This window comes from Aedes albopictus, chromosome 3 (assembly GCF_035046485.1).
Source record: "Aedes albopictus strain Foshan chromosome 3, AalbF5, whole genome shotgun sequence".
NCBI lineage: Eukaryota > Metazoa > Arthropoda > Insecta > Diptera > Culicidae > Aedes > Aedes albopictus.
In genome coordinates, this window is record NC_085138.1 from 140,204,694 (window position 1) to 140,348,872 (window position 144,179).

A 144,179-nucleotide genomic window follows, 5' to 3' on the forward strand; every position below is an offset into this window, starting at 1 on the left:
CGGTCGACAACGGGCCAGATCTTCACCGTACGGCAAATTTTACAGAAATGCCGTGAATACCAGGTTCCAAGTTCACAAAATCCGGTCAATTTGCGTACTTTGCAGGCGACATGGACATTATCTAAAAGTCAGAACATTTGGAACGGTGGCAGAGCTGTACACCCGCCTGAAACGCGAAGCAGCAAAAGTCGCACTGGTAGTGAATGCCTCAAAAACAAAGTACATGCTGGTAGGCGGAACCGAACACGACCGGGTCCGTCTGGGTAGTAATGTTACGATAGACGGGAATACCTTCGAGGTGGTGGAGGAATTCGTCTACCTCGGAGCCTTACTGACGGCTGGCAACAATGTGAGTCGTGAAATTCGAAGGCGCATCATCAGCGGAAGTCGGGCCTACTACGGGCCCCATAAGAAACTGCGGTCGAAAAAGGTTCACCCACGCACCAAATCTACCATGTACAAAACGCTAATAAGACCGGTGGTTCTCTACGGACACGAGACATGGACCATACTCTAGGAGGACCTGCAAGCACTTGGAGTTTTCGAGCGACGCGTACTAAGGACGATCTTTGGCGGTGTGCAGGGGAACGGTGTGTGACGGAGAAGGATGAACCACGAGCTCGCTGCATTTAACGGCGAACCCAGCATCCAGAAGGTGGCCAAAGCCGGAAGGATACGGTGGGCAGGGCATATTGCAAGAACAAATAAATGTATGTATGAACATCGCTCTCAAGAACAAATTATTTGAAATTAAAATTAACTTACCTTTTTAAACAACTTTATGGACTTTCTCAAAAAAATAACTAACTGATATATTTTCTGCGGTTGCCTCTATTGTATTCGTTTTTACACTCGCCCACAAAATGAACACTGCAGCAATATCTTCGAGTACAACCAAATTATCGAATAATCAGAACCTTTAGCGTTTCTTCTTTCTTCGGCACTTGCTCGATCAATTAATTAGTTCCAACACTCACCTTATCGTCTTATCGAATGCTTCTGTAGTAACATATACGATTCTCCACTAATTCTTCAATTGATGAACGACGTCAAACTGGTCAATTTCTCATTCAATTGCAATTGCGTCTTAATCAGCTGCGAAAGGGTTACAACCATCAACAAGTCCTTCACGTTCGAGTTGAACATCTGGGCGAACTGGTCCGAGGTCATGTTCGGCACCGAATGGATTAGATCCAACAAGGCCCGTCCAACGGAATTGTCCGGCTGCTGCTTCTCCGCTAGAACATCTTCAACGTAGTTCAGCACCTCTCCCAACAAGTTCTGCAACTTTCCGGAAGCCTCAGTGATTTGGGCCAGGTCCAACATCGGCGACACGGTCCGTGGCCGCGAGGGATTCTGCTGGACACCGATGGTTTTCGAGCACAGCTGCAATCCGACCACCTCCGGCTCGTAGCTGGAAATCTCCACATTGATCGGCGTAAACATGCAGCCCGTCTTGCCACCGGGAACGCCCAACGAAACGCAAACGTAAGCCTTGATACCCATACGAGCCGCCGTCAGCGAAGTATCCAAAGTCAAGTGGATCGGATTGTTGCACTCGCGGGCGTAGTACTCGTGAATAACCGAGCTGTGATTAGTAACCTCCTGACCGGTGGCCCACCAACCTGCAAAAATAAAATACTGTTAAATCTGTTCTGGTTAGTCCATTTCACCCCTCATTCCCTCCTCTCTACATCAACACATTACTCACCGACGATGTTCTCCGAAGGATTGACGCGCCGGTTCAAATCGTACAAATCAGATGCATATCCGAGTTCGGCTTCGACCTGATCGGCATGTTCCTTATGGGGAACGCAGAAACAGTTGGTCACTTCAACCACTCCCTTGTCCACAGAACCTGTTTACATGAAATCGAGGAATCAATCAAAAATCAGCGTCGCTTACTTGGGGGGTTATGTATGCGATCGCCACGAAGCAGAGTGCCATTCGCGTCGCTCGTATACTTACCCAGGAGGGTTCCGATAACCCGCTCCGAATCGGCATTACGGCGTTCGTAGGCGTCCACAATCTGGAACAGAACGACCGGATGGACGCGCACGGTCAAATTCAGAGGCAAATTTATCGTGGACATGATGGCGAGATGCACACACGATTTTCAACTCGCGAGAGAAAAAGAATGAAACCGAACTTGACAGCCGTTTGACGTTTCGTTAGTAGCCAGGGCCGGCCTTTCCAGGGCGTAATTGTTTTGAAAAATTTTCGAAGATGTGGAATGTGGAGCAGAATACATCTCCACTTAAGGCGATACGGGATATTTGCCAATAAATCCTCACTGAGCCCCCGCCATAAATTGGCTTCTTTAGTGGTGTTGAGATAATTCCATATTCTGAATCTGCATGCCAAACTTAGCCAAAATCCAAATTTTCATCAATTTTGGTGCCCGGAAACCTATTTAAAAATCAAATTGAAATTTGTATGGGAGCGATTTGTCGAATCACCCCTCGTCGCATTTTGTACTGAGCGGAGCTGTCAAGCAGTTGCCCAGCTGTCAAAAGGTGATTTCAAAAAATCTCTTTGAAATTGATTTTAGATACCACAATAAAGTTCTAAAAATCTGAAAAAAATCATAGCGGCTCAGAAAAAGGTGCTCTTTCGTTTAAAAATAGAAAATCATTGAATTTTTCTTAATTTAAAAACCCAATTATTGAATGATTTTTGCCCAGGGGGATGACCTCGGGGATGACGAAGAGCCAGAATCATCAACCCAGCATTCGATTCAACATGGCGTCCAATGTTTTTGTTTTGATGTTTAATTCATGGAAAAAATGCGCTGGAAACATCGACACTGCTTCGCTGCTACATATAACCTCGCATAGAACATCGTGCAAAGTGATAAAGAAAGAGAAACAATCATCAAAAATAACGATTTTGTTTGAAATGTGTAATTTCCGAAATAAGCACAAGCAACACACGAGCCACACACCCGAAAATCAGCAGCAAGTTAGGGTGAACCAACCAGAAAGTGGGTACCAAAACGCGCCGTACCAAAAACGATGATGGGTAAAGCGACGATGTACCGAGTTTGACAGCTGTGTCACCCCACTGTTTTTGACCCATGCCATACAAATTTTACCTATTCTAATTTAATAACAGGATGATTTTCGTTCATTCGGACGAAAGAAAATCACTTGGAAAATCATTCTGCTCTGTTATTTATCATTAGCCTCGTCATTAGCATTCCGATTCTGCGGATTTGTGTTGAATGAAGAATCAAATGAAGAATCATTCTCCGCACGGCGGGGGTTTTCGTTCAGTGATGTCCCGCGTTACATTTGAAAAGGGCCTATCCTTAAAATGTAAACAAATCGATTTTGATACCATTCCATATAGCATCCCCCAACAGTAACTTACTGTGCAAACATCACCCGCATAATCGTAAACCTTAGCAGAATGAACCCCAACTGCAAAACGGCCAATCACTACTTTTTTCCCAATCATTCATAAGCTCGTGCCTTCTCGTTTAAATGGCCGACAACCGAAAATTTTCCGAACGGCTCCGGGCCCGAGCGCAGAGAGAGAGAATTCTCTCTCTCAAAATGGGCCGAGCCCTGATTCGATGTCAACAACAGACTCATTCGGGTGGCCAACCCACGCTAAGAAATTTTTAGAAAGACTCACAATAAGGCGTACACCGGGTGAAACTTTCCAAATTAGCTTAACATGTTTATCTATAATTTTTCGTACTTGTTTGATAATTTTTAATGCAATCTTGATTATTGATGCACAGATACATTCAATCTTGTGTCATTAGAACGGAAAACATGTTGAAAAATTCTCAAACTGTGAAATTCGAATAAGAAATGTGATGGAAAATCCCGCATAAATCAAAACCACACTAAAACAACATCAGTTATGGTTTATGGTCCATCCTCAACCATAATCAAAATGGTACACTCGACCGTAAGCCGACCATTGCTGAATAATGTTCTGACAGTAATGAGTGATGTTTTTGGAGATCCGACCATACGAACAACGGGTCGTTAAGAATGTTTACCGTTTCAAAATGAGATTTTTTCCATAAAAATTTGATTTGTTAACCGTAGTGAAAGCATATCCGATATCTCGCGTTACATTTGAAAAGGGCCTATCCCTAAAATGTAAACAAATCGATTTTGATACCTTTCCATAGCATCCCCCAACAGTAACATACTGTGCAAACATCACCCGCCTAACCGTTAATCTTATCAGAACAAACCCCACCTTCAAAACGGCCGATCATTGTTTTTTTTTCCATCATTCATAAGCCCGTGCTTCAAATGGACCAGTAACGGTAAAATTTTGTTTTCATTTGTTGGTCCTCTCGTTTAAAGGGCCGACAACCGAAAATTTTCGGAGCGGCTCTCGGCCCAAGCGCCGAGAGCGAGAATTCTCTCTCTCAAAAACGGCCAAGCCTTGATACGATGTCAACAACGGACTCACTCGGGGGACCAACCCACGCTAAGAAAATTTTAGAAAGACTCACAATAAGGCGTACACCGGGTGAAAATTTTCAAATTAGCTTAACATGTTTATCTATAATTTTTCATACTTTTTTGATAACTTTTAATGCAAAATTGATTATTGAAGCATAGATACATCTATTCTTGTGTCATTAAAACAAAAAGCATGTTGAAAAATCCGAAAACTGTGAAATACGAATAGGAAATGTGATGGAAAATGTTTGCATCGATTTTTCTCAATGTTTACGTTCTGGGGATAGGCCCTTTTCAAATGTAACGCGAGATATGGTTGAAAATTTACTACTGGAAAGTTGGAACTATGGTAAGATAACAATATTACAATAACAAACAACAGTACGTGGTGTGGTTTGGAACTGATTTTGTTTTTTCTTCATTTTGTAAAAAATATATAGTAAAACACCCTTTTTTCGAATCACTTTATACATTTATTGAAGATCAATCACACACAATAAATAAAATAAATAATGGCACAACTTATTTTCTGGCAACTGATAACACTCTACACAATATTCTTCACTGGAATAAAATCCGAGATGCATGGAATCGACGGCCCAACAGAAGATGAAGAAAGGTTGGAATATGTCGGCGAAAGCACTGCCGGATACTTATTTTATCGGCGCTAATGCAGTTGCTTGCATGCGAACTCGTCGGGAAGGAACATCCAAGGATTTCTGCCGATCCGGTACTGGCGTGCACGATGCTCTTGCTGCTGCAAATTATTCAACATTTGTACATTTATGACTATCACTAACATTTTAAAACACTTACCTCCATCTAGTTCATCATCACTGCTTGTGCCAAAATTATTCTTTAAACATATTATCAACTAATAACGCGGAGCGAATTTCTGCAGGAAATAATTTTTGTAAACAAAACATGGCTGCCATTTTTTCTGTGTGTGATGGGTTGGCAGACCGATGTCGGGAGCGAACATCAAAAGTTATGGTTAAATCAGGGGTTAAATTGATGTTCGGTACAGTCTTCGAACAGTGGGATTATTTCAAACAATAAATGGACATCATTGCCTAATGTTACAATAGTACTAACTGTCGCATTGTCCTTGTACTGTAATAAATAGAGCATACGTGGAATATATAACAAATAGGTGACAATAAAATGATTGGTTGCAAAATGGTTCAAACAGTATTGGATACTGTAAATTTCTATGCGGGATGTTTGCATCGATTTTTCTCAATGTTTACGTTCTAGGGATAGGCCCTTTTCAAATGTAACGCGAGATTTGTGTGAATAGGGTCCTAAAATGAAAAATATTTCCCCGGTTTTGCTGCATAACACGAAAGAGCATGCTTTTCTGATCTCAATGGTAATTTTTCCGAACTTAAACAATAACAGAATAGTTAATAAACTTGAAAATAAAATAATGATGAGCAGGTCTTGTTTGACATTCGAGGTCAACCTTGACGTAACGAAAGTGAAACGGCGGGTTGCAAAAGACACCACATTGGCTCACTTTTGACAATAAATTGAGTTCTCCAAATTTTATCTCACGAAACCTAATGCAAGCCTATCCATATACGTGAGAACAAAAGATGTTTACAAAGTTCTTACAGATAGATTAACACGGGAAATCTGAACACAAACCACTACCACACAGGAATTTGGATTGGTCAATGTTCCTGTTTGACATACACGGTAAACAAAATTTACCCAAAATTTAGTGCTAAACAAGGAGTGTTGCAAAAATTATTAAAATTTTTGAAAATATATTTTATGGGCTTTACCTAATAGGAATACTTAAAAAATGAGTAAACATGTCGTTTTAATCAATGCTTGATCTAATTATGCAGAAATTGAGATAGGCCTTTAGGAGCCTATTAAAGTGTCTCGAGTATACCAAAGTTTAATCCAGGCTCGTTAGTGTGAATATTATAGACACTATAGATTCCATAGACTCGCGAAGGCGAAGACAACTGTAGCCAAACGAACTGTCAGTTCGTGTAGCCAAACGAGCATGACGTCACGATTTTAATAGCGACAATGGATTGCGTGACGTCATATTCGCTCGGTACACTCTAAATTCACGGAAAAACACACTAAAATCGTATTACTCAACCATGTCTTCGCGAGTCTATGGAATCTATAGTGTCTATAGTGAATATGTGCTTTAGAGAATCCATCTACCAGATGTTTTCGCGAGCTTTTCGAACATGCTGCCAAAACAAATACACACACATCCAAGCACAGCTGTCACTGCTACCCTCAGGTAAGAAGCGGAAGAAGACAGCCCCTCGCACAGAAAAGCAAAAGCAACAAGAACGGGTGGCAGCAGCAGGAGCAGCAGCAGAGTGGTGAAGCACACGCAGCAGGAAGATCGCATAGAAAATTTTCGCCAGTCACAATCTCACTAGTTGGTTGGTGTTGTTTAGAGAGGAAGAAAAACTGCAGCTTTTCGCATCCTTTGGTGGCCAGGAAACCCGAATAGCCAGGTAGGTGGTGAAAATTCGACTTCGTTGGAAGTCCTTCCGTGTATTTACCGTGGTTGATTACGCACGTGCCATAGCCAGTTCCAAGCGCAGTGATCGCGGATTGCGTCGCGTGAAATAAATTATTGCGTTTAAAATTATTTAGCTTTCTTTGTTTCTTGGCCCCTTCGCAAGGCTCTGTCTGGTTCGTGCGGTAGCTTGTCGGGTCAAGCTACGTCGGACGGGGACGGGGGAAGTGGCCGTTTGCGGGTGGTAGTAGTAGGATACGAGACAGGTAGAAGTTACTCATTTTTTGTGGCCCATTAAAATTGTTTTGGTAGGCATTTATTTTGCGTCTGATTAATCCTACGGCGACAGTAGAGTAGTAGTGAGCCGAATGGACATCAGGGTAGTAGGACTTTTACGAGTGTGGTAAAAAGCTTAGCCTTTATTTGCAAACAAAATTGAGTTGGCTCAGTGTTTACATTATTCCGTCTAGTATAATCGCTAAACAGTGCAAGGTAGCCTGGTTCGATTTCGCTTGCCCATCGTGATGAAATTGTCAGACCTTTTTCCGTCATATTATTTTGCGATCGCTTGCGTTGGCTTCAGGTTTGCTTTCGTTTGTATTTGAAGGAATAAAAATCAGCTGGCACGGTAGTATACAGGTTTCCTGATCGTGTATGTGTGCTGGGATAGAACAGAGGTTTTCAAATCGTTGGTAAGATAGGAGATCGTTTTGGTAGTCAATAGGTACTTGGCGTTAATGCAGAGAGAAAATTTGGGTATGTAATTTCTATTATTTATATGTCCCCACTCCTCATCCTTTTTTAAAAATTGATCTCAATTGATTTATGATGAAGAAAAGAAAACACCCCGGTTAATCGAATTGCTCGACTAATCGAGCCATGTGTTTTTCATTTCTTTTAAGCTTTTATTGTGTTGACGGGCTTGGAAGTCTAGTTAGTAGCTACCACTTCTGATTCGTATGCAGAAGGCTCTGGGTTCAATCCTTGACCCGTCCCTTTCCTCCTGCTTCGTATCTTTCTATCTGTACAACTCGTCATTTATTGAACAGGACTATTCATAAATTCAAAGCCATCAGACAAAAACGGATTGAAAAAGCCGTTTCTCTTCCAATTTTCACAGCACAGCACAGAATCCTTGACCTCATGTAAAGTAGCAACTAAAAGGTTATCGTTTACAATAAAACAACAAATTACAAATTACAGTGTCATTCTATATCATATAACGCCTACAAGTTATGCAACCAAGCGAACTGTGCCGCTTCTCCTTCCGAGTAATCCAGACCATAGTTTCCCAAACTGTGGGTCGCGATCCCCCAGAGGGGCACCCGCCTACATCCAGGGGGTCGCGAAAGACAGTCGAATATTTTACTGTAACAGACAATGAGGGAATTTCTATGGTGGGTCGCGAAATGTACGTCTGCTGGCCAAAGGGGGTCGCGGACCTGAAAGTTTGGGAACCTATGATCTAGACACAATCTATCATTTAAATATATCCCCTATCCATGGTCCTATGCTGCTTAAATTGCACTTCTAGAATAAGTGGAGTGAGTGTCCCAGTCCCTTATTCAGTTGGATCTCAGTGCAATTCATACCAGTTCAGATCAATCACGAAAAAGCAACTATTGATATGTTTAAGTCAGATATGATCGTTTTGATCGATCTTTTAAGCTTTTATTGTGTTGGGGCAATAATAAGGAACTCCTGGAAGATTTTCAAGGAAGGAAATAACTTCTCAGAAGGAGCTTCAAGAGATGTGCCAAAATAAATCTTTGTAGAAATTCCAAATACAATTCTTGAGAGAATACAGAGAAGTTTTTGGAAGAATCCAAAGATGACGACTTCGAGAAAGAATGTCTGCTGAAATCCTAAAAGAAACTGCTGGAGGAATCCCATCAAAAACTCCTAAAGATTTACAGAAGGATTCCAATTCTTAGTAGATTCTTATAAGCAACTACTGGATTCCTAGAAAGAATTCTTGGAGGGTTCCAAAATGGAACTCCCGAAAGATTCCTAAAAAAATACTAAGGATTTCCAGAATGAACTGCTATGGCTTTAAAGAAAGGCAGTCCTGAAAAAAAAAATCCAAACACGATTTTGCCGGAAATCCTGCCGAAGCTCTTGCGGGAATCCTAGAATGAAGTCATGGATGAGTTTTAGAAGAAACTCCTTGTTGGAATCCTAAAAGCAACTCCTGCAGAGCCGGATTTACAAATATGGGGGCCCTTCATATAGAGGATATATTTTTGCTCATATAACATGGAAAAAATCAATGCCAAAAATCTTGAAAAAATTAATCATTTTTACAAATAGGGTGGGGCGGGGCAAGATGGGTCAGGGCCATTTTCGGGCGCATTACTCATGTTTTGATTATGTTAATAATTTTGTTAGATGACCAGCATGAATATACAAAAGTTTGGGGCATTGATTGAAAAATTATACACTCTCATTGGAAATAAAAAATAAAATGGTTTTTTGCCATTTTTCTTATGCGATACATTCCATATATTATCCATATAAACGGCCGCGGGGCAAGATGGGTCACCTTCAATTTTGAACGTATTTTTGGAGCATTCAAAAGTTATTTATTTTTTATTACAAGACTATCTCATAAATGACTTCAATCAAGCGGAATGAACGCTCAAAATTATAACATAAAATTATGATAATTTTTTAGTAAAAACATCGATTTTCAAGTCGCCTCAGGACCACTCAAATCGTAAAGTTTTTTATATTCCAAATAAATTTATAAAATGTTTACTTGTAGCTCTTGTTTACTCAGTATGGATATGGAGCATATTTTAATGCGGAACAAATCTTATATTTTGACGTTTTTCGTTGAGAAAATGTTAATTACTTAAAAGGTGACCCATCTTGCCCCGCACTTTTTTCACGGCACAAAATCGATCACTTTTTAAAACTGCTTGTTTAACATCATGTTTTGTATTTAATGAACTTTTTATCGACTTTTAGCATAGCTAACTAGTGTATTAAAGAGTAGCGGACGAATACAAACCAATACGATTTGTATTTACAAAGTTATGGTGATCCATCCTCATGCGACCCATCTTGCCCCGCCCCACCCTATGTATGTACAATAGCGTGGGACACAAAAAGACATTTTACTCCTGTACACTTTTTGAGTTCCATTTTGGTCCCATATCAACTGTGCAAAATTTCAGATCGATCGGAGAAACTATATTTTAGCGCCAGCTATTTTAAGTTTTCATACGATTTAGTATGGGGAAAATCACTTTTTCAAAGAAAAATCGCCACAGGTTGCCCCTTAACCCCTAAAAATAAATCGATGAATGATTTCTGTTGGAAATTTTACGAAGAACCAACCCTCCGAAGACCGCAAAGGGATCTGAGGCATGTGAAAAAAGTTATTGCAGGAGTAATATTTCCCCATAGTAAATCGTATGAAAAACTAAGAATGGCGGGTGCTAAAATATAGTTTTTCCGATCGATCTGAAATTTTGCACAGTTGATATGGGACCAAAGTGGAACTCAAAAAGTATACAGGAACTTGAGTTTTTCCATTTTTTGTATTTTCCCATATAAACCGTGTACCAGGCTAATGTACAATATGTGTATTAATGTCGTTGTGGAAGAATTTGAATCTAGAGCAATAAATGAGCGGAGCTAGGAAAAATCTTGATATTCACTAAATTTATTCATACCAGATTTTAAATTCTAGCGTGAAAACAATGTTAAAATAAAATAAAAGAAATTTAAAAAAATGCTGTTTCTGAGGGTGCTTGCAGCATTGGACCCCTGATTTAGTTGAAATTCATGCCAAAGTTCATAGAGAAATGTCAAGAAGAGTGTTGTGGTGACTTTACTACTGCTTGGTGAAACTGGCAGCACTGGATAATAATTGGCATAATGTCGGGTATAGAAAGCCGATAAAAGTTTATGAGGTAGTTGTTAAGTTATGGTGTTGGGGAATCGAATCATCGTGGATGTAAATACTAAAATGTAAGTTTTATATTATATTATAATCAAATGTATTAATTGAAATTATAATAAAATTGCAGCTTTGAAGCTGATTGCAATGTAATCTGTTGTCGAGAGGTATTCAATCATTCCGGTTAAGATTGCCCCAACAAAGAGTTTTAGCTGAGTTTTTCTAGAACTGCTTAGTGAAATTTGTAGTGAAATTTGTGATACAGTTTTTGCGAAATCCAAAGAGGGAATCCTAGGGTACCCCTTCTGCAATCTGTGGAGCAGTTGCTGGTCGATCACCATAAAGAATGACCACTTAACAAAAACTTATTCTAACGTGATTGCTATAGGGGAGGTTCTTGTGACCTCCAACAATAATTTTTCACATAACTCCTAAATCAAAGAGGAAATTCTCATAGACAATGTTGTAGATACCTATTTTAGTGGAAATCCATTATATGTTCCTGATGGAGTTTCTGATTAAATTTCCAAGAGAATTTCCGATTATTTTTTTAAATCCTTATCGGGAAACCCGGACAAAATTTTAGCCAATTTCTCCACTTCTTCTGTAATTCTGTAATTGATAACAGCTTACTTTAGTAAACCAATGTCTGACCAGAACGTTAGAAGCAACTACGCCAGAAGAGACGTGTACCCAAAAGAAGCCGAATCTTCAGCATCTAAAAGTTTTCTGTTCAAGAGCAATGTATCACATTGCAAAACCAAATCGAAGGAAGTTCGATTCGAAGTCTGTGGAAGGAATCTATCAGATATGCCGAGAACTCTAAGGGAGCTGAAGGATGTCATCATAAGTCGAGATAGAAAGCGAGATTGGATCGTTTTCCTCATTGGCGTGCGTCAGTTGATTTCATGATATTCTATGCTTTGATTGAGTCAGAGAGAGCTGATTGAAGTTGACGCGAATGGAACTACAACCACCTACAACAGTAGTTCAACACGAAGATCAGGCGAACTGTAGTGACCCCGTTGGTTCCCAAGATGCCATGCCTGATCGTGCGATCCCACCACAATTTACTTGACCAACTGAACAGGAGATACACACCAAAAAATCGTTATTAAGATTTTTTAATCACAATTTTAAATAATATTTCATCCATTTCGCTTAAACTATCCAGTAAATTGCTGCCAAAACCAACAGCGGTCGAGTGTACTGAAAACTCAGCAAAAAATGCTGATCATCCATAGTAATCCGTTGACAATCACGATGACAGTTGAAATTGCTGAAAATTCCAGTATTTTTTACTGAATCGTTTGCTGAAATTTCAGCTCGGCAAAATTCAGCAAAACTTTGCTGATTTCCAGCGAAAAAAAGTTGGTGTGAGGGTTGAGGCGCAGCGGTCGGGAGCGCTTAGGTCCAGGCAAATGTAAAGATTTTAGTCCTGTTCAACGACGTAGGTTGAACTTGCTCGAACTTCCTCCATCCCGCTCTCTCCCGTTTGTTGACAAATGGGTAAGAGTAGGGTGCAGTAACTTCGAGCAAGTTCAACCTACGTCGTTGAACAGGACTTTTGTTTGTTAAGTGCTCCACACAATGCATACGTTTGCGTGTGCGTGACAGTAGTTTGACACATTTCCCATGGGAAAACTGTCAAAAAAACGCTAACCTCGACGAAACGGACGCTATGTGGTCCAGACTTTATAGCCAAAATGCTGTCCCAGCTGGATGTGACAATGGTCGACCATGATGACCCGAAAGCAGTTACTGAGGCGTTACAGCGAGATGACCACAAGCTGTGGGAGGAAGCAATGGGGGATGAAATCAGAGCTCTGGAGGAGAATGAAATTTTGGAGTTGACCGAACTTCACCCAGGCAGAAAGACGATTCGATCGTTCGCAGCGACCCGTAATTGATCATACCGAAGTCTATTATCCAGTTTTTCGGTATTCAACGATTCGTTACCTGTTGTTTTTTTTTGGCATGGAGCAAATTCTCGCTGTAACAGTGTTTTGCCAGGCAAACTGAAGGGTGAGGATATTTACATGAACAACCTGAAGGCTTTACTGGCGACCCAATGAAGGCGTGGGAAGGCGTCTCAAACAATCAAGCCGGGTTTGGATTAACCAGCTAGACGAAGCACTACAAGAATTCGGTTCTAATCAAGATTCGTGTCTGTATTTCATCATTAAAGGAGGACGAATCACGTTTGTTACCGTATGTGTAGACGATTGTTTGATTATTGATGAAATGAAATGATGAAATGATTAAATGAAGCTAAGCTGAAACGTTCCCAGAATAGTAGATTTAAAATAATGGATTTAGACGAAGAAAAGTTTTGTCTGGGATTCCGAATAACGAAAAATCGCGAGAAAGGCAAGACTTGTATCGATCTGTAGAACTACATTGAAGAAATTTGAAGCCATTTAATATGGCAAATAGTAATCCTGTGTCAACTCCTGCGGATGCAAGTTTTAAGCTAGACAAAACAATGAGCCCCAGTGCTCCTGAAGAAGTAAAAGTGGTGAAAGCTGTTCCGTTCAAGGAAGCAGTTGGTTCCCTTTTATAATACCCGACCGGATATGCCACTTAATAGCTGAAATTTGGGTTTATTTCACGTTCAAGCCCATCTTCTTATCAGTTGATGATTATTGCACCAGCCTTTGAGAAAATACATATGCAAAAAGAGCAAAAAAAAAAATAAACTTTCATTTATGTGTGCACCTAGTCACATTTGTAATGGTATCTAACTTAAGGGCTGTATCAAAGAATAAAAATAGAAAGAATGCCCTCTCTTGCCTTTTCTATGTAATAGGACAGATCGGTGAAGTACTAGATTTGTAGTAATGAGCTGAATTTTAGTATGGTGAGAAGGTCAATTCTCCGTTTCTGCAATGAAATGGTGCAAAAAGCGTGGGTATTATAATTCCTTGCCTAATTTGATGCTGTTTGAGCAAAACCTTGGGCAACGTTGTTGCTATTTTCTCCATTTCTTGCAACATAAACAACATAGTTATCCAAAGTTTTGCTCAAATAGCATCTAATTAGGCAAGGAATCATAATACCCACGCTTTTTGCCCCATTTTATTTCAGAAACGGAGAACTGACCTTCTCACCATACAAAAATTCAGCTCATTACTACAAATCTAGTACTACACCGAACGTGCCCCATTGTCAAGCGACAAGACAAGTGGCGCTCTCCAAGCATTTCAAGGTGGAAGCTCTATATAACAGTGTTCGTGATTTGTCATAAGAGAAGGTGGTGTGCGTATGTTTAGGTATCCGCATACAATCAGTAACGCACACTGCCGCATGAAGGTTGAACTTTCATCCGCAAATAGCGCTGCGGTAGTGTCCCCCCGAGCATCCGTGGAGTGGGCATTCTTGATATTCTTATTCTTTGGCTGTATACAGTATAGTAAATAAGTTTTTTAAGCAATAAAATGCTTATAATTCAAACTAGCTGTGATGAAAGTTCTACAGTAAGCGAACGTGGGTCGTCGCGCCAACCAAGTTGGACACCCCTGACCTGCAAGTAGTGATATCACTTTTTTGCATTATTTCTAATCACACACCTCTTTCTCACCTTGAACTTTGCAGACCGAAACGATACAACTCTGCGCGACAGAAACCCAAAGCATAAACAACACTGCTGGCGGCAGGATGCTTATCTAGCTGGATGATGCTAGACATGCTCTAACACAAAGGATAACCGGGGCGAAAAATGTGACGCCGACTTCCGCGTAAGGCAGATTCCATATTTCCACCGTAGAAGGTAAACTTGCTGTTGTTGTGTGTTTGCGACTGGAAGTGGAGCAACAAAAAAAGAATTCAAGCATAAAACGGTCTTCTGTTTGTGTTGGTGATTCATATATCATGAAGCAAGCAGATGTTACTCGTTTCCAATTGAGACTTATTATGGACATTATGTTAATCTTCTATTACTCGTTTACCTGTTCTGTAGTTGTTACAGATCTCTTAGCGGAGTCTGTTCCATACCCCACACTGATAAGGAGGCTTTCGAGGCGACATGGCTAAGGCCGATACGAGAACTTACGACACCCTAACGAACCAAGATACGAATCCATTCAACAACGATGCAAACAAACTGTCGCCCACCATCGATGAGGAGGAGACGCCCCAAAGTAGTGGATTGGTCATTCATGTCGTGCCGGAGACGAGTAAAGGTGAGTTATTGTAACAGTGGTTTTCAAACTTTATGTGCCTTACCTAACAGAGATTGTCTGTTTCTCTTCTAAAAATGAAATGTTTTCATTTTCGATTTGTTCATTTTATTTCCGCCCTCTTATTCGTTCATTGATTCAATAATTCCAGCACGATGGAACCACATCGAGGATCTGGATTCGTTCTTCAACCGGCTTTACTGCTACCATCAGAAGCACGGATTTTACGTGATGATGCTGCAGAAGGTGTTCGAACTGTTCCAGTTCATGTTTGTCGTTGTGTTGATCACATATATGATCAACTGCATAGACTATAGCGTACTTTTCAAGTAAGTTATTGAGGAAGGTTGGACAAAACTCGAAACCTCATCATTACTTCTATTTCCAGCGAAAAGGATGATCCCCACAAAGTGAAGCTATCCGATGCGATGTTAGCACCGGCGGAGTGCGCTGCCGCGCTGGGAGGCCTCGACTGGCTGGTTTTGGTACTGGCCGGTCTGTTTTGGATTTTCCGATTGTTCAAATTTTTGTGCCATCTGGTACAATTTTGGGACATTAAGCTATTCTTCAACACGGCGTTGAAGATTGAGGATGTGAGTATAAAATAGATGATTCCTGTTTTGTTTCTAATTACTAAAGTTTGCAACTTTTTGTAGTCCGACCTGGATAACCTCACCTGGCACGAGGTTCAGAAAAAGATCCGGGAGGTACAATCGGAAATTCAAATGAGTATCAACAAAGAGCAATTGACTGAGTTAGATATCTATCATAGGATATTAAGGTATGTTTCGGTTGATGCATCTAGATTAACACGAGATCGTAACTCGATTTCTAACAACTTCTAATGTTTTTTTTCAGATTCAAAAACTACATGGTAGCAATGATGAACAAATCACTTCTTCCATCTACCATTCAACTGCCATTCTTGGGAACTGTGGTTTGCCTGAGCCAAGCATTGCGCTACAACATAGGATTAATTCTTTTCTGTAAGATCACCTATTCTGTTCGGCACACTATTTCAGAGAAATGACAAAACTTCCATCTTCTTGCAGGGGGACCATGGTCTCCGTTCGAAAACAACTGGCACCTACGGGAGGAATTCAAGCGTTCGAGCAACCGGATAGAACTGGCCAACAAATTGGCCAATCAAATATTCTGGGTGGCGGTGGCCAACCTTATTCTCTCGCCATTCATCTTCCTTTGCCAGTTGATGTATTTTTTCTTCAATTACGTCGATGTGAGTCCACGAAGATACATACCAGCTAGCCAGACCAAAGATCACTAATGATGTCGGTATTTTTGTTGCAGCTGATTAAAAAAGAACCAGGGACACTGGGTATGCGGTGCTGGTCACAGTACGGGAAACTTCATTTGCGTCACTTTAACGAGCTGGACCATGAGCTGGATGCGCGGTTGACTCGCGCCTACCGGCCAGCAGTGAAATACATGAACTCGTTCTCCTCGCCGCTGGTGATTGTGATTGCAAGGTGAGTATTCTTCTTTCCTTTTTATCATTTACTTATTTATGTGGATGTCTTGTGTTGCAGTGTTTGAATACATTTCAATACTAGAATCTCTATTATGAGCCTCTTGTGTGTGAGCAAACACGCGCACCTAGATGGTTCCTGTCGTGTTCCATTCCTTACCTTACCGTTACAGGTCAGACTAAGGCCTCAGTGGTCTCTGCTGTACCTACATAGTAGCCGTCTCCATTTTACTCGGTCCATGGCTGTGTGTCTGCACTTCCGCACTAAGAAGGGTCCACAGATCGTCCTCCACTTGATCGACCCACCTAATTCGCTGCGCACAACCCAACTAACATTTATTGTGAATGTAAACGTCAACAAAGCGTCCTCAATACGGCTTGATGCTGAGTTACTGTGTTGTACATATAGATGGAAGCTTCTATGCAAGCCCTATACCAATGAATCTGGCGAACTTAATCAGCATGTTTATGCTGTGCGAGAAGCTTCTATGCCACCAAGTCATAGCTCTTTTCTCGGCTCCTATGTAACCACTAACTGAATAACATCTTGAGAAGGCGCTTTTTCAGCCTTTTCGCAGTTGTTAAATAATAGTTATACGGCATCCCCAAATTAAACGATTAAATATAATTAGGTTACGGATACCGTGACGCAATACATGTGGAACTGGAATTATCACTTTTAAAATTGAATAATTAAAGTACTTGCCGCTCTTTGGAATCGAACTCCCGATTTCCGTATCCACTGGTCCCGATGACGTCCTCGCTGCCACACTGCTATATATAAAAAACATAGAAAATAGTCCGTTTTGTTTTACTCCAGACAAGGCTTCATAATTGTGTCACAAGAAACCTTACCCAACTTCATCTTGTTGCAAAAGCTTGTGAAACGTCAAACGCAATAATGTTTACATTGAACAAGCTGTGTGATTGCGCCAACAGATTCTTCTTCACAGCTTCTAGCTGAAAGAGTGTTCTTTAAACGGCTACGAAGCGCTGCTGTTTTGTGTTTTGGCAACATTACACAACGTACTGTATAAAAGCAGCTATTGTAGTGACTGGGACTCTTACTCGATTTGCACATCTCCCGGAGTTGGAATAGAGTGGAGTAAAGGCAGCCCCAGTGACAAGCAATGGATTTCTGAAAACCAAGTTTGGTAGCTGGATTGTGCTTGTTTTGCAGTCGTGTATTAGCTTATGCTTTATATTTGACTAGCTTTCCTTTTATTCAGCGTTGACTGCTTTTACTCGATGGTTACACAACAGAAAGCAAATGACTGAAGCTTATAGCGCTGAAAATGTTAGTTGGGAATGTCTTCTTGTACCGGTCGGATGACTCTCGAGAACCATTTTAGTCGGGTTGCTATCCGACATCCTGATGACGTGATCCGCCCACCGTAGCCTCCCGATTTTCGCGGTATGGACGATGGTTGGTTCTCTCAGCAGCTGATGCAGCTCGTGGTTCATTCGCCTTCTCCAAGTCTCGTCTTCCATCTGCACTCCACCGTAGATGATACGCAGCTCCTTCTGTTCGAAAACTCCAAGAGCGCGTTGGTCGCGTTGTACGTAGAGTTCATGCTTCGTGCCCATAGAGGCCTATCGGTGTAATCAGCGTTTTGTAGATAGTTTACTTCGTGTGACGCGGTGAACTCTGTTCGATCGTAGAGTCTGCTATGCGGAGTCCAGAGTAAGCACTATTTCCTGCCACAATACGCATCTGAATTTCTCTGCTGGTGGCGGGCGCAGTAATTCTTCCCTAGACCCCTTGGCCATCATGTACTTTGTCCTCGACACACATCAATGACTAATCCGATTCGCCTAGCTTCATTATTTAGTCGGATGTACGTTTCCGCCATCGTCTCAAATTTACGAGCTAATAACAATAGCATCAACGAAACTGAAACAACTGAACGGACTTCGTGAAAATCGTTCTACTCGTGCTTATCCCCGCTCTCTTTCTTACACCCTTTAAAGCAATGTCAAAAAGCAAGCATGAAAGACCATCCTTGCCGTAATCCTCTGCGAGAATCAAAGGGACTCGAGAATGTTCCTGATACTCAAACTACGCACTTCACTCGATCCATTGTCGCCTTGATCAATCGTATCAGTTTATCCGGGAATCCATATTCGTGCAGCTGTTCTCGATCGTTTGTATCATATGCCGATTTGAACTCGATGAAAAAGTGATTTGTGGGCACGTTGTATTCGCGGCATTTCTGCAACACCTGGCGGATGGCGAACATCTGGTCCGTTGTAGCGCGTTGAATCCAGCCTGATATTGCCCCACGAACTCTCTTGCAATCAGTGATAGACGGCGACATAAAATTTGAGAGAGTACCTTGTAGGCAGCACTCAGTATTGTGATCGCGCGATAGTTCCTGCAATCCATCTTGTCGCCCTTTTTGTAGATGGAACACACGATACCTTCCATCCACTCCTTCGGTAATACTTCCTCCTCCTAAATCTTGGTAATGACCCAGTGTAGCTCTCACCAGTGCTTCTCCACCGTATTTCAGAAGCTCGCTTGGTAGTTGATCTGCTCCAGCGGCTTTGTTGTTTTTAAACTGGCCAACCTCCTCCTCAATCTCTTGGAGGTCAGGAGATTCGTCCTGTGCACACTCCTAGATCTTCGGTACTTGCAACGTCGCCATTGAGGTGCTCATCGTAATGCTGCCGCCACCTCTCTACCACCTCACGCTCGCTCGTGAGAATATTCCCGTGATTATCTCGGCACTATAAATCCTGGTTCCAGATCATTGGTAGTGCCACAGTTTTGACAGAAGGTAGCCGCTCGATGCCCGCTTTTCCACACTTTCTGTCCAGTCCATCAAAGTTCCTGCAACGCCACGATGTCGAAGTTGCGGGGATGTAATTCGTCGTAGATTATCCTGTCACATCCTTGTTGGGAGTGCGACATCTGTCTCCCTATCTATGGGCGGCAATGTAAAGAGACACTTGACAATAGATTTGCATTATACAGTTCACTGTAGAAGTCCGTGCAATAAACATCGCTGTATCGTACTTCGTCGTTTCCCACTGTATACGCGAATACCGAAAGTCCCCCGGATCGATTCCCTGGTTCCGCCTTCGGTAGTGATTCCACTGCAGTGTGATTAGTGCAGCGAAACCGAATCCAGTGACTGATGCATGAACGAGAGCTGATGAGAAGTGTCATGCGACGATTGTATTGTACATTGACGATAATCAGCTGAACATAGTGAAAGATGCTGGTAGTGCTAAAGCTGTTTGGGACCAATTGAAACAGTATCACGAGAAGATGTCCATGACTTCGCGCGTGTCATTACTGAAGAAATTGTGCAGTTTGAATATAACCGACGGTGTGGATGTCGAGAAGCATCTATTCGAGTTGGAAGAACTGTACGAGAGGCTTGCGTGCGCCGGCCAGCCATTAGAAGATCCACTGAAGATTGCCATGTTGTTGAGGAGTTTGCCGGACTCGTATGGTGGCCTCGTTACGGCCCTAGAGAGTCGCCCGGAGGCGGATTTGACCACTGGCACTTGCAGAAGCTGTTGGATGAATACCAGCGGCGAGCGGATCGCAGTGCGAAATCTGGTAAAACGGCCATGAAGCTGGAACGGAAGATTGCCCAGAAGCAGAAAGTGTGTTTTTATTGCGGAAAACCAGGGCATTTCCGAAGAAGTTCTGCTGAACTTCAACAGAAGAGAAGTGAAGAAGATTCGAAGAAAAGAAAAGCGGATAAAGTGAAAGTGAAGGATTCTTCAAGGGACAATCCGATTTGCTTTTCGGTTGCCGGGGTTCGGCAAAGGAGCCTGTGGTACATTGACAGTGGTTGCTCATATCATATGACCAACGACCGCTCATTCTTCACGAAGTTGGATAGCAGCAAGTGCGTCGAAGTGGCGTTGGCAGATGGCTCTGCCACGAAGTCCCACGGAATGGGTGAAGGTCTAGTGAAGTGCGTGAACGCGGCAGGAAAGATCGTCAATGTACGGCTGACAGAAGTGCTGTACATACCGACTTTGGACAGTGGACTGATTTCTGTACAGAAGCTGACGCAGAAAGGCTTCGGAGTGGACTTTGTTGAACCGTGCTGTGTGATTAAGAGTGACAAGGCAGAGACTGTTTCAGTGGGCGAAGTGTACGGGAGTTTGTTCGTGCTGAAGACCGTCGAGTTTTCGAAGCTGAGCAAGGAGGTTCGTCATCCGAAGAACTGCTAACATATTTGGCACAGACGTTTCGGACACCGAGATCCTGCCGTGCTTGATCGTCTGAGAACCGGTGGCTTGGCAGAGGGATTCCGGATCCAGGATTGCGGACTGAGGCAGATTTGCGAAACCTGTCTGGAAGGTAAGCTTCCCCGTTGTCCTTTTCCAAAAGTTTCCCAGAACAGATCCGGCCGTGTACTGGACCTAGTGCACACTGATGTCTGTGGTCCCATGTCGAACGTCACTCCTGGAGGAAACAGATACCTGATGACGCTCATCGATGACTTCAGCCGATACACCGTAGTTTGCTTGCTGAAGAAGAAATCGGAAGTCGTCGGGTGCATCAAGCAGTACGTCGCTCACGTCAAAGCGTTGTTTGGGAGAGCTCCTTGCGTCATCAGATCGGATGGTGGCGGCGAGTATGTTAACAACGAGTTGCGGAACTTGTACTTGGACGAAGGCATACAGGCACAGTATACCGCGGCCTATTCGCCGCAGCAGAACTGCGTCGCGGAGCGCAAGAACCGCACGCTGCAAGAGATGGCTACCTGGATGCTGATCGGTGCGAAACTTCCGAAGCGGTACTGGGGGGAGGCGGTAGTGACTGCTGCCTATACGCAGAACCGGTTACCCTCCCGTGCGATAGACAGAACCCCGTACGAGAAATGGTTCGGAAAGGTGCCTACCGTGGAACATTTTCGCACATTTGGAAGCCCGGTGAATGTTCGCATCCCGAACGCGAGACACCAGAAGCTTGTTTTGGTCGGATACAACGAAGAAAAGAAGGCCTACCGTTTGTTGGACATGAAGGCGAACAGGATAACGTTCAGCCGAGATGTTGAGTTCTTCGAACAGAAAGTTGGACAGGAAGCGGCCTTGGAGGAATCGGATAACGTTGGTGACGCTGGTTGGATGCCAATCGCGATTCAGGAGGAGCCAATCCAAGAGCAGGAAGTCGTTCAGGAGGAGCTACTAGAACGTGAAGGCATGGTTCGAGGAAGCCCCTTGCAGGAGGAGCAGGTGAATCCAAGAGATGATGCAGAATCCGAAGATGAATTCTACGGATGCGAAGATAAACCGGCAGTAGAACAGCGAGTGAAGAAGCGATCCACTAGAGGCGTTGGTCCGCGGAGATTGGACGATTACGTCGTTGGTGTAGTCGTTAATGAAAGTCCGATGTTCTAAGTGTAAGATGTTTGTCTCAATGTTTGTGTTATATGTGAGTAAACTTGTAAATTATACGATAGCTGTAAAAGATTGTCGCAGAAGATGTCGAGGAGGAGTGTTGGGAGTGCGACATCTGTCTCCCCATCTATGGGCGGCAATGTAAAGAGACACTTGACAATAGATTTGCATTATACAGTTCACTGTAGAAGTCCGTGCAATAAACATCGCTGTATCATACTTCGTCGTTTCCCACTGTATACGCGAATACCGAAAGTTCCCCGGATCGATTCCCTGGTTCCGCCGTCGGTAGTGATTCCACTGCACGGCCAGTCCGCCGTGGTCCACCTCGCTCTACAATCCTGCGAAACCAAGTGACTTGAAATTCAATGTTCCAAGTTTTCAATCGTAGTCCTCTTTTCGTCGCGTGGGTTTTGGCCGATTGTATCGAGTCGTATTTTCTCCTATGTTATTCGCAATGGGGATGTTTAAGGGTGGCTTATTGGACCTACGTCAACGATCCTGTCTCGCCGGAGGGCCATCGTGCCAGTTCTGTTTAGCGTCCCAACCAACATGCCTCACATCGTATATCATCGAAAGTATGAATGAACACGTGCAGACCGATGTCATCTACACAGACCTATCTGCTGCTTTCGACAAGCTGGACCACGACATTGCTATCGCTAAACTCGACAGATTCGGCCTCAGTGGTAATATCTTGCGCTGGTTCCGGTCGTATCTCTCCAATCGTCAACTGATGGTATCCATAGGAGATTTCAGATCAGAACGTTTTCACGCTTCTTCCGGTGTTCCTCAAGGAAGCCACCTGGGACCGGTGATCTTCCTACTGTATTTCAACGATGTCCATCTTATCATTGAAGGACCCCGATTATCGTATGCCGACGACCTCAAAATGTTCCTCAAGATTCGCACCCTTGCCGACTGTCAATTTCTTCAGCAGCAGATTGAACTTTTCACTAACTGGTGCTTGTTGAACCGAATGACTGTCAATCCTACGAAATGCTCCGTCACTTGCTCCGTCATCACGTTTTCTCGACGAAAGAAGCCGGTTCTCTTCGACTACAGCATGCTTGGCGTCACTATCGAGCGAGTAAACCATATCAAAGATCTAGGCGTTATACTAGACTCCCAGCTGACATACCACCAGCATGTATCGTATACGGTCAACAAAGCTTCCAGAGCTCTGGGATTTATCTTCAGAGTAGCGAAGAATTTTTCCGACATCCATTGCCTGAAGTCTCTTTACTGCTCCCTAGTGCGCTCCATTCTTGAATACTGTTCTGCAGTCTGGAGCCCGGCTTACTGCAACGGTTCCGAAAGAATTGAATCTGTCCAACGTCGCTTTCTCCGTTTCGCGCTTCGAAAATTGCCTTGGAGGGATCTGACTCGTTTACCGAGCTACGAAAACCGCTGTCGTTTAATCGATCTCGAGTTACTCCGTAACCGTAGAGAAACGACCAGAGCACTGATGATTGCAGACACGCTACAAGGACGTATAGACTGTGGGACAATCCTGGAACAAATAAATTTGAACGTTCAGCCACGTGCACTTCGCAATAGCATTCCACTAAGATTGCTTCTACGAAGATCTAATTATGCGATGCACGACGCTATCCACGGGTTGCAACGGATTTTCAACAGAGTCGCATCAATCTTCGATTTTCATCTGGCTCGGGAAACTCTTCGCCGGAGATTCTCTTCGTTTTTTAACAGTAGAAACAATTGACTACGTCTGTGTTAGAATTTAAGCTTGTATTTTACCTTTTGACATGTCTTTTGTTTCGTTTGCTAGCATATTTCTCTTTGTATTATGTATATAATTTTAACACCAAACATCATTGGGGCAGGTTGCTGCCTGTTGATGCACACACAACAAATAAACAAATAAACACTGGGACGACCTCGCTGATGGGGTTAACACCTTGGATCTAGCTGAACGTGATGCAGCATTTCTTACTCAACCGCTGGATGCCAGAACAGACGCTGTTTGAGCCGCACCTCCTTGGTGAACAGACGCTCGGGTCGTACCTCCTCAATCTAGCTGAAGTCAGAAGGACAACAGTGCCCAGCCTGCACTACCAGCTAAGCATACAACTCTGGCGGTCTTTGTCATCGCTTGACCCGTGGAAGCCCGAGGTAGGAACTTGTGAGGACCAGAGCAATGTTGGACGCTTCTTTATCGACTCATCGTTTTACAGGCAACATAAGGGTTAAGGGGAATTTCGTTTAAGTCGCTGGTATGCCGAGACCGAGATAGCCTTTATGGCGCTTTTAGAGTGGGATTGACTGACTTCGTCCGAAACGGATACTTCCTCAGATTACTCTAAGGTCGGCCGTCCAGTCTTCTACTAGGCGCTAGCAGCAGCCAAAGTTTTAAGTATTTAGCCTTTTGGCACTAATTTTCAGGCTTTCTGTGATAAATTCTTACCACTAGCTAAATATAACCCGGCTATCGTAGCGTAATCAAATCGTCTCTTATTCCAAACAATATTTTTTTTGTTTTGTTTCCAGAAATGTGGCGTTCGTTTGCGGTGGTGTGGCATCGTTGATATTCCTTCTAGCAGTGTACGACGAAGACGTATTTCAGGTGCAGCATGTTTTCACGATTTTCACCGTTTTGGGCGCTGCGAGTGTTATTTCAAGGTATGTTTACGAACTCATCGGGTAGGTAGTTGATAAGAAAAATATCAATCAGATTTTATGTCCTTACAGGTCTATGATTCCTGACGAGAACATGATATGGTGTCCGGAGCAGCTATTACGAAATGTCCTTGCGCATGTACACTATCTTCCAGCTTCATGGCGGGGTTACGCCCACACTTCCACAGTTCGAGATCAGTTCGAGCAATTTTTCCAGCTGAAAGCAGTAAGTTCAAGTTCAATAACTCTTTTGTTTTATCGACCAAGGAAAAGGTGTAAACACAACACTAACTAATGCTTTCATGTTTTTTAGATGTACATCATGAACGAGTTGTTCAGTCCCTTCGTTGCGCCGTTCGTATTGCTGTTTGTACTAAAGCCCAAAGCCCTGGACTTGGTGGACTTTTTCCGCCACTTCACGATCGACGTCGTCGGCGTAGGCGATGTGTGCTCGTTCGCCCAGTTGGATGTCCGTAAGCACGGCAATCCGGATTGGCAAGTCACCAACAGTGCCATCGAGAAGGACTCCAACGAAGCCATCAACACTCCGGTGATAGAAAACAATCAGTACACGCAAGGCGAGCACGGAAAGACGGAGCTTTCCTTAGTTCACTTCACGCTCACCAATCCCACATGGCAGATGCCACCGGAAGCCAGACACTTTGTGCAGGGAATTAAACGGCACGCCCTACAGGATCTCAACCGGCAGCGAGGTATCCTGTACGGAGGCGTTCCTCCAACCATGACCAATCCCATGACACAGAGTCTCCTGTCGATGGAGAGCCTCGGAGATCAGTATCAATCGATAATTCATCCGATTCTGCAAACTCATCACCTATCAAACTCGCAACAGTTAGGTCTATCGTTGAACCTGGGTGGATTCGGTACACCACCGCCAATTTCACTTCCTGCTGGGGTGGCACCTCATCTTCAGCAATCCAATGTGCAATCACACTATCAGTACAACTCCCCTCCCTCGTTCGACTTCGAGCGGATGCTGCAGCAAAATCTCACCGATGGCAGTACGGTGGCACCTCTCCGGAGCACGTTCCTGCATGACATCAACGAAAACGACGGCGATGAGAATGGTGGAGGCGGCATGGAGGGAGCTGCTGGAGTGGCTGGAGGAAGTCAACTTTATTCATCTAGTCAAGCTGCTGGTCAAGGCCTTGGTGATCCAAGGACGACCATGAGTTTTAGCACCCGAGGCGGTATGAGTAGACGGGAGGGACCTGCCGAAGGTTCCCGCAATGGGCTGCTGTCGAGGTATGTGCAAGGCTATGAGAGAATGTAATGGGAATAATTTGAATCTGCCCGAGGTTACAGCTCTCCTAGAATTTGATGTAGGACAAAACAACATCGAAAGTAGCGTGCCTTCTAGACACTGTTTGCTAATCAGTGTGGAATTGGGGTTTTAAGCACACCGGGGCAAGTTGAAACGGGTGGGGCAAGATGAAACACGAAGTTTTGAAATAGATTTCAAAACAATTTGGATTTTTTTCTTTCGCCAAAAGATTACTTGAATCAAAAACTATGTGTTATGACATTCAAGTTATTCACCATCATTGGATAACATCATGTTAACCCACTGTTTCAACTTGCCCCGGTGTACCTCAATACGCAAAAATTTACGAATGTTTGCAAAGGCCTGAAACGAGACTGGTCGTATGAGTAAAAAGTCACCGTAAAGTTGGTGACTTGTAGTGTCTACTCAAAAGTAAAGTTCAGAGTTTACTACCTACAATGTTTGCACTAAAAAGCTGGAAAAAAAATTGATTTTCTCTTATGTTCATTCCACTTTAAAAGTTTGTCGAAATGTAGTAATCAATGTGAACCTTTTTTTACAGTCTTTACGGGGAAAACGTAGGATCTCAGGCACCGTCGCACGAGGTAACGCAAGCGGATATGTGTCTTAGTACTTTGTACCTGCACGAGTTGCATCACAATCACGTGAGTAGACTGTTACCCAGAATAGTTCTTTAGGTAAAGTAAAACTCCCGCCTTTCCCAAAATCCATCAGATGCGACGTCGCGGTGGCAGCCTTCGGACCGAGGCAGCCCAACGGCAGCAGTGGCAACGGCCACACCAACAGCAATCACCATCGGTCGTGTTTTCCGGCTCCGGTCACGTGTCCGGTTCTGGAGCCGCAGCCACCACATCCAGTTCGACCTCGGCTGCGGAACGAACGCCGCTCCTCGGGGGCAAAAAGTCCTAGCAAAACGCCGAGTGGGTCTAACGATAGGATATAACGTTATAGTTCCACACAAGGATTTAGGCGAAGTGATATTTTTTTAAGTTACAATGAGGCAAGATCGATAGGGTTGTACCAGCCCCGTGTGTGTTGCCCTAGGTCGTAAGCGTGAATGTTAGTATGTGTTTATTCGGTAGCTCTTGTCCTCCCGACACTCAGTGTTTTCGTGAAAGCAAAGAACTCACACACACAAACTCACGTTCGATTCACTCTAATTTTAAGTAGGAAATCATTTTTTTAATTATATTTTGGACGAAACTACTTATCCGCACAGATCCGTTGATGATGCGATCGTCCTCTATTTTAGTCGAATGGGCAGAAACATCGTGATGAAACCAGTTGGACAAAGTTTTATTGGTCTTTACCTATCTCTGTAAATAGCCATTAAAGAATTTCGAAAATCGATAAATTTCTTACACTGAACAGATGTATTTATAGTATGAATCGATTTGTAACCTCTTGAAAGATTACTAACTCAAGGCTGGATTCAAGTGATTCAACACATTAGAAAACTTTTCTGTACATATTTTCGGCAACAGAATTTGAAGGAGAATAACATATTTTCAAGTTGAACGCTATGTTGTATTTTTTCGACCATCGATGACATCATTCCATAGAGATATAGAGGCAGAACTCAAAATGTGGCTATTATTAATAACTGAACATCTGGTATAATTTATATTTACCTTCAACGATTTCTATTGGCATCTCCATTTTAGTTCCAGATTTCTTGAGTCTATCGGTATTTAGTAAAACAGTAATGGCTCGAGTTTATCACCCCATCACATTTATAGCCTTTTCATTACATAATTTCAAGCAGGTTTGAGTTCAATAATCGAAGTCGTATGCGTAACGGACGATGCTCATCACGATCATTGTTATTCGGCAGTGTTTTTCCCAGCGATTTCATGTCCGGATTTTATTTTATAGATTCGTTCCTATTTTTTCCGACATTCTTTCAGATGTTATTTTGCTTCTTCTTGGCGTAACGTCCCCACTGGTACGAGGCGTGCCTCAGAGCCTTTGACCTCTGAGCTTCTCTTACTTATACCAACAGGCTAGAACAAATTTCATTCAGAAAGTTATGTAAGGATTTGAATCCTTATTTCAGCAAGGATTCAAACCAATACACATTAGAACTGTTGTTTTCAATGTGAATAAAACCAATTGTTGACTTGCATCCTTCTTTGCCACCAAACATCATATTGCTACAGTCAATGGTAAAATGGAACATTTTTAGTGGTGGATTACATCAGTATGAGGCTCTATTTAATATGAGCAACTTACCGATTGCTGCACTACGAAGTTGCCATTTGTGTTGCGGCGGAAATTTTCTTTACACACAATTCAGATTGCACTTGGGTTTATTTACTATGCTATACCCTATTCTATGCCTAAGAAGGTCCAGAAAATTTTCATCACGAAATCGGTTTCAAACTAACTTCTCTCTGCATGGTTTTGCTTAATACCTGCGCGTTTGCCGCTTTGACTTTATGTGACTGTATTCCAGTTGTAACGGGATATTTTCTGATTTTTTTCAAAATTTCGAGAGATTCCTTCCGTGATTCATTCTTTCCAGACTTCCCTGAGATTCATCTTTGGGATTTTTACCGAAACACCTACATGATTTCTTCCAGCATTATTCACAAATTCCTTCAAGAATTTCACCAGGGATTTTTTGCGGGAACTTTAGAAGATAAGAGTAACGTGACGTGAAAATCGTTATCGATGACATGAACGCGCAGGTAGGAAGGGAGGAAATGTACAGATCGGCTATCAGGCGAAACAGCCTGCACGCCGTATCGAATGATAACGGCCAACGCAGTATGGTAGTCCAAAGCACTTTCTTCCCCCGCAGAAACATCCATAAAGCCTGACTTTGATGGTAAGCAAACCAAATCGACCACGTTCTAATCGACGGTCAATTTTTCTCGGATATAACCAATGTCTGCACATGCCGCAGTGCGAATATTGATTCCTATCTAGCTGCAGTATGTATGCGTTCAAAATTTTCGACCGTTATTACCACGCGTCGAAGTCGAACGCCGCGGCTGCGTGACGTAGACGTGGCTCAAGACTACGCGCAGCAGTTTGCAGTGGCCCTACCAACGGAAGAGCAGCTTGGCGCAGCTACACTTGAAGATGGCTGGAGGGACATCCGATCCGCCATAAATACGTAGTACCTCCGTACCTCGACCGCAGCACTAGGCTTCGCGACTCCGAATCACAGAAACGACTGGTACGATGGCGAACGTAAACAGTTGAAAAACGAGAAGAATGCAACCAACGTGGGCGAGAATGTTGCAACACCGTACGAGGACGAATGAGGTACGTTATAAACAGGCGTGGAACAGGCAGAACTCAGTCTTCCGGAGGAAGAAGCGGCAGCAAGACGAACGAGATCGCAAAGCGATGGAAAGGGCTGTACCGCGCTAAGGACACACGGAAGTTCAACGAGAAGCTGAATAGCTCGCGCAAAGGCTTTGTGCCACAAGCCGACATGTGCCGAGACAATCACGGGAATCTTCTTACGAGCGAGATGTGGCGGCACCATTACGATGAGCACCTTAGTGGCGACGTTGCAAGCACCGAAGGTGGCGTGGTAACAGATCTAGGACTAGGAGTACGCTCGCAGGACGAAACATTTCCAGCCCCTAACCTCCAAGAGATTGAGAAGGAGGTTGGCTGGTTGAAAAACAACAAATCCGCTGGAGCAGATCAACTACCAAGCGAGCTTCTAAAATACGGTGGAAAAGCACTGGTGAGAGCACTACATTGGGTCATTACCAAGATTCGCGAGGAGGAAGCATTACCGGAGGAATGAATGGAAGGTATTGTGTGTCCCATCCACAAAAAACGGCGACAAGTTGGATTGCGGGAACTACTTATCGCGCGATCACACTACTGAGCGCTGCCTAGAAGATACTCTCTCAAATTCTGTGCCGTCCATCACCGATTGCAAGAGAGTTCGTGCGGTAATATTAGGCTGGATTCATGGGTGAACGCGCTACAACGGACCAGATGGTCGCCATCCGCCAAGTATTGTACAAATGCCGTGAATATAACGTGCCCACACATCACTTGGTCATCGATTTTAAATCGGCGTATGATACAATCGATCGAGAACAGCTATGGCAGATTATGCACGAATACGGATTCCCGGATTAACTAATACGATTGATCAAGACGACGATGGATCGAGTGATGTGCGTAGTTCGAGTATCAGGGACACTCTCGAGTCCCTTTGAATCTCGCAGAGGATTACGGCAAGGTGATGGTCTTTCGTGCTTGCTGTTCAACATTGCTTAAGACTTTAGAGGGTGTAATTAGAAGAGCGGGGATAAACACGAGTGGAACGATTTTTACGAATTCCGTTCAGCTGCTTGGTTTCGCTGATGCTATAGATATTATAGCTCGTAAATTTGAGACGATAGCGGAAACGTACATCCTACTCAAGACTGGCTTCACAGGCGAATCGGATTAGTCGAAGCCAAAGTACATTATGGCAAAGGGCTCAGCGCGCCAGCCACCCCGAATTTATATCGACGGTGATAAAATCGAGGCAGTTGAAGAATTCGTGTACTTGGGCTCACTGGTGACCGCCGACAACGACACCAGCAGAGAAATTCAGAGGCGCATTGTGGCAGGATATCGTGCTTACTTTGGACTCCACAAAACTCTACGATCGAATAAAGTTCGCCGTAACACGAAGTTAACTATCTACAAAACGCTGATTAGACCGGTCGTCCTCTATGGGCACGAAACATGGGCCCTACCTGCAGAGGACTAACGCGCCCTTGGAGTTTTCGAACGGAAGGTGTTGCGTACGATCTACGGTGGAGTGCAGATGGACGATGGGACTTGGAGAAGGCGAATGAACCACGAGCTGCATCAGCTGCTAAGAGAACCAACCACCGTCCACACCGCGAAAATCGGGAGGCTGGACGGGTCACGTCATCAGGATGTCGGACAGCAACCCGGCTAAAATGGTTCTCGTGAGTCATCCGACCGGTACAAGAAGACGTGGTGCTCAGCGAGCTAGGTGGGTCGACGAAGTGGAGGACATTCTACATACCCTACGCAGAGTGCGGAACTGGAGACAAACAGCCATGGACCGAGTGAAATGGAGACGGCTACTATGTACAGCAGAGGCCACCTCGGCCTTAGCCTGATCGGTAAAGGTAAGTTATTTAGGATTAATCTTGCATTTTTTTTTTTTCAAAGATTACCCCCGGGAAATCTCCAGGGAGTCTTCCATTAATTCTTCCAGGTTTTATTTCAGTATTTCTGCAGGAATTTATTCATAGATTCATACCGAGATTTGCGCAAAGATTCTGCCCGGGAATCCTTCATTGATATTTTTTCTCTTCAAAGATTTCTGTTCAGAATCCTCCAGGCATTCTGACAAGGATTCCTTTATGGAAATTACTTACTTTCAGTCCTAAGCACCCACGGTGGTGCAGAGGGCCGAATTGAAAGATGTCCATCCTGGGCGATTGCCAGCCTTCGCCTTGACCTGTGACCAGGTCAAATATCTGTCGACTTCTTTTAAGTATTTCATCGTTGAGGCTGCGCCGCCATGAGCTTCTGGGTCTGCCTCTGTTGCGATGTCCGACTGGGTTTCAACCTAACGCTTGTTTGCAGATTTCGTTCACACCACTGCGTAGACTGTGGCCAACCCACCTCCATTTTCGCTCCCGAATTTCTGTCGCTATCGGCTTTTGATGACATCGACAATGGAGCTCCACGTTGGTGATCCAATTGTGAGGCCACCATGCACGAATTATATACCGCAGGCATCTATTGATGAAGACCTGTACTGCTCATGATCGCATATCAGTCCCATCTTTGCTGGGTTTCCTATTCATATGGGACAATTATGCGATCATAGGCAGTGTAGCCATTGAGTGTTTTCCGCTGATACACACCAAGTTTCACTGGCGTACAGCAGCACAGATTTCACGTTCGAGTTAAAAATTCGGATTTTAGTTCGTCGACAATCTGGTTGTTTTCCATACATTTCTTAAACTCGCAAAGGCAGTCCTCGCCTTCTTGATCCGAGCACCTATGTTGATCTTGATGCCACCATCGGCCGCCATTTTGCTACCAAGATTTCATTTATTTAGTTAACCCTTATGTGGCCGGCAGGGTACCCGGGTACCCAGCACCCATTTAAAATACACGGTGTAGAAAAAAGCAAAAAGTTTGCCGGCCACATAACAATTTGCCGCCATAATTCTCGATTTGCAGCTGCAGCTCTCCAACGTCGGTCACGCCCAACACTCGCCAGATCACGCTCCACCTGGTCCGCCCATCGTGCTCTCTGCGCTCCACGCCTTCTTGTACCAACCGAATGGTTAGCAAACACCAGCTTTGCAGGGTTGTTGTACGGCATTCTTGCAACATGCCCTGCCCATCGTATTCTTCCGGCTTTGGCCACTTTCTGGATGTTGGGTTCGCCGTAAAGGGCAGTGAGCTCGTGGTTCATCCTTCTCCGCCACACACCGTTCTCCTGTACGCCGCCGAAGATCGTCCTTAGCACCCGTCGCTCGAAAACTCCGAGTGCTTGCAGGTCCTCCTCGAGCATCGTCCATGTCTCGTGTCCGTAGAGAACCACCGGTCTTATTAACGTCTTGTACATGGTACATTTGGTGCGGGGGTGAATCTTTTTTTACCGCAGTTTCTTCTGGAGCCCATAGTAGGCACGACTTCCACTGATGATGCGCTTTCGTATTTCACGGCTCACGTTATTGTCAGCCGTTAGCAAGGAACCGAGGTAAACGAATTCTTCTACCACCTCGAAAGTATCCCCGTCTATCGTAACATTGCTGCCAAGGCTTGTCCTGTCTCGCTCAGTCCCACCTACAAGGCATGTACTTTGTCTTAGCCGCATTCATCACCAGTCCGACCTTTGCTGCTTCGCGTTTCAGGCGGGTGTACCGTTCTGCCACCGTTCCAAATGTTCTAGCAATAATATCCATGTCATCCGCAAAACAGACAAATTGGCCGGATATCGTGAAGAACGTACCCCGGCTGTTGAGCCCGGCTCGTCGCATAACACCTTCCAGGACGATGTTGAATAATAGGCAGGAAAGTCCATCACCTTGTCGTAGTCCCCGTCGAGATTCGAATGAACTGGATAGTTCACCCGAAATCCTTACGCTGTTCTGCACACCGTCCATCGTTGCTCTTATCAGTCTGGTAAGCTTCCCGGGAAAGCTGTTCTCGTCCATGATTTTCCATGGCTCTGTGCGGTCGATACTGTCGTATGCCGCTTTGAAGTCGATGAACAGGTGGTGCGTTGGGACCTGGTATTCACGGCATTTCTGGAGGATTTGCCGTACGGTGAAGATCTTATCCGTTGTCGACCGGCCGTCGATGAAACCGGCTTGGTAACTTCCCACGAACTCATTTACTTTAGGTGAAAGACGACGGAAGATGATCTGGGATAGCACTTTGTAGGCGGCATTTAAAATGGTGATCGCTCGAAAGTTCTCACACATTAACTTGTCGCCTTTCTTGTGGATGGGCAGATTATCCCTTCCTTCCACTCCTCCGGTAACTGTTCGGTTTCCCAGATCTTGACTACTAACTGGTGCAGACAGGTGGCCAACTTTTCCGGGCCCATCTTGATGATTTCTGCTGCGATACCGTCCTTACCAGCCGCTTTGTTGTTTTTGAGCTGGTGGAAGGCATCCTTAACTTCCCTCAGCGTGGGAGTTGGTTCGTTCCCGTCCTCTGCTGCACCAACATAGTCATTTCCTCCGCTGCCTTGGTCCTCCGTGCCTACATTCTCTTCGCCATTCAGGTGCTCGTCGAAGTGCTGCTTCCACCTTTCGATCACCTCACGTTTGTCCGTCAGGAGGCTCCCGTCCTTATCCCTGCAGATTTCGGCTTGCGGCATGTAGCCTTTGCGGGATGCGTTGAGCTTTTGGTAGAACTTACGTGTTTCTTGTGAACGGCACAGCAGTTCCATTTCCTCGCACTCCGCTTCCAAGATATTGGAAGCTTTCAACATTCTCCACTGATTGCCCATCTACGGTAAAGCTGGAAGGGTTGACCGTGTTTACATCCAACGATTTGGCCTTGTTGACGCTGATGGTGAGAACTGCCGCCGAGGAGCGATCGGCAAGATCATCGAGCAGTAAGCTACATATCAGAATGCCGTTAAGCTAAGAGATCAACGTCATCAGCCAGTTCGAAGTCAGCTAGGTGCTCCATGCTAATGGGCTGCCACAGCAACCCACGATTTGGTTCAAGATCAATCGCACCTACCAGGATCTCGTCGATTACGATGAGGAACAGTAGTGATGATAGGATACATCCTTGCCTCACTCCAGCAACGACCCGGATAGGATCGGACAAGACACCGTTGTGCAGTATTCTGCACGAAAATACCCTGTACTGTGCTTCGATGAGGCTGATGATTTTATCAGGGATACCCTTGCGCCTGAGGGCTTCTCACATGTTTTCATAATTGAGACGGTCGAAAACTTTTTCGTAATCAATGAACACCAGATAGACTGATAGAGAGACAGATATAATGCTGTAATACGGCTGGTTAGAATGCTTATTGGTTAACAGGGTGTTTACATATAAGGGAAACAGTACATTAGGATGTCATCATTTCAGAACCAACAGAAACAAAAGTTTAGCATTTTGTGAATGATTTTATAAGGTTAATCACTTTTGAAATCTTTCGCAAACAACATTTTGCTTTCTGAAAACGTTACCTAAATTTGTGATAGTTTTTTTTTCATCAACCAATGTACAAAATGTGTCTAATGATTATGCGTCAAACGACAAACAAAAGCAAAAACGATCCTTTTAGCAGACAGTCTAGTCACAATGTATGCAGCGATAATGAGCCCTAACAAAAAAAAACGGTATTATAAAGCATGGTAAACGGCAAAACTGCGATTGGAGAAGGATATCCAATCTAGCTTTTCTGACGAATCTAAATGCAGAAACAATAAAGAGCTGCGCGCACCTTGCCGAAGGATGCTCCCGCATCCGAAAAGCCACCGACTTGTATTTGTCTACATTTCATTGTTTTACCTAACACTTACGATTAAATACAAAGTCCTAACCATTACTCACTAGGCTGGTACTTTGAAAAACAATCTTTTTTTTCAATGACTTACTAAAACTACACCTTTCAGTTGTTGATTACAACGGCTGACACGCGCCAAAGGTTTCACGTATATTTCTCTTCAATCTTAGCATCTAAACGATTTCTTATCTTTTTTTTTTCTTTGGAAGGTAAAAATATGTGACGTAGCTCTTTGATTAGCGCCGAGGCAAAAGTAACAATATTTCGTTGAAAAAAATAATAACTAAATTGGAAAACACAACATATTTGTTCGAAGGATAATCAGTTGAAAAGGCATCCTTTGTATGTGTATTAGGGGTAACTCATGGTTTTGTGTGTCATTTATTGTGTCTATTCTCGTCATGGATTGATTGAAAGCGTTTTATGTCTTCCTCGTATACCAAAGTGTAGAGAAAGGCTTTAAAACTAATTTTTGAAGGAAGGCTCGGAGGGTCGACCCACATATACCAATCAACTCAGTATGACGAATTAAGTGAATGTCTGTGTACAAAAAAGGTAACTTACTTTTGAAGAATCTATGACAGAAGTTCAATGGACAGAAAGTTGAAGATATAGTAAAATTAGAAAGCCAAACGAAAGAATCGTCAGTTTGATAGAAAAGTAAAATTGCGGAATTATGAATATGAAACTGAACAAAACCCTACTTTGTTCGTGGTTAACGATCTTTGTTCGCAGTTCAAAAATGATGACTTGGAGGTCCAAAATGGCGGATCAAATTTTTACATAGCGACTGATTTACTGAGTTCTTGGCTCTAAAAGCATGCAAAATTGGTATCACCCCTCATCATCTTATGATGAGAATAGAAACACTAAGGCAGATCTCTTTTCCATTCCTGAGGCTTGAACTTGATTTGCCTATACAAATAAAATAGTTCGAAGCAGAAATAAAAGAAAATCGGCCATAAATGACGCAGTTTCCCTAAGTCGTAGATGGTAATAATGTGTTACTTGATTCTGTTACTACATTGTTCATCTGAACATAAATATCTTGACATTTACCTTGGATGGTAAATCGGTTACACTATATCTTATTAAAAGGAAGGACGATGAAATATGGAGTGTTTTTAAAGTTGTCGTTCAACGTTAAACTGTCTTCTATTGTTTCTAAACCGCAAGCAAAATGCTGATTGTTTGATTACTTATCATAATGGGGATCGATTTTGTTTTTGAATATGATATCTATTTATGAGTTAAAATTGCGAATGAAGTTTGTGATGGTGATTACTTTTGATTGATTGGGTTCAGAAGAGTATTTCGAGTGGAAAAGTGCGTACCTTTCTCACAGATCCAAGACAATGCTCCAAAATTGAAATAAACTTATCCTTGTGTAGTTAACGAAAACTAACATCCGAGACCGGGAATGTTGTTGTCCTTGTTGCTGTGTAATAAAAGCGAAAATTCATAACGTGGTAGTTTGGTTTGAACGGTCTAGGACACTTTTATCAAGTCTTTGCCTCGATATTCGACGTTACTTCCGCTTTCCGACTTTTTAGTCCACCTTTAGTTTTGTTTTTCGTTTTCTCTATCTAAAGAGATTACCTCGCCTAAGCTTTAGCCGTGAACTATGCCCACGGAGATAATACCGAATAAAATAGTTCCCATTTTCGGTTCCATTGCTGCCCCCTCTCTCTCTCTCTAGTTAGCTCTGCCTCTTCCACTAAATTAATAAATATATATCCATAGCAAAAGACGGTTCTAAAATATTTCTTCAGTGATTTATTCTAGACATTTGCAGTAGCAGTTTAAATTCTCGCTTCACACTTCCTCCACAAACTCACATCAATTTTGATCATCAACAGATTGTATTTTCACCTCTTTAAATAAATTGGATACACTTTCACATCAACCAGAGATCCGCACCACTTATTGAACAGCAAATACTCGTCCCTTCTTCTTGTACCTATTTAGCTTAATCCAGTTCTAGAGTTATACGGTATTTGCCAGTGTAAAAACGTAAATAGATGCAGTTTTGGTAGCTGCAGTGTCCGTTAGCAGTTGCTGGTACATACATTTATGGGGGGACGTGTGCTTACTTTTTCGGTGACGACGGGTTCGATGCGGGTTTCTTACTCGGCGATGGTCGCGGTTGCTTCTTGGGCGTACCGTTGGCCACAATGGGGCGGGCATTCTCTGAACTGTCGGAAAGCTCGTCACTGGAACTCGAGCGGACATCACCTTCCATCTGGAAGAAAAAGAGTTCAAACGTGGCATTAGTAGGGAGGTAAGATTGTGTAGGAATTCTCAACTTTTGAAATTACTATATCCCTCGCTACATCAAGTAGACGTGTCCGTTTACCTGTGATCTTCTCATATACACCGACGGATCAGTTAAGGACGACGAAGTCGGATGCGGCATCTATAGCCTAGACAAAGAAATACCAATCAAACTCAACAAGATGTGCACAATATTCTCTGTCGAGCACTACTCTCTCAGAGCACTACTGATAGCATCGGAAAAGGTGGCTAACACCGACCAACCAAGCATAATATTCACAGACTCAGCCGGATGCCTCGAAGCCCTGAACAAGGGCGAGACACAACACCCATGGCTGGAGAAAGTACTAAAACAAACACTAAACAAAGACAAAACCTTCTGCTGGGTGCCTAGCCATGTCGGCATAACGGGTAAAGAAAAGGCCGACAAGCTAGCAGAGTTGGGCAGACAGGATGGAACTGCACAAATGGAAACACCAGCCAACGATGCAATCAAATGGTACAAAACTAGAACAATATGGGCCAATGAAGCACAATGGAGAAGACAAGACGACTCCTTCCTAAGAAGGAGCAAACCAACAACCCTACCCTGGAAAGACAGGAAAAAGGTCAAAGAGCAAAGAATACTAACCAGAATCAGAATAGGTCACACATGGCTATCACACGGGTACATCCTACACAAGGAACCACCCCCAAAGTGCAAGCACTGCAACGACCCATTAACAATAGACCATATCATAAGAATATGCCCTGAATTCGAAGAAAGCAGGAAAAAATACAACATCACTGGACTAAGCATATACAACAACATGAAATGCAATGAGAACAACCTCATAAACTTCCTAACAGAACACAAACTACTAGAACAACTCTAACTACCCAACAAGAATCCCCTGTAAACCCAACCCAAGAACTAAATAAAGGAAACACAGCTATGTCATCCTAAACACGGAGGTTTACTCCGTAGCCAACCAACCATAACACAACGAAACGAACAAGAAAGAAGGTACCAGCCCAGGAATACTACGATCCTCCGAACGGGGTCTCACTCTGCATGTGCCTTGTAAGGGTAGTTTGGACCACGTGAGCCAAGGGTGTTAAGTGGCAGGAGGTATCAATTGCCTGACAATGACCGGGGATCTCAACCTACCCCGATGAACGTGAGCATTATAAGGTAAAGAACATCCCCCCCCCCAAAACCCGACCTCCTTCCCACGCCCACCATGAATACCAGGGATCACAAGACTCCCGGCGGCTGAAAAGTCGGAGCAACTGTAGGGTACCCCACAGTTGATCATTGTACCTCGCGCCTAGACCAAAAAAATCCTGGGCACCATAGACCAAGAAGAGCATGAGCATGAGCATGAGCATGAGCATGAGCATAGATGACCGCACAATTCGTAGTTGCTACTCCGTGATTGACCAGAGCAATCGAAATTGCAAAAGGAACCAATGAATAGGGCTTGGGATTAGCTTACTATTCTCAATGTACACAGTTCGAGAGCTCTCAACTTTATTAAGGTCAATAACGGCGCCGGCCACGTCCTTACGGTCATCGAGGAAGGGAAGGAATGTTAGTAAGACAAACGTTGTTAAAAAGACCGCGAATCGCTGCATCTCCACGTTTGTCCCAGGAAGGATCTTTTTGTTAGTAGGGTAAGGTACATTGTCAGTCCGGGAGTCACCTATGGTTGGTGATATGATTTGACAATGGATCAATATACACAAACCGCCGTTAACAACCGACCACTTTTCGACGCAAAAACTAGCCAAAAAGAAAATTCTATCGCGCGTCTCCACTCCACTAGGGAGCAGAAACCTTTAGTCTATTCCACACAGAAATACACTGAACGCGACTCAATTGTCGGCGCCCGGATTTTTCTCGACCGGCGAGCCCGAACTCACACTTTTCACCCTTTTGTGTGAATGCAAAAAATGAAAGAAAATATTTATTATCAACTTAAAGTGTATTGGGAACTAGCGCTGACGGGAAGCGATGGGAAGCAAAAAATCGGAACCGACTCAAACCGCGACGCATCCACCGCACACTGAATACGACCGCATCAATTTTATTCTTTCTCGTTCTCGTTCACACAGTAGCGCGATGGGAAGCAAAAATTCGGAACCGACTCAACCCGCGACGCATCCACCGCACACTGAATACGACCGCATCAATTTTATTCTTTCTCGTTCTCGTTCACACAGTAGCGCGATGGGAAGCAAAAATTCGGAAACGACTCAATCCGCGACGCTTCCACCGCACACTGAATACGACCGCATCGATTTTATTCTTTCTCGTTCTCGTTCACACTGCAGCGCGATGGGAAGCAAACAATCGGAACCGACTCAAACCGCGACGCATCCACCACACACTGAATACGACCGCATCAATTTTATTCTTTCTTGTTCTCGTTCACACAGTAGCGCGATGGGAAGCAAAAATTCGGAACCGACTCAACCCGCGACGCATCCACCGCACACTGAATACGACCGCATCGATTTTATTCTTTCTCGTTCACACTGCAGCGCGATGAGAAGCGAAAATTCGGAACCGACTCAACCCGCGACGCATCCACCGCACAACGACCGCATCGATTTTATTCTTTCTCGTTCTCGTTCACACTGCAGCGCGATGGGAAGCAAAAAATCGGAACCGACTCAAACCGCGACGCATCCACCACACACTGAATACGACCGCATCAATTTTATTCTTTCTCGTTCTCGTTCACACAGTAGCGCGATGGGAAGCAAAAATTCGGAACCGACTCAACCCGTGACGCATCCACCGCACACTGAATTCGACGACATCGATTTTATTCTTTCTCGTTCTCGTTCACACTGCAGCGCGATGGGAAGCAAAAATTCGGAAACGACTCAACCCGCGACGCATCCACCGCACACTGAATACGACCGCATCGATTTTATTCTTTCTCGTTCACACTGCAGCGCGATGAGAAGCGAAAATTCGGAACCGACTCAACCCGCGACGCATCCACCGCACAACGACCGCATCGATTTTATTCTTTCTCGTTCTCGTTCACACTGCAGCGCGATGGGAAGCAAAAAATCGGAACCGACTCAAACCGCGACGCATCCACCACACACTGAATACGACCGCATCAATTTTATTCTTTCTCGTTCTCGTTCACACAGTAGCGCGATGGGAAGCAAAAATTCGGAACCGACTCAACCCGTGACGCATCCACCGCACACTGAATTCGACGACATCGATTTTATTCTTTCTCGTTCTCGTTCACACTGCAGCGTGATGGGAAGCAAAAATTCGGAACCGACTCAACCCGCGACGCATCCACCGCACACTGAATACGACCGCATCGATTTTATTCTTTCTCGTTCTCGTTCACACTGCAGCGCGATGGGAAGCAAAAAATCGGAACCGACTCAAACCGCGACGCATCCACCACACACTGAATACGACCGCATCAATTTTATTCTTTCTCGTTCTCGTTCACACAGTAGCGCGATGGGAAGCAAAAATTCGGAACCGACTCAACCCGTGACGCATCCACCGCACACTGAATTCGACGACATCGATTTTATTCTTTCTCGTTCTCGTTCACACTGCAGCGTGATGGGAAGCAAAAATTCGGAACCGACTCAACCCGCGACGCATCCACCGCACACTGAATTCGACGACATCGATTTTATTTTTGCCTTTCTCGTACACCAAGGTGTACCGAAAGGCTATATGTTCACTCCAAAAATAAAATTTCGATAGAGCCCCCAGAGGGGCAAGTTTCATATACCAATCGACTCAGCTCGACGAGTTGAGATGATGTCTGTGTGTGTGTATGTGTGTGTGTGTGTATGTATGTGTGTGTGTATGTGTACAAAAAAAGGTCACCTCACTTTTAGATAGTAAATATCAACCGATTTTAACGATTGATGGCTCATTCGACGCGGCATCTGGTCCCATTGTTTCCTATTGAAAATGGTTCGGATCGGTCCAGCCGTTCCGGAGTTATGGCCATTTAGGTGCTCCGGAACCGGTACCCCTGGAAGGGGCCAGACATGAAAATGCACCAAACCCATGCATGCGACCCATCAAACCACGGCATCTACGATTATCTGATGAACGGTAAGCAGGAAAATAGTCTCAGACCATATATGAACCGGTAGTGTTCCGGAACCGGTTCTGGGTGTCCCGCCGGAAGTGGCCAAATATCAAATTGAACATAACTCATGCATGCGACACATCAATCAGCGGCTTTTTCGATAATCCGATGAACGGTTAGCAGGAAAACAGTATCAGGCTACATCTGAACCGGTAGTGTTCCGGAACCGGTTCCGGATGTCCCACCGGAAGTGGCCAAATATAAAAGAGTACCAAACCCATGCATGCGACACATCAAACAACGGCATTTCCGATAACCTGATGAACGGTAAGCAGGAAAACAGTATCAGACCATATCTGAACCGGTAGTGTTCCGGAACCGGTTCTGGATGTTCCGCCGGATGTAACCAAATATAAACGAGTACCAAACCGATGCGTGCGACACATCAAACAGAGGCATTTTCGACAATCTTACGAACGGTAAGCAGGAAAACAGAATCAGACCATATCTGAACCGGTAGTGTTCCGGAACCGGTTCCGGATGTCCCGCCGGAAGTGGCCAAATATAAAAGAGTACCAAACCCATGCATGCGACACATCAAACAGCGGCATTTTTTGATAACCTGATAAACGGTCAGCAGGAAAGCAGTATCAGACCATATCTGAACCGGTAGTTGTCCGGAACCGGTTCCAGGGGTCTCGACGGGTGTGGCCAAATATAAAAGAGTACCAAACTCATGCATGCGATACAACAAATAATGGCTTTCCTGATAACCTGATGACTGGATATTATATTATATTTGGTATGGGGAAGACTTCCAGAGTCCAAAATGGCGATCAGGATATCCAAAATGCCGATCTAAAATTTAAGATGGCGGTTCCGAATTCAATAGCGCGGCTGTTTAATTGAGTTTTAGGGCCTGAAACAATGCATTATTGGTATATTTGGTATGGGGATGATGTCTGGATTCCAAAAATGACGACCAGAACATCCAAGATGACAATCTTTAATCTTAAATGGCGGCTTCAAATTCAAGATAGCGTCTTTTTCTTAAGAGTTTGAGGCTCAAACATCGAAAGCCATATAAACGATATGATTTCTGGTATGATGAAATGGATTTCTGTTAATTGTATGAAAGTGCGATATACATAAACTAGAGTGCCTTTAACTTAGAGTGGCGTCAATGTCAAAATTGGAACAAAGATCATGTGTCAAATTGCTGTCAAATCCATACAAACGCGCGTTCCAAACGAGCAGGAGACCTGTCAAAATCGGAACATGACACCACTCTCCCTTCCAGTCACTCTAACATAAACATTTCGCTTGAGCTTTATTGAAATGGGGTTTCGAAGGCACGAGAAAGGCGCCACCACCGCTAGGTGGATTAATTAGGATTTTTTAGTAATTTCTTGGATGGCTGGATTGTTAATTATACACAACTTCCTCGAGAATTTCTCCGGAAAATTTTAATTGGAAATTTCTCTGATAATTTTCGGGGAAGTCTTTCAAAAAAAAAATAATTAAAAGGGTTCTTTCCGCATATTCAATTCCTTGTGAAACTAAATCGGCATTTTTTTTTTCGAAATTCTTTCGGCATCGGATATTTGGCAAATCCTTTATCAATTCATCTGACAATGCTTGCATTTTTTTTTATTTTGGACATTTTCTTAATAATTCCTTTGGCTATTACTTAGGGAATTATTTTGGCATTTTCTTCAAGAACTTTTATTACATTCCTTTTGATCATTCATAATACAATTCTCTCAGCAATTCATTCGGTAATTCTAGGGCCATGTAGCTGAAGAATGAAATATGCAGATATTCATAAAGATCATATCGACAGTGACAGGTTCGATTCCAGATATTTTTTGTTATGTTCCTCAACTTCCTTGAGCATAGTTCCTGCTGCACGACACCTGCAAAAGGGTTATCGAGCTTTCTGTTACATACTGTACTGTACTGTAAACAATTTTGTCAATTTCATTGAACATTTTTCTGGATGTTTCATTGGGGATTTCTTTGGCAATAGTTTTGAAAACTCCATCGGCTTTTTGCCTTTCTCGAACACTAAGTGTACTGAAAAGGCTATATGTTCACTCCAAAAATGACTTTTTGATAGAAAGCTCGGAGGGTCGAGTCACATATACCAATCGACTCAGCTCGACGAATTGAGGTGATGTCTGTGTGTATGTATGTGTGTGTGTATGTATGTGTGTATGTGTGTATGTGTGTGGACAAAAAACTCACATCACTTTTTGGCAGTAAACCTCAACCGATTTTAATGACCGACGGTTCATTCGACGCGGAATCTGGTCCCACGATCAATCTTTGTAGACTTATGCAAAATGGTACAGCCCAAGTGGCGTTAGTCCAAGAACCTTACTTTCGTAAGGGGAATTTCTATTTAGGAAACCTTGTGAATCCGGTGTTTGCTACTTTCAGTAAAAATGAAATGGCAAACTCACGTGTCATGCCTCGAGCATGTGTGTTTGTCAACAACGCAATCGTTGCTACACTCATTTCTGAACTAACTACAAGAGATGTATGTGCTATCATAATAGATGTATCTGTTGGAAACCTCAACAGGAAATACGTTTATTGTTCGGTTTATTTACCGCATGATGAACCATCCCCTACGGATGCTTTCAAGCAAGTCATTGCATACTGCACTTCAAAAGGCCTTCCGCTAATTGTTGGTAGTGATGCTAATGCTCACCATATAATCTGGGGCAGCTCAGACATCAATTTGAGAGGCTCCAGTTTGATGGAATACTTGAGTAGTACAGATCTTGGATTACTTAACATAGGCAACCGCCCAACCTTCATGGTATCTGGTAGAGAGGAAGTGTTAGACATAACGCTTTGCTCTAGCAGAATTAGTCATGAGCTGACCAATTGGCATGTGTCAGATGAAGAATCTTTATCTGACCATCGTTACATCTTGTTTGAACATGTGAATTTTACTTCGCAAACTTTGCGTTTCAGGAATCCCCGGTCAACCAACTGGGATCTCTTTACCGATTTGGTTGCAGCCAAATTTCATGGATACTCACCATCAATTGACTCTCCAAGTGATTTAGATGATGCCGTTGATACTACAACGGCCTTCATCATGGAAGCTTTTGAAGAAGCCTGCCCTCTGCGGTCTGTGAAGACCACAAGAGGAACCCCTTGGTGGAACTCCGATCTGGCGAAGCTCAGGAAACAATGTAGAAAGAGTTGGAACAGACGACGTTCGGCTGGATCGGAGGCTTTCAGGTCGGCTCGCAAGGCCTACCAGAAAGCTCTTCGGTTTGCTGAACGATCCGGCTGGAAAAACCTTTGTACAAATGTTTCCAGTCTGAGTGAAGCCAGTCGATTGAACAAAATCCTTGCAAAATCTAAGGATTTTCAAGTGAACGAACTTCGTTTGCCAAATGGTGATTTCACTTCCTCTGATGAGGAAGTTTTAGAATGTTTATTCAGTACACACTTCCCCGGATGTGTGGATATTACATCTTCGGATGAACCTGATGTCTTTTCTTGTAGTTATGATTCTTTAGCTTCGGCTCGGAGTATCATAACTTTAGAATCGATTGAATGGGCACTTAATAGCTTTGCTCCTTTCAAATCTCCTGGGGCAGATGGGATTTATCCTATTTTGCTTCAGAAGGGATTTGATCATTTCAAACATGTTTTGAAACAACTACTTGTTTGCAGTTTTGCTACAGGGTATATTCCCAAATCCTGGCGGGATATTACTGTGAAGTTTATTCCGAAAGTGGGTCGCGCGTCGTATGAAGAAGCAAAGAGCTTCAGACCTATCAGTTTGACCTCTTTTCTTCTGAAATGCTTAGAACGCATTGTGGATCATCACATCCGTGATGTTTATCTGGCCAATGTGCCTCTTCATGTGAACCAACATGCTTACCAATCTGGAAAGTCCACTGTGACTCTTTTACACAAAGTTGTTTACGATATCGAGAAGGCATTCGCTCAAAAGCAATCCTGCTTGGGTGTTTTCTTAGATATCGAGGGTGCCTTTGACAACGTGCCTTTCGATGCCATATTGGAAGCCGCACGGGGTCATGGTATATCTCCAATGATTTCCAATTGGATTCACCAAATGCTCAAAAACCGACATCTCTACTCGACATTGCGTCAAGCGGCGATTAGGAAATTGAGTGTTTGTGGATGCCCCCAAGGGGGAGTCTTATCACCACTTTTATGGAATCTCGTAGCAGATACGCTATTGAGGCAACTCAATAATAGCGGTTTTCCTACTTATGGTTTTGCCGACGACTACCTAACATTGTTAGTCGGTATGTGCATCAGCTCCCTTTTCGACCTGATGCAAAACGCTCTTCAGGTAGTTGAGGGTTGGTGTCGCCAATATGGCCTTTCGGTAAATCCGAGTAAAACATCTATTGTTCTTTTCACGGAAAAGCGAAACCGTAATGGTGTTCGAACTTTACGTCTCTTTGATTCTGAAATCAATGTGACTGAACAGGTAAAGTACGTTGGAGTCATTCTTGATTCCAAGCTTTCCTGGACACCTCATGTTGAGTTCAGAATCAAGAAAGCTTGTATGGCCTTCGGGCAATGCCGGCGAACCTTTGGTACAACTTGGGGTCTAAAACCCAAGTATATCAAATGGATCTACACAACTGTTGTTCGGCCAATATTGGCCTATGGATGTCTTGTGTGGTGGCAAAAGGGCGAAGTGAGAACGGTCCAATCAAAGTTAGGCCATCTCCAAAGGATGTGCTTAATGGCGATGTCTGGAGCGTTCTCTTCAACTCCCACGGCAGCGCTCGAAGTTCTCTTTGACGTTGTCCCACTACACATTCATCTCAAACAAGAAGCACTTTCTTGCACTTACCGTCTATGGGTACTCGGTTTACTAGAGGAAACTCCTGTGAACCGCAGTTCAACACACACCTCGTTGTTTCCACTTTTGGTGAATTGGGACACAGTTGTCCTTGCTCCAAGTGATCTTACAATTGCTTGTAATTTTCCATATAGGACATTTTCCACGAAATTCCCTTCCCGGGAAGAGTGGACATCTGGTTATCTGGAGAGAAGTATTTCAGACGGCATCGTATGTTACACTGATGGCTCCCTTCTAGAAGGTCGAGCAGGTGCTGGTGTTTATTCTCGTGAGCTAAGGCTGTATCAGTCTTATTCACTTGGCAGACACTGCACCGTTTTTCAGGCCGAAATCTTTGCTCTTATGTGCGGAGTGCAATCAGCACTTCAGCAGCACGTAATGGGCAAAGTAATATACTTCTGTTCAGATAGCCAGGCTGCTATTAAAGCACTTGCTTCGGCCAACTCCAGGTCGAAGATAGTTATCGCTTGTCGAACTCAAATTGAGGAGCTGAATTCAGCAAACGCTGTTCACCTTGTATGGGTACCTGGCCATTCTTCCATCGCTGGAAATGAATTGGCTGATGAGTTAGCTCGCACTGGAGCATCACATGACTTCATTGGCCCTGAGCCAGCTATTCCGGTATCCAAGTGTTGGGTGAAGCTTCAGATTGACACCTGGGCTGCCACTCAGCACAAACAATACTGGAATAGTTTGAAGTCATGTCGTCAAACAAAATTGTATTGTACTGAGCCATCTCTAGGGGTGGCAAAGTATCTAACAAATCTGTCAAAGCAGAATTGCAGCATGCTGGTCAAAGCATTGACTGGCCACTGCCGACTCAGTTATCACATGGCGAATATTCAGCAAGCTGATTCATTTGCATGTGATAGCTGTGAATCCGATTATGGAACTTCGTATCATTTAATATGTAACTGTCCAGCTTTTGCGCAATTGCGTTTCCGAGTACTCGGGAAACACTTATTAAGTGAAACTGACTTCAGAAACCTGAATCTTCAGGACGTTCTGTTGTTCTTGACCCGCTGTGGTAAAGAGCTATAGGCTCTCTTTACGCTTTATGCATTATCACAGTGCCCTTCTCAGGGCGCTGTTCGAACCCATTGTGGCACGCTTATGCGTTATTACAGTGTCCTTTTCAGGACGCTATGTGAACCCATTGTGGTACGCTTTTGCGAGTATGACGTTCCTATTCCCTTACCTGTCCTTTCCCATCTCCTATCCTTTTTCCTTCCCTTCTCCGTCAGGTAAATGATGAATAGGCTCGTGTTCATGGCGATGGCACAAATTTCCCAAATGGAGGAGAACGTGCCTCTAGAGCCGACCTACTGATACCTGATACCTGATGTATGTGTGTATGTGTGTATGTGTGTGGACAAAAAACTCACATCACTTTTTGGCAGTAAACCTCAACCGATTTTAATGACCGACGGTTCATTCGACGCGGAATCTGGTCCCATTGTTTCCTATTGAAAATGGTTCGGATCGGTCCAGCCGTTCCGGAGTTATGGCCATTTAGGTGTTCCGGACTGGTACCCCTGGAAGGGGCCCGACATGAAAATGCACCAAACCCTTACATACGACACATCAAACTGCGGCATTTTCGATAACTTGATGAACGGTTTCCAAGAAAATAGTCTTAGACCATATCTGAACTGGTAGTGTTCCGGAACCTGTTCCGGATGTCCCGCCGGAAGTGGTCAAAATATAATAGTAAACCAAATCCATGCATGCGACACATCGAAATGCAAATTTTTTGATAACCTAATTAACGGTTGGTAAGAAAATAGTCTAGGACCATATCTGAACCGGTAGTGTTCCGGAACCGGTTCCGGGTGTTTCGCCGGAAGTTATCAAATATAATAGTGACCCAAACCCAAGCATGCGACACATCAAATCACAGCTTTTCCAATAACCTGATGACCAGTTATTAAGTAAATTGGATTAGACCACATTGGGGTCTGTCGGTAGTATTCCGGAATTAATTCCGGGTAGCCCGCCGGAAGTGGCCAAATATAAAAGTGAACCAAAGCCATGCATGCGACACATCAAAGCGCGACTTTTTTGATAACCTGATGAACGGTTAGCAAGAAAACAGTTTCAGACTATATCTGAACCGGTAGTGTTCCGGGACCGGTTCCTTGTTTCCCTCCGGAAGTGGCCACATGTAGAAGTGTACTAAACTCATGAATGCGACACATCAAATCACGGGTTTTCATTAACCTTATGATCAGTAATCAAGGAAGTAGGCTAATACTACATTAGGGAACTAATTTAAGATGATTAACAGTTAGCCAGAAATCAGTCACAGACCATATCAATGTGTTACGGAACCGATTCCGGGTGTTCCGCCAGAAATGGTCAAATGTAGGGTAAGTGTACCAATTATGGCTATAGTACCAATTATTCGCCATAGTTGATTTTCACGCTTTAACGATGTAAATCAACAAGAAAAATTTTGTGAACAACAGCTAACGTTCACAAAAGATGGTTGCACTCAATAAAATTCCACATTTTGCTCAAATTATGGTTGAAATAAATCATTTTCCTTAAAATTTCGGCTTCCTTGCACCCTTTATCGCCATAGTGTACCAGTTATGGCTAATCCCATAAGGAATGCATGCGAATAGTGCGAAAAGGAACCGAAGTTAAAAAATGTATCCATAATTGGAACAGGGTTCCTATCATTGGCACACGCAGTAATAAATACTAAACGTAGTTTTGGGTCCGTTTGTATATTTTTCCTGTAAAGTATGGAAACTTATCTATCTTTTAACATATTGATGACATTCGTTGGTCTTCTCGTCATTTTTGTACGAATAGTTTTCCTTAGGTAGTGCCATAATTGGTACAGTCACCCTACAAGAAAACCAAAAACATGCGATACATCAAATGGTTTATTAGATTACCCGATGAACGGTTAGGAAGAAAATAGTCTCAGACCATATTTGGGATAATAGATCGATTCCGGGAACCGATTTTGAGTGTTCCGTCGTAAGTGGTCAAATATAAAAAATCCGAACCTATGCATGTGACACATCAAATGAAGGCTTTTTCAATAGCCCACTGAACAGCTGGCCAGAAAAAAAATCTTCCAGAACTGGTAACGAGTGTCCCGCCAGAAGTGGTAAAATATAGAAGGGAACCTAACCATAGCGGCTTTTTGATAATCTGATGAACGGTCAGCAAGAAAATAGTCGCACGCCACATCTAAGGCTAGTATAATAGTGTTCCGGAATCAGTTGCGAGTGTTCCACCAGAAGTAATTAAATAGAGAAGTGAAGCAAAATCATGCATGCGATACATAAAATCACGACTTTTCCAAAAACTTAGCAAAGGATTAGCAAAAAATAAGCTCAGATCACATTAGAAACCCACCGGTAGTGATCCGAAACGGGTTCCGAAACGGTACTGCTCACAATTTGGGTGCGGCTGCTTGAGTCCTCGCTCTTTTCATTGCGATTGAAATTTGAAAGGAATATTTACCTTTTCTGCATTTTTCTCATAATCGTGTAACCAAGAATAATAAAAATATAGCCTACAGTATGCTGAAAAAAACTTAGTCGAAAATCGTAAATGATCTGCGATTTTGAATAAAGTTAAGGTAGTCAAGTAGTCAACTAAGAGGTCTGATATTTGTCAGCTCTGTTTTGTCGTTGAACGTAACATCGAAATGTGTGTCATCAATAAGTTTCCCAAGTCTGTTAAAAATGTTGCATTTCTATATAACGTGTTCTCAGGATTCAGGATAATTTCGGCTAACGTCGACGAAAAGATCATGAGTACATATTCAACGAGAAAGGCGCTATCACCATTAGGTGGATTAATCTGGTTTTTCTCGTTCACACTGCAGCGCGATGGGAAGCAAAAATTCGGAAACGACTCAACCCGCGACGCATCCACCGCACACTGAATACGACCGCATCGATTTTATTCTTTCTCGTTCTCGTTCACACAGTAGCGCGATGGGAAGCAAAAATTCGGAACCGACTCAACCCGCGACGCATCCACCGCACACTGAATTCGACGACATCGATTTTATTCTTTCTCGTTCACACTGCAGCGCGATGGGAAGCAAAAATTCGGAAACGACTCAACCCGCGACGCATCCACCGCAAACTGAATTCGACGACATCGATTTTATTCTTTCTCGTTCACACTGCAGCGCGATGGGAAGCAAAAATTCGGAACCGACTCAACCCGCGACGCATCCACCGCACACTGAATACGACCGCATCGATTTTATTCTTTCTCGTTCTCGTTCACACAGTAGCGCGATGGGAAGCAAAAATTCGGAACCGACTCAACCCGTGACGCATCCACCGCACACTGAATTCGACGACATCGATTTTATTTTTTCTCGTTCACACTGCAGCGCGATGGGAAGCAAAAATTCGGAAACGACTCAACCCGCGACGCATCCACCGCACACTGAATACGACCGCATCGATTTTATTCTTTCTCGTTCTCGTTCACACAGTAGCGCGATGGGAAGCAAAAATTCGGAACCGACTCAACCCGCGACGCATCCACCGCACACTGAATTCGACGACATCGATTTTATTCTTTCTCGTTCACACTGCAGCGCGATGGGAAGCAAAAATTCGGAAACGACTCAACCCGCGACGCATCCACCGCAAACTGAATTCGACGACATCGATTTTATTCTTTCTCGTTCACACTGCAGCGCGATAAGATGCAAAAATTCGGAAATGACTCAACCCGCGACGCACCCACCGCACACTGAATACGACCGCATCGATTTTATTCTTTCTCGTTCACACTGCAGCGCGATGGGAAGCAAAAAATTCGGAAACGACTCAACCCGCGACGCATCCACCGCACACTGAATACGACCGCATCGATTTTATTCTTTCTCGTTCACACTGCAGCGCGATGGGAAGCAAAAATTCGGAAACGACTCAACCCGCGACGCACCCACCGCACACTGAATACGACCGCATCGATTTTATTCTTTCTCGTTCTCGTTCACACAGTAGCGCGATGGGAAGCAAAAATTCGGAACCGACTCAACCCGCGACGCATCCACCGCACACTGAATTCGACGACATCGATTTTATTCTTTCTCGTTCACACTGCAGCGCGATGGGAAGCAAAAAATTCGGAAACGACTCAACCCGCGACGCACCCACCGCACACTGAATACGACCGCATCGATTTTATTCTTTCTCGTTCACACTGCAGCGCGATGAGAAGCGAAAATTCGGAACCGACTCAACCCGCGACGCATCCACCGCAAACTGAATTCGACGACATCGATTTTATTCTTTCTCGTTCACACTGCAGCGCGATGGGAAGCAAAAAATTCGGAAACGACTCAACCCGCGACGCATCCACCGCACACTGAATACGACCGCATCGATTTTATTCTTTCTCGTTCACACTGCAGCGCGATGGGAAGCAAAAATTCGGAACCGACTCAACCCGTGACGCATCCACCGCACACTGAATTCGACGACATCGATTTTATTCTTTCTCGTTCACACTGCAGCGCGATGGGAAGCAAAAAATTCGGAAACGACTCAACCCGCGACGCACCCACCGCACACTGAATACGACCGCATCGATTTTATTCTTTCTCGTTCACACTGCAGCGCGATGAGAAGCGAAAATTCGGAACCGACTCAACCCGCGACGCATCCACCGCAAACTGAATTCGACGACATCGATTTTATTCTTTCTCGTTCACACTGCAGCGCGATGGGAAGCAAAAAATTCGGAAACGACTCAACCCGCGACGCATCCACCGCACACTGAATACGACCGCATCGATTTTATTCTTTCTCGTTCACACTGCAGCGCGATGGGAAGCAAAAATTCGGAAACGACTCAACCCGCGACGCACCCACCGCACACTGAATACGACCGCATCGATTTTATTCTTTCTCGTTCACACTGCAGCGCGATGGGAAGCAAAAAATTCGGAAACGACTCAACCCGCGACGCATCCACCGCACACTGAATACGACCGCATCGATTTTATTCTTTCTCGTTCACACTGCAGCGCGATGGGAAGCAAAAATTCGGAAACGACTCAACCCGCGACGCATCCACCGCACACTGAATACGACGACATCGATTTTATTCTTTCTCGTTCACACTGCAGCGCGATGGGAAGCAAAAAATTCGGAAACGACTCAACCCGCGACGCATCCACCGCACACTGAATACGACCGCATCGATTTTATTCTTTCTCGTTCTCGTTCACACTGCAGCGCGATGGGAAGCAAAAATTCGGAACCGACTCAACCCGCGACGCATCTAATCTAATCTAATCTAATCTAATCTAACACAAACGCAGCCAGTACGAGAAAGCATCCTGGAAAATATTTGGGTTAGATTACGCCCAAATATTTTTCTTGTCAGTATTGATGCTTGCAGCATATCAAAAATATGATACAAGTATCAAAGCGGCCAGGCCTACTACGTTGTGTTTACCGCAAAGATGATGCTAGAACTGTCTAGATTTTAGTAAAAAGCTTTGAAATCGAAACAATTCTAGTATCTACAGGGATGGAAGGATGCGTGGACATACCGTACCAAACGCTCCGATTTGTTTAGTTTTATATATAGTTGAGAAATATTTGCATAATATAGGTGTTTATATATTTGTATGAATACGTCAATATTAATAATGAAATAAATTACCTGAATTAATCCTGTAAAGCAAAATGGTTATTATTAATTGATCAATACGACAAATCTGATGTCGCATGGATGTATAGGAATTTATCATACTAATGGAATCTTTTTATCAATTGACGACGCGTTTCACATTGATAGGGTTCAAACGTTCAATAATGTGTGTACCTAATCGGATCAAACTCACCAATTTCTTTTCTTATTCTGCTTATTTTCTGCTATCCAATAAAGGTGAAGAAAGTCCTTTTTATTGCTTGAAACTGCATTCCTAGTGATCCTATTCGGCCTCAGCAAGTATTATTGGAACGTTCCGGAAGATACGGTTCCTACCTTGATGCGAGCCTTGCAAATCTCATGATTGGCTTTCATGCGTTGCGGTATAAAAAAAAGTTTTATTATGCTGCAACCTCCGCTATTACATCATCTATTCGAAGTGTCTTGTGAACGAGACTTCCGTAACAGAAAATTCCAGGATCTTTCTTCCCACCCACAAGCACTAAAAAAGACGACTCCACCCGGTGAAAAGGAGACCCGAACTTGTTGGAACCAACCTTCGACTTCGTCATTTCGACTTTGAATCACACACAAACGGATCCGAATCCACACGCGGAACGACGACGCACACGCAAACCGATCGGTAAAAATAAAACACTTTTTCGTTTCAAATACAATTTGCAAATTTTTCCGACTCAACCCGCGACGCATCCACCGCAAACTGAATTCGACGACATCGATTTTATTCTTTCTCGTTCACACTGCAGCGCGATGGGAAGCAAAAAATTCGGAAACGACTCAACCCGCGACGCATCCACCGCACACTGAATACGACCGCATCGATTTTATTCTTTCTCGTTCACACTGCAGCGCGATGGGAAGCAAAAAATTCGGAAACGACTCAACCCGCGACGCATCCACCGCACACTGAATACGACCGCATCGATTTTATTCTTTCTCGTTCTCGTTCACACAGTAGCGCGATGGGAAGCAAAAATTCGGAACCGACTCAACCCGTGACGCATCCACCGCACACTGAATTCGACGACATCGATTTTATTCTTTCTCGTTCACACTGCAGCGCGATGGGAAGCAAAAATTCGGAAACGACTCAACCCGCGACGCATCCACCGCACACTGAATACGACCGCATCGATTTTATTCTTTCTCGTTCTCGTTCACACAGTAGCGCGATGGGAAGCAAAAATTCGGAACCGACTCAACCCGCGACGCATCCACCGCACACTGAATTCGACGACATCGATTTTATTCTTTCTCGTTCACACTGCAGCGCGATGGGAAGCAAAAATTCGGAAACGACTCAACCCGCGACGCATCCACCGCAAACTCCCTGGGCACCATAGACCAAGAAGACACGACAAAACATAAATGTCGAATTCCGGATAAACAAAGCACAAGCCATATAAACAAGATACGACCCCAGGGGGTCTAGATGATCAACCGGGGCCTTAAAAATCCTCCCCCCCAGGGGCCCCGTGGCTAATCGAGTTTAAGGCAACTTGCAGACCACGTTAATTCAAACTCCTGTCCCCCTTAAGGTAGATAAAAATGTAAGACTTGAAACACGCAAGTGGGAACCCTAAATCATATCCGTGAGCGTAAGGATTGTGCTACTTTTCCCAAATGTCCGTCCTACTAACGCCATTTCTTCAAATGACCTGTTGCCCCAAAAACAGGTCCTTCGAACATTACTTCCTTCTTCAAAGTCATCCCCTACCAGACAATATTGGGAATCCGATCTCCGATGTTTTTAAACTTGACCTATCTCACTTTAACTTAGTGTTCTTTGAGCATTTCTACAGTTTTTAAGTAAGGGGCTTCCTCTGCCTACCACTACATGAGCTTTTCGCTAAAATGATGCACTAAGCCTAAGAAGTCGGGAAAAGTTCCCTATCGGAACGGGAATCGAGAGCCATATTCACTAGACTACTTGGCAGTGTTGAAAAATTCATTTCGTCATATCTAAATTCAATCACCTACAGCTCATTTTAGAAGCTGAACCTGAGAATATGGTATATGGAAAACTTGTGCGGCCAAACCAGTTCTGCAAGAAAGTCACGGAAAAACCGCTATTTTTCGAATATTTAAAATTCAAAAAAATGCGAATGATATTCACGGTGAATATCATTTGGCATTTTTCAAAGGTAGTCCGTGACATTTACCTTAAATATTCGAAAAATAGTGGTTTTTCCGTGACTTTCTTGCATAACTGGTCTAGCCGCACAAGTTTTCCATATACCATGTTCTCAGGTTCAGCTTCTAAAATGAGCTGTAGGTGATTGAATTTAGATATGACGAATGAATTTTTCAGCACTGCTACTTGGAGACGCGCTTATAAAAGTTTCAATAACGACGCTAGCCACGTCCTTACAGTCAGTTGGGAATAGAGAACGAAGATTAGAAGGAAGCATTTTCTGTTTTAAGACCGTGTTTATTTCTGTGTCTTCACAAAGGTCGCAGGATAAAGTTTTTGTAAGAAGAAAGAGTTCATTTAGCTACAGAATTAACTTTGAAAAATGATGATGATGAACCTGGGCTTGTTAGGGGAATACTGCCCCCACTCGCATAACATTCCCATATGAATGGGAAACCCAGCAAAGATGGGACTGTTATGGGAGTGGGGCAGAATATCTGTAAGTAAAAAGTAAATCGTGTTAAGTACTGTTCCTTTGAATTCCACTAAGAATTTGCATCCTTTGACAGATACGTATTTAGACCTCAACTGTAAGGCCGTCTTCAGTGTCTTGTACTTGACGGCCAGCTTTGTAGTAGAGTTCTGCGGTGTCCAAAGTAAGCTCGATTTCCTGCCACAATCCATCTCTGTATTTCTCTGCTGGTATCGTTGTCGGCGGCCACCAGTGACCCAAGTATACGAATTCTTCAACTGCCTCCATTTCATTATCGTCGATAGAAATCCGATGTTACCAGTTTTATTTTTCTGTTACATGTTCGATTTTAGCTTGTAAATACTCTCACAATTTAAATGTACATCCACACTAACATTTTCAGCGCTATAAGCTTCAGTCATTTACTTTCTTTTGTGTAACCATCGAGTAAAAGCAGTCAACGCTGAATAAAAGGAAAGCTAGTCAAATATAAATCATAAGCTAATACACGACTGCAAAACAAGCACAATACAGCTACCAAACTCGGTTTTCAGAAATCCATTGCTTGTCACTGGGGCTGCCTTTACTCCACTCTATTCCGACCCCGGGAGAATTCCCGGAAGATGTGAAAACTTGAACACATCGAATTCGCCTTGACGGAGGCTCTCTGAGAGAATTGCGCTGTGCGTGAAATCAATTTTTTTTAACATGGGAAAGGATAGAAGCTGCATTTTCAAATGCTTCTAAAATATTTTAGGGACTTCAGATTGAAAAAAGTGTTAATATTTTGCAATAGACTTTCAATTAGCTACATTATAACTGGTTTTAGATAAAAGTTTTTAAATCACAATGTTATGTCTATAATATAGCGTATCAAAATCTCATTCGATAACATTAAGAACGTTTTGCTTGAAAAAAATTCTATAAAGAATTAGAAGCATTCGAAAATGCAGCTCCTATCCTTTCCCATGTTAAAACAAATTGTTTTCACGCAAGCGCAATTCTCTCAGAGAGCCTCCGTCAAGGCGAATAGGAGTCCCCACTAACAAACTTACCCTATTTTGTTCAATAACTCAAAAACGAGTAGAGATATCGCAAATCTAAGCACATTTTTGGCCCTTTAGGGTCCAAAAATCACAGGTTTTAGTAGAATAGCGTATTTTTTGTCGAAAAAAATTTCATGTTTTTTGGTCCCATGCAATTTTTGACAACTTTAGGCCCCTTGAGGGACCACTTGGTCGGCGTTAAGTCATACCGGACCATCTGTTTTTCAATGATTTTGGGGAAATGTCCTGCAAGCACTTAAGATATCAAATCAAGCGCATTATTTTCTGAAAAACTGTAGTTCTTTTATGTAATGACCCATCAACATCCAAGAAACATCAAAAAATTCAGAAATATCGAATTCCTTCGCTTATCTTTACCTGATCAAAAAATTGCGTAGTCCATTCTGACTTAACGCCGACCACTTAGCCTTGAGATACGGACTTCAAATTTTGACACGATCATTTCTTAGCTAAAACGGTCATTTTCCACTAACGAACTTATAACATTTCCAATTTTTGCAAAATAAGGGACGGCCTACTATACAGTCCAATTCGTTATACTGACAAATCCCCAAACCAGCAGCGCTTTAAAGGCCGTCATGCGATTTCATTACGGCTAGAAGCTGTAATAAAGAAACTGTTGGTTTACCAACACGGCTTGTCGGATATAAACATTATTGTCAAAACAAACATTAAGCGGGATATATAGCTACTACACAAATTCTTTACAGCTATCCATGTCTGTGCTGTGAAATTATTATGCTTCTCGAGAAAAATCAGAATATGGCGATTATCTGCCACTAGCTTCTGATATAAGCGCGACAGTCACTAATCGTAACAGTGTCACCAGATTTAAAAGTATTTTAATGCCATTATATGGGGTTTGACAGCAAGAACACTCATTCCACTGAGCCACTCTTGCCGTTCGTCACAAATACATTCAAAAACATCTGTCACTGCGAAACCCACGTGCTTTTGTTTTTGGCGGGAACACTTTTTCTTTTGTTAAGCCTTGCGACTGTCATGCGGCGGTATGCCTTGCGAGCGTACGACCGCCGCAGGACTCTAATAAAAGATAAGCGCGACAATATTTGGCTTGCTTTTATTGCACTTTAATTCAATGCACTATGGGCCAGAAATCGAAATTTCGCGACAAAAATCAAAATTGTTGTTTTTCTAAGATCAATAAATTTTTATATATGTATGATTGTTTGGGCTATGTTTGATTGTATACCGACTGATTTTTTCGATTTGTAACAAAATTGTATGATTTTTTGTATGGGTAAACTTCTTATAAGCGAAAATTCTTGAGTTTAATCATTATTCAGAAAAATGTGATTTGTGGTGAAAAATGTGGCCAACAAGTACAACGCATACATTTCCTAAAAGTAAATTGAGTACATTTTGCATATTTGATGCACAAATTGCGATGATTTTAAGTTTAAATTGAAATTTCACAATATTTACTTAAATTTTACATTTTAATTGCCAATTTGTTCAAAAAGTAGGAGTATTCGACCGTATTCGACATGCAACTGGTCTAGGATGCTAGTTCAGACTCTTCTTTTTCGAATGCTACCGAACTTTTTTGCGGGAATTTGCGGGAGACCAAGTTAGAGTTATTTTAGTGCATTTTTTTTAGTAATTTTCAACATGCTTTACACTGTGCTTCAATAATCATCCAATCTTGCCATTACGACGCAACTACTTTATGGCTTGCGAAACAATACACATAGCAACAAACAACTATTATTCTTGAAGGTTTTCTTCCAGATATGACTGTGATTGTAGGCTTTTAAATCAATACCACACACTTACTCAAAGTGCAAAGTTTCGGTACATCAATTTGCGTGGTCAATTATGGTTTTCAATTAACTCAACTGTATGTATGTATGGATAAGTTTTTGGTAAAAAATCCGCTACTCAGGTGCTTCAGATGTCCTGCCATTTGGGGGATTAGTTGGCGTTGAAACTTCAATATTTTACCAGAGATTTTTCCTCCTTTAAATCATAGGCCATTCTTTTCCACTGTCGTGGAAAACAGTGACACCATTGTTTAAGTTCAACATTTCTCCTTCAGCCAAACGGCGTCCGGCCAAACGACCCTTTCGGCCAAATGACTCAGAGCCGGTAATTGAACAATAAATAAATTGCGCTCGCTCTTCGTGCATACAAGTGGGATGGACATATTTACGATTAGGGGAATGACTTGAGAAAAGGATAGATTTTCCTTATTACAAATAAAATGCCGTGTCATTAATTGGATCGGTAGCTTAGTCGGTAAAACACTTGTGTAGTATATAAGGATCGTGAGAAAACATCTCACCTGAGCTGTGGTTTTATTCCTAATTTCACTAATAAAAGCCTACAATCACAGTCATATCCGAAACAAAACCTTCTAGAATAAAAGTTGTTTGGTGCTATGTACTCCTACTTCTTGAAAAAAATGGCAAGTAAAACGTAAAATTCAAGTAAATATTGTGAAATTTAAATTTAAACTTAAAATCATCGCAATTTGTGCATCAAATATGCAAAATGTACTCAAATTACTTTTAGGAAATGTATGCGTTATACTTGTTGGTCACATTTTTCAGTACATTTCCCTTAATATTGATTAAAATCAAGAATTTTCGCTTATAAGAAGTTTCTCCATACAAAAAACCATACAATTTTGTTACAAATCGAAAAAATCAGTCGGAATACAATCAAACATAGCCCAAACAATCATACATTATATAAAAATTAATTGATCTTAGAAAAACAACTTTTTTGACTTTTGTCGCGAAATTTCGATTTCTGGCCCATAGTGCAATGCCGGAAGATGTGCAAATCGAGTAAGAGTCCCAGCCACTACAACAGCTGCTTTTATACAGTACGTTTTGTAATGTTGCCAAAACACAAAACAGCAGCACTTCGTAGCCGTTTAAAGAACACTCTTTCAGCTAGAAGCTGTGAAGAAGAATCTGTTGGCGCAACCACACAGCTTGTTCAATGTAAACATTATTGCGTTTGACGTTTCACAAGCTTTTGCAGCAAGATGTAGTTGGGTTAGGTTTCTTGTGACACAATTAATATGAATCCTTGTCTGGAGTAAAACAAAACGGGCTATTTTCTATGTTATTTTTATATAGCAGTGTGGCAGCGAGGACATTATCGGGACCAGTGGATACGGAGATCGGGAGTTCGATTCTAAGTAGCGGCAAGTACTTTAATTATTCAATTATAAAAGTGATAATTCCAGTTCCACATGTATTGCGTCATAACCTAATTATATTTAATCGTTTAATTTGGGGATGCCGAAAAACTATTATTTAACAACTGCGAAAAGGCTGAAAAAGCGCCTTCTCAAGATGTTATTCAGTTAGTGGTTACATAGGAGCCGAGAAAAGAGCTATGGCTAGGTGGCATAGAAGCTGATCGCACAGCATGTACAAGTGGATTAAGTTCGCCAGATTCATTGGTATAGGGCTTGCATAGAAGCTTCCGTCCATATGTACAACACAGTAACTCAGCATCAAGCCGTATTGAGGACGCTTTGTTGACGTTTACATTCACAATAAATGTTAGTTGGGATGTGTAGGGTTCTTCTATCACTCAGGAGGAATATAGCCCTAGCAACCGGAGTTATTGCATACTTTCAGATCATTTCTGGCGATAAATACTGCAAGACAAGCAAACAGATCCCTAGCACGGACATCAAAATGCAGCCGTCTTGCATTACAACCCGATTCCGGGTTGGCCCATTAGGATTAGTTTTCCTAGACAAAATTAAGCTATGAAAACAGAATAAATACTGTTACCAAAAATGCAATCAGCCAAGCAAAACACTGTTCCAGGACTGACTTAACCCTCTACTTCCCATGGTTGCTCTAGAGAACACCATCGATTTTCGACGAACTCGAGACAAACGGAATTAGATGAATATGATGCAATAGATTTTAGAATATGATTGTAATCACATTAGGTAAACCCAACTGCTAACCACTTGTTTCAATAGTGGAACTATTGATAAACAATCAAAAAACTATTGATTCACAACTTTTTGCCTTTCTCGTACACCAAGGTGTACCGAAAGGCTATATGTTCACTCCAAAAATAAAATTTCGATAGAGCCCCCAGAGGGGCAAGTTTCATATACCAATCGACTCAGCTCGACGAGTTGAGATGATGTCTGTGTGTGTGTATGTGTGTGTGTGTGTATGTATGTGTGTGTGTATGTGTACAAAAAAAGGTCACCTCACTTTTAGATAGTAAATATCAACCGATTTTAACGATTGATGGCTCATTCGACGCGGCATCTGGTCCCATTGTTTCCTATTGAAAATGGTTCGGATCGGTCCAGCCGTTCCGGAGTTATGGCCATTTAGGTGCTCCGGAACCGGTACCCCTGGAAGGGGCCAGACATGAAAATGCACCAAACCCATGCATGCGACCCATCAAACCACGGCATCTACGATTATCTGATGAACGGTAAGCAGGAAAATAGTCTCAGACCATATATGAACCGGTAGTGTTCCGGAACCGGTTCTGGGTGTCCCGCCGGAAGTGGCCAAATATCAAATTGAACATAACTCATGCATGCGACACATCAATCAGCGGCTTTTTCGATAATCCGATGAACGGTTAGCAGGAAAACAGTATCAGGCTACATCTGAACCGGTAGTGTTCCGGAACCGGTTCCGGATGTCCCACCGGAAGTGGCCAAATATAAAAGAGTACCAAACCCATGCATGCGACACATCAAACAACGGCATTTCCGATAACCTGATGAACGGTAAGCAGGAAAACAGTATCAGACCATATCTGAACCGGTAGTGTTCCGGAACCGGTTCTGGATGTTCCGCCGGATGTAACCAAATATAAACGAGTACCAAACCGATGCGTGCGACACATCAAACAGAGGCATTTTCGACAATCTTACGAACGGTAAGCAGGAAAACAGAATCAGACCATATCTGAACCGGTAGTGTTCCGGAACCGGTTCCGGATGTCCCGCCGGAAGTGGCCAAATATAAAAGAGTACCAAACCCATGCATGCGACACATCAAACAGCGGCATTTTTTGATAACCTGATAAACGGTCAGCAGGAAAGCAGTATCAGACCATATCTGAACCGGTAGTTGTCCGGAACCGGTTCCAGGGGTCTCGACGGGTGTGGCCAAATATAAAAGAGTACCAAACTCATGCATGCGATACAACAAATAATGGCTTTCCTGATAACCTGATGACTGGATATTATATTATATTTGGTATGGGGAAGACTTCCAGAGTCCAAAATGGCGATCAGGATATCCAAAATGCCGATCTAAAATTTAAGATGGCGGTTCCGAATTCAATAGCGCGGCTGTTTAATTGAGTTTTAGGGCCTGAAACAATGCATTATTGGTATATTTGGTATGGGGATGATGTCTGGATTCCAAAAATGACGACCAGAACATCCAAGATGACAATCTTTAATCTTAAATGGCGGCTTCAAATTCAAGATAGCGTCTTTTTCTTAAGAGTTTGAGGCTCAAACATCGAAAGCCATATAAACGATATGATTTCTGGTATGATGAAATGGATTTCTGTTAATTGTATGAAAGTGCGATATACATAAACTAGAGTGCCTTTAACTTAGAGTGGCGTCAATGTCAAAATTGGAACAAAGATCATGTGTCAAATTGCTGTCAAATCCATACAAACGCGCGTTCCAAACGAGCAGGAGACCTGTCAAAATCGGAACATGACACCACTCTCCCTTCCAGTCACTCTAACATAAACATTTCGCTTGAGCTTTATTGAAATGGGGTTTCGAAGGCACGAGAAAGGCGCCACCACCGCTAGGTGGATTAATTAGGATTTTTTAGTAATTTCTTGGATGGCTGGATTGTTAATTATACACAACTTCCTCGAGAATTTCTCCGGAAAATTTTAATTGGAAATTTCTCTGATAATTTTCGGGGAAGTCTTTCAAAAAAAAAATAATTAAAAGGGTTCTTTCCGCATATTCAATTCCTTGTGAAACTAAATCGGCATTTTTTTTTTCGAAATTCTTTCGGCATCGGATATTTGGCAAATCCTTTATCAATTCATCTGACAATGCTTGCATTTTTTTTTATTTTGGACATTTTCTTAATAATTCCTTTGGCTATTACTTAGGGAATTATTTTGGCATTTTCTTCAAGAACTTTTATTACATTCCTTTTGATCATTCATAATACAATTCTCTCAGCAATTCATTCGGTAATTCTAGGGCCATGTAGCTGAAGAATGAAATATGCAGATATTCATAAAGATCATATCGACAGTGACAGGTTCGATTCCAGATATTTTTTGTTATGTTCCTCAACTTCCTTGAGCATAGTTCCTGCTGCACGACACCTGCAAAAGGGTTATCGAGCTTTCTGTTACATACTGTACTGTACTGTAAACAATTTTGTCAATTTCATTGAACATTTTTCTGGATGTTTCATTGGGGATTTCTTTGGCAATAGTTTTGAAAACTCCATCGGCTTTTTGCCTTTCTCGAACACTAAGTGTACTGAAAAGGCTATATGTTCACTCCAAAAATGACTTTTTGATAGAAAGCTCGGAGGGTCGAGTCACATATACCAATCGACTCAGCTCGACGAATTGAGGTGATGTCTGTGTGTATGTATGTGTGTGTGTATGTATGTGTGTATGTGTGTATGTGTGTGGACAAAAAACTCACATCACTTTTTGGCAGTAAACCTCAACCGATTTTAATGACCGACGGTTCATTCGACGCGGAATCTGGTCCCACGATCAATCTTTGTAGACTTATGCAAAATGGTACAGCCCAAGTGGCGTTAGTCCAAGAACCTTACTTTCGTAAGGGGAATTTCTATTTAGGAAACCTTGTGAATCCGGTGTTTGCTACTTTCAGTAAAAATGAAATGGCAAACTCACGTGTCATGCCTCGAGCATGTGTGTTTGTCAACAACGCAATCGTTGCTACACTCATTTCTGAACTAACTACAAGAGATGTATGTGCTATCATAATAGATGTATCTGTTGGAAACCTCAACAGGAAATACGTTTATTGTTCGGTTTATTTACCGCATGATGAACCATCCCCTACGGATGCTTTCAAGCAAGTCATTGCATACTGCACTTCAAAAGGCCTTCCGCTAATTGTTGGTAGTGATGCTAATGCTCACCATATAATCTGGGGCAGCTCAGACATCAATTTGAGAGGCTCCAGTTTGATGGAATACTTGAGTAGTACAGATCTTGGATTACTTAACATAGGCAACCGCCCAACCTTCATGGTATCTGGTAGAGAGGAAGTGTTAGACATAACGCTTTGCTCTAGCAGAATTAGTCATGAGCTGACCAATTGGCATGTGTCAGATGAAGAATCTTTATCTGACCATCGTTACATCTTGTTTGAACATGTGAATTTTACTTCGCAAACTTTGCGTTTCAGGAATCCCCGGTCAACCAACTGGGATCTCTTTACCGATTTGGTTGCAGCCAAATTTCATGGATACTCACCATCAATTGACTCTCCAAGTGATTTAGATGATGCCGTTGATACTACAACGGCCTTCATCATGGAAGCTTTTGAAGAAGCCTGCCCTCTGCGGTCTGTGAAGACCACAAGAGGAACCCCTTGGTGGAACTCCGATCTGGCGAAGCTCAGGAAACAATGTAGAAAGAGTTGGAACAGACGACGTTCGGCTGGATCGGAGGCTTTCAGGTCGGCTCGCAAGGCCTACCAGAAAGCTCTTCGGTTTGCTGAACGATCCGGCTGGAAAAACCTTTGTACAAATGTTTCCAGTCTGAGTGAAGCCAGTCGATTGAACAAAATCCTTGCAAAATCTAAGGATTTTCAAGTGAACGAACTTCGTTTGCCAAATGGTGATTTCACTTCCTCTGATGAGGAAGTTTTAGAATGTTTATTCAGTACACACTTCCCCGGATGTGTGGATATTACATCTTCGGATGAACCTGATGTCTTTTCTTGTAGTTATGATTCTTTAGCTTCGGCTCGGAGTATCATAACTTTAGAATCGATTGAATGGGCACTTAATAGCTTTGCTCCTTTCAAATCTCCTGGGGCAGATGGGATTTATCCTATTTTGCTTCAGAAGGGATTTGATCATTTCAAACATGTTTTGAAACAACTACTTGTTTGCAGTTTTGCTACAGGGTATATTCCCAAATCCTGGCGGGATATTACTGTGAAGTTTATTCCGAAAGTGGGTCGCGCGTCGTATGAAGAAGCAAAGAGCTTCAGACCTATCAGTTTGACCTCTTTTCTTCTGAAATGCTTAGAACGCATTGTGGATCATCACATCCGTGATGTTTATCTGGCCAATGTGCCTCTTCATGTGAACCAACATGCTTACCAATCTGGAAAGTCCACTGTGACTCTTTTACACAAAGTTGTTTACGATATCGAGAAGGCATTCGCTCAAAAGCAATCCTGCTTGGGTGTTTTCTTAGATATCGAGGGTGCCTTTGACAACGTGCCTTTCGATGCCATATTGGAAGCCGCACGGGGTCATGGTATATCTCCAATGATTTCCAATTGGATTCACCAAATGCTCAAAAACCGACATCTCTACTCGACATTGCGTCAAGCGGCGATTAGGAAATTGAGTGTTTGTGGATGCCCCCAAGGGGGAGTCTTATCACCACTTTTATGGAATCTCGTAGCAGATACGCTATTGAGGCAACTCAATAATAGCGGTTTTCCTACTTATGGTTTTGCCGACGACTACCTAACATTGTTAGTCGGTATGTGCATCAGCTCCCTTTTCGACCTGATGCAAAACGCTCTTCAGGTAGTTGAGGGTTGGTGTCGCCAATATGGCCTTTCGGTAAATCCGAGTAAAACATCTATTGTTCTTTTCACGGAAAAGCGAAACCGTAATGGTGTTCGAACTTTACGTCTCTTTGATTCTGAAATCAATGTGACTGAACAGGTAAAGTACGTTGGAGTCATTCTTGATTCCAAGCTTTCCTGGACACCTCATGTTGAGTTCAGAATCAAGAAAGCTTGTATGGCCTTCGGGCAATGCCGGCGAACCTTTGGTACAACTTGGGGTCTAAAACCCAAGTATATCAAATGGATCTACACAACTGTTGTTCGGCCAATATTGGCCTATGGATGTCTTGTGTGGTGGCAAAAGGGCGAAGTGAGAACGGTCCAATCAAAGTTAGGCCATCTCCAAAGGATGTGCTTAATGGCGATGTCTGGAGCGTTCTCTTCAACTCCCACGGCAGCGCTCGAAGTTCTCTTTGACGTTGTCCCACTACACATTCATCTCAAACAAGAAGCACTTTCTTGCACTTACCGTCTATGGGTACTCGGTTTACTAGAGGAAACTCCTGTGAACCGCAGTTCAACACACACCTCGTTGTTTCCACTTTTGGTGAATTGGGACACAGTTGTCCTTGCTCCAAGTGATCTTACAATTGCTTGTAATTTTCCATATAGGACATTTTCCACGAAATTCCCTTCCCGGGAAGAGTGGACATCTGGTTATCTGGAGAGAAGTATTTCAGACGGCATCGTATGTTACACTGATGGCTCCCTTCTAGAAGGTCGAGCAGGTGCTGGTGTTTATTCTCGTGAGCTAAGGCTGTATCAGTCTTATTCACTTGGCAGACACTGCACCGTTTTTCAGGCCGAAATCTTTGCTCTTATGTGCGGAGTGCAATCAGCACTTCAGCAGCACGTAATGGGCAAAGTAATATACTTCTGTTCAGATAGCCAGGCTGCTATTAAAGCACTTGCTTCGGCCAACTCCAGGTCGAAGATAGTTATCGCTTGTCGAACTCAAATTGAGGAGCTGAATTCAGCAAACGCTGTTCACCTTGTATGGGTACCTGGCCATTCTTCCATCGCTGGAAATGAATTGGCTGATGAGTTAGCTCGCACTGGAGCATCACATGACTTCATTGGCCCTGAGCCAGCTATTCCGGTATCCAAGTGTTGGGTGAAGCTTCAGATTGACACCTGGGCTGCCACTCAGCACAAACAATACTGGAATAGTTTGAAGTCATGTCGTCAAACAAAATTGTATTGTACTGAGCCATCTCTAGGGGTGGCAAAGTATCTAACAAATCTGTCAAAGCAGAATTGCAGCATGCTGGTCAAAGCATTGACTGGCCACTGCCGACTCAGTTATCACATGGCGAATATTCAGCAAGCTGATTCATTTGCATGTGATAGCTGTGAATCCGATTATGGAACTTCGTATCATTTAATATGTAACTGTCCAGCTTTTGCGCAATTGCGTTTCCGAGTACTCGGGAAACACTTATTAAGTGAAACTGACTTCAGAAACCTGAATCTTCAGGACGTTCTGTTGTTCTTGACCCGCTGTGGTAAAGAGCTATAGGCTCTCTTTACGCTTTATGCATTATCACAGTGCCCTTCTCAGGGCGCTGTTCGAACCCATTGTGGCACGCTTATGCGTTATTACAGTGTCCTTTTCAGGACGCTATGTGAACCCATTGTGGTACGCTTTTGCGAGTATGACGTTCCTATTCCCTTACCTGTCCTTTCCCATCTCCTATCCTTTTTCCTTCCCTTCTCCGTCAGGTAAATGATGAATAGGCTCGTGTTCATGGCGATGGCACAAATTTCCCAAATGGAGGAGAACGTGCCTCTAGAGCCGACCTACTGATACCTGATACCTGATGTATGTGTGTATGTGTGTATGTGTGTGGACAAAAAACTCACATCACTTTTTGGCAGTAAACCTCAACCGATTTTAATGACCGACGGTTCATTCGACGCGGAATCTGGTCCCATTGTTTCCTATTGAAAATGGTTCGGATCGGTCCAGCCGTTCCGGAGTTATGGCCATTTAGGTGTTCCGGACTGGTACCCCTGGAAGGGGCCCGACATGAAAATGCACCAAACCCTTACATACGACACATCAAACTGCGGCATTTTCGATAACTTGATGAACGGTTTCCAAGAAAATAGTCTTAGACCATATCTGAACTGGTAGTGTTCCGGAACCTGTTCCGGATGTCCCGCCGGAAGTGGTCAAAATATAATAGTAAACCAAATCCATGCATGCGACACATCGAAATGCAAATTTTTTGATAACCTAATTAACGGTTGGTAAGAAAATAGTCTAGGACCATATCTGAACCGGTAGTGTTCCGGAACCGGTTCCGGGTGTTTCGCCGGAAGTTATCAAATATAATAGTGACCCAAACCCAAGCATGCGACACATCAAATCACAGCTTTTCCAATAACCTGATGACCAGTTATTAAGTAAATTGGATTAGACCACATTGGGGTCTGTCGGTAGTATTCCGGAATTAATTCCGGGTAGCCCGCCGGAAGTGGCCAAATATAAAAGTGAACCAAAGCCATGCATGCGACACATCAAAGCGCGACTTTTTTGATAACCTGATGAACGGTTAGCAAGAAAACAGTTTCAGACTATATCTGAACCGGTAGTGTTCCGGGACCGGTTCCTTGTTTCCCTCCGGAAGTGGCCACATGTAGAAGTGTACTAAACTCATGAATGCGACACATCAAATCACGGGTTTTCATTAACCTTATGATCAGTAATCAAGGAAGTAGGCTAATACTACATTAGGGAACTAATTTAAGATGATTAACAGTTAGCCAGAAATCAGTCACAGACCATATCAATGTGTTACGGAACCGATTCCGGGTGTTCCGCCAGAAATGGTCAAATGTAGGGTAAGTGTACCAATTATGGCTATAGTACCAATTATTCGCCATAGTTGATTTTCACGCTTTAACGATGTAAATCAACAAGAAAAATTTTGTGAACAACAGCTAACGTTCACAAAAGATGGTTGCACTCAATAAAATTCCACATTTTGCTCAAATTATGGTTGAAATAAATCATTTTCCTTAAAATTTCGGCTTCCTTGCACCCTTTATCGCCATAGTGTACCAGTTATGGCTAATCCCATAAGGAATGCATGCGAATAGTGCGAAAAGGAACCGAAGTTAAAAAATGTATCCATAATTGGAACAGGGTTCCTATCATTGGCACACGCAGTAATAAATACTAAACGTAGTTTTGGGTCCGTTTGTATATTTTTCCTGTAAAGTATGGAAACTTATCTATCTTTTAACATATTGATGACATTCGTTGGTCTTCTCGTCATTTTTGTACGAATAGTTTTCCTTAGGTAGTGCCATAATTGGTACAGTCACCCTACAAGAAAACCAAAAACATGCGATACATCAAATGGTTTATTAGATTACCCGATGAACGGTTAGGAAGAAAATAGTCTCAGACCATATTTGGGATAATAGATCGATTCCGGGAACCGATTTTGAGTGTTCCGTCGTAAGTGGTCAAATATAAAAAATCCGAACCTATGCATGTGACACATCAAATGAAGGCTTTTTCAATAGCCCACTGAACAGCTGGCCAGAAAAAAAATCTTCCAGAACTGGTAACGAGTGTCCCGCCAGAAGTGGTAAAATATAGAAGGGAACCTAACCATAGCGGCTTTTTGATAATCTGATGAACGGTCAGCAAGAAAATAGTCGCACGCCACATCTAAGGCTAGTATAATAGTGTTCCGGAATCAGTTGCGAGTGTTCCACCAGAAGTAATTAAATAGAGAAGTGAAGCAAAATCATGCATGCGATACATAAAATCACGACTTTTCCAAAAACTTAGCAAAGGATTAGCAAAAAATAAGCTCAGATCACATTAGAAACCCACCGGTAGTGATCCGAAACGGGTTCCGAAACGGTACTGCTCACAATTTGGGTGCGGCTGCTTGAGTCCTCGCTCTTTTCATTGCGATTGAAATTTGAAAGGAATATTTACCTTTTCTGCATTTTTCTCATAATCGTGTAACCAAGAATAATAAAAATATAGCCTACAGTATGCTGAAAAAAACTTAGTCGAAAATCGTAAATGATCTGCGATTTTGAATAAAGTTAAGGTAGTCAAGTAGTCAACTAAGAGGTCTGATATTTGTCAGCTCTGTTTTGTCGTTGAACGTAACATCGAAATGTGTGTCATCAATAAGTTTCCCAAGTCTGTTAAAAATGTTGCATTTCTATATAACGTGTTCTCAGGATTCAGGATAATTTCGGCTAACGTCGACGAAAAGATCATGAGTACATATTCAACGAGAAAGGCGCTATCACCATTAGGTGGATTAATCTGGTTTTTTTTTGTTGATTTCGTAAAATTTGGCCAATTTACAATAACTTTTGTTCAAGCACTTTTTTCGGAAACGCTTTCTTGGCATAGAAATAGTCGTTCAAAGTCGTGGGAAGTAAAGGGTTAAAATCGATGAACAAGGGCACGTTGTATTCGCGGCATTTCTGTAACACCTGGCGGGTGGTGAACATCTGGTCCGTTGTAGCGCGTTCATCCATGAATCCAGCCTGATATTGCCCCACGAATCATTGATAGACGGCGGCATAAAATTTGGGAGAGTATCTTGTAGGTAGCGCTCAGTATAGGACACACGATACCTTCCATCCATTACTCCTCCCAAATCTTGCTAATGATCCAGTGCAGTGCTCTCACCAGTGCTTCTCCACCGTATTTTAGAAGCTCGCTTGGTAAATTGATCTGCTCAGCCGGCTTTGTTGTTTTTCAACCGTCCAACCTCCTCCTCAATCTCTTGGAGGTTAGGGGCTGGAAACCTTTCGTCTTGCGCACGTTCTGCTAGATCTGTTATCACGCCATATTCTGTGCTTACAACGTCGCTATTAAGGTGCTCATCGTAATGCTGTCGCCATCTCTCGACCATCTCACGTTCGCTCGTGAGAAGATTCTGTGATTGTCTCGGCACATGTCAGCTTGTGGCAAAAAGCCTCTGCGCGAGCGGTTCAGCTTCTCGTAGAACTTCCGTGTGTTCTTAGCGCGGTATATCTCTTCCACCGCTTCGCGATCTCATTCTTCCTGATGGCACTTCTTCCTCCGGAAAACTGAGTTCTGCCTGTTCCGCGCCTGTCTATAACGTGCCTCATTCGCCCTCGTACGGCATTGCAACATTCTTGCCCAACTTCTCGTTTATCAACTGTTCACATTCGCCGTCATAATAGTCGTTTCTGTGATTTGGAGGCGCGAAGCTTAGCGCTGAAGCCGAGGTTCTACCTATGGCAGATCTGATGTCCCTAAACCATCTTTAAGTGTAGCTGCGCAAAGCTGCTCTTCTGTTGGTAGGGCCACTACTAGCTGCTGCGCGCAGTCTTGAGCAATTTCTACTTTACGCAGCTTCTCGATGTTGAGCCGCGGCGTTCGATTTCGACGGGTGGTAATAACTGTAGAAAGTATTGAGCGCATGCATCGCGCTCATCGTCTTCAAGAGCTCTGATTTCTTAGACTCGTACGCCTTGCTGACAAGGGCGTTGTTCTTTCTTTTCACGCTTGGCACTTATCCTCCTATATTTCCTTGGCTTAACGTCCCTACCCTCATGATCACCTTTCTATTTGTCTATCCACTGGGATCCATGGGGCGTCCTCAGCCCTCACATGTAATGGTTGTGGACCTACGCCTAAGTTGCAACCCCCTGCTCCCTTCAACCCAGGGCGCCTGGCAGGGGTCCGAAATACTGGTTTTATTGCCCTTCATCCCAGAGTTTATCACCAGGAGGTTTCACTAATCAAAATTCAAATAAATAGTTGCCCAATCAGAAGTAGGATCAACGAATACGTTAACTACATATTAGACTGGGTCAACAGGTGTATTTCTGCAACTAAGTTTTTTTTTCGAAGCCTGTTAGTGATCAAAATAACTGTGCAAAGTTAGGACGCGGTTTGCTACGTCTCCGTATTCCGCATTGCGATTGGTATTTGTGTGAACTTTTAGTAAGGGAAAACATGTTTTTTTTGCCTTCTTCTCATAAGTTGATAACATTTGTCAACATAAAATACAGCCTCGAAAGAGTGGTAGCAGCTCTACGACTAACACGTCCATGGACCTACTAGACGTAGGACCTTTAATTATTGTGGATTTACCGGCTGCTTGTATTCTACCGGTCGCTTCAGTATGGCCTCCAAAGTGGCCGTTTTATAAAAAGAGTAACTTAAAAATGTTTTTAAACATTTTTATTGTTTGCGCTATTCCTCGTTGCCACTAACTACTCAGCGACATTCATTTTTTGACAATTAAGTTGATTTTTATATGAAAACGGCTACTTTGTAACGGCTACTTAAGTAACCGGTAGAATACAAGTAGCCGGTAAATCCACAATACCTTAATTATAAAGTATTAAAAGTCTATCGATATTGCTTTTTCAGTGGGTATTCAGATTTTGAAATGGGTGTCAAAGATTTATGACATTGAAATCAACAATGTTTGAACAATATATATATTTAAACTAGATACTTTTGTACTAATATAATGCATTACGAATATTACTTCCTGACAACTAATGAAGCTGAGCTTATAAAATTTCAAGAAAAATATTGCAGAATAAGTAGAAATAAAGTTTGCTGAACCAAATTCGTAATTTTATCATAACAACAATGCCTGAGACACAACAAGAGCAGAACCACAGAGTTCAACACCTAACGAATTACGCCTGTACTAGTATCTTCACAGCTCGACTTGGTATGACCCGAACATTTAACATGTACCCCTTTTCGGAGACTAAGCAGCAGGTTGCCGCCTATATTTACTTGACAGCGATAATAACTCACCTGTCCCGATCTGATTGCCTTCACGGCGATCTGAATGATTAGATAGGTCCAACCGATGTGCAACACCAGCAGCAGAATCAGCAACGTGTTGAAGATGTAGTAAGCGGGAAACATGGGCAATATGCTAGGCGCCTCCACCGATGAACTGTAGATAATTCGCGGGTAGAGCACCAGCCGGGTGATGATCCACACCACCGTGAAGACGGCAAAGATGGTATCGCACACCTTCTGGTACTGCGCGTATTTCGTAATCTTGGCGGCCTGCAATAAAACATAGCGATTAATTGTTCAGGTATTTATAACCGGCTTTAAATTTTACTCTTTTCGATTGTTGATGATTCAGCAATAAAAAAAGGACTGCGAGGAACCGAAAAGGTCGTAATACTCACCTCCAAGAAAATATCAGCGCAGTCGTGCACCAGAAGCACCAGCGAACCCACCCGATGCAGGTTGCACACCCAGCTGAGCGCTATCAGCACGATGGTGATCATGTGGTGGACGAACATCTGCCAGAAGTCCTTTCGCTTGACGTCGACGAACTGCGAAGCGGTCAGCGACCAGTAGAAGGCCATCGAGATCATGTAGTACCACCAGATGTCGTTGGTGACCGATTGGTGCGGGTAACCGTACCAGCAGTTCTTGATGTCCCACAGCCACGGTTTGTCCCACATGACGATACATCCGAAGATGAAGCTGTACGTGTAGTAGATGCATCGCCACGAGTTTTCGCAGAACTTCACCAGCGTGGTTGGCTTGTCCTGGGCTCTCCGCCGGCGCCACCACCGTTCGATCTGCCGTTCGCTCAAGTCGGTTTGCTTGGTGAGCTTAACGATCTGCAAATAGATAGGGAGGAAATGAGAATCGGTTAGCATTCGTTTATGTCAGACGTATTCAAGCTTAGTGTTTAGTGATATAGGGCCCATATAGCCGAGGCGGTAAACGCACGGGTATTCAGCATGACCATGCTGAGGGTGACGGGTTCGATTCCCGGTCGGTCCAGGATCTTTTCGTAAAGGAAATTTCCTTGACTTCCTTGGGCATAGAGTATCTTCGTGCCTGCCACACGATATACGCTTGCAAAATGGTCATTGGCAGAGGAAGCTCTCAGTTAATAACTGTGGAAGTGCTCATAGAACACTAAGCTGAGAAGCAGGCTTTGTCCTAATGAGGACGTTACGCCAAGAAGAGAGAGAGAGAGAGTTTAGTGATATGTATCCGGAAGCGTAGAAGATCAATGGAGCGTCAACAAGAACGCCTTCATTGCCACCGGCGAGAATAATTTGGATGAGCTAAGCACTCAGGTAAAGCATTAGATCACACCTGGAGCAAGATAGAGGAGAGAAGAAACGCCTAAGCCGCCATAGAGTGAGCGAAAACACGAGGAGCCAAAACCGTAGCTCATCAACGCTTTTCTCCTCTACAATGTGTCACGTCCCCTTAGTGTGACTAAGACGAATGGTACGACGCCTGTGAAAGAAACGTCCTTTCTTCCTTCCGGTCAGGCTAAGGCCGAGGTGGCCTCTGCTGTACATAGTAGCCGCCTCCATTCCACTCGGTCCATGGCTGTTTGTCTCCAGTTCCGCACTCTGCGTAGGGTCCGCAGATCGTCCTCCACTTGGTCGACCCACCTAGCTCGCTGCGCTCCACGTCTTCTTGTACCGGTCGGATGACTCTCGAGAACCATTTTAGTCGGGTAGCTATCCGACATCCTGATGACGTGACCCGCCCACCATAGCCTCCCGATTTTCGCGGTATGCACACTTAAATTAAATCGCCGACCTCAGCAAACGGATTGCCGAGAATCCAACAGCCGAGAATCCGGTAATAATTTTCACTGAATCTCGGTAAAAGTTTTACCGAGATGTCGTTAAAACTTTGCCGAGATCTCGGTAATCCGACTTTTTACCGAGATCTCGGCAAAGTTCACCGAGACTCGGTAATGGTTTACCGAAATCTCGGTAAAAATTTTACCGAGAATCAGTAAATATTTTACCGAGATATCAGCTGTTTGATTCTCGGTAAACCGTTTACCGAGATCAATTTCTGAATTTAAGTGTGTGGACGATGGTTGGTTCTCCCAGCAGCTGATGCAGCTCGTGGTTCATCCGCCTTCTCCAAGTCCCGTCTTCCATCTGCACTCCGCCGTAGATGGTACGCAACACCTTCCGTTCGAAAACTCCAAGGGCGCGTTGGTCCTCTGCACGTAGGGTCCATGTTTCGTGCCCATAGAGGACGACCGGTCTAATCAACGTGAAAGAAACGTCTGAACAGCTATTGACCGTCTCGGCTGACTAGCCGAAACGCTGACTAGTGCACTTTGGAAACCTTTTTCAAGTGTCAGGTATCAGAAGGCCTGCTCCAGAGGCACGTTATCCTCCATTTGGGACATTTGTGCCATCGCCAAAATAACAGCCTATTTCATCATCTACCTGAGGGAAAAGGAAGGAAAAAGGATTTGGATGGGGATAGGGACAGGTAGGGAAATAGGAAAAATACCCTGGAATAGGGTACTAACGCACAAGCGTACCACAATGGGTTCAAACAGCGCCCTGAAAAGGGCACTGTAATAACCAGGGCCCTACATTTTCAATTTCAATTGAAATTTTCAGGCGAAGTTTGTAAACAAAGGTTTCAATCGTCAATGGAAACAAGGCGCCGTCGTCGTCGCTCAGCCCGACTGTCATCGTCACCGATGAACCGACGGCGCTGCGTCGTCGCAGACGCCACTTTGTTTCGCACTCACAAGCTCACGTACGCTCGTTCGACATCGAATGAATTTCTCTGTTATAACTCAATTAATGAGTGTAACAACCGGCAAATCTGTGTAATGTTAATGTATTCTATGCACATTTTACTGAAATAGGTCATTACCCATAAAAATATTAAGCAAACATACATTTTAGACAATTTGAAAGTTTCAACTGAATCCCAGTCGGTGTGAAAATGAGCCGCCACCCGTCGTTGCGTCGAAGAAAGTGACAAGAAGGGCGGCTGAAGCGAAGCGCATGCATGTTGTTTTGAATGTTCCCGTCGTCGGCGTCCGTACGATGCTGATGGGCGCTCGCTTTCAGCGTCATGTTTTGGTTTCGACGATGTAGGCCCCTGGTAATAACGCATAAAGCGGAAGAGAGCCTATAGCTCTTTACCACAGCGGGTTAAGAACAACAAAATATCCTGAAGATTCAGGTTTCTGAAGTCAGTTTCACTTAATAAGTGTTTACCGAATACTCGGAAACGCAGTTGCGCAAAAACTGGACAGTTACATATCAAATGATACGATGTTCCATAATCGGATTCACAGCTATCACATGCAAATGAATCAGCTTGCTGAATATTCGCCATGTGATAGCTGAGTCGGCAGTGGCCAGTCAATGCTTTGACCAGAATGCTGCAATTCTGCTTTAACAGATTTGTAAGATACTTCGCCATTCTTTGAGATGGCGCAGTACAATACAATTTGGTTTGACGACATGACTCCAAACTATTCCAGTATTGTCTGTGTTGAATGGCAGCCCAGGTATGAATCTGAAGCTTTACCCCACACTTCGATATCGGAATAGCTGGCTCAGGGCCAATGAAGTCATGTGATGCTCCAGTGCGAGCTAACTCATCAGCCAATTCATTTCCAGCGATGGAAGAATGACCAGGTACCCATACAAGGTGAACAGCGTTTGTTGAATTCAGCTCTACGATTTGAGTTCGACAAGCGATAACTACCTTCGACCTAGAGTTGGCCGAAGCAAGTGCTTTAATAGCAGCCTGGCTATCTGAACAGAAGTATAATACTTTGCCCATTACGTGCTGCTGAAGTGCTGATTGCACTCCGCACATAAGAGCAAAGATTTCGGCTTGAAAAACGGTGTAGTGTCTACCAAGTGAGTAAGACTGATACAGCCTTAGCTCACGAGAATAAACACCAGCACCTGCTCGACCTTCGAGAAGGGAGCCATCAGTGTAACATACGATACTGTCTGAAATACTTCTTTCCAGATAACCAGATGTCCACTCTTCCCGGGAAGGGAATTTCGTGGAAAATGTCCTATACGGAAAATTACAAGCAATTGTAAGATCACTTGGAGCAAGAACAATTTTGTCCCAATTCACCAAAAGTGGAAACAACGAGGTGTGTGTTGATGTGCGGTTCACAGGAGTTTCCTCTAGTAGACCGAGTACCCGTAACCGGTAAGTGCAAGAAAGTGCTTCTTGTTTGAGATGAATGTGTAGTGGGGCAACGCCAAAGAGAACTTCGAGCGATGCCGTGGGAGTTGAAGAGAACGCTCCAGACATCGCCATTAAGCACATCCTTTGGAGATGGCCTAATTTTAATTCGCCCTTTTGCCACCACACAAGACATCCATAAGCCAATATTGGCCGAACCACAGTTGTGTAAATCCATTTGATATACTTGGGTTTTAGACCCCAAGTTGTACCAAAGGTTCGCCGGCATTGCCCGAAGGCCATACAAGCTTTCTTGATTCTGAACTCAATGTGAGGTGTCCAGGAAAGTTTGGAATCAAGAATGGCTCCAACGTACTTCACCTGTTCAGTCACATCAATTTCAAAATCAGAGAGACGCAAAGGTCGAACGCCATTACGGTTTCGCCTTTCCGTAAAAAGAACAATAGATGTTTTACTCGGATTAACCGAAAGGCCATATTGGCGACACCAACCCTCAACTACCTGAAGGGCGCTTTGCATCAGGTCGAAAAAGGTGGTTATACACATACCAACTAACAATGCTAGGTAGTCGTCGGCAAAACCATAAGTAGGAAATACGCTATTATTGAGTTGCCTCAATAGCGTATCTGCTACGAGATTCCACAAAAGCGGTGATAAGACTCCCCCTTGGGGTCATCCACAAACACTCAATTTCCTAACCCCTGCTAGACGCAATGTCGAGAAGAGATATCGGTTTTTGAGCATTTGGTGAATCCAATTGGAAATCATTGGAGATATACCATGACTCCGTGTGGCTTCCAATATGGCATCGAAAGGCACGTTGTCAAAGGCACCCTCGATATCTAAGAAAACACCCAGATAAGACAGCTTTTGAGCGAATGCTTTCTCGATATCGTAAACAACCTTGTGTAAAAGAGTCACAGTGGACTTTCCAGATTGGTAAGCATGTTGGTTCACATGAAGAGGCACATTGGCCAGATGAACATCACGGATGTGATGGTCGACAATGCGTTCTAAGCAAACTGATAGGTCTGAAACTCTTTGCTTCTTCATACGACGCACGACCCACTTTTGGAATAAACTTTACAATAATGTCCTGCCAGGATTTGGGAATATACCCTGTAGCAAAACTGCAAACAAGTAGTTTTTCCAAAACATGTTTGAAATAATCAAATCCCTTCTGAAGCAAAATAGGATGAATCCCATCTGCCCCAGGAGATTTGAAAGGAGCAAAGCTATTAAGAGCCTACTCAATCGATTCTATAGTTACAATGCTCCGAGCCAAAGCTAAAGAATCATAACTACAAGAAAAGACATCAGGTTTATCCGAAGATGTAATATCCACACATCCAGGGAAGACATTTGGCAAACAAAGTTCGTTCACCCGGAAATCCTTAGATTTCGCAAGGATTCTGTTTAACCGACTGACTTCACACAAGCTGGAAACATTTGCACAAAGGTTTTTCCAGCCGGATCGTTCAGCAGACCGGAGAACTTTCCTGTAGGCCTTGCGAGCCGACCTGAAAGCCTCCGAACCAGCCGAACGTCGTCTGTTCCAACTCTTTCTACATTGTTTCCTGAGTTTCGCCAGATCAGAGTTCCACCAAGGGGTTCCTCTTGTGATCTTCACAGACCGTAGAGGGCATGCTTCTTCAAAAGCTTCCATGATGAAGGTCGTTGTAGTATCAACGGCATCATCTAAATCACTTGGAGTGTCAATGGATGGTTAGTATCCATGAAATTTGGTCGCAACCAAATCAGTAAAAAGATCCCAGTTTGTTGACCGAGGATTCCTGAAACGCAATGTTTGCGAAGAAACATTTAAATGTTCAAAAAAAAAAAATAGCGATGGTCAGATAAAGATTCTTCATCTGACACATGCCAATTGGTCAGCTCGTGACTAGTTCTGCTAGAGCAAAGCGTCATATCTAACACTTCCTCTCTAGCAGATACCATGAAGGTTGGGCGGTTGCCTATGTTAAGTAATGCAAGATCTGTACTATTTAAGTACTCCATCAAACTGGAGCTTCTCAAGTTAATGTCTGAGCTGCCCCAGATGATATGGTGAGCATTAGCATCACTGCCAACAATAAGCGGAAGGCCTTTTGAAGTACAGTATGCGATGACTTGTTTGAAAGCATCCGTAGGGGATGGTTCATCATGCGGTAAATAAACCGAACAAAAGACGTATTTCCTGTTGAGATTTCCAATAGATACATCAATTGTGATAGCACATACATCTCTGGTGGTTAGTTCAGAGATGAGTGTAGCAACTATTGCGTTGTTGACAAGCACACAGGCTCGAGGCATGACACGCGAGTTTGCCATTTCATGTTTACTGAAAGTGGCAAACACCGGGTTCACAAGGTTTCCTAGATAGAAATTTCCCTTACGAAAGTAAGGTTCTTGTACCAAGGCCACTTGGGTTGTACCATTTTGCATAAGTCTGCAAAGATTGATCGTTGCTGTTCTTTTATGCTGAAGATTGATCTGAGCTATCCTAACCGTAGCCACTATCCAAACTAGGTAAGATTAAACTGTTTGCAATAACAGCACAACAAAGAACAACAGCAATAAAACCAGATCGGTATCGATTGGAAAACGCCAAAGGCGAGGATACACAGAATACACTGTGTAAATCGCATAATGCGAAACCATATAGGTGAAAATTTAAACTAATTAACAACATCTTCATAATCCCGCCGTTATTTAGCCTCAAGTGAGACTAAAGAAGGGCAGCTGATTGTCTCGGAGAAACACAAGGTCCACTGCACCATTGCTCCGGTTAGCACAGTAAGGGCTACATACTGTGAAGGGCGCCCTGGTACTCCACAGGCTCCGTTAGCGGTTAGGTTTTTATTAGACCCCCCTAGTCATTCATTCCTAGGCACGGTAAGCATGAAGCCGCATCACACCATGAATTAGGGGTCACCTGTTGGTGGATTCTTACCATCGGAACAGGCGGTCCGTAGTGTTATTCTTAGCCAATTGAGACAATCGCTACCGACACTACACAGCTATCTAGGCTGACCGAGAAAAGAAGTTAATATTGATGATCAACTTCATACGAACTCGAACAGCCGATTAATCTGAACAGCTATTGACCGTCTCGGCTGACTAGCCGAAACGCTGGCTAGTGCACTTTGGAAACCTTTTTCAAGTGTCAACCACGTCAGCAATATCTCAGCATGATCTGCCAAGAGTTCGACGCTTTTCCCGTGTCAACAGCGAAGCTACACCATTTCAGAAGATAGAGACAGCCATCCGTAGCGTGGAATCGAACAGTGCCTCGGAGGTCGATTACCTATCAACCGAGATGCTTAAGGACAGACTTGTTAGGATCCCAAAATGGCCGTCAGAATGGCCGACTGTGGCACCTACTCACGATTTCGAGTGCACAAAATCTCTTCATAAACAAAATCAGCGCACTTGATCTTCTTATTTTAAGCTAATTACAAGTGAGCAAAAACAGAATAATAAAATGCAATGCTGTTTGAAGCTTGCTTCTTGAGATTTGTGCCTCTGAAGTTCTGATGGACTGTTGAAGCGGGATTTCAAGACGTTTGTCCTTAAAGCTGACCAAAGACAACCAAGACGATGTACATAATTGCGGGTAGGGACAGGGACAGGCCTAAATCCTGCTGGGGTAGTGATTGATGGGAACGTTTAAACACAGAAGTAAACATAGATGGTTAGAACAGTGTTCAACTGTCATTGGAACATTTATTTGATTGCTTTCAGGCCCTGATCTGCTATTTAGGGTCTGTTCCAATTGGCGAATCAAAATGAACTTTTAATTAAATTTGACAGTTCGACACTTAAACTTGACAGTTTTCCTAAGGAAATAAGTATTGAACTGTCAAGTTTAAGTGAATATTTTTTTTAATTCTCCAATTGGAACAGACCCTTATGCCGTTTTTCTTTTTGAACCTGGGTTGGAACTGGATTGGCGGAAAATGTGTAAACAAACAACGTCAAACAAACTTTAGTACAAGCGAAACCGAAATCGGGTTGGGGTTGAAACTGTGATCTGATCCAGTTCCAACCCAGGTTGGAACTGAATAATAAAGAAAAACGGCATTAGTGTGAACTCATTTTTGGTCATTACAAACTCTAATAAAAATAGAACAAATTACGACACTTATGTATGAGATTATGAAAAACATGCTTTATTTCTATTTTACCCGTTAACAAATCTCCCCTAGCGTTGACAACCCTCGTTCAGTGCCTTGCGAGACAGCGATAAGCCGAAGGTGTAAATATTTGATTTCCTTTTTTTTACGTAAAGAGTGAGTGTCTGAGTTTCGGAACGGGACAGTGCTCGATTGGAATTTGGTTCATCGGCATTTACTGCATTTGTAGCTCCCGTGCGAAGAATACCAATGATTGTCTCGACAATTCCGACAAAAGTGCTTAAAAAAAGTTATTGCGCTAAATTGGAAATCGATAATTTTGAAAACGCAGTTACATCACATTCACACCACGCGTCCCACAAACGGTAGAATAACTTGGTTGATTTTGAATTCTCGACAGCAAATGGCGAGGAAATCACCGATAGCCTTGTTTGGATCTTGGTCGTCCATCCCAGCCCAGCCAGCAGCGTACCGTGTGCTGTTGTGTACCTACGAACTACGTACACTTGGGTAATTGTGTAGGCTCGCCGCAAATTAAGCGAAAGGAAGAAGCTAGTCAAGCTTGGAATATCAAATACAGTGTGCACTCGGTTGCTAGCTAGTCGACCGGCAGCGGCGGTGCGACGACGGCATGAGCTGTACCAGTGCACGTTCCTGAATGGAAATGACTGAACTGGTTGACACTCCGCCCGGGTGAATTGATGAAGAATGCGCACCCGGTGTAGTGTGTAAATCGATTGAATATTGGGGATGCCACCACCATGGATGAGTTGGACTTATGAACTGAGATATATCTACTACAGTTTGCTGTGAGAAAAAAATGCTCAATCAATTAACATTAATTCAATAAATTATCTGCGGTATTGTATGCTAAGCGAAAGTATGAACATCTCTATAGGGGTCTTTCGAATGAGTACACCCGCATAAACCACGTCTAGGTCAGGTACTAGAACGGTATGTGCAGTGCTGGTTCAGAATACTGATTCTCAGCGAAAGATTTTTTTCTTCACTGCCTATTGCTGTGTTTAGTGCAATAACAACGTCAAGTGGGGACCAGCACTATAGAGAGAGAGGTCGTAGTGGAATAATGTGGATGCAAATTACGACATATTTTCTATCGTCAAAGACAAGGAGTTAAATGAGATTTGTAATGAAAATCTAGAAAATCTGGATTAGTTATGGGATCCAGATACGTCAATGAAAAACCTTTTCCAGCTTCGAAGATATTGAGTAGGTATGTCAATGACAATCAGAAAATTCGGGATACACACTCACTTCGGAAATGCCTGTTCGGTACTCAATTAAAGAAATGATAGAACTACAAACTTATTTTGGTGATCTAGGTTCAGCTAATTTACAACATTTAGTCTTATAGATATATTTATAATTGTTCGACATTTAGATCTAACTGCTTTGGCCTACTGCTTTATGGCAAGGTTTTGTAATCCGTTACTGATCATATCCAAACAGGCTAGGCAATAGACCTCAGTTGTCCTAGTGCGTGAAGGAAGTTTGAAGATCATCTTTAAGAATTTGTTTTGGATCACCTGCAAAACTTCGTAATGTGGGTCCTGTTGCAGCCCATCCACATAGGGGAACCGTACACCAACATCGGGAGCACCACCTGTTTGTAGACTGCAAGTTTTTTTTTTAAGACACTACACCGTCTTCAACCAGAGACAGACTGAACAAGCACTAACATATGACAACAGACAACACACATAACACCCAGTGGCTCAGTGGAGAATTTTCCGTTTGACGAAAAGTTTTCCCCGACTGGAGCGGGAATCGAACCCACACTCCTAGGCTTACGAAACGTCTAGATGACTGACGCCTCTAGCCGAACGGCCACGAAGCCCACAAAGTTTTGTTGATAGTATAAACCTTTGATCGCCGATTGATGATAAGATACAATCGTTTCAGCATGATAGTACTTTTCCTAACTCTGTCGTCCACGTGCGGTCTCAACAGAAGTTTTTTGTCCATTAACAGGCCTAGATAACGCACGAAGTCGACTCCGGCGACTTGATTGTTCAGAACACCTTTACTTTTGTGGTTGGATCGAGGCGATCTGTATTCCTATACGGAAACACGATGACCTGTGTCTTGGCAGAATTCACCCGGATCTTCCAGTTTCTGAGGTAGCCCACATAGGCTTCTTCTTCTTCTTTATGGCTCTACGTCCTCACTGGGACTTGACCTGCCTCGCTTCAACTTAGTGTTCTTTGAGCACTTCCACAGTTATTAATTGAAGGGCTTTCTTTGCCTGCCATTGCATGAATTAGTATATTGTGAGGCAAGTACAATGATACTCTATGCCCAGGGAGTCGAGAAAATTTCCCCGACCGGAACGGGAATCGAACCCGCCGTCTCCGGATTGGCGATCCATAGCCTTAACCACTAAGCTAACTGGAGACCCATAGGCGTCAAGGCCAGATTGCAGCAGCAAGTGCTCGAATTACTCTTCCGGAGTAGCATATTGCTGAGTCATCAGCAAATAGCGAAAGAGTACCCCAAACGGAAGCGGCGGTATGTCTGAAGTACACGACTTGTATAGAATACTGCACTGCGGTACTCAAGCAAGGATAGGGTAGGGCTCTGAAAGCACCCCGGACACGCTTACATGGAGATAGTTGGAGATCTTCTTCACTATGACAATTCTGCTGCACCAGCTTATGTGTCAGGCCGTGATGCCAGACATTATCAATCAAAGGCCTTTTCAATGTTCAGCAAGGTCATCACTGTTGTTTTAGACAACTCCTTTGATTGCCTGATCCGGTTCGTCACCCGTTGGAGTTGTTGGACGGTCGAGTGATCGCTCCTGAATCCGAACTGCTCGTCCAGTAGAATGTAGTTGTCCTCCGTATGAACCAGTAGATTACTCTCTCAAACAATTTACTTATTGACGGGAGCAAACTGATTGGTCGATAACTGGCCGACCTGGTGGGATACTTCCCCGGTTTAAGGATGGGAACCGCCTTAGAAAGCTTCCATCCGGATGGGAAGTATCCTATCTCCAGACAGCGATTGAAGACGTTGGCCAGAGTGGTTATCGCTTTGGGTCCAAGGTTCTTGAGAACAAGTGTTAAAGTCTCCATCGAATCCTGGAGTTTTCATGTTCCGCATGCACTTGATGTAGCTTTTGAGTTCGTTTGCTGTTACTCTGTGATCATCAGGGAAATGATTTGGTAGGCTGGTCATTGATGTCATTGTTGAACTGCCTATTTTCAAGTTTTTCGACTTTAGAGGCTATGATTTTGTTGAGTTTTTTTATACAGAACTTTACGGGGTGTTTTTTTGTTCTTTGAAATTGCCTTCTTATACAGCTACGTAGAGAGATAATTCATTTTGTCATGGGATCAATGTTTGCGAACTCACTTACTTATTGGAGTTGTAGGGATGAACCAGGCTTCCGCTTCACCAATGCCATTGGTGAGTTCTTAGAGAACTCGTCTGTGGTTACGAGAGCTGGGTTCTCGGCGATCTGATCCTCAACGAATTGTTGCAGTTGGGACTACTTCGCACGGTGATAAATCCTCCTCCGATGCAGCTGCCTACGGTTGATTTCACGTTCCATCTCGAAAATCACCGGTAGGTGGTCTGAAGATAGTTCGGTGATGGCTTGTAGATTGATACAGTTGTCAGCAATGTTAGTAACAACAATGCCCAGAGTGGAACCGATTCCGGCTGATGAGAAGTATGTCGGACATTGTCGGTGAATCCGGGTGTAGAAGGATATAATGCCCTGCCTGTAGGTCCTCCACACCATTCCTGTTGTGCCTCGCATTACCTCACATCGAGTGACGGGTATTCAGATCACTAGCAAGAATAAACCTACCTTGCCGACAAGTCAGCTTCTAGATTTCGTTCTTCAGTCGCTTGGCACAACCATCCGAGGGTTTGGACTGACTGTATCGCACAGTAGAGAGCGATTACTTCGATGGGTCCATCAGGTGTTGGCAACTCGATGCCGACAACTTCGATGACATTCAGGTTGTAATCCGGCAGGGCATGGAATTCAAGTCCCTTACAAATGGCGATAGGTACTCCTCCACCCTTTTGTTCACCACAACGATCCATTCTGTGGAGGGAGTGCTCCGGAAGATGAAGATTTACGGATGGCTTCAGGGGGGGTTTCCGCGACAAATGTGGTGCATATTTTAGGCACCTCATGCACTGCGTGACATTACGATTTTTTTTTCAAATTCTTAATTTTGTAGGCCCATACGCCCAAAAACTTAACGGGGCCGAATCAACTATTAACATTTTTCGTTAGACAATTTGGTATCACCGCCCTGTGATTCCTGAATAGCACACTACTTTTTTTTTCTCCTTCCTGCGCTTGGCTGACAGCCGTCACTTGTTGGTCCCATCGGGAGGCTCGTATGGTGAAGTTGGACTGCTCCCGTCATCAGCGTCATCGTCGTCTCTCGTGCTCTGTTGTTCTGTTTGGTACGGTGTTCGGCTTCGACAATAGCACACTACTTTTTTTTTCTCCTTCCTGCGCTTGGCTGACAGCCGTCACTTGTTGGTCCCATCGGGAGGCTCGTATGGTGAAGTTGGACTGCTCCCGTCATCAGCGTCATCGTCGTCTCTCGTGCTCTGTTGTTCTGTTTGGTACGGTGTTCGGCTTCGACAAGCGCGCGTCTGTTTCTTGCCACTATTTCGATGAATGCATCAGTCTAATGAGGGGTAGACTGAGTCGACTGGCTACTGTTCATCGGTGGAAAATCAGCTTCAGTGAAGATCGGTTCGTTGGAAGAAGTGATCGCTGTTGCGATCGCAACTGTTTTGTTCGTGGGTTCGAGTACGATAGTTTCGACGCATCTCTGCTTTGGATGTGCTGGTTTTGTGCATCGCCTACAGGTTTTGATCTGGTTCGAGCGCTCTACATAGCAAATTTCGTTTGCTATTGTAACATAGAACTCTGTTCGGTATGCCGGCAAAGTAATGTTTCCAGCGTACGGTTTGTATAGAATATACGTCCCCGTACTTCATCATGAAGTTCGCTACCGTGGTGTGGGGAACGGTAGGTGGCAGATCATGCACTCGGACAGCTACTGCTTCGCTGTCCACATATACCGGGATTTTAAAATGTTTCTCTCTCTCCACACAAAAACTCGCTTTAAGCGGTCTTCTCACTTTACCGGGCCGGGACCGTGCCGGTCATCGGTTTCTTTCTAACGATATTTATGGCGTGCTTCTCACTAGCCCGGCCACGGTCCCGGCCCGGTGTAATGGGAATAGCCCTTTATGTTGTGCGTTTTTTCATAGCGCCCCGCAACATCTTTGTTCGCCATCTCAATGTAAACGCAGTTACGTGTATTATGCAACTGCGGACTTTTTACATCTGAGAGATTTAGCAGTATTTCCTTCTCCAGAAACTGTTCCACTTTTCGGACATCGGGACACCCAGGAATAACACTGGAATCGAATATTAACGTATTCTCTCGAACACTATTCATTTCAACAGTATGAAGCGCGCGAGTACTGATAAAAGCGTCTGAATGCTATGAGAGCAGGCTGTCAACTGAGACACTACGGTTGGGCCCTTTGTAGAGCTCGATGCAGAACAATTTTCCGATGTTACATCGTAGGTATAGAACTCAGCACCGGATTTGGAGAGATACGTTTTCGCCTTGCCGTATTTTTGTTCCGTTTTAACGATGAGTTTGATGCCCATCCAGTGAGCTGAAACTCGGTACGAATGTTGATAATTTGCATCGTTTTCTTCACCTTCTCCAGCGGGAACAGCCGCACCACCTGAGGAAGAAGCTTCTTCTTCGTCGGGAGGGTGTTTCCCGATGCACCGTTGTTGTTGTTGTTGTCATTCAATCCAAGCTGGGAGCGAGGATCGCGCCCGATTGGTGTGGAGAGGACTGATCATCGTTGTGATCCATGATTCCGTGCAGCAGAGCGTATCTGTAGGCTGGTTTCCATCCAGGTTGCTACCAGCATCAACGCTAGAGGTGTTTGAGCGTTTGTTCTTCTTCGTCAGCGGGCTGATATGGTTATTTTGGGAGAGACTCTTCTTTTTTCTCTTGCCTCTGATTGCACACGTGGTTACTTTTTCGCATTCTTAACTTTTCTGTATGTGTCCACTTCAAAGGATTACACTGGATTTCTTTGGATAAATTCCGAAACTGTTGTAGGGATTCTTCTGGAAACTCTAACGGATATTCCTGCAGGACTTTACCAGGAATTTCTACAGGAACACCTGTATCCTACCAAGAAATCATTCTGGAATTTCTCCGGGGATACCTCTAGAGAGTTTTTAAAATAGACTCCTCTATAGATTACCATATAGGGCTTGTTCTATGAGGGGTTCCTTTAAGGACTCCTCCAGGATTTTTTGGTGGTATTCCTTTAGATATATGTATTGGTACCGATTAAGGAATTTCTCTTTGTGCAGGGGTTCCCAACCTTTTTGAGGTGGCGATCCCCTTGAAGAATTGCCGAAACATCTGGGGCCCAATGATTTTTTTTTAGAAAAAAATATGAATTAAATGAACGAATTATTGGGGTACAGTACGGTATACCGTACTCTGGCTACAGCCAGAAATTTACTATAGGAGGAATTTTGAACGATCAATGATACTTTTGTTTTATTTGTATATTCAATTTGAGTGGTAGCTTAAAAATAGCGGCGCAGCCGAAAATTTGTTTCTTCTGAAATCGTTTTAGACTGAAAATTTGTTCCTACAAATTGTGGCTCTTGGTGGTTTGGTAGTGATTAACCATAAAAAACTTCTAAATAGATATTTAGTTTTGCGAGTTCCAAAATGTTTTAGTCTCCAGAAACACTTATAAGAAAAGTTTCCATACTTGTACCAACTTTAAAATTCTGTATAATTTTGTAGATCTCTGAGAATTTTAATTTCGTTTTGGTAACACTGCGGCCCCCCTGGACCGGCTTCACGGCCCCCTAGGGGGCCGCGGACCACCGGTTGGGAACCCGTGTCTTTGTGATTTCCGGATTTTTTGCAGAAATTCTTCTAGAATTTTGGAGGGAATTCTTGGGGAATTCATGCCAATGGAATTTCTCAAGCCATTTTAATTGGATTTCTTCGGGGAATCTGGAGTAAGTACATATTGAATACAATATTGAGTTTTCCAAAGATTTTTTGGTTGAAATGCGAAGACGATGACTACATCTTGCTCTAGAAACAAAAAGAAAAATAATTTTGTTTGTTTTGATCAAGTTATTAGCGAAAGAGAGAGTCGACGAAGAGAAATCGATCAAGTCAGTTAGGCCCGTAAGAAAAATCATTGTCGCATTGATTGTGAGGCACACTCCTTACCTCTCGGCTACTTCACCGAGTTAGACGATAGAAGATAAATACTGCTTAAGGAAATTTCCTTTACAAAAAGTACCTGGGGCCTGGGCCGACCGGGAATCAAACCCGTCACCATCAGCATGGTCATGCCTTCACAGCTGTGGCTATATGGGCCCTAGTATAAGAATGTGCATATCTTGAAATTTGTTTCACTTTCCAGAACAAATGATTCATTGTTCACATCCAAAAGTTATTTCCCTCTTGTACGGGTGAAAGCATCCAATATCAACACTTGCAATGCAATCTCTTTCTATTGCATAAGCAAAGCAACGGTTTCGAGGGAAAAACCAGATGCACTTTTACTTTCATCACAGCAGTGATTCTTCAAGCGCACCCAATCGACATTGAATGGATGCCACCCGGTCACTGAAAACTCACTGAACCGGGCCAGCAGAAACTGAATCGAAAAAAATACAACACACTTTCGTTGATCATTTGGGCACTGTCGATTGTGGTGGCGCTTACCTACTACCAACTATTTCGATTACTCATCATAAGTGTGCGCGGTGCGGTCGCACTTGGACCGAAATATTAGGACGGAATGGTGGCGGGACCGGAGCATAGCATACGCATGGTTGCGCGTGCGGGTGCGATAAAATTTTCGACATCAAGAGGTCAGATTCAATTGACGGGTATTTATGTCTAGAAATATATATATTTTCTTTTACTACTGTTGCTGATGATATAGGCTACGGATAGTGAAGATCAGTTGTAATCGTTCAGAAGAATGATTGAGCTATATTTAGAAATACCACAGGAAACCTCTTGGAATGCTGAAAGAGCTGTGTACTCCACTTGTAGTAAATAAAACAATACATTGAATCGTAATATGGATTTAAAATATTCAAATATTTCACGAATATCTCGAAATTACTGATGATTAGCTCGAGTAGAGTGAATTTCACAATTGATCCAGGATTTTTTCTTAGTGGAAAATTCCTTAACATCGTTGGGCATAAAGTATCTTCGTGCTAACTACACGATATACGGATGCGAAATGGAAATTGGCACAAAAAGCTCTCCTCAGGTAATAAGTGTGGAAGTGCTCATAGGATACTAAGTTGAGATGTAGGTTTTGACACAGTTGGAACGTTACGCAAAGAAGTAGAAATGTATGTATGTCTTGTAGCGTCGATAAATGGTGAAGTTAGTTAGGCCATCTTCTTATCCCTTCAATAGATCCATATCATCTTCAAAATCAAGGTAGGTATCAACTTTGAATTTATAGTGCTTAATCTTTACGTAACTTGAGAAAAACTCGATAAGCTTGAATCACTATACTGACTAGTACTGGCACTATCGACTGATCGATGACGCAAGCAGAATGGCACCGGTATTAATTGAATGCATTTCATTTACGATTCTCAAAGCCCCTTCGACTAGTAAATCCTCGTCCTTGGTACTAAGCACCGCCGAAGCACGTTTCAGACACAAAGTCTAGCGAGCGGTTCTATCGCGGCTGCTAAGTGCAACCCTCCTCGCCGGCGATTCGATGCCAGGTCATTACCTACAGTACATTTTGGCCAAGTTCCAAAGCAAACTTTGCGAGAGTGCGTCATACCCGGGGCCGCCGGGAGGCCGTGTAGCGGTGACAATAAATCATTATCAGCAGCACCAGCAGCAGCAGTGACGAAGCTGAGGGTGCATTGCAAAAACAAGGTATGAATATGACTACATGCGTGGAATCACCACAACGCGGCCTATCAGTTTTTGTTCATCGCCGCGCGGTAGAGACAGTTTAATTAGAGCATTTCGTGCCTGAATGGCATAAACACACGGGGTTGTAGTGGGGAGTCCCAGATAACGGGCTGCTGGATTTGGCATTGGCTGACCTTCGTGTAAGCTATCTGGGCATTGTAAGATCACAGTCGCGTGTGGTGACTCATTTCGTGACGAGTTGTCAGTAATGTACTCGATTCTAATGGATTTTGGAAAATATCTCATGCTATCGCTTCCGGTTCTATGGCAGGATGTAGTGCAGGTATCTAACTGTTACGCTGGGCCGGATCTACAAAGGGGGGAGGGGGGCGTAGTCACAATGGTTCGGGGGCCTTAATTCTGAGCGATCTCAAGCTCCAGGTCTCTTGAGAAACCTCCAGGAATTTCTGCTGGTTTGCCTCCAATATTCCCTCCTTAGATTTCTAAATAAATTTCACCAGGGGTTTATCCTGAGATTCCTCCTGGAGTTCCTCTAAGAATTCCTACAGATGTGTATCTAGCCTGTCAGCGCTCCGACTTCAACAAACAGGAGTCCGTGCCGGACGATCCTGGGTGGACCATATTGTCACGCTCCGTATCGTTCTGAAGCAAATCAATGAATTCCAAGAGTCTCTCTACCTGGTGTTCATTGATTACGAAAAAGCTTCCGACCGTATCAATCACGGAAACATGTGGGAAGCCCTCAGGCGCAAGGGTCTCCCTGAGAAAATCATCGGCCTCATTGAAGCACAGTACAGGGCATTTTCGTGCAGAGTACTGCACAACGGTGTTCTGTCCGATCCCATCGGGGTTGTTGCTGGAGTGAGGCAAGGATGTCTACAATCACCGCTAATGTTCCTCATCGTAATCGACAAGATCCTGGTTGGTGCGATTGACCGTAAACCAAATCGTGGATTACTGTGGCAACCCATTACCATGGAGCACCTAAATGACTTCGAACTGGCTGATGACGTTGCTCTCTTAGCTCAACGGCGCTCTGATATGCAGAGCAAGCTCGATGATCTTGCCAATCGCTCCCCAGCGGCAGGTCTTACCATCAACGTCAACAAGACCAAATCGTTGGATGTAAATACGGTCAACCCTTCCAGCTTTACGGTAGCTGGGCAATCAGTGGAGAATGTCTAAAGCTTCCAATATCTTGGTAGCCAAATGGCGGCCAATGGTGGCACCAAGATCGACATAGGTGCACGAATCAAGAAGGCGAGCAGGCGAGGGCTGCTTTTGCAAGTTTATCAGTTGAGAACACTCTACGACTGAAGATCTTCATCAATAGATACCTGCGGTATATAATTCGTGCATGGTGGCCTCACAATTGGATTTCCAACGTGGAGCTCCATCGTCGATGTCATCAAAAGCCGACAGCGACAGGAATTCGGGAGCGAAAGTGGAGGTGGGTCGGCCACACTCTACGCAGGGGCGGAAACGAAATCTGCAAGCAAGCGTTAGATTGGAACCTAGCAGGACATCGCAGCAGAGGCAGACCCAAAGGCTGATGGCGGCGCAGCCTTAACAACGAAATCAGAAATTTGACCTGGCCACAGGTCAAGGCGATGACTGGCAATCTCCCAGGATGGATATCTTTCAATTTGGCCCTCTGCACCACCGTAGTTTCGTAGCCTTAAAGAGATTTCCCAGAGGAATTTCTTTAGTGGATATCCAGGAACTGCTGCAGTGTTTTTTTCCCTATAGGAATTTCTTTAGGGATTTCTCGACGGATTTTTCTAACGTTTCTTCTACGATTCTTTCAACTATTTTATCCAGAAATTCTTTTAGGAGTTTCTTCAGGAACCATTTGGCATTAATTTTCCAAATGGAGGAGAACGTACCTCTGGAGCCGACCAACTGAAGCGGATTTCCTTAAAGAATTTCTTCAAGAGTACTTCTAATTCTTTGGATTTTACCTTTATTAATTTTTCATGGGATTTTACCAGATTTCAGGAGAGATTTACTCACGTATCTCTTTTTCAAGGGATGTGTTCAGGGATTTCTTTAAGAAATCTCTCCGAATTCAGGAATTTCTTCAAGAAACTTTTCTAGGAGTTTATCAAGGTTTTTTTTTCTTTTAAGGATTCTTCCAGAGATTTCTAGAGGAATTTCTCTGAGCTTTTTTCACGTGTGACCTTCGGCCAAATGGTCTGACACCGTTTAGGATCCTATCTTTGTTGGGGAAATCTTTTAGTAATCAAACGTGTGGGGATGTTCAAAAACAAAAATTAGAAAAATCAATCACGAAATCGAGAATTAAAAAGAATCACCTTCCAAAACATGTTTAAATCGATTTTAGATGACGAAAAATGATATTTAGATCAAAATCAAAAGTTTGGGTATTAGAGGGTTAAGTTGAATACCACGAAACCTTAAACTTTCTAACTTGCACATGAATAACATGCACTGAACAAACGACCATATCAAAATTTTTTTTTTTTTATAAAGTTGAAATTCACTTAACCTAATTTACAGCTCTTCTGTCCACTAGGGCACTACGTGAGCGATTCCAATTTGACGCTGCACTTTGTACAGCGCCTACATGTATTATATTATAATTCAACTATATCGAACTGGTGCCTTGTGCTGCTTCAACTTTTCTACCCTGTCCACGGTAGAATGATGAGCACGATTATGCTGATGTGTGGCTGCTGTTCCTTTTCCAGTCCGATTGGGGGTCGTCCATTATGAGTTGCGGTTCGCCGATATCCAAATTCCGGGTCCGTTAGAGCTATATGCTCCGAAGAGGGGGAAAGAGTAACTGACGAAAAATTGCAAGTGCCGGGGCTGGGATCGAACCCATGACCATCCGCTTGTGAAGCGAACGTGTGGACCACTGCGCCACGGGCCCCGACATATCAAATATTGATCACTTGATTTAAATCCCGAACAGAGAAAATAAAATGTTTTCTTTTACACATATAATAACAAAATTATGCTTTAACCCTCTAATACCCAAATTTTTGATTTTGATCTAAACATCATTTTTCGTCATCTAAAATCGATTTAAGCATGTTTTGGAAGATGATTCTTTTCAATTCTCGATTTTGTAAATTTCGGTTTTTGATTTTTCTAATTTTTATTTTTGAACATCCCCCCACTTTTATATTTTTTCTGGAAGTCTTTTCGGGGTACGGATTTTTTGAGACGAAAACATTTTGAGATTTTATGACTATTGTTGAAATATTAATATTTTAAATTTTTTTCATGGAAAATTTTATTTTCCATGTAATTTTAGGGAAAATAATTTTAGAGTGTATTCGACTCCCTTAAACTATTCTACTATGATAGAATGATTTGGGAAAAATTAAAAATATGTTAAATTTAGCGATTCAATACAAAATAAACAATGACTTCTGAAAGGTGACTAAAACATCTATTTTTCAATGATTTTTAAAAAATGTAAATACGCTCTAAAAGACACCAAAAACCATTTTGAGATATACAGAACAGTCCTCAATATCAGCCAAAAATATAAAAATTTTGATTATCCACGAAACAAAAATTACGAAAATGCTCAAACTATACCCCGTCTAAAGGCGGGGTTGGGTATTAGAGGGTTAAAAAAACTTAAACGATTTGATGGAATACTATTTTATATACAATGAAATATGTTATTTTACATGGCGATCGATAGACAGTATGATGAGTTTTTATTACGTCTGGTCCATCAAAATTCAAGTCATGTGAAAAAGCATTTAGTTATGTTTAAAACAACAACATATTAACGCATATTACATTACCTACTAGCATTCCCAACACATTAAATCCGCATTGCTTTACATACACAACGAGCGCAATCATAAAATCCTTACCCGACAAGCGTTCTCTTGTGTCGAAGCAGCTCCATCGCATCTCCGCACTCATCGCAACTCATCTATGTACGGTTCATGCGTTCTGCATATAGTTTCCACAGAGTGTGCTTCGACGCTTATCCGATCTCTTATCTCTTTGCATCGCACCTCACCCACTATGTGCTCAACGTTACTCACGAAGCAGGCGAGTGTGAATAAATTCACACACTGTTTACTCTAGAAATCCTCTACATAGAGATGAGCGGAAGTTACATACGTCGATTCGGCAACGCTGTTTGTTTTGTTTACAACAGCAGCCAACACTTGCTACAAAGCTAGATGTTCAAACTTTGTGCGTGACTTCGTTGTGGTTCAAGTTGTTTTGTTTACATTTTCTAATTATGGTAGAACTTTTTTTTTTCAAAATTTTCTTGAAATAGCGGAGCAATCGAAGAAATCTGAAATTCATTGCAAAAGTGTTACGCTACGCTAATCAAATCGGCAGAAGTGAAGCAAGAAGCAGCAATGGAAGTTTTTTCGACAAGTGCAGCAACAAAAGTGTCGTCATAAGCATGAGCTTTTGAAAGCAGAATTAATAATTTTTCTATCGTTTTACTAAACATACATATGCCGCCAATATCTCGATATTAAAAATAAATAATTTCAATTTATTTAGTTCCGATTGCAATACCGCTCAAACGATGCCTTCCTACGAACGATAAGCATGTTCATTTGGCTCACACTTTGACAGTTCTCTCTGCACGATTGGCTCACAATGGCCGCATCCGCAGATCTCTATAATGTAGGATTACTAGTTTACTCTCGGAAGCGTGAGTAAGCGTTGTGTTGACTCGCGAATTGCTTCATGATGAGAGTAATTCCATCACTGGTTGGAATAATATGCATGATATTGTTCGATGGCTGCACGATGTTCTCGATTCAAGTGTACACAAATGGGATCAGAAATGGTGCAAGAAATTTCATTCAAGTATTTGGCCAAAGCTCACCTTTTATATCGATTTAGGCGTTTTACAAAAAAAAGTTGCGGTTGCTCTAGAAATATTTCCCAACAATACTTTTAAGAAGTCCTGCATAAATATGTTTGTCCAAACATCCGAAAACATTCTTCAAGGACAATTATACTACAAATTTTACCAAAAATATACTCAGGAATTGTTTAAAGTGATTTTCCCAGAAGCTCTTCCAGAAGTTTAGTTTCAACTTCTACCTAAAGTTTCTATTAAATTTCACTTGAAATGTTAAGCATTTTGCCAGACATTCTCCTGGACATCTACCTTTTTGGAAAAAGATAAAAAGAGTGATTAGTTTAGCTAGAAATTCTTTAAGGATAACTAGTTTTCCTAAAAAAAATCTGTTGTCGTCAAATGCCTCTTTTTAAGTCGACTGCACAGAAATTAATAGCAATTTTCTATTCCACGAGACGTCTCGTGAAGAAATTCTACAAAAAGGAATTCTAATGTTTTCGGCTTGCAGTAACAGAAATAAGCGTTGATTCTTTTATTTTACCTCCGACGTTTCGGTCCTGGGGTCTGGTTCTTATTCAGGGCTCGAAGTAGATCAATTTGTAAAGTGCCGTATTTACACGGGGGTAAATCGGGAATTTGGTGAAATGGTTTAATTAACAATTTTATACCCAGGACCGGATCTAAGAGAGGGGGCGGAAGGCCAGGGCCTTCACATTTTAGACCCCCCCCCCACACAAAAACCATTTTTGCTTGCAATACGTGAACTTTGTTTTTCGTATAGCTTAAGTACTGTTCGAAAACAAAAAAAAGTTTTTTGCTCATCGCATTTGTACCTCCGAGGGACCTCCACATTTGCTCCGGCCCCGGGCCCCCGCAATCCTTAACACGGGCCTTTTGGTACCCTTGCTAAGTTAATATAAAAAATAAATTAGTAGGGTTAGTACACACTGCTCAACGACAGGAATGGTTGTACTTTGTACCTTTTCGGATGTTTCCAACGAAGTGCGAATAACGTACCAACGCTTATTTCTGTAACTGCAAGCCGAAGCCATTACATCCCACCAAAAAGCAATCAATCTAGCAACAAATTATTCAGAAACTATGCTCAAAATGCAGTCAGAAATTCATTCTACAACTTTCCATTCGGTTCGCCTACAATTTACATACCACCAAAGAATCAGGAAACTGAATTCCAAAATTCACCAGAAATTCGACATCTTTTTAAAATAAGGCAGAAAATCATTGAGTAACTATGCCAGATATTTCTCCAACCAAAACTTCGGTCGGAAATTGCTTTTGTGATGTTTAGAAAAATTAAATGAAATGCAAGCAACGTCACGATTCATTTTTTTTATTGTAAATTCTAAAAAATTGTCTATAAAGCCAAATATGCTAATAAATCAATTATCCAAAGATATGAGAAAAATCCAGATAATCGAGCATTTTTCGATCCCTTTTAGGTTTCTCTGAGTCAAGGTAAAAAGAAAATCCTGCAGGAACTCCGAAAAGAACCCCTGTGAGAGTCTTACAAAGGAGTCCTAAAGGAATTTCAAAAAAACGACTGGAGGATTCCCAGAAAAAATCTTCTGGATGATTGCCTTCTGGGCTCCCAGAAGAAACTCATGTAGGATTCCCAGTAAGAAACTCCTGTAAATTTTAAGAAAGAACATTTGGAAGATTCCCCCGGCAGCTCCTGGAGTTTTCAAGGAACTCGTGGGAGATATCCAGAAGGAACTCTTGGAGGAATCCTTTTAGGAAATCATGTAGAAATTTAGAAGACCATTCTAGAGGAAAACAAGCAGAAGCTCTTGGAGGAATCCAATAATGGAACGATGGATGACTTTCAGAAGGTACTTTTACAGGAATCCCGAGAAGAACTCCTGCTGGAATCGTAAAAAAAAACTTCTGCAGATATCCTAGAAGGAACTCCGGGATGAATCGCAGCAGGGCTTCTGAACAAATTCCAGGGCGAATCTCTGAAGACTTCCTAGAAGACTGGCAGAATAAACTCTTCGAAGAATTCTAAGGGAACTTCTGGTGGAATATCACAAAGAATTTTCTGAGGGGATTTGAGAAATTTTGGAAATAATCAGTAATGATGTAGAAGAGTGGCGTCTCGTAACCTCACGTTGTACCAGTTCAACGAACCTAAAACATATATTTGTAGAAAAGGTAGGATTCACAGCAAGTTGAAAATGGTGTTAGCAGCCAATCTCAACATTTTCTACTTATTACACGCTAGTTAAGAAATTACATTTGTTGAATGGGTAGTTTGGAGGTTGGGGTATCGCAACTACCGTACATACTTCTGAAGAAAACATTAGAGAAACTCCTGGATGAATTTAAGTAGAGACACCTGGTTTAACCCTTTGGAGACGCATGGGTAGCCCAGCCGAGAAAACTGGCTTTTATAAACGTGTTCTAGACTAACGAGACTGCGCCCAGAAAGGCTAAAATACCGTCTCCAAAGGGTTGAATCCAGAACGAACACATGAAGAAATTCCAAGAGGAACTTTTGGACACATCCCAAGGGTCAGGAAATCTTGTGATTAAATACATAAACTCATCATCGAAACCCAAGTGACAACCAAGCGGAATTGTATGAGATTACCTAGAGGAATCTAAAAAAACATTCTAGAAGGTATCTCAGAAAGAAACCGATTCTGTCACATTCGCCCGAAAACCATTCGCCCGAATCATAAACGCCCGAATGACAAACGCCCGAATTCCAATCGCCCGAATAGACCATTCGCCTGAAAAGACCATTCGCCCAAAAGACCATTCGCCCGAAAGTCATCCGCCGATTCCATGCAATTTCTTTGAACAAGTTTTTTTCCTAGTTTGCCATGATAAAAGTTTAAGGACAGACGCACGGTATACTTAAGGACAAACGTCTTGAAATCCCGCTTCAACAGTGCATCAAAACTTCAAACGCACAAATCTCAAGAAGCAAGCTTTTAACAGCAATCTATTTTATTATTCTGTTCTTGCTCACTTGTGATAAGCTTAAAATAAGAAGCTCAGGTGCGCTGGTTTTGTTTACGAAGAGATTTGTGCCCTCAAAATCGTGAGTAGGTACTAAAGTCGGCCATTGTGGCGGCCATTTTGGGATTTTTACAAGTCTGTCCTTAATATCCGACCAATCGCAAGAACAGCTGGACTAGCGCCAATAAAAAGACACGGACAACGTCTTCAGCTTTCGGCTGTACAGACTGTTTTCAACTTAACATTAGACAACGGACAACGGAGCATGCACCAGTGGAAACGGGGAAGAAACTATTCTCACGAAAAGTTTCAACGCCCGAAGCGGGAATCGAACCCTCACCCCATAGCATGGTGCGATTATAAGCTTGGTGATCCTAACCGCACAGCTACGAGGCTCCACAATAATAATCATATAAGCTTAGTTTGGAAGAACAGCCTATGTTTTGAAGAAGGCCTAATTTCTTGTGAAAATATTACATAATTGGTAATTAATTGTTATAGCATTGTTGATCGAGAGGATAGCGCCAAAACTTCAGCACAGAGTAGTCAATACTTTTAAATTAATAGTATTCACGATTGATCTACTCGGAATAACTACGTATCGTTAAAATGAACAATAGTTCATATAAATTAAAACGTGTGAGCTAACGGATACAGAAAAAACACCAAAATCGCGAGAATGCAGCATTCTTATTTGAATAAGCTGTTCTTTTGAATCCATGTTTTGAATCCAGAAATTGTTTTAACGTCAAGGTTCCCCATAAAATAACAAATTAAAAGAACAGCCCATGATTGAAAGAAGGGCAAATTTATAGTAAAAAATGACATCAAAATGTATTTAATTTCCTTGAAGGTAGAACTAGAAAGAAAAGCCTATTAACAAAAGAAGGGACAATTCCAATGAATGTTTTCACAGCAATATTGCTGAAAATGTTTTTAACAATATAAGTCTTATATCAGACTGTGCTCAAAGAAAGCAATATGCGTGTACGGCGCCTAAATTGATTTCAGAAAAGTATTTCCAAGATTATTATGGTTTTCGGGCGAATGGTCTTTCGGGTGAATAGTCTTTTCGGGTGAATGGTATTTCGGGCGAATGGTCTTTTCGGGCGAATGGTCTATTCGGGCGAATGACTTTCGGGCGTTTGTTACATTCGGGCGTTTGTCATTCGGGCATTTGGGATTCGGGCGAATGTGACAGAACCAAAGAAACCTATTGTGGAAACCCAAAAGTAGTTCAGCAATGAATTAAAATAGACTTAAAGACGAACCAGCCAAGGGCTGAAAATCTCTTTAATAAAGACAAATCAATCAATCAATTAAAATAGATTGCATAGAAACATCTCGTTCGATTTCCTGAACGTATCCTAGAAGGAATTGCTAAAGAAACCCGTTAAGGCATCAGGAACTCATGGAGTAATTTCTAGTGTATTTTAAAATAAAATTCCTGGAGAGAGCCTCAACAGAAATTTCTTTAGAAATGTCAAAAGATTCCAAATAATACCCTAAACGAATTCCAGAAGAAAATCTTTCGAAGAAAGCGAAGAACTGTGATCTCAAATATCAAACTAGAACTGTTTTCTTTTCCAGTTGAAAATAATTGAATTCGTTTTACAACTACGGGAATTTGTGAAGAGAACATGACGTTTGATCGTTTGATGTAATGAAAACGGAGTGTTTTCGTTTATTGTAGGACCAGATTCCAGGTAGACATATTTTTATTGGTAAATAATAGATATCCTGCTAATATATGAAACACACAATTTGCGCAAACCAAAATAGCCCTGCAAGGTCGACCGATTTCTTTATCTTGTGCATTCCAAAGTTTGACAAACCCATATTTAACTTTCAACCATCTCATTTCGACTTTCGTTCCTTTCGTTCAACGTTTCCTGTTTTTGATAAACTTCCGAATTCCGTAGGTACATTCCTGTTTTCGTTTTTGATACTCACATTTTTGTGATTCAGACGGCTGCTGACACTGTACGCCGCTTCCAGGTCTTTATTTGGTATGGGAGGTTTGGGCCCTGTGCTTTTGATGCCAATGGCTTTGCCGATTGGTGCGATCCAGTATCTGTTGGGGTCGAAAGGAAAACACAAACGAAAGAAAGTGATTATTAATGTGATTTTGGTTGGACGGACAGGTTTTGCGGGGCAACTGAGCCGGTTTTTTTCGGGGGAGATGCGTAGTAAATTCTGAATTCCCATTGACTAGCATAATCTGGTTTGGTGGGGACATCGCATCGGGTTCCTCCCTCGTGCGTCACTCGCTCTGCTAGAACGACGATAAATGTCTATCAAGGCAACCGGTAGCACTTAGTGTCGTCACGATCGAAGGTGCGATAAGCAAATACCCTTAATATTTGGAGAAACACGAATCACATCCCGCGGATAAGCGGAGCAGAACTGTACATAACATGTAACGCGACGTGCAAGAAGAAGAAGAAGAGAGGCGGTTACCCTGAAAATTATCAAAATCACTGTCGGACGGTCTGGTGGGCGCTCGGTCAGCAACCAGTTCAACGAATTTTGGCCGTTGTTTTGAGTTGTGATTAGTAATAAGCTGACGCGAAAATGCGTTGGACTTGGAGCTTGTGATCAACCAACCAACCAACCTACAAGTTGTTGAAGATAAGCGATTTAATGTTATCGGACAGCGTGGTGTGTGGTGAGTCAGTTTACGATACGGATTGGAAATGTTGGATCATCATAAAAGGGCATTCGGAGATTTCTTATCGTTCAAGATTGATATCTTGATTGATGTACGCAGAGAGATTTCTAAGCATTTTACCAAAACGTACATAGGTATATTCCACGAAACAATTTGAAAATATTAACAATAGGTAATATGACATAAACTACAGGCTAAATTTTGGTAATCTTAGACCCCCCTTCCATAAACAATTTAAAAGTTTATATGGACTGTGGGCTTTTCCCAGAACCCATCTCTCCTCCTAATAGTCTACATTGTTTTTGGTTTATTGTTTCGTAGTTCGAGATTTCTTGCACTGGTTGGCGTGGCCACTTACTTTCTGCGCGATACAAGAATTCTGGTCTCGTGAACCAAGGACTGACTGGATCAGAGCATAGGCCACTTCACCACCCTTGTTCAGACAACGTTCAGATTCGATATGTCTCTGTCTCAATTTCGGTGACTCGAAAAGATACAATTTGCCGATACTTTCTTGGATCTACTCTCAACCAAGCCAGAACGGTTGTTACATCCGTCCCCATGTATCGTTAATTGACTGAAATTGAGTGATTCTCCTTAACACTTTTAAGCAGTCGCACTCCGAATACTCCGGTTTTTTGCTGCTACTACTAGGGCACAGCGTGGCGAGCCCTTGTCGATGATCCTGAAGTACGCTGCAGCGCAGTACACTTTCAGTGGACGAAAACATGGATCGTAACTCAACTGGCCGGGTCATAGTACGGAATTTGAACGTCCGTCAGGAATCTGAACTCACCAACCGCCTCTCGAAGTCCTCCGTCGTTATTGGATCATCGCACACTATGCGAGATCTCCACACGTCCTGAATAAGGGTTTTTCCGTGCACAGTAGAAGTAGCTACGATGTCCGGTGGGTCAAAGTGACTCATAACCACGTGCAGAACATGTCGTTCAGTAGGAACGATGACTACTATCAGCAACGGTAGAAGATCTACACAAAATTGTGTATCAAACACGAATAAATCGTCCTTGGGACCCACCTCATTCGACAATGGTACTTTTTCTACTAAGAAGGACTTCGCAACTTTGTTGACGTCGGCCCCGTTCCGTCGAAGAACGTCCTCGGAATTGGACTGCCGGTTTCAAATCTCGAGTCCAGCCTGATTGAAAATCCAGCACACCTCATTGACTATACCTACCATCTCTTTGATACTGTCTCAGCTATCAGGAAAATCGTCTACGTAGGTTTTCTTGATGATTGCCGAGGCCGCTTCTAGGTACAGGTTCCTACATGTGTTGAGCGAGACATGGATAACATGATGTTCCGAAAGCTATGACATCCATTACGTAGATTGTTGTGCTTGTTTCTGGAATAGAAAGCGTTGAGCGTGTCGGCCTTCCTGCCTAACCAACAACAGGTGAAACATATATCGTCTGCGCCAACTGCTACATATTGACGTTGCCGTAATCCTTACATGACCTTCAGAAGTGGAGTCAAGAGATCTTGTTCAGTAAGCAGCATACGCGCCAACTTGTGACGTAGTTGGGGGGGCAAGGCCTCTCAAAATCAATGAAATACTGTCAAAATCGATGCAGTTTATCCAAATTACGCATATTTAAGTGGAAACTAGCGCATTTAGTCGAAAAAAGTTGCATTTTGATCAATTTTGAAGAGCTTTGCCCCCCCCCCCAACTACGTCACAAGTTGGCGCGTATGGTAAGCAGCATTCCAGCATTGTATTGAGAGACGTCCTTCCCGCACGTGCTGCCGCGTCCCACACAATTCATACTTTCCCGGGAAGGTATTTGGGATGGGACGATGGGAAGTCTTCAGTAGTTTTGTGAGCATATCCACGCTCCGCATACTCGTCCATCTGCTCTAACACCTTCATTTTTTTTTGGGTAGTTTGGGCCAAGATCTACCTAGCTCGCCGGTCTTTAAGTGACTCCAAAGGCGTTGTAGGGTTTACTTGCTTACTTGGTGGACTACAACTCATAGCGGTGAGTCTACGCCGAATGAAGCATTCGTCTCCACTGGTCTCGGTCCTGGGCCAATTGCTTCCAGTTACCCTGAACGTTTAGAACCCTTAGGTCCTCCTCAAGTGCAAAAAGCCACCGTGTGCGCGACCTACCACGAAGCCGACGACCCCTTCCTGGTTCTCTGCAGAATATGATTTTAGCTTGTCGTTTCTCCGGCATACGAGCTACGTGCCCAGGCTACCGCAGCCTGCCGTGTTTTATTCGCTTCACTATATCCATCTCTTTATATTTGGTACAATTCGTGGTTCATGCGACGCCGCCAGATGCCATCTTCCAGTTTACCGCCGAGTATTGTTCGCAGCACTTTACGTTCGAATAATCCAAAGGCTCTCCTATCAGCTTCTCTCAACGTCCACGATTCATGGCTGTATAAAGAAACCGGAAGAATCAGAGTCTTGTACAACGCGAGTTTTGTCTTCGTTTGCAGCCTACGGGACTTCAGCTGGTTTCGCAGATCGAAAAAGGCCCGATTCGCAACTGTAATCCGTCTTTTCACCTCGCGGGTAACATCATTATCGCACATTATTAGAGTACCAAGATAAACAAATTCGTCCACAACATCAAACTTTCCACCACCTACAGGGTGGCCAGTGAATTTCAGATTTTGATTTCCCGGTTTTCTCCCGGTTTTTTCCCGAAATTTTCATTTTTTTCCCGGTTTTACTTGTTTGTTTACTTGTGTTGAATAAAATAATCCCTATCGGTTCAGGAGCTGTTCCAGGATAAATTTCAGAACTAACATATGTTTGAATTTTCAATTTAACTCCTGGGTGAACTTCAAGAGATTCTTTTGGGTAAAATTCAGAAATAATCTCTTAAGAATTTTAATTCCTGATGACATTTTTTGCAATGCCAATGAAACATAGGTTTCTGTAAAAACTGTACATGTACATTTTTGCAACTGTAAAGTACTTTCACATTTCTTCTCATTTTTAGTTTGAACGTCAAAACATCATTTCCACTAGAATTGATACAGTATGCCTGATACTTGTGTTAAAACTTTGAAGATGTTTCATATCAACTTAATTTAAACAACATGTTCAGATTCAGCCATTTTTGGCACACAGGCTTCTTTGAAAAATATTTAAACTTTTGATGGAAAGCAATTATATTACAGAAATTCTTGCATGAATCGCCCAAGAAACCGTTTGTCTTCGCAGTACGCAGTTGCGAAGGAATGACAAATCAAATGGCTGTCACTGTGGAATTTTTATTCCAGGAATTGGTCTAAAACTTTCTTGAGCGATTCCTTTTGAACACGAAACTGGCCTTATTGCTGAATTCCTTTGAGCAATCGTTAATTCCTTTTAACAATTTTACATTTTTTTCAGAAAGCCTATAGGCTTTATTGTTTTGTGTTCGTCTCTCATGTTCCATATAATACCATTATTTGTTTTAGTAACACTTGCCAAAAAACTGCTTAGAATTACGGTGATTCTAGGTTTCAGTTTAGTTGTACATAACTGTTGTTAAAATTTAGCCAACGACAACGTCCTATTTGCTCCATTTAGTCTGTCGTTTATCAATTCCTTGTTGCTGTTGTTAAAATACATTTCCCACGATTTCAATTTGATGTAGACAAGTGAAAAGAAACATGTGAGTGCCCTTGTTAGTTTTTGTAGCATTATTGTATTTTGGTGACATCGATACAAGACTAATTCAGAGGAAGATTGCCCTTTATTAAAGTTTACTGAAACTCTTTACATTATTACGCAGGAATTATAAATTATTGTTTCTTCTTGATTTGCAGAAAACTAAGAATAAAAGCAGTTATAACTTTTAAAATGACTTAACAGATCGACTTCAGCAACCGATATTATGATTTTAAAATTCTCAACATCTAAATATAACGCAAGTCGTATTTTCAATAAAATATATCGAAATATTGCAACTTCTTTTAAACCAGCAACAAGCTTGGCATTACAGATTATTTTCATGGATGATAAAAAAGTGATTAATAATTAGAAATAATAGAGCAGTATGGAATTATTCCTGGAAATGCAAAATTTTCCCGGTGGTAATCTGAATTCCCGAATATTTCCCGGTTTTTTCCCGATGATTCCGAATTCCCGACTTTTTCCCGGTTCTCCCGGTTTTCCCGGTTCGCTGGCCACCCTGCACCTAGCACCACTTCGTCACCACTACCACGGCCGGACCGACGTTGACCACCAGCAACCATGTACTTGGAGTTAATCGTTAGTCCAATCCTCGCAGTCTCCCTTTTAAAAGGTATGAACGCTTCTTCTACGGCCCCACGGTCGATCCCGATGATGTCGATATCATCCGCGAAGCCCAGGAGCATATGCGACCTCGTGACAATCGTTCCGCTCCTTTGCACACCAGCTCTCCTTATCGCTCTTTCCAGCTCTATGTTGAACAGTAAGTGCGAAAGGGCATCGCCCTGCTTCAGCCCGTCTAAGGTTACGAACGATGACGAAATTTCATCCGCAAGGCATCGTACACAAGTTACGTAACGCTATAGGGAATGGGAAGGGGGGGGGGGGGTGTTCAAGCGTAGCGTTACGATCCATACAATTATTTTTGAGTGTCCATACAAAAAGCGTTACATGGGGAGAGGGAGGGGGTCTGAAAAGGCTGATTTTAGCGTTACGTAATTTGTGTATCATGCCCAACCCGTACACTTGGCTTCGAACCGTCAAGCGTCTCACGAATCAGTCTAATCAGCTTCGCTGGAAAACCATGTTCGATCATAATCTGCCATAATTCATTTCTCTTCACTGAATCGTACGCCGCCTTGAAATCAATAAACAGATGATGGGTCTGCAAGTTGTACTCCCGAAATTTATCGAGAATCTGCTGCAGGGTGAACATTCGATCCGTCGTTGATCGGCCCTCACGAAAGCCCACTTGGTATTCGCCGAAGAAGGACTCCTCAATCGGCCTCAGCCTGTTAAACAGAATTCCGGACGCAATTTTGTACGCTGAATTGAGATGTGTTATTCCTCTGTAATTCGCGTGCTCCAGTCGATGCCCTTTTTTGTATAGAGGGCAAATGAGACCATTCAACCAACAGGCAGTTCTTCCTCTTCCCATATATCCAATATAATACGGCTCAACCGGGAGTTCGTCCTTCCCAGCAGCCTTATTGATCTTCAGCCCTCTAATGGCTGTCTTGACCTCGTCTAGCGTTGGAGGTTCCACAGCTTGTCCGTCGTCGTCGATTCGAATTCTGTCTGTCGCTCTTGCATTCCCACCGTTCAACAACTCCTCGAAGTGCTCTCTCCACCTGGCAGCCACCATTGTTTTGTCTGTCAGCAAGTTTCTTTCACGGTCGTTGCACATGACGGGAGAAGGCGCTATTTTTCTCCGCACGCCATTGACAGTTTTGTAAAACCTCCGCATATCATTCTGCTCCATACTTTCTTGCGCCTGAGCAATCACATTGGGTTTTCACCAATGGTCTTTACCGCAAAGTAGTCGTTGCTAAAATTGTCTTCCGAAAATCGTCTACCATCGTCGGTTTGGAATGTCTGCTTCGTCTCTCAAGCTTGTCCAGTGTCAGCTTTAACGCAGCATGATTGAGTCCAATAAGAATTGTTGGCACCGCATTGGAAAAGCTTCGTACTGGAAGCCCCCTCGAGTGTGGGAATTCCTTGGAGAGATCCTCATAGCCCACGCTTTGTTGAGGCAGGCACTGTTTGGACTTCCGACATGGTATACTCCGGTCGATCATGGACGCTCGAAATGCGCAGCTCAACTTCACGACCAGCTCCTTCCTAGTAACGCTTTCGATTCGTTGGATGCATTGTGAACTTACGTTACCCTGCAATCTAAGCTCTTCGGCAATTTCTTCTTTCATCAGCGTGATCTTGGAGCAGAAATTCGCACTCGGTTCTACACAACCGTCGATTTCACATGGTTACGTTATTCTGTGTATGGCATTCCCAATCATACGGAGACTCAGTGGCGTCTTATAACCTCACTTTTTACCTGTTCAACGACACTAAAACTTGCAATTTTGAAGAATTCGCGATCGAAATCAAAATGTAAATGAGTGAAAACAACTGTTCTTGTCATTCTACTAATTTCAAGTTAATTTGTTCATAAAATTTAAAAAAATGTACTTGTTGAACAGGTAGATTTCAGGTTAGAGAATCGCCACTGTGGACAGCTTTCCTAAATACAAGCTCTGACAATAGCATTGGACTCTACAGATGATCCTGCAAATTTGCAGCTTTGATGTAGTTAACCATGTTTCTGATCTCCCTGATAAAGTGAATAACCGTGTTGAATTGTTCACGTTCGGAGGCGAAGCGTACCGAATCTTTACTAGAAGATAAGAATGAACTGTTCCGGTCGTCCCGCAGTGTTTCAATAATCTTAGAAAGTGCAGATGGCAGAATTAGAATGCTGAGAACTTTCTCCATGGCGCGTCCTATCAAGCATTTCTGAAGCCTGGCGAGGTACTAAAATATTCCTTGATATTCTTTCGGGACTTGCTTTTGAGATTCTCCCATAGGTTCCTTTTGAAATTCTTCAGGAGTTCCTCCGACATTTTCGTCAGAAATTCGAATGGGAATTCTTCCAAGATTATATTCTGAAACTTCCTCAGAAATACCTTCTGATATTCCTTCATAAAATTTCTGGGATTCCTCCAGAAGTTTTCTGGCAATTTATCCGGAGTTCTTCTGGGATTTTTCAAAGAGGTTCATACTGCCAGAAAAAACTTTCTGGGACTCGTCCAAGAATTTCTGTAGGTTTTTTTTGGTATTCTTGTCAAGATTCGTTCAGGTGTTTCTTCTGGGAGAACAGTAATGGATTCCTCCAAGAGCTCTTGATGGATTCTGTCTAGAATCGTTTTTGGCATTTTTCCATGATTTCTTACTGCGTTTCCTCCAAGAGTTTATCCTGAAAATGCTCCAGAAGTTGTATCTGGAAGTCTCTAGGAGTTCCTTCTGGGAATTCTTCTGGACTTGTTTCTGCGCATGTCCCAAGAGTTTCTGGGAATTCTTCAGGGGCTCCTTCTGGAAACCCTCCAGGAGTACCATCTTCAAACCGTTCAAGAGTTTTTAGAAAATCATCTACAAATTCCTTCTGGGCACCTCCTGGTGTTTCTTATGGAATTCTCCCAGAAGTTTTTGCTAGTTCCTACTGAAAATCCTCCAAAAGTTCCTTATGAGAATCAATCAGATTTTTTTCTGGGACTCTTGCAGGGGTTCCTTCTAGAAATCCCCCAAGTGTTCCTTGTAGGAATTAACTAGGACGTCTTGTTGAGTGCAAGTGTGCGCGATTTGATTATAAAAATGAGCTGCACTGTGCACATTTTCAATGCTGAATGCCATCTCTGATTCTCAGAAGGAAAGTCTTTTGAGGTATCCACAGGGTGGAATTGTTGAAGGAATTCAAGATGGTATTCATGACCAATATACAGATGGAGTTTCTGAAAGAGCCTCCACAAGGAATTCCTGGAGAAATCCCCTCAGAAGATATTCTTAGAGGAATCCTCTATTGGAGTTTCTGGAGAAATGCCTACCAGGAATGACGAAAGGAATCCAAAATCAATGGCATTTTTGAAGTACTTGACAGATGGATATTCTGGCAAGGACTTTCAGAAAATCGTCACTCACAACATTTTTGAAGACGAGGTGTAAATAGTGGGACGGTTTCAGCGACAGTTACTCATATGTGTTTATACGATTTATGATACCGGACACTTTTCAAAGTAATGTCAGTTGATTTTAACAAATGTTCAATTGAATTCTTGATATTTTTTCTGGCACGGTGTATCATGATCGCTAGTAAATTAATTATAATCTGAAGCAACTATTCAGACTTCTACTAAAAAAAAAAAAATCTGAAGCAACTATTCAGACTTCGACGAAAAACCAAATTTAGGTACCAGCATATCCATTCCAAATAAGCTTGACTTTATGTGACTAGATATATGAGGCGATATGCGACATAATGAATGGAGAAAAGGCATTTACATCGTGCTGAACCTCGACTACAGTGACAAGTAAGTGCGTTCTAAATGCCCATATAGGAACACTTTTTGGACTTTGTCTTATCAAACCAACCGAATGCCCCTCTATATAGATTACTTGCTTTATCAGACCAAACGACTTACACACACCCGTTGTTGGTCCGCGACACAATCTGATTTTGAATATGGCCTGGCGGCAACAATCGAGTGCCATAAATATTCCGTTATGCAATTTCTGACGCGCCGTTCCCATCGATCCCCATTTGGAATTATAAAAATGTCCATACCTCAACGCTTCGAAAATTGATTTCCTGCTTTGCATACGTGGTCGATCAATGGTCAGTAACAACACCGAATGGCATTCATTAGGTTCCCTCCCTCCGAAGGGCTTTATGGGGGATGGTACGACAAATGTTGCGGTACAACTATGGCCACCACGGTCTGCTTAGGGGTCGCGTGCTCATAATTAGCATGTCTGATTGGTGGATAAATCTCACGCGCCGGACATAAATTACGGAACGCAGTGTAAGTAGCTACTTGCGAGAGGTTTATGGAAGTATCACACTGAAGACTTTTTGAATTCCAAGACTTCTTATTAACAAAAAAATAAAAGAGGATTTTAACGTAACGTCATTATCAGACGTTGCCATTAGCGTTCTAATGGACAGTTTTGGTTTTCAAACACATTCCAAGTTTTCTTCTCAACATTGGGAGGGTTGCGTGCTCAACATTATGGGCAGTGAATATGAAATAATAGTCACAAGGTTGTCTATTTTTGTTGATGTTTGGCTTGTGACGATGTCAACGGTTCCAAATTAGTGTGCTCTAATGAATAATTAACAACGGTTTACTTCACCTCCGCATAGTGATACGAGCTTGAGCTTCATCATGCTTTTAGTTATACAATTGATATGTGGATAAATAGTTTCGAGTCGCATTTAACTAATTGAATGTACAAAAAATATTCAGCTGAGAATACTGCCACAAATCAATAAAGTGTCCGGCAACTAGTATCAGGCCACATCAGGCTAGTTAAGGAAGTTTTATTATGACGCTTTTTTATGTAACAAGTAACATACCAACTGGTACGCAAAGGGCCTGGTTTTCTGCTAGTGTTATTTGAAAACTTCCACAGTTATAAACTTTACTGAGAATAAAGTAAATAAGTTTAATTTTCACAAAAAAAAAATCAGATGAACTTGTGTTCTTGATATTTTTTTTAAACTTGATGTTATTAAAAACATTTTTTCGGGAAACGGCGAGGAGTTGTCCGTATGTATCATAGTCAACTTCCTGAAGAAAGCATTAGATCTTGAAGCCGCCACCTTCGGTGGGGCGCCACGGGTTTGTTTACAAAAGCGAGCTTTATCGTACGAAAATAAATTCGTGATTGAGAAATGATCATTTTCACTATTTGTTCAATGCGTTTAGTGTTCTTTGGTAAATTTACAAGATGCACAAGTACGAAAATATATTTAGCCCATTTGAAACAACGTTGAAATCTATTAAATGTGAATGTCGCGCCTGCTCTAACAGAAAAAAAAATCACTATGTTTTCAGCTTAATCAACCGCCCATTCAAATCAGCACCACGTACAGCACCAAATTTTTGACTTCACTCCAGTTGTATGTCGATGACATCCGTTTCAGGATGTTGATTATAGTAACCCTACTAGATGATAAGTTATTGCCATCAAGGCATGGACCTATGACTAGTATTTGCATATGTAAAAACTAATGTAATGTGATTTATTTATTAGGTAATTCTCTCATTTCATGCTCAACTTGTCTCGATATAACAAACATACACAGGTCCCTTATAAATGCTTAATATGTCCGAATCGAGTCCTACGTTGGGCGCAAATGTAACAAAGTTTTACGGCACACTACAAATGCATCGTGGCACATTGCGGACACTCAGAACCCTACAAATGCTTATTTTTTCCGGATCAAACCCCACATTTGAGCACTTAGATATGAATGATAAAATGGAAATAACTTTTGTATGAGGATGTTTGATTATTTGTATGGAGCGTAACACAGCGGTAGACCCCCTCCCACCCCTCTTAGCGTTGCGTAATATGCGAACGAACCCAAAGTACATCCCCAGGACTACGAGGTTCTACAATGGGAAGCAATAAGCTGCGTTTTTGCTAGAGTGCCGGTAGAGGCGCTTTTCTGATAAATGCGGTAAACGTGATAACAGTGTAAAGTAACGGCGAAGGTTACGCTATGCAATCGTAGATGGCGCTCGTGTTTCACGTGTTTTTCACATATACAGCGGCACCGCCTGGCACCTATCCACTCGGAACATCATGCGCAACACGGGTGGAAAATGCCAGTCAGGAAAAAAAGAAGTAAACAGCTTGAAATTTGTATGGTGATGTAATCAATACTCTGTTACTGCAATGAATCCAGAAGAAACGCGTAGTGATAATGATTTTGTTTCTAATTTGCAATTTTTTGCCCCAAGCCACAAATTGCTGCGATGCGGAGCAAGTGCAAGCCAGCGATTTGACCATACAAGAAAAAAGATTTTACTTCTAATTTGGTGGCGCCATCTCTGAGAAAAACAAGCTTTGATTTCTTACTATTGTTCTTAGTCCATCAGTCAATCCTTTAATCGTATTTTCTTCTGGCAGTTTGCCTTTTGTTCACAGAGTCCGTTGCAAACATAGTCCGAGTTTGATCTGAGAATTTGTTATCCTAAGGGCACCTTGATTCGGGCAACAATATAAGACCGTCTACATTTTGATGTTCGTGCTAGGGGACGGTTTGTTTGTTTTGTACTTAATCGTTGCCCTAAATGACCTGAGCCCTACAAATACATATTAATGATCAGGGACAGATGTACAAACCATAGTATGACATACATACAACACAAACTAACAAAATGTTCTCAACAAATTACAAACGTAACATCATCTCATGCTCAAAACCAATAAAATAGAAAAATTAGATAACATATCAATTATGAATGTTTTACAAGGTTGGAATTCACATAGTATGAGAGGCTACAATCATTTTTTGGTAGTAAATATCGGGTGTGGAACATTTTCCATATGGATAAAATCATCGAATTAACTACTCAACTTTCAAACATACTATAGCATGTACCTACATAGTTTTGAGTATGTAGTAAGCCCCAAATTTGCTTGTGATGATGTTCATAGTAATTTCGATGAAAATCCTACGGAAAACATTGGAGTTCCACTCATGTTACTAGCAGATGTCATTCCTTCTGGCTGGAAATTCTATAGGGATTCCATCGTGAGTTCCACTTGGTGTGGAGCGGACCTGGTGAGGTGGTTAGAGCACTTGACTATCACGCCGAGGACCTGGGATCGAATCCCACTCCCGACATACTCGCAACATGTGGGTTCTTCTTTCGGAAGGGAAGTAAAACGTGGGTCCCGAGATGAACTAGCCTAGGGTTAAAAATCTCGTTAATACAGACAAAAAAAAAGTTCCACTTGGAATTGAAATTTATTGTGGATCCCATTGAACAAAAGGTTCCCTTGAAATTCATCCAAGAGATTCACCCATATGATTCTTCTGTAATTCTTCCAGAAGTTTCCCCAGGCAGATTTTTTTTTCTGGAATTCTTCCAAATGTTTTCTGGTTATATCAAGAGTTCCTTTTGGGATTTTTCAAAGAGTTTCATCTGAAATTCCTCTAGGAAATCCTTCTGGGACTCGTACAATAATTTCTCCGGTAGCTTCTCCTAGGATTCCTGCAGAATTTCTTCCAGGAGTTCATTCTAGAACGTCGGTCTCGTATTCCTCCAAGAGCTTTTACTGAAATCTCCATGAGTTTATTTTACGAATACTCCAGGAGTTGCTTCTGGAAACTCTCCAGATGTTTCTTCTGTAAGTCATCCAGAAGCAGAGTTAATGTACACGTGCTGTAGTCCCATGTACGGGAGCCGCATTGCAAGCGAGCTCCCAGGAGCACTGTACATTATGAGACCCAAAGTCGTGTGCCGCATTTTTCTCAAGATGTGCCTCATGTGCTTCGTCTCATGCGCTGGTTGGAGTGGAAAATTTTATGACAAAAACTTCCTAAACGAACGAGAATTGAAACCATAACCTTTGCATTGACAGTCACTAGTCGTGACTTATAGCCCAATCACACACTAAGAATAAATCGCAGAATTCTGTGAAAGATTTCATCGAATGTAAACTGTAAAATACGCTTTCACAGATCTTTCTGTGAAATTCAATGTTTTCCATTCCAACTGTCAAAACTTCACAGAAAATTCGGTAAAGGCAAATGAATCGCCGAATTCTGTGAAATTTTCACGTTACACTTCGGTGAACTTCAAAATTTTTATCGCGCGCTATAATTTTTACCAAATTTCTGTAAAAGCCACTGCCAAGCGCGGGTTGTCAAAACAAAATTGTTTGGTGTTAACTGTTATGTTGTGAAGGTGGCAAAAGTAATCATTCAATAAAATAATGTGAAGATCTGTAAAACAACCAAACTAGAAGAAGTTTTGGACCATTCCCAGCAGCGGGATGATAGGCAGGTTAGTATTTTCCGTAAGTAATAATTGCACATTAATAATATGTATCTTTTGTAGCCATTTGTTTCGGCCGCGATGAAATGCCAGGATAAATCACCGCGTTGCATCGTCACATGAACGATCATGTAAAAAACCACTCCTTTTGTCCTGCTGATTCGTGTGTCATGCCCGCGCTACATATTTACAAAAGAACATCGAAATAAATCATCCAGTTTCGAATAAATCCAAAAGAGAATCAATTTCATTTTGATTTGAGAAAACTGAAAAAAAATCTACCAAAAAGTTCGGTGAACTTCAAATTAACAAAATAATAAATCACCGTACATCTGTAGATAAATCACAGGAAGTTCTGTGAAACCAACAAAAACAAACAAATGACAAGACAAGAAAATGTGTGGAGCAAATCACCGAAACGTTCGGTGATTTTTATTTTTACAGATTGTTCGGTGAATCAAAAAATCACCGAACAGTTCACCGAAAATTCTGCTGTTGAGATTTCGGTGATATTTCACAGAATTCTGTGATTTATTCTTAGTGTGCAGACTTTTGAGTTGTGCACGAAAAAAGTTGTTGAGGTTCTTCGTTATCAAGAAGTTGTTTTTCACCTTAAGGTGCCATTAGACTGTTTGTCATTATGCCAAATATTTGTCATTGAAGTCCGACATTTATCCAAGGTTGCTATGATTTACGTTGTGTTGGACATTTGTTGGGCTTGTTTGGCCAAATATTTGTCACGTCTAATGGGACCTAGAAATCAACAGCTCACGCAGCGCATGAGATGAGTTCCCCGGGAGCTATAGGGCACTGCATGGAATTCTCGCCTTCTCTTTCACTCTTACAGAAATTTTGTAAACAACAAGGCCAAGAAACGTCAAAATTCCATACAAAATCAAAACAATGCAGTGCCCTATGCGCTTGGCTCGCACCCACAGGATTTTCGTGCGCCTTCTAGCAGCGCAGCACACTGCGATTTTGAAGAGCTAGCAGACAATTTGGTGGGAGGCTCGCTGTCACATTTATGTTCACATGAGCAATAATGGGAAACTCTGTCCAGGAGGTCCTAATGGCAGCCCTCCTAGTCTTCCTTATGGAAATATTCCAGGAATTATTTGTGTAAATCCTACAGAAATTCCTTCTGAAAATTCTCCAGTCGTTTCATATGGGAATCCAGCCAAGTTTCTTCTTGGAATCTAGCAAAAGTTCTTTATAGAAATTCCCCAGGAGTTTCTTGTGAGAGTCTTCCAGAACTTCTTGTAAGGATTCCTTCAAGATTTTATTCTGGGAATTCTGCAAGAGTGCTTTCTGGGAATCTTTCATGAGTTCCTGGAGAAATCCCTTTAGAATCGTTTTTGTATTTTTTTTTGGGATTTCTTGCTGCGTTTCCTTCACGAGTTCCTTCTGAAAAACCTTCAAGAGTCTATTCTAGCAATCCTCCAGAAGTAGTTTCTGGAAGTTTGCAGTGCAGAAGTTCCTTTTGGGAGTTTTCTTGGAGCTCCTTCAGGGAAATCTCCTGGACTTGTTTCTGCGAGTGCTCTAAGAGTTCTTTCTGGGAATTCTTCAAATTCTTTCTGGGCACCCTCTACGTGTTCCTTATGAAAATCTTCCAGGAGTCCTTTCTGTGATTCTTACAGGTTTTTTTGTTAAATTACTCGGGAGTTTTTTGAAGAAATCCTCCAGGACGTTTTGTTAAGATTTCTACAGGAAAATTCCTAAAGGAGCTTCTGAAGGATTTCTTGATTAAATCCCCAGAAGAAATCCATAAAGAAATCTACAGGAATCCCCAGAAGGACCTTTTTGAAGTATCTCCAGAAGGAATTGCTGATGGCATGATAGCATTTCATGAGCAATCTACAGATTAAGTTTCTGAAACACTCTCCAGAAGGAATACTAAAAGCAATCATTGAAAGGAGCAATCATCAGGAGCTATTTTTGGAAGGTATTTCTGGAGGATCCCCAGAAAAACTTCATCAGTTGGAGTTTCTGGAAACAGGAATTCCAGAAGGAATCCAAAATGGCATTTTTGGTGAAAACGACAGAAACAAGGACTTTAGTTGGCCATACTATCACTTTTAGGATTTAAACTAGTTTTACTTCTGTCGTTTTTGTCCTAATTGTCTGTATTTGTGGTTGTTTGGTCATGATCTAAGCTTCAGAGAGCTAGAGTATTAGTGGTGGTGGGTGAGGTGTGTTGACGGAGTTCGGATGGCCTAAAATCGACACAAACATGTTTGTTTACAAAATGTTCATGCGGCCTTTTCAATTGTTGGTCTTGAAATGGTGAAATTCGATTGTACTTCAATCTAGTTTTTAACCTAATGAGTTACTATTTTAATCATTGAAAACGTTTTTGAAATTCATTCCAAAATTCCTCTGGCAATTTTCTCCCTAAATTCTATCCAAGAATTATCCTCGAATTTCTTTCTCTATGACTCTTAGCACTTCTACCGCAATTCCTTCTTTACAATATTTCACAGTTTCGAACAGAATGCTTTCCACGATTTTCACGAGATTCCTTGAACTTATCGATGTTTTTTTTTTTTGTCTGGAGGTTTACCAGAGATTTTTTTTGCTGGATTTCTTCCAATGCCAATGGTTCTTCCAATATTCCTGTCAGAGGATTTTCCGCCTTTGCTCCCAGAGTTCCTACCATGGTTTCTACCAGAATTTTTCCGGTGTTCGTTCCGGATTTCGTTCGTTGAGAATTCGTTCAAAGTTTCTCCCAGGATTTCTGTTGGAGTTTATAACGGAGTTGCTTCGAAAGGTTTTCCCGATATGCTTCCAGAGGTTCTCGCTGGATTCCTTTTGGAGATCTTTGCAAAATTTGTCCAAAGTTTCTTCAGGAATTACTCTTATTGGCTTTCTACGGGATGGCCTTTCAACGGTTTCTCTCGGGAGGTTTAAGTATAAATTCTTCCTGGGATTTTCTCCAGAAAGTTTCAATTGATTTCTCTTAGAAGTTCCTCACGGAATTTCTCTTAGAAATGGTCAGATTTGCTCTTGTAATTTTATCAATATTCAGTCCCAGGTTTACATCCAGAGTTTAATTTTCCGATTTCCTCCCAATTTTCCTAAAATTTTCATCCGAAGCTTCTCTTATAAGTCTTCTTCGAGTTTCTGCAATTTTTACTTGGAATCTTGCCGATATTTCTACTGGAATTTCCTACAAGGAATTTAGTAGATTATCTAGAAGTATTTTGAGAAAAGCTTTTGGAAAAATCCTTCCAAGAACTGCGGAAACAACTAAATATTAGAAAAAATCCAAAAAGGAGCATAAAAAATTACTGAAAAAATCTCAGAAGGATAGCGGCAAGAAATCCTGGAAAGTACTACAAATTAAAGCTTGAGAAAACTTCTGAAAGAAATCACGGCAATAACTGCATGGAAAATATCGACAAAAGTACTTGCGGAATTGCCAAAAAAGAACTCTGAATGACACTCTGCAAAAAAAAATCTAGGAAGTTCCTTTATAATTCCAAACGAAATTCATCGATACATCTCTAGAGGAATTCTTGCCGTAATTCGTGAAGGAAAATCACTAAATCCACGGAGAAATTCTTGGAGAAATTCATGGCTGACTTTCTGGAAAAAAAATCCCGCCGAAATTCTTGTAGGAATCCCTGAATAAATCTCTAAAATAATCCCTAAATAACTTTCTGGATAAATCCGTAGAGAAATTCCTAAAGCAAATTTGAATAAATCTCTAGTGAAGTTACCGGAGAATTCCCCAGAGAAATATCTGAGAAATCCCTGGTGGAATCCTCTGGAGAAAACCATGTAGGAATCTCTAGAGGATTTAGATTAAGCATTGGTAAAATTCCTGGAGGAATCCCAGATGTTCGATAAACTTGCTAGAGAAATTTACAAAGTAATTCTTGAATAAATCGCTAGTGTTTTTTTTTTTTTTTGGAGAAATCCATTGAAGAACAGAAGCAAAACGAATATTGGGGCGGGGCAAGATGGGTCAGTGTTATTTTCGGGCGTATTACTCATGTTTTGATTATGGTAATAATTTTGTTAGATGACCAGCATGAATATACAAAAGTTTGGGGCATTGATTGAAAATATATTCACTCTCATTGGAAATTAAAAATAAAATGGTTTTTAGCCATTTTTCTTATGCGATACATTCCATATAATCTCCATATAAACGGCCGCGGGGCAAGATGGGTCACCTTCAATTTTGAACGTATTTTTGGAGCATTCAAAAGTTATTATTTTTTATTACAAGACTATCTCATAAATGACTTCAATCAAGCGCAATGAACGCTCAAAATTATAACATAAAATTATGATATTATTTTTAGTGAAAACATCGATTTTTAAGTCGCCTTAGGACCACTCAAATCGTAAAGTTTATTATCTTCCAAATAAATTTAGAAAATGTTTACTAGTAGCTCTTGTTTACTCAGTATGGATATGGAGCATATATGAATGCAGAACAAATCTTATATTTTGACCTTTTTCGTTGAGAAAATGTGAATTACTTAAAAGGTGACCCATCTTGCCCCGCACTTTTTTCACGACGCAAAATCGATCACTTGTTAAAACTGCTTGTTTAACATCATATTTTTTATTTATTGAACTTTTTTTCAATTCTTAGCATAGCTAACTAGTGTATTAAAGAGAAGCGGGCGAATACAAACCAATACGATTTGCGTTTACAAAGTTATGGAGATCCATCCTTAGGTGATCCATCTTGCCCCGCCCCACCCTGCAAAGAGCGGAACAACTGCTGCTATCTCTTCAAGGCGTAAGGCGTAAACTTGCTCAATAACAGAATAAGAGGAAATTCAGTTCTACCTGTTCGGGGGCAAACACAATCTTGTCGACATTGTATAAAAATGTTACTATAAACGTTGATTTGTTGTTATTCGTCTTTGATCGGGCTATGACTCAAAACGTTTGTCCAGGTCAGATTCCCTCTTCACAAGTGCATCATCAACCGATACTGACTGACTGCCGATACCACTACTGCTGTGGGAAAATATTGAGGTTATGTTCACGGCCAATAAACACTTACCGCTCCACGAAAATCCTTATCACGAAGATGATTGCCGCCAGTGGAAGGGGATAGACGAGGTGCCGGTAGTCGGCATGATTCACGTCCGGCCGCACTCCCGGTCTGATATCCTCCCAGGTGACGTTCGGCGGCAACCAGACTTTGGTCGACCAAAATGTGTCCGTGACTGTGTGCAGCAGATCCATCGTGTAGGAACGCCCCGGGAAACTAGCTGGCGGGGTAAATTATTGCTTTCTTTTCTTTCTCGGATTACGGTTACCGCCGCACAACAATGAGCTTGAAAGCTGATATTTTTATTACTTCCAACAAGACAACACTGATAGGACTGGCAGCAGGACGATGGCACCGGAACACATCCAGCGAAAAAGACACCAGCAAGTAAACACCGCAACTGAACCGGAGAAGGGCACTCACCGCCGACACTTTCCCCTTGGCCTCTTGGCTTGACTACACACTTTTCGATACGATATGCACTGAGGCCACTCAGGATATATAGAGGCCACTCACGATTACACCCACGAAAGGAATCCCATATCGGAAAGGAAATCACACCTTCTGAGAGATCGCGCAATTTGCACTTTATTCCACCTGCAATCGACGATAATTCGGACGCAAACTGCGGTTCCGCACCTTCCGGGATCACAGTGGCAAGCACTTTTACACCAAATCGATATTTTTCTCCGTTTCCCGATGGCCGCTTTTCGCTTTTTTCGCACCGATCGCGTGGTCACTTTCCTCCACTTCGCACACCAATACAGCAAACCGACTGTCGTCTTGTACAGGCACGGCTCTCCGCGGACGCACAACCGCACTGACAAGATCCACGAACTCGACTGACGAACGAACGAACGGTCACCGCAAACGACGACGACGGCGACGCACGGCACAACACAAGCAAACGGTAAAAATGACATCGGCGGATGAATGACTAATCGCGTGGTGTGACAGTCAGTGACAGCGGCTGACGACCAAGGAGAATACATTTTACTAAGGTGGCGCAGATAAACATTGCAAACCACTGGTTGTCTCTTCCACTCTTCTGGTGTTCTTATGCAACTAAAATAGTGACGTCACTATTTCAGTTCCATAAGAACACCAGAAGAATGGAAGAGACAACCAGTGGTTTGCAATGTTTATCTGCGCCACCTTAGTAAAATGTATTCAGTGGGGTGACACGGCTGTCAAACTCGGTACATCGCCGCTCCACCCAACATCATTTTTGGTACGGCGCGTTTTGGTACCCACTTTCTGGTCGGTTTACCCTAACTTGCTCCTGATTTTCGGGTGTGTGGCTCGTGTGTTGCTAGTGCTTATTTCAGAAATAACACATTTCAAACGAAATCGTTGTTTTTGATGATAGTTTCTCTTTCCTTATCACTTTGCACGATATTATATGTCGCAGCGAAGCAGTGTCGATGTTTCCAGCGCATATTTTCCATGAATTAAGCAATCAAAACAAAAACATTGGACGCCATATTGAATTGAATGCTGGGTAGATGATTCTGGCCCTTCGTCATCCCCCTGAATGTATTCTCCTTGGCTGACGACTGCTCACTTGCCCCCGGTGTGATTCACAACAGCAATCTAACGGTACTCGTAGTACGCACATTTCACGCACACACATGTGCATGGTGCACAATCGAATAACAACCGCTATGTTTTCACGATGAAAATTTCATTCAAATTTTGAGTTTGAATGAATTTTGGAAACATATTGATATTATTTGAATTGATGAGTTAATTTACTAAATTAACTAAATTCTATTTATTTCTCCAGAACAACTCAGTTTATAATGTGTAACAAGATCAAAAACTGAGTTGAAGTTGTTTGGTCAAAAAAACTGAAAACGGCAAGAAAAGGGCTAAGTTTTCAACAAAGAAAAACACACACATTTAACTGTGGAATTTTTAGTTCTGTTTCCTTGTCTTTAATGATACTATATTTGAATAGGATCCCATAACTTCAAAATAAACTAATAAACTATTCATGTAAGTTGAATAAATGAATATTATGTGTATATTTTGTCTGTGGGTACATATTAGATTTCCACAGGAAAAAAGTTTTTCGTTTTAATAGAAGCTCCTCTACTCTGGCTACAACCCTGGATATATCATTCATTCATTTATAAATGAACGAACCATTAGCAAACGGTTGAATGGACTGCGCTCACAGCAATAAACACGTTAAAAAACTAATATGCAACTTGGGTAAAAACTTACCTCACTCCCAGAAAGAACTATTATCCTGCTGTGAGCTCTGTGAGTCACAATTTGAAGACATTTGAACTTTTGTGAAGACATTTATTTTTGTTGAGACAAAGTGAAGACAGATCAGATTATGTGAAGTCTTTTGAAGACATTCGAAAGCTAAAAATTAATATTTATGTTGTATATCCAAAGCAATAATTCTAGTATTGGTGCAATCACAGGTATTATTTCAGATGTAATGTGTGCAACTTTTGTTGATAAAAACTAATAAATTACTTATCATCGTAAATTTTGTAGTAGTTTTTAAATACGATTCAAACATGACGACTATCGTTTTAAAGATATATGCTGAAAACTTGAATTAATTTTGAAACGATTTAATGTGATATTGCCATGAAAAAATTTTGAAACAATTTTCCGTGGATAGAATGACAGTTCATTCGATAAAATGACAGTTCGCCTCGAACAAAACAAAAATTCCCATAAAAACTTAAAATTCATTTTAAAAACAGAACGTGCACCGTGCACCGGAAATTATTGAAATTTTTGATTTCGACTAATTTGAGGGCGGAGATTCTGATTATAAAATAATCTGGATACCCCTAAAGAACCCAATATCACAAGTTACTTGTTTTTATTCGGCAGTTCTTTATAGAATCGACCATTTTTAGGAATGAGCCAGACAATTTCAGAAATTCTTCCAGGTAACTTCTAAAACAATCAAAGTGTATACAGAGTGTCGATTCATTCGTTGAGGGCTCGTTAGATGGGCTGTCTCGATGGTTGAATGTTTACTGGTTGGGATAAAACCCAACTAAAAAGCACTGTCAATGTCAAAATCGATGTTAAAACGAGTTTGAAGTCTGACCCCCGGCTCATTGCAACTCCTCTGGGTATATACAGAACATTTGTGTAAGTATACGAATTAGGGTGGCCCACATTTAAATAAAAAACAAAAATTTCGAAAAATGCCAAGTCTTACCTCCTAAATCAGTTGTTTTGGACTCCCAGAAGCTACGTTAAAAATTTGAGCAAAATCGGTAGAGCCTAAGGGGGCGCTCAAAACGCTTGAATTTGTATGGGAAAACTTGGCCAAATGTATGCAGAAATGTTAAGATTTCGAATTTTTCCGCTGGGTGGCGCTGTAAGCGTTCAATTAATAAACCCTTTTGTATTATTGCAGGTGACTATTTAGGAATTCTTCTGAAACAGCCCCAGGAATAGATCTTAAAAAGCTCCCTGGGGAATTCCTCCAGGAGCTCATCGGGGATTAATTTGGGAGTTCATCAGGAACTCCTCTATGAATTTCTTCAAGAGTTTCTCGGCTATTTATCCAGGTGTTTGCAAATTCCTCCAGGAGTTCCCCAGGAATTCCTCTAGGAGCTCCTCGAGGAATCTTCCAGGATTTACTCGGGAATTCTCCAGAAGTTTCCCGGATTCCTTCAGCAGTTAATTGGAAATTCTTACTGGAGTTCCTTGGGCATTCCTCTACGAGTTCCTCGAGAATTTTTCCAGCATTTCTTGGGGAATTTCTCCATATGCTCCTCGGAATTCCTTCAGGAATTCCTCGGACATTTTTCCAGGTGTCTCTTGGATTTTTTTCCAGGAGTTCTTCAGAAATTCCTCTAGAAGTTCCTTGGAAATTTCACTAGGAGTTTCTTGTGAATTCTTCCATGTGCTCCTCGGAATACCTCCAGAGGAGTTTTTCGGGAATTCCGCAGAGTTCCTGGGGAAATTCACTAGCAGTTCTTTGACAATATCACCATGATTTCCTCAAGAATTACTCCAGAAGTTCCTCCGGAATTCCTCCAGATGGCAATTTCTTCAGGAGTGTTTAGGAAATTCCTCCAGTAGTTCCACGGAAATTCTTGAAGAAATTTCTCTACCAGTTCCTTGGGAATTCCTCCACGATTTTCCACGAATTTCTCCATAAGCCCTTCTAGAATTTCTCCAAAATTCCCCCAGGAGTCTATCGGCAATTTCTCCTGGAGTTGCTCGGAAATTATTCCAAGAGATTCATGGGAATGTCTTGGGAATTCCTCACGCAGAAAAAAGCATGGTAAAATCAAAAATATTTCAGGTAAACTCAAATAAATTGTCAATTTGTTCTGGCAACAAAAATAAAACTGTTTGGAGCCAATTGAACGTCACATTTGAAGCAAATTCAATCCATTTTTGAAACAAACATGCATCTTCTGACAGGTTATTGTTAGAAACAAATGTAAATTTTTTTTGTGGCAGGTCGGCCCTACGGAAATATTTGTTTTCCAATTAAATTTACAAAATCATTTCCTTCTCTAGGAAAACCCACTTCCCGCGTGGCACTTTCAATGCCAACATCATGTAGATAACATACGCTCCCGAAATCAATGAGATTTCGTGGAAACTTTTGATGAAACTTGACTTTTTTTGCAAGAGGAAATCTTGTTTGGTGCTGCAGCTGGAACTTGAGAGCTTTGTTTATGTTCTCAACAGCGGAACGGGGGGCTCTTCAATGGGTATTGTAGAAATCAATATGTCTAGATTGAGTTTAAAAAAGGGCGAAAGTAACATGAGAGAGTTCTCTTCATCGACTCTCTCTTCTGCAAATTAAAGTGACAAGATGCAAACTCAATCGAACTTTTTTACACTCAGACGCTAGATTGCATCGCAACCTAGCGATTTATGACCAAAAAGTTCAACAATACTTGCATCTTGTCACTTTAATTTGAAGAAGAGAGAGTCGATGAAGAGAACTCTCTCATGTTACTTTCGCCCTTATTTAAACTCAATCTAGAATGTAATTGAGTTAGTTTTAAAAATTAATATTTTAATTTTAAATATTTTATCAGTTTACCGAATAAACATGAATATTTTTGTTTCAAAGGAACGAAATTTGTCCTGTATATATACAGGAGTTCCTTGAGAATTTCTCCAGGATTTACCTCCTGGAGTTATTCGAGATTTCCTTCAGCATTTCTTTGAGAATTCTTCGTAGAGATTCTCGGAAAATCTTGCAGGAGTTTATCAGAAATGTATCTGGATATTTCCTATGAATACCGCCCCGAAATCTTTGGGAATCTTTGCGGTAACTTCCGGGTAACTTGGAGTTATTCCCGAAGAACTCTTGTGAAAATCTCGGGAAATCCTGAAGGAATTTTGTAGAGGTATTTATATGGAAAATCTTGATAAATTTCTGGGGAAAACCTCGTGGAATTTTCAAGAAACTCTTGTAAGAATTCACGAAGAACTCTTGGAGAAATTTCCAAATAAACTTCTGGAGAAATTCCTGAAGAACTCATAGAAAAACAAAAAATCTTGAAAAACATCTCGTGGAATACCAGAGGAATTTTCGCAGGAATTTCCGGGAGATTTTTGTGGTACTCTTGTAAATATTCCCGAGAAACTTCTTTAGGAATTATCGATAGAACCCTGGAAAAAATCCCAGGGAAATTCCAAAGAGAATCATACATTATTGCTGGAGGATTTCTTGATAAACTCCTGAAGTAAATCTTGTGGGAATCCTTGAGAGAATTGTCGGACAATTAATATAGTCATTTCCAAGGAAATCATGGAGGGATTCTACCACTAATGCTGTGGGAATTCTTGGGGAGCTTTTAAAAAACTACCGTAGTATTCCTGGGAAAGTCATAAAGGAATTGCCGAGAAATTCCTAGAGGAATTCTCGAGAACTCCTGGAGAAATTACCGTGGAACTCCTAGAGAAATTTCCGGGGAAATCCGGAAGAAACTGGAAACTCCTGTAGCAATTCTCGGAGAACTCATTGACAAATTCCTAGACTAATACTTGGAGAACTCCAGGAGGTCTTCCGGGTGAACTGAGGAAATTCTCGGGTAGGGGGAATTTATGTAGAAATTCTTTAGCATTTCACAGTTTGCGATCCAGGAGTTTCTAGGAAATTCCACTAGGTTTAGCCCAGAAATTAATCAAAATATTCTCTATAAATACCTCCTGAAGTTTCTCCAAACCTCCAGATATTACCAGGTCCCAACGCACCACCTGTTCATCAACTTCAAGGCGGCGTACGACAGTATCGACCACAGAGAGCTATGGAAAATCATCGACGAGATTAATAGATTGATCGAAGCGACGAACTCTTACGATTTCTTGGAGAGCTACTCGAAAAAAAAAAATTAAATCAATTCTCAGATGTATGACAAAAAGAAACTGGGAGAACTCCCGGAGGAATCTCTGATGGAGTTCCTGAATGAATCCAAGAAAGAAGAATTTCTGGAAGAATCGCAAAAAATACCCTTGTATAAATAATACCTTAAGAAACGATTAGAAGAGTTCCGGAAAGAGCTCCTGGAAGAATCCCAGAAAGCATTCCCTAAGATTAACAAAAAATGGAGTAATGCCATGAGAAACTACTGAAGGTATTCCAGACAAAAGAAAGTCCTGGATGAATTTCATAAGCAACTCTAGGAGGAATTACAAAAGACAGTCCTGGTGGAATCCAAATTGGAATGCCCACACGCGACAATTGATTTTTCTATAAACCATTAGTTAAACCAAACGTCGGGTGTGGTGCCTTGGACAGTGGATCTGGTATTTTATCTAGAGCTCTATGCCTGACGTATGTCCAACGCACAGTTTGGGACCTTTAATTTGTTACCTCTAATCATTTACGTGAGGAAATTTCTCAAACCTCCTCCCATAAACCCTCACGTAATTAGTGGACAACCCCCAAGGTCCTTTCGGACTGCGTAACTACATAGCTTAGGACTGCTAATTTGCAACCGCACACAAAATTCTCTCTGTATTGAACGCTGGCTGGTTCATCCAGTGTTTAATTTTGGGAGAATCAAACCGAAGAGCTTGCACAGTTATTTACGCAAAAGTGTCCATTGAGACACACCACGTTTCACTGGCACAGAATTCATGTTTGTATTTCATGCGTATTCTTGCTTATGCTTATGCTGGTCGTATTAGTATTGCTTTCTCAAGGGCCTTTCGGATTGGAGTTCAACATTTTGCAGTTATGTACATGATTTATTGCCTTTGTATTTCCGTTTGTGTAATACTCAAATATCTGCCTAACTGACGGTTATGTAAACATTTCATAAACTGATGGTACTGGTAGTTTACTTAATTTGTGTGTCTGCTTGCTGTGTTTGCGTTTTTTATATTTGTCGCTGAAATACCTACTCACCTACTACTTTTGTGTGAGAGTAACTCGTTTCACATACTGTGTTGCATAAGTCTTGCAATTTTCACAAACTGTTACTTTTAATGGCTTCTACTAGTATTGTATGGGTTTTGGTATTTTGTCTATGGTTATCTGTGGCAATTACTCCAATTTATTGGTATTTTTATTTTGGTTTAATTTTGACTAGACTTCCATTTGTTTCTTGTATAAATTACCAAACTCGTGGGCTGACACGTCTTATACTTGTCTACGCTTACGTAAATATGGCAACGTTTTCACTTATGGCTACATCATTCCTACGCGAGTACTTCGATTTCATTTATCAGTATTTTTTGTGGGCTACCTTTAGTAAAATTAAGAAAAATGGCATTGGTGAAAACGAAAATGGAAGCGTCAGATAAAACATCTCTGCAAAATCCTATTTTTATTGGTTGGTAGACTTTTTGATATTTTTATTCCTAATTATTCAACAAACTACTAAGTAATGGCCGAAATGAATGACTAGAATGGAATTTGGTACTTATTTTCATCGCGTTTTGTGTAGGGCTGTTCTACATTGTGCGAGTTGACTAGAGTTGTTCAGTGTGACCGGAATCGTCCCAATGCAGCATACACTTCGGTGCGTTTTTCATCAATCGCTGCATGCATTGCTGGACTGTACGGATCAAACTGCAATATCCGTTTCTTCCTCCGGTAGATCCCTTCCTTGCGCATTAATGCACATGCTAGAAGCTCCTAGAATATAACATTTGTGTAATAATTTAGAACTATTGTTTGACAGGCATCCACCGTACATCGTTGATTGGAAAGTTGAGAAACTTGAGAATATTCCTCAGTGTTCCCTCGACGTTCTCCACCAGATCATCGTAGAAGACTAGTTTCACTTCGCCGGTGAAATTTTTCGCCCAGGACAGATTGGTCTGTTCCCAGGCCCATAGCTTATTCTTAACAAATTGCGTCCAATCTGAAACCGAGAACCGAGAGATGTTTTACCACCAGAACTATATGTTTCGATTCCTACAAAACCGAGTTACTTACACCGTCCTTTAGTTCGTCGGTATCGGTCGGGCGAGGCAAATCCTACGTGGCCACCACTTTGGCGGTTAAACTCAGCTAGTATGGCTTTTTCGGGATCTCGGACGAGCAGAATGGCTTTGCCGTACGGGGCCCATGCCTGTGGACCCCACTCGTGCGTTTTCACTACCAGGACCTACGAAAAGACAGAATTTGGAACACAAAATTGAGTGATTCAGTTTGATTTCTAGGGCTATTTTCTGTGTTATTATAAGATAAATTTCCCGACACAGTTCATAGAGAAAGATCGGGAAAAAATTAACAAGATAATTCCTGGAGAATTCGGCAATACTTATAGAAAAAATCCTCATCTATGCCATTTGCCATTTTCATAAAATCCTAATATAACCCAATAGTACACTTTTGAGGTCACTTTTGGGGTCTCCAGTTAGCCTAGTGGTTATGGCTTTGAATTGCCAATCCAGAGACGGCGGGTTCGATTCCCGTTCCGGTCGGGAAAATTTTCTCGACTCCCTGGGCATAGTGTATTATTGTGCTTGCCTCACAATATACTAATTCATGCAGAGGCAGGCAAAGAAAGCCCTCCAATTAATAACTGTGGAAGTGCTCAAAGAACACTAAGTTGGAGAGAGGCAGGCCAAGTTCCAGAAGAAGAAGAAGAAGAGAGTACACTTTTGACCAAATTTTTAAAACCAATTCAGTATACTAAATTGATACAATTCGAATTTCTAAAAGAAATGTGATTCATCTTCAAATTTATATAAAAGCATCATTGGAATATTTTCTGAAAACAAAATAATAAAAGATCATAAAAACGGAAGCGAATGAGATCCCGGGAGTTTGTTGTTTGGCACTGAAAGTGAGCATTCGGGCGGCTAGATTAGGAAGATTCATTTAATGATATGTATGAATAAAAATGAGTATTTACTCAAGGCTAACCTTACTTGAGCAAAATAAACTGTTTGAGCATTTACTCAAATCCGTATAAATAAAGTTGTAATTTACTCAGAGTAAGTTCGAATTTCGAACATAGCATTTGCTTCGTCTAAACTGGTGTTTATGTTTTGGGTTTCGGGTCATATCCCTACTAGAATATTATATTAAGTTCAGATCATATTGTGTTATGATGTAATAATAGCTTTCTATAACTTGTTATGTTATGAACAAGATGCAAGATGATTTAAAAAACTAATAATATTGTAACAAAAAGAACACTGCTCTGCTCAAAATAACGACCTATTTTGTTATATGCATATCAAAATTTTAACATAGTGTGATATGAATTTTAGCCTTAAGATTACTAGTTTTTATCAAAATTTGATACATTTTTGTAGCATTATTTTCTAAATGTCGAAGACTCGAAACTAAGTTATATTATAACACAATGAGTTATCAAACAACATATAGAACATAATGTGATATAATTGAGTTATACTATTTTGAAAACACCAAAAATGTTGAACATGATTATATCACAATGAGTTATGAATATCATGATTTGTTATATTTTTGTTAAAATTTTTCAGTCGGGGAAAATCAGTAAATTTAGGATGAAATGGGCAATTTTTTTTTATTTTCGTACAAATTGGGCTGATGGGTCTCAGATTTCCATAAAAAAAAATCCACAGGCTGGGCTCATGAATACATGAACAAAAAAAAATGAGAAAAATGCAGGGTCGCCTATTTTCCGGGAAGACTCATGTGGAAATTCTTTGTTTTCCCCTGACACTACTTATTTGAAAAATCATAAGTCAAGAACGAAGCATCATAGAAACAAATTTTTTTTTAGGAAATGAAAGCAAATTTTCTCAGAAATCCAAAAAAATATCAACTGTAAAAAATTTTCTACAAAATTTTCCACAGCTGAGAAAATTCGTAAAGAAAAGCCGGAAAAACAATGCCCTAACTCGTGGAAAATTTTCAATAAATTATTTTTGAGGAGGTTATTTCATAAGCTTTAATCGCTGAAATTCCTGGAATGCACGTTTATTTTTCGTTTTTGAGTTATGGCCAAGTTTGTTTAAAAATGTTCAAATGTGTCATATAAGCCTTTCCTTTGAAAAATTATAACTCAGGAACGAAGCATCGTAGAAACATAGTTTTTTAATGAAAATGAAAGCAAATTTTCTCAGGAATCAAAACAAAAATATGAAGTGGAAAAAAATTTCCACAAAACTTTCCACCGTTGAGAAAATTCAAAAATAAAAGCCGGAAAAACTATTCCCGAACTCGCAGAAAATTTTCAAAAAAATATGTTTGAGAAGGTGCCCATATAGCCGAGGCGGTAAACGCACGGGTATTCAGCATGACCGTGCTGAGGGTGACGGGTTCAATTCCCGGTCGGTCCAGGATCTTTTCGTAAAGGAAATTTCCTTGACTTCCTTGGGCATAGAGTATCTTCGTGCCTGCCACACGATATACACATGCAAAATGGTCATTGGCAGAGGAAGCTCTCAGTTAATAACTGTGGAAGTGCTCATAGAACACTAAGCTGAGAAGCAGGTTTTGTCCCAGTGAGGACGTTACGCCAAGAAGACGAGAGAGAGGATGTTTGAGAAGGTAATTTCATAAGCTTTGATCGCTGAAATGTTTTTTTTCTTGAGTTATGGTCAATTTTGTGAATAAGAATAATAACCATGTACGGATATATTATATGGTAATTTTTCACATAATTGGCCATAACTCAAGATCGAAAAACAAATGCATTCCAAAAATTTTAGCCATCAAAGCTTATAAAACATATTTTTTTTTGAAAATTTCCCGCGAGTTCGGGCATAGTTTTTTCCGGCTTTTCTTTATGAATTTCCTCAACGCACAGTGGGAAAAAATAGGTATAAAACGCGAATAAATTCAATATCTCTGCTCGGAGTGGATGGATTTGAATGAAATTTTGACACAAACTGCAAAAAACTCTACAGTTTCAGAAAAGGAGGGTGTCATTCGCCGCACGATGCTGGAAATCAGTGTTTTGAGCTCGTTTTACCCCGCGCTCTCTTTTTCAGAAAATCCTCATCTATTCCCGACTGGCGTGCAAAATAAATGACTTATTTAACTCGTATTTGTGTAGAAACTTCCATAGTATCGGAAATTTGACATAAGATTGCTCCTTCTCTTGTCGATTGCATTCCACTCCGGGCGGAGATGCATGTGAAATTTTAAAGAAATAGGGGATATCGGGGTTATTTGAAGATATTTCAATTTTTAAGGCCGTACGGTGAGCCAAACCAGCTCCATTCGATACTACAGAAGTTTTAACACAAACACGAATCAAATAAATCATTTAATTTGCACTCCAGGATTTTTCCAAAAAGGTGAAAAAGAGAGAGAGAGTGGAGTAAAACGGGTCCGATACACTGATTTCCAGCATCGTGCGGCGAATAACCCCCTCCTTATCTGAAACTGTAGAGTTTTTTTGCAGTTTGTGTCAAAATTTCATTCAAATCCATCCACTCCGAGCAGAGATATTGAATTTATTCGCGTTTTATACCTATTTTTTCCCATTGTGCAACGGTGGAAATTTTGTGGAAAACTTTTTCCTCTTCATATATTTTTTATCCCTGAGAAAATTTGCTTTCATAAAAAAAAACTTTGTTTCTACGATGCTTCGTTCTTGAGTTATGATTTGAGCATTTTTCAACAAAATTGGTCATCACTCAAAAACGAAAAAAGTGCATTCCAAAAATTTCAGCGATTAAAGCTTATGGAATAACCTTCTCAAAAATATTTTTTTTTGATATTTTTTACGAGTTCGGGCTTTGTTTTCCGGATTTTCTTTACGAATTTTCTCAACTGTGGAAAATTTTGTGGAAAATTTTTTCTATTTCATATTTTTTTGGATTTCTGAGAATACATTTTCTAAAACAACTTTGTTTATATGATGCTTCGTTCTGAATTATGATTTTTCAAAGTAAGTCAGGGGATAACAAAGATTTTCCACCTGAGTTTTCCGGGAAAATAGGCGACTCTGAATTTTTCTCATTTTTTTGTTCATATATCCATGAGCCCTGCCTGCTACACCATTGGTCTGGTCAAAAAAATTTTTCATTCAAATGGTCATAACTTTTTTATATGTCAATCAAAAACGCTGAAATTTTGAGAAATCATGAATCATATATTGAAGCTGCATTGGTAAAATTTTGAGCGAGATCGAAGGAGTTTTCTGAAAATTATAGAACTTATAGTAAAACTTGAAATTACCTAAGGCTTTCATATGCAGCTACTATAGAGGTTTTATATTCACTACAAAAAAAAAAATAGAAAAATGTGCTTATGTGGCTGACGAGTTTAAAAATTTACCATATTTTGCACATATAATCTGCCAAACGTTTTCCACCAATAAAAGTGCAGTAACTGAACGAAAAATACATAGGACCTACTCTTCATATGTAGTTCAGTAGGTCCTGCACAGTAAAACCGCTCAGCACTAAAATGTGTAAGCCCTACTCATAAGTGCATAATTTCCAGACCACACATAAATGTGTTACAGTTACACATTTTCAAAAACAGCTCGTACACTCATCTAGATGCGAAAAGTTGATATTTTTTTTGTTTTCCAAGGTCACTAGTAAACCTAGCTAGATTGCTGTACAAAAATTTTTACGAATTTAACGATTTTGCGGACACAGGAGCTGATTTTGTGAATGTGCAAGGGTTACACATTTTTGGTGTAGTCTGGAAATTATGCACTTTTGTGCTGAGCGGCGTTAGCGTGTGTATAAAAATATTACATTGAGAGAGTTTTAAAACGTTGAAAACACTTGGCACTTTTATTGATCAAAATATGATAAATTTCCAAATAACAATCTGAACATATACAGATTTTTCATATTTTTTGTAGTGGATATAAAAACTCAAACAAAGCTGCATATGAAAGCCTTAGGTATAAGCTGTATCAGAAAAAAAATGAAAAAGTTTCATCAAGTACATACTGAGATATAATGTTATAAAAATGTGTTCAAAAATCTTGTAAGTTTTACTAAAAACTCTATAACATTCAGAAAACATATTCGATCTCGCTCAAAATTTTACCAATGGAGCTTTAATATATGGTTCATGATTGATCAAAATTTCAGCATATTTGATTGATGTATAAAAAAGTTATGATCATTTGAATTAAAAATTATTTTGACCAAAAAATTGCTGTACGGACAATTGTTTGATACACTGCACAGTGGGAAAATCGACCCAAAAAACGGATCTTTTAACGCCGCTGGTTTCGGTTAGTGAAGTTGACCATTTCTGACGTAAAAAAATACGAGGAATCGATTGGTGCTGAATTCATTCACCGCACGGTATGGGAAGTGGTCCATTTTGCCCCATTTTGCTCATTATTCATACAAGAAGAGAATCTAAATGTACTTTCAAACAACAAACACGACTGTGGATCGTTGAAAATAGCTGCAGGTGTAATAAGTGATTCAAAGCAATCATAAAAGTACATGAAAGATCCTTTCAAATGCTTATTTTGCCCCATATGCCCCAACAACTGTAGGAAATTCACACTTTTACCTAATTATGTATGGATTTTTAATGTTATTGATTTGAAGTTGATTTTTTTAGGATAAACGAAAAAACGCTAAATCTATTATCACCAGAACCATCTACGGGAGTTGCCCAATTTACCCTATTTTGCTTAATTTACACAGAAAAAGGAGATTTAAAACGTATTTATAAGAAACAGAAACTGATAAGGAACGTTGAAATTAGTTTTTTTTTGTGCAATTGGCAGCTAACAGTAATCATACTCGTATATAAAAGATCTTTTCCCCATTTTACCCTAAATGCCCCAAAAACTGCTGGATGATAACGTTTTATGAATTGTTTTGTAACATCATCCTACATCATTGTTGCAACATGAAGTCATTTTTGATACATACAAATACGGTTCATCGATTAGTTTTAGAATCATTCACGGGAGGGTACAAACAGCTGTCCATTTTACCCCAATTTGCCCTGCTTTTTTGTCGTCTCATGTATAAATTGATTTCTCGTGTTTGCTTATGTCCGAATTAATCGACTTCTGGTACTAAAACCAATGTAATCAAAAGGGCAGTTAAAATATATTACTTTTTTCTAATTCTTGGTTTTGGTGGGGAATTGAGGGCATAGTAAGCATTAATCTTAATCTTAATATGTGTCAAATATACTCAAAACTGATTAAATGTAGTATCTTTAATATACAAATATTGGTACTTTAAGACGGCCTATTTAATCAGTTTTGTTCATATTTGACACATTTTATAAAATTCTTATTATACCCTTTATTCCCCATAGAAAGCTGAAATTACAGAAAATGTCATATATCCCTTTCGGGACGAACCAGCACAATCGTGCTGTTTTTCGGCATTGGTTTTACACATTTTTTCAATTGTTTTTTCCTCAAAATATGTGATGTAAATATTTTTTATGATCGAGTTATTACTCTAACTTGTATTTCTGAGCCTCAGCTTCGGTTGGAATTGTTTATGTAAAAGGCCACAATAAGTTAAACAAAAAGTAAACAATCACCCTAGAAGTTGAAAAAGTTTTATCTGTCGTATTTTTATAAATATTTGTTTAATCCAGGTATGCAGAGATAACAATCGATAGAAAACGAGTAGTTCTACAAAACAACGAAGAAAAAGTGGTGCTTTGTTGAAAAGTACAAGATTTCTGGGTGGTCAAAGTGGGACCAGCACAATTGTGTTGTTCCGTCCCCAAGGCGGTCCAAGTTCCATCGGAAATTGCCTATTCTTAGGCGTTTTATGGTATAGAAGATTTATCTTAATTATTAAATCACTACAAAGTGATAGTTTGTAAAAACTTAGACGTATATGTAATTTCATTTCAAGGAAAACGGTACGAGTACGAGTTTTTAAAGAACTTTGAATACTTGGGTGAATAATATTACTCCATATTATCGAAATCATGAATTAGATTGGAACAGGGATTTGCTGTTCTTACCATCTTCTTCTTATTCACTTCTATGATTTGAATACCCTGTCAAGCTGATCATGTGTTCTCATATTTGAAATTCTACGTCTAAATTTCTTCAAACTAACACTTTGCAGTGATTTAATAATTACAATAAATCTTCTGTACCATAAAACGCCTAAAAGAATGCAATTTTTAACATTTACTTAGAGAACATCGACCGGCTTGAAGACGGACCAGCACAATTGTGCTGGTCCTAATTTGACCCCAAAAAGTACATATGTGGATAAAGTAGCCGAAGTAAAGAAAGTTTTATTCTAGAGGACGTTTAGTTTATAAGAGAAAATTTGAGATAATCATTCTTTTATGGTCCGTCACGAAAGGGATATATGACTGTATTTTCGATAACATCGATTTGAGCACCAATGAAAATAAGGGAAATTAATTCAATAATATATTTTTTTTATTAGTTTATAATTCATTATATAAAAAGCAGGGAAAATTGGGGTAAAATGGACAGCTGTTTGTAACATTCCGAGAATGATTCTAGTATTAGTCGATACACCGCTTTCGCATATATCAAAAAAGATCTCATTCATGTTTTGCAACCAGTTACATTGCAAAACCATACAAAATATGTTATTATTCAGTAGGTTTTGGGGCATGTAGGGTAAAATAGGGAAAAGATCTTTCATATACGCGCATGATTACTGTTTTCTGTCAATTGCACTCAAAAATAATGATAACGTTCCTTAGCAGTATCTGTTTCTATATACATGTTAAATCTCATTTTTCAATGAAAATAGGGCAAATTGGACAACTCCCGAAGATGATTCTGGTGGTAATAGATTTAGCACTTTTTGTTTATGCCAAAAAAAAAATCAACTGCAAATCAGTAACATTAAAAATCCAATCATAATTAGATGAAAGTGTGAATTTGCAGCAGTTGTTGGGGCATATGGGGCAAAATAAGCATTTGAAAGGATCTTTCATGTATTTTTATGATAGCTATGAATCACTAATTACACCTACAGCTATTTTCATCGATGTACGGCCGTGCTTGTTGTTTGAAAGTACATTTTGATTCTCTTCTTGTATGAAAAATGGGCAAAATGGACCACTTCCCGTGCCGTGCGGTGAATGAATTAAGCACCAATCGATTTCTCGTAATTTTTTACGTCAGAAATGGTCAACTTCACTTACCGAAACCAGCGGCGTTAAAAGACCCGTTTTTTGGGTCGATTTTTCCCACTGTGCACTGTATATAGAAATGCTTCAGGACCTACCGGGAATCGAACCCGCGCATTTTCCGCATTAACTATATGGCCCCTAGTCACTGACTTTTTCCCAATTTCTATGAAACCTCAATATCCCCAAAATCAAGCAAATAATTGCTATAATTTATGCAATGCAGGTTTGAGTGTACTTAATGTCAATGGGTTTAGTTGAATTATGGTCCTGGGCATCGTAAACAATGTGGAATGAGTTGTAACCTTGGTTAAGACGCAGGTCTATCAAATAAAATTGTCAGTTGATTTTTGTCAAACATGCTTGACCTTGAACCACATCCTATTGCTAATAGTGGTGTAAATTTGCAAATGAACTCTCAAACTTACCGAAGAATTGGCCACATTTTCCGCTGGAAACCCACTTTTGAGCAGGCCATAATCTTTGTACACGCTTCCAGTCAGGATACCTACAACGAATGGATCAGTATTAATCAAAAAAGAATCCCTTACATTATTCAACCCAATAAACCTCACCCGTGGACTGCTGCAGCAGGTACCGCAGCCACGTGTTTCCGCTCCCGGGAAATGACACCAGCGCCGTCAGTTCCCGACCTTTGCTGGAAGACTTCTGGTGCCCTTCGTTTACTATCCTATCACTAGTTGCTATCTTATTGGTATCAAATTTGTTGCTGTTACTATTAGGCCATTGCGAAGACGAATGGAAGTCGGCCGCCGAGGCCGTGGCGGACCGTTTCGGTCCGCGTCTGCTGACGACATCGTTGTGTCGTTGTTGCGATGGTTGCGATTGCTGCTGCTGTTTTCCGGCGTCCCGGAGTGCTTCATCCTTCCGAAAACCGGGGATCTGTTGGAACTTTTTCACGAAATGACCGGGGAAGGTTTGCAGCAGCTTGTAGGCCTTCGGTGACGGTGGGGGACTGTCCATGTAGCGCAGCTCGGTGCACCATTGCAGGGGTGGTTTCTTCCCCAGCAGCCCCAGGTCCCGGTTTCGCAGGGTTTCGAACTCGCCGTAGCCCCGGGCATGGTTACGCTTCTGCTGCGGACTCTGTAGACTGACGAAAGACAGAAACAGAATACCGCCGATGTACACCAGGATGGTACCGGCCAACCCAAAGAGTCGCCAACCGCGCAGTGCCATGGCAGGGCATTTTACAGGCGCTGGGGCTGTAATCGAAAGGGGAGAGAAAATTGAAAATTTAATTTTTGATCCGACAGATGATTCGCCCCCGCAAACTGATATTTCCATTTCTCCGAAGTGGCTTACATAAAATATTAAAAGTGCGCTCTATCTTCGATTTTTTATGGCGCTCGATTGAGTTCAAATGTAATGGCGTTTCTCGACCAGATGCCTTCGCGACACGGGAAAATTTCATCAAATCGATTTTACAGTAATAGCATGTGATAGTGCAATCGGAATTGTAGGTATGTAATTACTTAGATTTGATAGAAAGTATGGAGAATCTCACTTTATTTTTGACACACTTATAGGGGATGGCCGAAATGTTTGAGATAGGCAACTTTTTTTTCTCTCACAAAAATGTTCAACATGCTGCAACTTTTCATAGAGTGCATCGAAAATTTTGACGTTGATTTGATGTGCGTAATTGGTACAAATTTGAACTTGATTGGTTAATCTTTCGCGAAGTTAGAACTGTTCTGGTAAAACACTATTTTTAGGCAACTTATTTTTGAACTGTCATATTTCGGAAACCAGGGAACAGAATTGAATACAATTTTTAACGTTTATCAACAATATATTGATTCGTAATGTGACGGTATAAAATGTTATATTCTCTCACGATGAATACCGGTTTGACATTTTCACCCATATAGAGGAAAAAAAGTCAATTTTACAATATCATACCAAAATTACTAAATGTGTTATTCTTTCAATCCAAATAGGCTCTAATATATCTTATCAGAGATATCTTGAGAACAGAAGCAGAAAATCTTTGAATATCAACACTAAAATTTAATGACATTGATGTAAAAAATCTACATTTTTTCGAGAAGATGCAAAAAGTGTCAATCCATGATAACTTTTTTCTACGTTCAAAAAGTACCTATGTTTAAATGGCATGAGAAGCATCAATGTATTGTTGATAAACGTTCAGAAGTTTATTAAATTCGGTTCGCTGGTTTCCGAGATATGACAGTTCAAATATAAGTTGTCTAAAAAATAGTGTTTTACGACAACGATTCTAGCTTCGCGAAAGATTAACCAACCGAGCTCAAAATTGTATCAATCATGCACATATAGTAGGTGAACAAACAGTCAAAATTTGAGAATTTTTGATGCACTTTATGAAAAGTTACAGCGTTTTGAACTTTTGTGTGAGAGAAAAAAAGTTGCCTATCCCAAACATTTTGGCCACCCCCTGTATTTATGAATTCATTACAAGCTTTCCGACGTTTTACAAGATTTACGCTATTGAAACAGCTTTTTGCTACTTTAATTTTATAATTGAAAGAATGATTGGAGAAATCTATAAAGGAATCCTAGCAGAAAACCGAGGCAATCTTGAAAATAATTCGGAAAAAATCCCGAAAATCCATAGATGAATCCCGGGAAGAATTCCTAACGGAATTTCATTAATAATTCCTGGAGGAATCCCAGGAGAAATCTTGGAAGGAATCCTGAGAAGAGAATCCATAAAGGGATCCAAGAAGAGTTTCTAAAAACATTTTTTTTTTCAGAAATTATTAAAAGAATCTCAGGAGTATTCCCTGCCCAACCATCTGGAGAAATAACTTAAGAGATCCCTGAAAGAATGCCTGGAGGAATCCTTGAATGAATCGCGGGAGGAATACCTGAAAAAAAAAAAATGCTGGAAGTACTTCTGTGAATCCTTGAAGAATCTCTGAACCTCGAGAGGCATTTCTAAAGGAAACATGGGATTTCATTTGGGAGATTTTAGCAAATTTTAGAACAATTATTTCATTATTATGTTAATAAAACACTGAAGGAGTTTTATTTTTGAGAATTGAGAATTGAAAATTTTACGAATTGTATCATATTTTTCAAAATTCAGTTTGATTTAAGTTAAGACAGATGGGTATCAAAGAATCCGGTAAGAAACATTCAAAATAAATACCTGTGTACAACAAAGATCCAATATGGCTAAGGAAACTAGGTTTTTAAAATTTCAGACTCCCAAACATTACCAAGAATCATTATTCTCTTTCTACCATGGTAAAGATTGTTTCCGAAAAAAGTTCAAAATGTCCAGGATGTTCCCTCCAGCATATTCTGTCTATTCATTTAGGTTCTTCTAACAAATCTCCACAATTTTAGTTGAGAATATCCTGAAGAAATTTGGAAAATGTTTAGAATTATTGAAAATATGGTTTAATGATTACACCAAACAAAGAAACAATCTGTACAAAAAGCTAGTTTTAAAGATTTTTCAGCGTTTCAATTCAGCTTGTGACAAATAGAATTTGGATTGTACGACAATTCCCCGAAAACCAGTTCCCCGAATGAAGTTTCCCCGAAAGTTATTTCCCCGAAAAACGATTCCCCGAACGAACCGTTTCCCCGAATGTACCGTTTCCCCGAATGTACCGTTTCCCCGAATGTACCGTTTCCCCGAAATATTTATAATACTATTTTTAGTACTGGTTTCTAATCATATTCTTGATTAATTCCATTGTCTGAACTAGTAATTAAAACGAAGTAGCGGAAAGTTAGCCTGAGTACAAAGTGTGCCGATGTGTAGTGTTTAAAAAGATATCAATATCATGGAAACTTTCACATCTCATTGATATTGTGAGGAAATTTACCATGAATTCTTCGAGATATAATGTTCTTCATGATGCTTCAAAGAGGTATGATTTTTTTAATATGGGTCGTTCTTTTCTGTTGTACTGATTGAAAATTAAATGGCACTCAATTAAGAACACGCTCATCATAATTTTCCCTGCTTTCATTCATAGGCTGTTCTTTCTATTTATTTTTGAATTTTCAATCGATGAAAACGCCCTTTAAGGTGAAACGGGACGCCGTGTTATTTTTCCTATCTTGCCTCTCTTTCTAACAATTTGCCTCGCGATTTTGAAGATGGTAATCTCGAGTTCTCTTGCACTGAAGATGATGAAAAACAATCAGCATGTGCAGTGCAAGTGAGCAAACACAATGATAGGTTTTTGTTGCAAAATATGAAGTAGAATCTGAGATTGCCATCTTAGTAGCAACAGAGCAATGGCGGATATTTACCCGACCGTCCCGTCCGCCCTTAAACGCATAATACCTTTAAAACGAGTCATCGTGATTTTGGTAGTAATCTACTAAAGTTCATTGTCATTGTGAAACACATGATCCAGATGACTTCAACTTTAAGTCTTAAAGTATTCTTGCTAGCGAAGGAAATGTATGAGCACAATTTTATGTGTATTAACAGGCTTTAAAACAAAAGTCAATGTGATTCAATTTGTTTGACAAACAGATTTGAAGCTAAGCACTCTTCAGATTTTTTTTGTAAATTAATGGATCAATCATGACCGAAGTAGTATTTGGAATTGACATTTCTACAGAACATACTAGTAGTAAGACCGCCGGCAATATTTTGAAAGAACAGTATATGATGAAAGAAGGGAGAATCTTTGATGCAGATTTCTACTATAACGCCTATAGATACCTACTAGAACAGTCGGTCACAAAAAAATAATAATAAATATAGCAGCAGTTAAATTACTGATGATTGATTGAGCAGTTCAACTTGAAAGAACAGCCTATGTTTGAAAGAAGGAAAATTTTATTAAACGAAAGGTTATCAATCTAGCCATAAAGACGCTGCTGTATCTTTAGGCAGAAGTATGTCAGGCCGAAGTACGTTAGGCTGCAATCATTAGGCCGAAAGTATCATTACACCGGACGAGCATCATTACGATTGAGTTGAAGGCCAGAGAAAAACCCAGTTTGATCATATATAACCCAATACTCAAAAGAATAGCCGACTTCTCAAAGAAGGGTAATCTGTCATGGGACAGTCAGTGGTTTGATAAATTACTACCGTCAATAAGCTATGCAATATCACAACTATAAACAACTGCGTGTTATAAAAAGAGGCGAAATTTTCAGATGGAATGTTGGCAGAGTGATCATTTCCCAAGTAGCATTGTTTAGTCAAATACACTAGAAGAGGTTCTAATAAAACCAAAATCATAGATAGAAAGATTTATGGCGGTTTTCAAATCCTCTACAAGACTAATTGCCTATCAACATGTTACTTGGGTTGATCATCAGTTCTTCAGTAACAGTATAACTTCAACATCAAGAAATAATCTATGTGAGAAAAGGGAAGAGCTTAAAAGATTATTGTAAAATCATGGAAGTATGCCCCAGTATCTATAGAATTCCCTAGATTCAAGGAATGTAAAACACTCAAGGGACTCAAACATCTTCTAGGCCTTCGAAAACAAATTTTAACATCGTTTATGAAGACAATTAAAAAGGCTGACCCACTCTACCCTATGAACTTCAGCTTCGCATCCCATTCGGCTTAACGTACTTCGGTCTGACGTACTTTGGCTAAGCGTACTTCGTCCTAAGGACCGGATGAACCTAGTTGAGTATTGGGTCAATGTTAAATGGCATATGCAATAATCTTTTCGGGGAAACGGTACATTCGGGGAAACATTTTTCGGGGAAATGGTACATTCGGGGAAAAAACTTTCGGGGAAACTTCATTCGGGGAACTGGTTTTCGGGGAAATGTCGTACAATCTAGAATTTGTTTGGAGAAAAATCTGGAAAATATTCAATATTGTTGGCCGTTATGTACACATTACATCCCACTCAACAGCGACTTTAAAAAATCTTATTTCCGATAGAAAAATCCTCACAAAAATAGTATTTTCTAAAAAAAAACTTTTTGGTCGAACTTTTAGGCTCTGTTTTAAGAATCTTCAAAGGTTATAAAATTCCGATAATTTTATAAACTTCGACTCTCGCTGCAGCTGTCAGGCAAAGTGCCACTGGATGTTGCATGCTAGTCCGTTGTTGTCTAGTGATGTGCTTCCTTCAAAATGCGAATATCTCACTAATCAAATAAAAAAGTGTCCGTGTTTTATTTTTATTATCGGAATATTGGTTTGGAGGAGTATTATGAAAGGGGGTTTCTCAAAAATGTGTTTTTGCCATTTTGAAATCGCGATAAAAAGCAGTATTTTTTAACCTTTATCATGAGTATTCTGGAGAAAAGTATAATTTGAGCAATAAAAAATATGTTAAAAGTTTCCCTATTGACATGGGACAACTATGCGGCATACCACCGCATCGCTGTACTTCTACGCTGTAGTAAGTATTGGGACTCCTGGAACACCCCTGAAACTTTCTGGAACGCCCCTGAAACCCCATGAAAACCCCTGGAACCCCCATGAGACCCTCTGAAACCAGTCACAGTGGTCCACGAACCAGATTTACAAGGAAAGATGCATTTAACACCTTCAAATGAGTTTTTAGGCAAATATGGTCTTCTTTTCGGCAAATAAGGCCCTCTTTAAAATGTGCATGAAAATTAGGGTGGTCCATATTTTCGAAGAAATTGGTAATCAAACTTTTTTATTTGCAAGAATAACTGTATGCATTCTTCGGAAAAGTTGTAGATCTATCAATTTTGAGCAAGTTTCCTGAAGACACGTCGTTTCGTGTACTGAGATGGTCGTTATCTCCTTTGGTTCAAAAGTTACAGGCGTTTATCCTAAAAAAAATCATAGTTTTTTAAAAAGGTCTTATGATGGGTTGGGGCAAACATAAAAGATATCTTTTGCCCGTAATCAAAAGAAAAAATGTTGTTATAAAACATATCAAAAAATTAGAGGGGTGTTATTTTTGTAACTCATGTGAAAAATACTTGAAAAGTGCCTGTTTTTTCCTAGAAAATCATCATTATCTTTTGAACGGAATGACGTAGCAACATTCTCAGCTCACGAAAATGCGCGTTTTTGGAAGCTCTAAAAGTGGTTCTTAGGCGACTTTGACGAGAAATTTGAAACAAAAAAGATAAAGCAATAAAGCGATTTGTTCTAGCGTCACCCTATAAAAACTATGGGAAAATGTTCCAAATTTGGTCAAAACAGTTTAAACGCTTTATCTTTTTTGTTTGCTACGTCATTCCGTTCAAAAGACATTAATGATTTTGTAGAAAAAAATAGGCATTTTTCAAGTATTTTTCATTTGAGTTACAAAAATAACACCCTCTTATTTTTTGATGTTTTATAACAACATTTCTTCTTTTGAATGCGGGCAAAAGATATTTTTAAAGTTTGCCCCAACCCGTCATAACATCGTTTTAAAAAACTATGATTTTTTAAGAAAAATGCCTGTAACTTTTGAACCAAAAGAGATAACGACCATCTCAGCGCACAAAACGACGCGTCTTCAAATGCTCTACAAGTGTTTCTTGGGAAACTTTGATGAAAAATCGAAACTGAAAAAGTTAACGCCAGAAAACCAGTTTTTCTTGAGCCACCCTAAGCTTATTCAGAAAAATACCTCTAGATCGGACAATTTTAAAGCTACATAAAAAGTGTCTTCAGCAAACTTGCTCAAAATTAATAGATTTCCAACTATCCCGAAGAATATATATAGTTATTCTCGCAAATAAAAAAAAAATGATTCCCAATTTCTTTGAAAATATGGACCACTCTTGGTCGTTACTTGACCATTGGTGGAAACTGGCGGAACCTTCGGCTGAAGGTGGCCTCGATGAGTGGCCTTGATGGATGGCCGATGAAATCGTCTCAATCGGCTGATTGAGACGGACACACTGCTACGTTTGCAGTTTGGCGGAAGAATCTCGAACCTTTCGAAATATTGTATCCTTGCCAAACTTCAGGCCGATTGCTCTAATGGTTTGAGAGCGTAAGGTTACTGAAGTGGCTCAGATAAAATATTGTCGAAGAGGTGAAGTGAAACTTCTGAGATGAAAATTCAAAACCTAAGAGCTAATTACTTGCATTAGAAGTCCTGGCTTTCTTAGAGGATTGAAATCCACCTTGGTAGAGGAGTCACTTCCCGAGGATGAGTTCTTTCACAGTGAAACGCACTATTTCGACTGACAAAAGATCATGTATTTCGTTGGTTCAAGTAGTGCTTATATACTAATTCTAAACCTAAAGGAATGACATATCGACACCTTATCATGCTTTCTTTCTGAATCACGTGATCAGCCTACGACTGCGTGGTGCAGTAGGGTCCTAACCTTATCAGTTGTTAGGTTGCGTATTCTCTTTTGGTTCGTTTATACAGGGCGACAGTCTACTGTGATGATTCATTGATTAAACTTGATAAGCTATTAGTGCATGGAAAGAGGCAGATAATTACGTCTATTTAATGTGTCGAAATCTATGATTTATTTAGAAATGCTAACTCTTCACAATGGTTGCGAACAACTCTAATTTTCATGTATATTGAAAAGAGGGCCTTATTTTTAGGAACAACTTTGTAGAAGACCATATTAATCTAGAAAATCATTTGAAGGCGTTAAATGCATCTTTCCTCGTAAATCTATTTCGTGGACCATTTTGCAGTGTTGGCAATACCCACACAGAGAAACATACGTCATACTCTACTCTCTTTCTATCGATCACCATTTTAATGGTTGTTTCAAATATTTGGTAGTAGGTTGATTGGCCAAACACAACATGATTAGCATTGGTCGGTTTCGGGGTGTTACGTATGTTTCTCTGTCACACACACTTGCTTCTATCGCAGTTTAGAAATGTGCTATAAAAACGGTGTTTATTTGTTTTACTTATTTGATCTAAAAGTTTGCCAAATATAATTAAGATCGCACACGTATAGCAAAGTGGCGAAAGAGATTGCAGACGACTCACCACAGCATGAGTGTAATTCATACTCACATCTCCCACGACTTTGGTATGCGTGTGCTACTCCCACTTTATTCGGCAACATTTTAACAACTTGAATGTCCTTCATACAACGTTTTTTGATAGCATGCAACTGAGTATAACTCTTGCAAGTGAGTATTCACGTAACAGCCTAAAACCCTCTGTAATACCCCTGAAACTCTCTGGAAGCCCCTTGAAAACTACTGAAACGCTCCCCTAAAACCCCCTGAAACTGCTGGAACACCCCTGCAATCCCCTAAATTCCCATGGAAAGCTCTTTGAAACGCCCCTAAAACTTTTTAAAGACAAGGTTTTTAGGATACATATCTCATATTTTCTAGAGCACCGTTTTAAAAAACCGTGCAACGGATATGGCTCAAAATACATCATCATGGTTCAGTCATTGTCAACATCGGGATGCTCTCTCTCTTCTCTTCTTGGCGTAACGTCCTCATTGGGACAAAGCCTGCTTCTCAGCTTAGTGTTTTATGAGCACTTCCACAGTTATTAACTGAGAGCTTCCTCTGCCAATGACCATTTTGCATGCGTATATCGTGTGGCAGGCACGAAGATACTCTATGCCCAAGGAAGTCAAGGAAATTTCCTTTACGAAAAGATCCTGGACCGACCGGGAATCGAACCCGTCACCCTCAGCATGGTCATGCTGAATACCCGTGCGTTTACCGCCTCGGCTATATGGGCCCATCGGGATGCATTTTCTGCCAAATGCGTTAACGGTGCTATAGAAAATATGAGCTATGTACTCCAAATACCTTGTCTTTAAAAACTCCGGAAACGCTCCTGAATCTCACTTCCTGGAGAGCCTCCTGAAGCTCTATGGAACATCTCTGGAACCTAGTGTGGGATCCTTTGGAATACCTTTGGGACTCCCTGAAACATCATGTAAGGCCCCTGGAACCCCCTGGAACACATTGAAACTCACTGGACCACCCTGCGACATCCTTGAAACCTCATGGAACGTCCCTAAAATCCGCTGATGCCCTCTGGAACTCTCAGCAACCGGAACACCCTGAAACACCCCTGAAATCGCCCTTAAGCTACTCAACCTCGTGAAACCCATGGAACGCCTCTAAAACCTCGTGAAACCCCATGGAACACCCCTAAAACCGCCTTAAACGCACATGAAGCCTCTGAAACGCACATGAAGCCTGGAACACCCCAATCACGCCTAAGAAACACTCTGGAACTTCCTTGAAACACCATCCCGGGGTTCCTTTAAAACCCCCTGAAACCTCACTGAAACCCCATGGAACGTCCATGAAATCCTATGTCACGCTTATGAAACTCTCTGGAATAACTTTCGATATCTTTTAAAGAAACGCTCATTAAATCTATTGGAATACATCTGGAACGCCCCTGGGACCCTTTGAAACCTGGAACCCTTTGAAACTTCCATGAGATCTCCTGATATCCCGCTGAAATCCCTTGCGTCCCCCTTG

The 144,179-nt window shown here is 41.6% G+C and overlaps 4 protein-coding genes and 1 long non-coding RNA gene across 6 annotated transcripts in view; 1 reads left to right on the forward strand and 4 right to left on the reverse strand.

Moving 5' to 3' along the window:
- Positions 1 to 813: 813 nt before the first annotated feature.
- On the reverse strand, positions 814 to 2,165 carry LOC109408401 (eukaryotic translation initiation factor 3 subunit F). The gene is made up of 3 exons (XM_019681709.3): positions 1,969 to 2,165; positions 1,712 to 1,858; positions 814 to 1,625 (listed from the first exon to the last, which is right to left on the reverse strand). Exons 1-3 carry the CDS (start codon positions 2,090 to 2,092, stop codon positions 1,033 to 1,035), a joined length of 864 nt encoding a protein of 287 aa, XP_019537254.1. The 5' UTR covers positions 2,093 to 2,165; the 3' UTR covers positions 814 to 1,032.
- A 2,718-nt stretch (positions 2,166 to 4,883) lies between these two features.
- On the reverse strand, positions 4,884 to 6,119 carry LOC134291371 (uncharacterized). Its single transcript, XR_009999053.1, has 2 exons — positions 5,250 to 6,119; positions 4,884 to 5,190 (listed from the first exon to the last, which is right to left on the reverse strand). It is a non-coding gene; the product is annotated as an uncharacterized LOC134291371 (long non-coding RNA).
- A 629-nt stretch (positions 6,120 to 6,748) lies between these two features.
- LOC109408400 (autophagy-related protein 9A) lies at positions 6,749 to 27,338 on the forward strand. Its single transcript, XM_062861102.1, has 14 exons — positions 6,749 to 6,928; positions 14,435 to 14,609; positions 14,799 to 15,021; positions 15,170 to 15,347; positions 15,407 to 15,611; positions 15,675 to 15,799; positions 15,877 to 16,004; positions 16,071 to 16,255; positions 16,327 to 16,505; positions 24,386 to 24,517; positions 24,587 to 24,740; positions 24,828 to 25,780; positions 26,362 to 26,464; positions 26,535 to 27,338. Exons 3-14 carry the CDS (start codon positions 14,865 to 14,867, stop codon positions 26,727 to 26,729), a joined length of 2,694 nt encoding a protein of 897 aa, XP_062717086.1. The 5' UTR covers positions 6,749 to 6,928; positions 14,435 to 14,609; positions 14,799 to 14,864; the 3' UTR covers positions 26,730 to 27,338.
- Positions 27,339 to 34,415: 7,077 nt separating this feature from the next.
- On the reverse strand, positions 34,416 to 118,163 carry LOC109432412 (ceramide synthase 6). Its single transcript, XM_019708757.3, has 5 exons — positions 117,317 to 118,163; positions 99,072 to 99,192; positions 72,390 to 72,833; positions 72,001 to 72,261; positions 34,416 to 37,060 (listed from the first exon to the last, which is right to left on the reverse strand). Exons 1-5 carry the CDS (start codon positions 117,499 to 117,501, stop codon positions 36,908 to 36,910), a joined length of 1,164 nt encoding a protein of 387 aa, XP_019564302.3. The 5' UTR covers positions 117,502 to 118,163; the 3' UTR covers positions 34,416 to 36,907.
- A 6,340-nt stretch (positions 118,164 to 124,503) lies between these two features.
- The window catches only part of LOC109432419 (WSCD family member AAEL009094), a 130,093-nt gene continuing 110,417 nt past the window's right edge, over positions 124,504 to 144,179 (reverse strand). For both annotated transcript variants that reach the window (XM_062861105.1, XM_062861103.1), the window contains 5 exons: positions 134,384 to 135,031; positions 134,237 to 134,316; positions 125,712 to 125,883; positions 125,468 to 125,637; positions 124,504 to 125,408 (listed from right to left, as the gene is read on the reverse strand). In XM_062861105.1, the coding sequence (XP_062717089.1) occupies positions 125,253 to 125,408; positions 125,468 to 125,637; positions 125,712 to 125,883; positions 134,237 to 134,316; positions 134,384 to 135,005 (1,200 nt within the window). In that variant the 5' untranslated portion in view covers positions 135,006 to 135,031 and the 3' untranslated portion in view covers positions 124,504 to 125,252. The remainder of the gene's footprint in view (positions 125,409 to 125,467; positions 125,638 to 125,711; positions 125,884 to 134,236; positions 134,317 to 134,383; positions 135,032 to 144,179) is intronic.

What these genes read in the sequence shown, in the direction of transcription:
- LOC109408401 (XM_019681709.3), bottom strand. Translation starts at nt 2,092, where the DNA reads ATGTCCACGATAAATTTGCCTCTGAATTTGACCGTGCGCGTCCATCCG. An exon ending in GGTTATCGGAACCCTCCTGG is followed by an intron (nt 1,859 to 1,968) that starts GTAAGTATACGA and finishes TCATGTAAACAG; the next exon opens with GTTCTGTGGACAAGGGAGTG. An exon ending in TCCTTCGGAGAACATCGTCG is followed by an intron (nt 1,626 to 1,711) that starts GTGAGTAATGTG and finishes TTATTTTTGCAG; the next exon opens with GTTGGTGGGCCACCGGTCAG.
- LOC109408400 (XM_062861102.1), top strand. Translation starts at nt 14,865, where the DNA reads ATGGCTAAGGCCGATACGAGAACTTACGACACCCTAACGAACCAAGAT. An exon ending in GACTATAGCGTACTTTTCAA is followed by an intron (nt 15,348 to 15,406) that starts GTAAGTTATTGA and finishes TTCTATTTCCAG; the next exon opens with CGAAAAGGATGATCCCCACA. An exon ending in ATCTATCATAGGATATTAAG is followed by an intron (nt 15,800 to 15,876) that starts GTATGTTTCGGT and finishes GTTTTTTTTCAG; the next exon opens with ATTCAAAAACTACATGGTAG.
- LOC109432412 (XM_019708757.3), bottom strand. Translation starts at nt 117,501, where the DNA reads ATGGATCTGCTGCACACAGTCACGGACACATTTTGGTCGACCAAAGTC. An exon ending in ATAAGGATTTTCGTGGAGCG is followed by an intron (nt 99,193 to 117,316) that starts GTAAGTGTTTAT and finishes CGACCCCAACAG; the next exon opens with ATACTGGATCGCACCAATCG. An exon ending in GCCGTCTGAATCACAAAAAT is followed by an intron (nt 72,834 to 99,071) that starts GTGAGTATCAAA and finishes ATCTATTTGCAG; the next exon opens with ATCGTTAAGCTCACCAAGCA.